Source organism: Anser anser, assembly GCF_964211835.1.
Source record: "Anser anser genome assembly, chromosome: 3".
NCBI lineage: Eukaryota > Metazoa > Chordata > Aves > Anseriformes > Anatidae > Anser > Anser anser.
This window is the reverse complement of record NC_139722.1, coordinates 72,538,523-72,682,701: the sequence shown is the minus strand read 5'-3', so window position 1 is coordinate 72,682,701 and position 144,179 is coordinate 72,538,523. Positions and strand designations below refer to the sequence as shown.

Here is a 144,179-nt window from a genome sequence, read left to right as displayed (position 1 = left end):
ATGTCCATGCACTACAAATTATGAATTATATGAATTCCCCTTCATATAATCCTCCTGCCACATCTACTTGAGCAGAGCCCAGCTGCAGATCACAGCTGGGACAGTCCAGTCCATACCAGCTGGAGGAGCTGAGAGCTAATTCGCCAAAGCAAGTGCTGCGAATAGCTCAAGTCCACACAGACGACATGGTGCCTGGCTGAATGAAGGGCTTTCAAATGTCGCATCTCACTCTGGAAGAATGGCGTTTCCCAGGCATTGGCTCTCTGCAGTGGGCCGTCAGGCTGTGCTCCATAGGTGGGATGAGGAGGCCTCAAAGGGGAAATCCTGGGAACAGCAGATTTTCCCCAGTCTGTGTCCGAGAGCTCTGCAGGGCAGGACAGACGTCATGACTTAAATCTTAGTGGACATGAGAAATTCTTTTATTTCTCAACACAATTCCTCCTCTGCCTTTCCAAGTGCCCATGAGGACAATTTCAGAGGACATTAGTACAGATGACTGTCATTTTGCCACTCTTAATGCCAAACCATTCCCAAGCTGTTAGGAGTGACAGGGTATAAAATCCCATAAAAACAAGTCATTACTGCATGACAGATACAGCTCTGAAGAACATGTTCAAGTAGCTATTTATGTTCATGGTGCAAGAAAACAGCTTTTAGGAGCATTACAAACCTCTGTGTTCCTACAATTAACAAAATACCTCATTTATGCCTTAGACTCTTATGGATCTGTAATCCTTCCCTGTTTTTCTACATGAGCAAAATTCTCAAGAGGCTTTTAAGAAATGAGAGCAAACTGACTGAAGGAAAGAACATCAGGCCAATCTCTCTTGTTAAAAATATTTTTTCTCTTGAACATGGAAAGTCTTAAATAATCCTATATAATCCATTTTGGTATCTGAAAATGCTTGCTCATTCATTCAGATCTAAGCTTTTCAAGTTAACAGAAAGACTGACAGCTCCCTAAAATGACCTAATTTGATGGCATTTCTTTCCCTGTCTGCCAGCACGAAATTTCAAAACGCCTGTGTCTCCATGGGTGTGCCTGTGGGTAACTGGATGTCCCAAGGGACTTGTCAGAAGGTGACAAACTACCATCATGTCTCGATATTGGTTCAGCGCTGAGGCTGGGCTTGGGGGAGGACTACTCAGCGGTTGTCTCTGGCTGGAGCAGCACCAAAGATGCTGAAGGGATGGTTTGCAGGAGACCACGTGGGATGTGTCCATCTTCCATCAACTGTTAACTAAGCCATTGTGAGAGATACTAACTACTATTTACACAGCCTCTCGGCAAACTTGGCCAGCCTGGATCGGTCGCAGCACCGCAGGCACCCCCTGCCTTTGAGACCACAGCAGTGCCTCTGCTCACGCCTAGCCAAGAGCCACCAGCAGTGGAGATGGTGGCTGCTGTGCACTGCTTGTCACCCACTGCTTTCATCTGGGGAGCCACACATGCTTGTGTCCCCCAGTCTCTGAGATTTTTGAAAGCTGACACCAGCAGGGACACTCGTAGGAAAAGCTGTACCCTGTGAGCCCCAGATAGGGGAGCAATATACACAGTGATTTTCTTCTGAAACAACTGTCACTTGCCCTTCCCTTTCTCTCTCTGGTTCTTTGAGTACGGACTGCAGGGGATTATTCTCAAAAGGAAGGCATTTCTAATATCCAGCTAAGCCACCTCCAGCACATCCTTATACTCCACCTCAGCTGCACACTTTCTCTCCATTATCTTCCTGGTATCAGCAAATGGAAAGGTTTAGAGATGTCACTGGCTGGACCTGATACAGAAGCTGGCTTATTTTAGCTGGGCTGCTCTAATTCTGTGGTTCAACACTGGCAGCCAGCCACAGAGACAAAAAAATGAGGAGTATTATTTCCAAATGAATTCCCGAGAGTGCCTTCAATTAGAGGGGTTGTTTTTTGAATTTTTGCAGGCTTGATTAAAGCCCCTATCACTTTTCCAGAAAAAACAATTTTGGAAACAGATGGGAGTAAATGAAAAAATTTATGCTTGCAATGCCACGTGGCCCAAAATGAGCAGTCCTGAACAATCTCTGCTGTGTACCACAGTGTGCAATTAAAAGGATGCTTATGAAGCATTCATACTGTGAAGTGTAAATACTTGCCTATAACCTACTGGGAGCTGCCTCACAAGGGAAAAAACATACACTCTATTAACTGAGCTGGAGTTTTGCATGTAGAGTGTAAAGTGACTCAGAAGCAGGCAGCTTCTGGAGCCTGGTGTTAATCAGTATGTGATGATACAGAGCAGGAAAAAAAACACAGGAAAGAATTATTTCTTAGAAACAGCTTTATAAAATACACAGGAAAACTCTGAGGAAAAAGAAAAAAAAAAAGTAAGAGACACGTTTGGGAAAGATCCCCAAAAGTTATCCACCTATCCTCATACACAACAGTTTGGCCTTTGGCCACAAAAGGAACGTCCATCTCTGCAACAGCTCTATGTACAGAGAGGGAAGACGAGCTGGTGCTTTTGTTTTAAGACCTGCATTAAGAAGTGAGCCTTGCTATTTTATTTTAGTACACATACAGGAGGGACTTGAGTCTTCAGCATTGCAACATGCTCATGATTCATGGGTATTTCCTCTCCAAAGTGTGGTCTCTGAAATTATTCCTATTCCCCTCTCTTTCAGAAATACTTGCGAATAGCCATGTCCCCAGCTGGCATGCACACCGTGCAGGAGAAGGGGCTACCCGTTATCCATGCATGAGCAGGGACTCTGCTTCACCCCAGGTGACAGGGCTGTGTACCACGCTGCCAGAGGCTGGGGACACGCTGGTGAGGAATCACTCCTACCCGCTGGATGGAAAGGCAAATGTTTGTTGGGTCTTTGAGTCTGCGGATATTTAACTGTATGGAGAACATATGAATTAATTTCCTTATACCCAGCTGCTTGCTTCTTTCAGAATCATTAGGGTCCATACAATGAGCAACAATATGGCTAAACAGATTTGTCTGGAATGAGATTAAAAGTGGTTATTTTACTATGCCAGTCACAGTCTGTTTATGCTATATAAAATGCATGTACCAATTCTTCTGTCATGACCAACATTTGATCATGCAGTCGTATAACTCTTGACATTTGCAACTGTACAAATGTCAATTCTATATATAAATAAATAAATACATCCAAGACCATGCCTTCCTATGGAAAAAGACACTTCTTAATATTTGGATATTTAAAGATCTTCACTTTATTTAGTATATGAGCATTTGAAAATTATTCCCTGACCTATGACTTTTTCTGTGTGCTTTTATGAATAATTCCTAAGTGGATTTTAACAGTTACATTTTTAAAGAGGATAAGAGAATAGAGTTTTAATGTTGATCTTTTCACCTTCTCCTATTGATCATTTGTGGCCAATCACTCCCAATGGACATACACCGAGCTGTAGGTAAAATCAGTCGCTTCTTCCTCACCAGGAATGACAGGGAAGAGGGAAGGAGGAGTATTTGAACCTGCTTTTGCCAGACTGACACTTGCAGAATGAGGCTTATTAAGCTCCCAATCATTTCCTGCTGCTGCTTAGTATCACCCTGTAGTCTATCATTTACAAGGAAACAAACAACAATAACAAACATAAGCTTATAATTGATAACATCAGTGAAATCTCCTCCTTTGGAGATGCCACAGGCATGCGCTCCCTTCCCCAGCTCTGCAAATGCTCTGAGACTTTCTGCCTCCCCTGTCTGGCTGCACGTTGCTGACATGAGGCTGCCCAGGAGCCTGCTGTGCTCCCTTTGGTTGCCAGAAGAAGAGATCAAGCTGAAGCCAGCAAGGTTGCACCTGGGAAAGGAGGTGCAGCCGGAGGTGCTTGGAGTTGTACACCAAACTGCATTCCCAAGGCCTTCCTCAGCAAGAGTGTCTCTGCTCCTATAGGTTCATCAAAAGGAGGAAAATCTGCAGCTGGGTAGAACAGCCCTAGGAGAAGACCCTTGCTGTCCTCAGTGGATCCGTCTCTATGCTTAGCATTTTTCTTCACAAGTCCTTGTGGTGTGCACCTCGTTAGGCCTGTGTGAGTCAGAAACCATCTGGCAGACAGGAAATTTGAAGAGAGGAATTCAAAGATGCACCAAGGCTTTGGAGGGTACTGGGTCAGCATTAAAATTTGCACTACTAAGTGACTTTCCATGCCGTCCCCATTTCTTTTCAGAGCAATATGTTACAGCTTAAGAAGAGGCACTAGCCGCCACAGAGCACAAAAAGGAAGCTGCTAGCTGTTAGCTGTAATTAGCAATTGAAACTGGGAGAAGATGGAAGGAGTTTCCAGAGGAAATGTGAATTGCCTCTCATTAGACCCAATTCCCCTTGGCTGCAAGGGGGGTCTCACTGAGGCAGGCAATGCACCCACTCCCATGGCTGAAGCTGCTTCCAGCACCATGCATTTCTGCAGGCTTTAGAAACTCTATCCCAGTCTCTTCTCTTTGAGGAAAGTACATGTAGCCAGCAGAGATCCTAAGTTATTTAAAGAAATACTATATAAAGAGGAGGAAAGCATTTATTCTGTTCATCTAGCCATCCTGCTTCTTCTGCTGACATTAGCCAAGACTTTGGGGATGTACCTAAAAGAAGAAGTTTATATATGCATCAAGTCCAATAGTGTATCGACAAGCAGTGTAAAGTAATTAACACTTCACGCCAGTGTTTCCCCGAGTTTGCATGCTTCTTCCATGTGATCCAGAAGCTTTGGGATAATCATTGCAATTCATTTTTCTTTTTTAATGGCTGACAGGTTACATGGCAATGATATTATACTCTTCATTAAATCCCTGAACCTGGCCCATTGCTTGCTGTTGATTCATTTAGTAACTCTTGTCTTGAACTGAAACAGATGGAATTAGCACAAATCTGGAGTTGTTAAGGTTCAGCACTTGGCACAAAAAGGTGCTTCGTTGCTAGGAAAGCGATTTCTAACAGAACATTTTTAAAATATAAATTAATGCTTTACCCTTCCCTTGTTGTGGTCCAGTGTCATGTGCCTCAAGAAATTCATTTCTCTCCTCGGAGCAAAACATTCCACTGCCAGAGTCCAAGCTTTCCTGTCCGCTTGGGAGCTCTGAGCGTACAGTATACAGGAAAAAGTAAGGCTCATCCAGAAACCGGTTACTCCTCAGAGTTAAGAGCTGGATATTGATTGCCTCCTTGCTGAAACACCTCTGCAAAAACAAGTGGCCTTTGTTAGTGAGGAATCCAGACCCTGTGTCTCTGGTCCATAGGAGTCTTGCTGGGATAATTACTGGCCCATAATCAAATACGGCCAACAGAACGTACTTGTGTGGAGAACTGGAAGAAGTCCTGTTACTCCACTCAGGGCCACTTGGAAAATGACTGTGAAACATAACTAAATCTGGCCACGCTGTCCACAGTGAAGTTGCTGTCAGGCCGTGATGGCGCAGGACAGTGCTGCAGCCCAATGGCAGGGGCAGAGCCCCCTGCTCGCTGCCTTCCTGGTGTGCTTGGTGCTGGGCAGCCCCCAGCTCAGCACCAGCCTTCTGCATTTTGCCAGCCCAGAGCAGCATAAAGCACGGCTTGCCAGCTGGCCTTGCTTGGGAAGCCACCTCTTCTGCTCTGATCGCCCGCTTCAAATGCGGATGCAGGTGTGCTGGTGTAATTCAGTTAGGGGAAGGCAGGTGAAGGGAGAGCTGTGTAGACCTCCGTGGGAGGATGGGGAGGTGTCTGGAGGCAGTGAGGGGAGCAGAATGAGAAGAACGGCACAACAGACACCCGGCGGAAGAAGAGAGGGTGTCTGAGAAAAGGGGTCAGTTTGGCAGGCCATGTAAAGAACCTTTCTTTTCCTATCCAATTACTAGTTGCTTTTACAGTCCAAAATTAACTACTGTAGTCCAAGACAATTACAGGCTTCATTAAAGCCATGGCAGAATGAGCTGTCAGACCGAAGAGCTGTCAGGCCCTTTCATAAAGCAAGGAGCAGGAGGCTGCAGGCTGCGGCAAGCCACACCGCAGGCAGCCCCCGGAAAGGAGCAGGGCTTTCCTCTGGAAACGGGAAGGTGTGTGTGTGCTGGAAAGGCAAAGCCAGGAGGACTTCAAGCTTCACGAGCTGCCAGACCAGCAGGTTTAGGAACTGCTGAGTGGGCAGGCACTGCTGCTGACCCTGCTCCTCTGGGAGACGGGGCTCCCACACTCCTTAAGGGACTCCTGGTGTCAGATAGCCTCCATTTGTGTAACTGGCTCTCATCCTCGCAGAAACCGTCCTCCCGATGCTCTGACTTCCTCCAGCGGGACAGTGTCTCTGGCTGCCCAATGACAGGCATCCGAAGAGATGCATTTCGGCCTACAAGAATGGCTTTATGTACCTTGGGGGTGTGGAAGGGATGGGAGGACACGTGCTCTGTGCCAAGAATAACCAAGACGGATGGCTCTACATGTCAAGATGAACATGCTGTGGTTCAGCCGGTGTCATATCAGCCAGGGGTCAGTCCCATGGCCTGCACCTGCCAGATGAAATGCTGGGCAGTGCGTGCTCAGCACAATACTTGGGATTGCCGTAGTGTGGAGGGCTCCTCACAACCAGACCACAGGCTGCCAGTTCTATCTCCTCCCTCTTCTGAGCGCTAGTCTTGCATATACACCCTCTTCTCTGGGACATGGAACAGGATTTGAAGAATATTTTGTGCTTTAAAAATCTGTGCAGCCGTGTTCTATTTAACAAGCAGCTTTACATGGAAAATGTGTTGTTTTTTCCATTATGTTAACTTCTCACTGTGCTGCCTGCCAGTTGTAGATCCTTGCTTTCAAGCTACTGATGAGCCTCAGCATCTGTTCTGGGCATCCAGGCCTCTTGCAGATTCTTTAAAAGCAAAAGCCATGAAATGTTCTTTTTGTAAAATGACTGTTTGTCTTCCAGAATTGGAGTCAATTAGTGAAATGGGCTCTCAATGTATTGCTGACATAATGTTGCAGGAAGAGTAGGTTGAGGACTTGTCCACTCACCATAAGGCTACCACAGCTGTCTCCCATGCTAACCCGAGCAGTTGAGGTCCCCCAGGCATTGGGAAGGGAGTGTAGAAGTCAGTCCTCCCAGAAAATGGTGAGCTGGAAAAACAGTTTTGGATATGGCTGACAGCCTAGCTGCTCTTTAAGCCCTCATTAGAACAAAGTCTCCTGACATAGAAAACAGATCAAACATTTAATAAGACAAAACTACAAGCAAAATCTCTAGTTAATCCTCTGATGGCATTTTTCAGCTAGCAACACTAGAACCCTATGCTTCATGGCCAAAAAGAAGAGTATTCAGCAGATGCCTGGGAACTAAGCCAAAGTTTTGTGACAAAGATTGTATTCCTTTGCTATCCAGCCAAGTTTTGGCCATGCAGCATTTCAATAGTATTGCTTTCAGTAATTAGCAACTCTCACACAGGGTAGACTACATCTTATTCATCACTGTTAATATCCAGGCAGGCAGTAGAGCCCAGACTGGCCTCTTGCAAATCCTCTCCAAATGAGGGCTCATCATTTCTTATGGAAAAAAGAGCTGAAGGTTCTCCCATGCAATGCACAGAGCTCTGCATTTTTATCACTGCTGAGGTGCTATGGGGTCAATGCCACTTTTTGGTGCTAATGACAAGACTGGGAAAGAAAAGTGCGGCTGGCACAATATGATGCCTAAAAGTGTTGTCAGTGACTGTGAAGCAGTTTTCATTTTATTTTTTTCTGTGGTAGGGTTGTCTGGATGTCCTGGGCCACAGTCACTTCAGGAACACAAGGAATTGGAAACTATTACGTTGGGAATGGAGACAACCCCAAGAGCTATAAGGGCCCTGCTCCCATCCCCTTGCAGATCCTTGAGAAAGCCAAGGGAGAGGAGACAGCAAGGCAACACATCGCTGTGTAACCACCTTCTTGTCACCGCTGGCACAGCGCCTGTGTGCACATGGCATAAACCCATCAGGCCCTTCCACAACAAAGTGAACGTGCATCAAAATGGGAAGTGAACAAGAATGAATCATGGCAGTTTTCAGTGTATCTATCCCTTGGCCCAGATACAAGTCCATTAATCAAGCTCTTCTTTGTTATTTTTTTCCCCTTTTCATCAAGTTAGACTTCCACAGACATTTTGTCTGTCTCCATTTTCCCCCTTTAATCATGCTGGTGACAACAAGCACTAAGACAAATGTGTTCACAGACCAGAATGGGGCTGGTATCCGGAACTCCTCCTTGCTGCAGACAATTGCATGACTTCACCCCCTGGCCACACAGAAGCAGGCGAGGGGCTGCCAGCAGCAGCTCCCACATAATTTCTGGCACCCAGAAAGCCCCAGAGCAGCAAGGGACAGGGACACAGCATGCTTCTGGGGAGCAGAGCCTTGGGTGGCAGGCTGGGGATGGGCTGTGCCTGCATGTCTCTGCACCCCCTGTGCATCCAGCCGGGCCACTCCGTGCACGTTCAAGTGCACGTGACAGTAACTCATTTATTTCCTCCAGGTTTCAGACTTAGAGATGGCAGAAAGGCAACTTCAGTTGTTTTATGGACTGTTTCCTTACAACTTTGGAAAGAGGAGAAATGCCTGGGTCTATTTTCACTTCATAAATTCTCTGCCGTTACATGGACTGAAGACACTGATGGTACCTTTGATCTTGCCTTCTGTTTTCCTGAGGCATATGATCATTTTTGTGGCTTCTGGTTTCTCCTGCTGAAGGCCTGGAGTTTGCTGTAAGGTGTCAGGCAGTAGGCTGTGGCTGGTGGTATGCAGTGTGTAGGGTCTGCCAGCTTCCCCAACGCAGCCATCTCAGACCTGGCCACCAGCCAGGTCTCCTTAGGAGAGGACCTGGCAGGCCGGGTGGTCTTTTCCTGTCCCCATGTTCCCTGTTCATCCAAGCTAACAGCAGATATGGTTTTCACTGATTCAAGGTACCCCAAAGATGTAGCAAGGCAAACCTAGTAGTCTGTTGCCATTCCAGTTTGGGAAAAAGAAGACAATACTTTAAAGGGCATCATTTTTCACCCACAGTTTTCTTCAGAATTGTCCTCTAAAGCAATTTCACATTTCAAGTAGCTTAGGAATTCTCAGACTTCATCTGCTTGTTTTCAGACTCCTCTGTCCCACTGGGGGAATACAGTGAAGGTTGGTTTACTTGGAGCTGAACCAGGACAGCTGAGGCAGGGATTTTTGCTGCCTCCAGTAGACTCGTACCTTTACTCTCTAACCTCCTACTAAGAAAATCCTCTCAGTGACAGGTGATTTTGAAACAACTTTTGCCTGGCTGTTCCCTGCTGATTTCGTGATCATTCACAGCCATGCCAGATGTGTGGACTAGCAGCGTAATTCACCCCCTTCATTTAATATGAATTGGCACCTCCAGAACATGTCACTGGTAGCTGGCCCTTACATGTCTGACTTTCTGAATCTCTGTCTCAGTCTCACCCTTCCATCTGTGCTGTCTTCCTGAAGCAGAGTCATGGCTCTTGCAGTGCTTATTTCTCAGATAATGCTGGGCCAAACACACATTTTAACAGATAACACACAAATGCAGAAGAGAAAAGATATTAAATTATCAGTTAAATGGGTCACAGTGTACTCTTTCTAGTACTAATTCTAATGCTGAATGTGCTGTGTAAGAACAGCAGACAGCAGAAACCAAAAGCTCCCCGCAGCTGTATAGTAATAAAAAATCTGAGATGCAGCTTTACACATCCCTCCCTCTTGACTTCCACTACAAGCTTTTAAGTAACAAGAGAAACATACGTTCCACCTGATAAACTTCAGCTTGTCATTGGGCTTTAAAGTGGTCACAACTGTGTGGTAGAGGCACAGAACAGAACACAATTATCTGGGGCACTATAAAAGAGACATTTTTTCTGCTGTTTTATTTTTTTTTTTTCCCACAGGAAAGCCATTGCAAATGGGGAATAAAGAAAAGCTGAAACTTTGCACAAATAAATGAGGAAATAAATGTAAGGGAAACAGGTGCTTGGAGTCAAAGAGCTTCACAGAGGATTTTTGTAGAGCTGCCCCCCACCAATTTGCAGAGCCACCAGCTCCACCCACGAGGTCAGCTAACACTGTTTACAAGCCATTTCGGTGTTAGGGAACACAGAGCTCTCATGCAGGAGAGGTCAGCTCCCAGCATGAAAATCCTTGATAGCACATTGCGATCAAAGTGAGTATCTATATAAAAATGTGCATAATTCCAAATTGTTGTACATGTCAGCAAATTATAGACACTCTGCTAATACTCTCTGGTGTCCCTGTAACAAAAAGTAATTTATAATTCAAAAGAGCACTGTCATTTCCAATCTGATCTCCTCCAAGTTTTCTTTTCATATAAAAAAAAATAAGGTGAAAGGTACTTAAATCTGTGAAAGCTGGGTTTCTTTTGTTTTGTGTACTTAATTTTCTCATCTTTGCTTTAGAGACTAAAATGCTAACTGCTTTGCAAAAGGAACTTCTTGCATCAATAAAACAAATGGGACCCACAACTTAGCAAACTAAGCCATTCTGCTTCTAGTGTGAATATCAGGAGAAAAAAAAAAAAAGAGGTGATGAACAATTTTCAAAAGTGCTTAGGTGACTTAGCGACGTCAGCTTCATAGGAAAAAGCTTGTCACTACGGACAAATGTTTTTGATAGGTATAACCATTTTGAGCTAGACCTTTCATCGCTCTGCATTTAAAAGTAAAAAACAGATACAAGTAATATGTTACACAAAACCAGCATCTTGTGTCCAATATTCTAGGAGTGGCAGTAATATTCTGCTTGATTTGTCACTGGCCTTGAGAAATAACCAGATTTCAGAAAGAGGTTAAGCCACAGATGTTTGGAGAAAAGAACTGAACTGTTGCAGTCCGCTCTGGAGGCCTGATATGCACAATAAGGTGCACGTTTAAACTGATGGGACAAAGGATGTAGTTCCCAGCACAGTCACTAACACTGGTTTAAACCTGCAGACTTCAGTGTAAGGTCCCCAGGGGGTTTTGCACAGAAAGGACTGATGTCCGCACACTGTCCTCTGCTTTGGGGAAGATGCTGATGGGACTGATGTGGAGTGTGTTTGCTCCACAGCTTATAGGGAATTTGAGAGACATTTCTGCTAGCTTCCCCTTAGCCAAGCCAAGCATCTGCAAAGCAGTCTATGGGGAACTTTGTACTGCAATGGCTGTACTATTTCTGGTACTTGGATCACCTTGTTCAAGGATATTTTATGTATCTGCATTATACTGTGGTCTGTGGTATAGATGTTCCCCTGGAAATCTAATGTTGTAACTTAGGAGAACAAAACTGGAAGCCAAATTTCTGAAACCTTCTCCCTGGCTATATTTGGTTCTACATTAGCTTTGCAAAAACGCAGTTGAATCTTAAATCACACCCCACCATCACCTCAAGGAAAAGAAACCAAACCAGAACCTTAAACTATCCTTCAAAATTTCTGTCCCACTCAAGGGTTTGGCAGGGCTAGGTCTTACTTATGAAATGTAACAGTCTCCCTGTGGGGGACAGCTCACTCATTACTACCTTCTCCCCCAGGACTGTGGAAGGTTTATAAGAATCAGGAAAGTCCAATCAATATCAAGAACTTTTTGGTTTTTTTTTCAGCATTAATTTCCTGTTCTCTTTTCATGCAAAAAGCAACCTGGACCAACCAGAGCCTGCTTGGCCTGGTGTGCCTTTCCACATAATTGTAAAATATAATGAGACCAGAAGCTATTCAGGGAGGATTAATATCAACCAAAAGAAAGGTTTTCTATGGAGAGCCTCCAATAGAAATTTCCTTTTTCTCACCACAATTTTATGTGGGATTAAAATCATATTCATCAGCACTTTTGTAAATGTTTTTCACTGGCATTATGACTGCCAATGTCCTAAAGTTTTTCCCTTATTAAATCTCTTATTAAACAGCTTGATTGATTACCAAGCATAAGTTCCCCGTGATTTCATCGATGTTGTAAGAAGGGGTGTATTTTACCAAGGTCCAGAAATTTCTGTTTCCCACAGCCATCTGTTTGACACAGCTCTCCCAAATTTTGGAGTCATAGTGGTTCATTTGCTTCTTCCCTGGCCAGCCATCTGGTCATAACCAAGGTTTCTTTGCACATTGCCCCCTTGGTGCACATGAGGACTAACAGCGTTTATGCAAATTTGAGAAAAATTAGGGTTTGGAAAAGAATGAAAGAAGACTGAGGCTCCATCAAAGGCTACACTACAGTATGTTCTCTGTGCAGCCCTTGTGCACCAGGCAGTTCACATACAAGGAGGTTTCCCTCCCTGGTCCATCCCATAGAAATGGTCCTCCACAGAGTCTCCCTTCAGCTCTGGGAATAGCATGTTGCTCCTGGCAAAGAAGAATGCCAGAACTTTATTACAACAAGGAGTGAATGGCACGTTTATCCTCAGTGTGTGACAGTGGTCCTCTTGCCCCTCAACTCCAGCTCTCACTCATCCCTCCAGTACTCCCAAGCTCATGGGGGCATTTGCATGTGCACCCCAGTCTCTAACACCCTATGCAGGGTCTATCCAATCCAGCCTGCCAGTTTCACACACTCTCTCTCAAATCCACAGAAAGCTGGTCACCGCAGAGCTGTTTCATACCTGATGGCAAAGAAAACAACACTTAGTTAAAGGGTTTTACCTTATCTAAGTAACAAACCACACTGAGCTCAACATGCTCTACCATCTCCCACATAAAAAGTGGTGCCAAAGAGGGAATTATGCCAGGATTTCCTTCATTGAGTTTGTTCCTTTATCGCACTGGTAATCCCCACAGTATTGACATGACTTTAAGGATATGTTGTGTGAGTACAGATGGTAGTATTAAGTGAGGTGAGGCATTGAGGTAGTCTTGATTGCCCTCTGGAAACTCTGTCAAGAGACTTTTCTTATTTCTGAGTCAGATGCCCAAAGCTGCATTGTATGGATACCCTCCACCTCTCCCCTGCCCAAGAAACCCCGGTGTTCCCTCCTGCAATATTCATGTGTAATTTCCCAGCCAGGTGCTGTCAGTTGCAGTTAAGGCCTTCCTAAAACCTGGCTTTAAACTAAGCTGAGACTTTAAGTCCTGACCCAGCATTCATGGCTTCACTATATGCAGTCCCAGAGTGCTCTTTCAAGGTATTAAGATCCCATAAGAGCTAAATCCTGGCATGAAAGAACTTTGCAATGTGGAAAAGAGAGCATGGACTTACCTAGTAAAATGATGCACAATGAATAATGATGCTCAATGAATAACAGCTTAAACAGGTTTCCAGAGTCACTCTGACAGCTTACTCTCCATGCAGTGGACCGAATTTGCAGAAATCCAACTGCTACATCGATTGCCACCACACTGCTTCCTCCTGCCACATCCTCTGCAATTCCTGTTCATAGTTTTGTGCCAACAAGTAAAGCAGTTCACGTATCTTCTCTTCCAGACCTTGGGAAACTCTTGCTTGTCCTTGAGAGGCTATCCCCCATTAAGATTCACTTGGATGGGTGGATGTCCTCCCCAGCAAGCGGCAGACCATCAGGTTTTTCCTCTGTCCCACCTCTTGCCAGAGCTGGCAGAGGGGAAGTTTGTCAGCCCACCCTGCGGGGCCTCCTCTGCTGAGAGGCAGGGTGACAATGTGGCCTTTTCCACCCTGGCCCTACAAGGCCAGGAGCTCCCACAGAGCCAGTCCGAGCCAGTGCTCAGCTAGCACTCCTTTCTCATCCAGCTTGAAATCTGATAACCAGTTGTTATCATGTGATGCAGACCATTATATTGCCTATTACTGTTTCTGTAATCACTTTTATGGCATGGTGCCATGTGCTCTGGTCAGCCTACCTGCCTCCTCCTGCTCATGCAGGAATTGATCCAAAATCCACTAAGCTGGTAGGGATTTCAGGGATTTTTTGAATCTTCTTTAAGTCTTCCTTCTGTATCCTTTTCATGTTTTGCTCACTGTATTGGTTCATGTTGTGTCCCTCTTCAGCCACTTTCTCCTGGCTCGCCATTGAAAGGCAACTCAACCTCCTCTCTCTCCACCTCTCTGTTTTATGTTATACATCTCAACTCCTCCCCACAATCTCGTGTATTCCTCTGATTGCTACAGTTCTATGGCAACAAAATGGCAGGAACAACAAAGACAATGCTTCCTAGAGAAAAAGAATGTTTTTGTCCTGTAGAATAAGTGATGTTGCAAAATAATTCAGTGAGACATTTATCAATCAACTTACAGACAACAGCAGGGATGTAAGTACTGTTGCACCAACGTAGCATTGTCAGGCCAATTTACCACAGGTGAAGAAAATCAATGCCCATAGCCAATAAATCTGAGGCCTCGGGGTAGATCTGGCTTTCAGATTCCCCATATAGCGCCCAGTATATAAGCACACGGAGGTCTGTGTGTCACAGGGATGGATCCCAAGCTGTCAGTAAGTAAAGCAAGCTAACCTCCAATGGCAGTATTTTCAGTGTTCAGTTTCCAGACCCAGTCTCCTACCCCAGAGCACTGGAGTAACTCATAAGTATCACATCTTTCACATCTTTTCTGTGCGTGGGTCTTTCTGCTTTGAAAGACTGGAGTAGGGCTGATAATTCAATGCCCTCCCCAAATAAAATTGAGAACAATTAGTGTAACTTATGTATGTATACGCAAAAAACTCTGAATAAGATGAGAAGCAAGAAGAGACAGGAGCAACTGGATAAAGGCTTTATAAGCAGTATAAAGGTTTAAAGGAATATGCAGAGGAAATAGGAGCTAAGGGACAAACCACAAAATCAGAGAAGAAACTCAGATACTTGTTCAGAGAAATACAAGCATAATAAAAGATGTCTGAGCAAAAAGTGAGAGAAACAATATTTTGAAGAGCTACACATCATACAGAATATCCCTTGATATATGATGAATATGTGTATTTAACAACTGTGAGGGATCATTAAGAACAGTGAATACACTGCAGGGAAAGGGGCAAGCTCAACTGTTCTTCTCATGCAAAAATATACTGGCCTTTCCTCTGTAGAGCTTGTTTTTAAGCATCTGAAGTAGCCTGGGAGCGTTGCTTCTCAGTTAGCCACATCAAGATAATGCGAAACTGCATGATATTATTTCCACTTACCACCTGCAGCAACAGGCACATGCTTGGCTTCACTTCTGCTGCCCAGATGTAGGGAGAGGAACGAGGTATACACTCCATCTCTGTGAAACAGACTATGATTAAGGCAGACCAGTTACACTGGACATCTGCAGGAACAAGGTGTCTAGCTGTCCTCTCCTCTGCCTAGCTTGTGTAAGATGATGCTCCCTTAATAGCTGGGTCAGGCTTCAGGACAATTCCAGTGTGAGATGGGTCTGTGAAAGTAGCTTTGAATGCATGCTGTGATTCTAGCTTCCCGCCACATTTTCCTGGATGTTGAAATATTTATGGGGAAATGAGTCTTATGATTTTAAAGAAAGAGATAATGAGCTACAGAACTACTGATTACCATAAGGACTCATCCTCCCATTAACTTGAAGAGATAGGCTTAGTCCTTCTGGCAGTGAAATGTCTGTAATCCAAGATTTCACTTTCTTTTTTGATGAAACAAGAATAAACACCTCTGAGCCACTAGCACTTGATTAGATTCATTCTGTCATTATTGTCCTTGCCACTTCAGTAGGATGGGTAATTGTGATAGAGACTTGGTAGGCTCTCATGACATGTTCATGCTTGCTTTCCAAGTCACAAAATTTTCCAGATTTAACATGCTATCCCTTCAATTTTATTTCATTTTACTTTTTATTTTTGTGGCAGAAAGATATTTCTTTGATTGATGGCATTACTCAGGCTCCATCAAAGTTCAAGCCATAAGTTCCCTGTGGCAGCCAAAACCACTGAGTAAGGGAGCTTGGCTTGGAAGGATTAAGAGGAGAGATGTTCTGGGAACTCAGATTTGTGATGCCTGGAAGGTGCTTGTGATGTGATGCAACTCAGCTGAGGGCTTTCTGGCTGTCCTGAATTGTGCTCCAGAGGAGGAGAGCTGGAGAATCATTATTTCTGGTAGGCAGGTGGGTAAAAGCAATGAAATTTGTTTGTTTTAAAAATCAGTTTGAGATTCAGTCCTAAAGCCAAGAAATCTTATCCTATGATCAGTTCAAAAAGTCTTTCATATCACTAAAAGCCATCAGATGGCTGATTTTCCCCAAGATTCAAGGACCTTTCCACCCATAGAGAGGTCCACCATCTCCACACAGTCCTCGCCAATGTTTTCTCAAATTATGCAGTGGCCATTCAATATGAGCAGAGTGTGTAGAAACTCTCATCTCCACGCCAGGAGAATATCTGGGTCATGGCTGAAAGGAACAGGAGGCAACACCCAACTTTTGAGAAGGACCAGTCTGGTCAGAAGCAAACTGGAATAGGTCAGGTGTGAAATGGACTGTTGAGGACCCTGTGCACCTCCAGCTCTCTCTGCTGACACACAGAAGCTGAAAGGAAGACGAGCACGTATGGCTGTAAGACAAAACCTGACTCTCACTTACCTTCTGCATGGAGTGGGAGACTGCTCAGGGAGAGAGTGCAGGTCCTCGTGGGGCTAGCCTCTGCAGAAGCAGCCAGCACATATCTCACCGGAGAGCTGCTGCTGCACAAAGCTCGCACGCCCTACTGTGTACTGATGCAAAAAGTTTGGGGATAGCTGGAATATTTGGCCACTCCAGCACGCCAAGGATTTGCTTTCTAACATTTGAAATGGCATTTCCGTTTGAAAGGTTTGGGAAGTTATTTGAGAAGAAAAAACATTTGGAAACATTTTTAAAAGGTCAAAATCAAAATAAACATTTGGAAAATACAGAATTTGCTCACCCAGTCTGAAATGTTCATTTCCTTTGGATTTGCTGTGCATATATATATATTTTTTCTTCCAGGGTTTCAATATTTCTTCTTTTCTGGTCAGAAAAGAATGTCAGATCTTGACAGTTCTTGTGGAGCTGGAGGAACCTCTCCCACTCAGCCCTTCTGTGTACGCATCATTCATATGAGAAATGGGCCCTTGGACTGCAAACCAGTTGAACAATTCGCTTCCAGAAGGAAACCACCACCAGAGTAGAAAAAGATGTCGAGAACAAAAGTTATTGTTTAATGTGATAAAGGAAATCAGTGTTGAAAACAGCTTCCACTGTATGCCATTTCCTTCAGCTTTGTCATTTGAAAACAAAGATCCCACTCTCTCTCTTCTGCAGGCTTGACCTAAAGCTTATCTTTCTCCTGGTTGCACGTCACTTGAATTCTATGAGTTTTACACTCCCTGCAGTTTCTCTGACATTGCTTGTCAGGTCCATGGGCAGGATGCATTTGTTACACATTTTCCAAGGCACAGCAGGCTACTGCTCCCTGATGCAGGCACTATACCAGTACAGATAATAAATAAAGAGAAACATGCCAAGCCATACAAGTATTAGAACTTTGAAGTTTTCTCTCTTTTCTGTTTTCCTCATTGCAATTTTAATACAGTCATTTAGAAGTCAATATATTTCACCCTTGCTGCTCACTAAATATTCTCAGATCAGCAGAGATTTAGAGCTGCTGAACGTGCTTAAAGCAAGAAGAAGAAATTGTTTTCCAAACAGATGTAGAACATTATTACTAATTTCTTGTTTTTCATCATTCCTCCCCAGTCAAGAAAAAATACAATTGAAGTCTGAAGTTGGTAACAAACCTTACGGCATCTAGATTCTAAAATAAGAGCAGGAGACATCTGCATTCATCCTCCAGTTTGTCCTTTAGCCTTAATGTGTTTGTTTTCCTTGGTGTTATTTAAAAAAAAAAAAAAAGTTATCTTCTACAAGAGGGTATTTCTAAGGTATTGGTGGTGCCCTCTTTCTAGCTCAGTGAAGGGAGCAGCCTGCGAAGGCTGGGATGTCTCTGGGAATCACTGACAGGACTGTCTGTCAGTGAGTACAGGCTCACTTATCCTAAATGCAACGCAGCCATGACAAATGCTGTGCTCCTACTATAGTGCAGGCTTCCAAACTCCCAGCAGTGCTCCTCATGTACTAGTGCTGCCACCATGCACAGCTTCTGAATTCACTTAATTTTCCTTATATTACAAGATCTTCTGAATCCATGTCTTTTAGGGTTTCAGAGCTGCACCAAATGCCTGGCATTCCTCCCTAGTGGCAGGTATCCTGCATCCCCTGCACTAACGGGTCAAAGGGCCCTACAAGCTATTGGCTTTGTTCAGAATGCATGAACTCTTATAAAAAAATAAACAGGGGTCTTTCTGCTTGGCCAGCCCAAGGCACCCCAAGCTGTTTGGTTTGAATCATCAAGCTGTGATACCCAAACATGGGGACTACAACCTTAACTGATTCAGAGGTGATGGTTAAAATAAAAAAAGGGGACTGAAGAGAAACCATTTTCAGGCTTTGCAGTGACCTTGTGACGCTTTCATTCCTGGGCCTGAACACAGGTCTCTAAGGGTCAGCAGCCCGTGGGTCTGGTGGATATGTTACAAGACCCAATGGGTGACCTGCAGCCGTGCAGGGCCACGTCTAGTGGCCACATGAGGTACAGTAGCTGCATCTCAGGCAGCTAGACCCCACCTCCAGAGAGCACGTAGGCACCACCACTCAGGTGCCTGCCTAGGCCTAGGTCCCTCCCCCACTTCAGGATGAGCTGAATATTTCCAGAAAAGTGCCTTTTCCTCTTCTTCGACTGTGGGGGAAATCCATCCAGCTGGGCCAGGTGCACTGCTGGTGCTGGAGGCCCTCCTGGTTCAGGGGCATGCCACAACCACCGCTACACCAGGTGAGCAGTGAGGGGCTCTTCACGCTTGTGTGAAAAAATGCTTTGGAAGTATTGACTTCTCGCTGATGGAAATGTTTTAACTATTCAGGGCAGAGGGAGGGTGGGATGTGGGAGTGGCTCTGTTTGTTCTAAAATAAATATTAGGTTGATGGATTTCTTCATCACTGACTAGCAAGCATTTCTCGCCCATTTAGGGTCTGTAGGGGATTGAAAGCTTTGTGGCTGCACACTGCTCCTTCATGTTGATGCTAAACATGGGCAGTGATTCACTGTGGGTAATGTTTTACCTCTCATTTTTGTGGTCAAAGTTTTTCTCTGTTCTTTACTTCTTCTCAAGTACAGGGCCCCCAGCCAGGGTAGATCAGGTCACCACAGGGAAAATTGAGACAAGTAGCTCTGAGATCTCCAAGTGTGTCAGAAATACCCTCAAACACCGCACACTTGCACTGGGATGCTGTAAGGGGATTTGAAAACCGCAGCGCAGTGAAGAGCTGGAGGAGGCTGTCAGGGGTGGAGGTGGTTTGGGAGGTGTTAGAGGAAGACAAGGTGAGGACTTTTCTCTAAACTGAGTGAAAGTTCAGCTTGAAACTGAGTGAAAGTTCAGGGCTGTGCTGCCTTTATCCAAACCAGATTTCCTAGCTTCCCTCTCCGTGTGCAGGATTATTTTTTTAGTTATTATTTCCTTGCTTCCCTCTTGCTGTATGTAATTACCCTGAGGGATGTTCAGCTACTTTCAGAACTCCGAGCTTCACAGCCGAGGTGGATTTTGGGGAAGGCCATGGCTTGCTCTGCACCAACAAGCAGAGCAGCACAGTTGGGGTGGATCTGCAGAGTGAGCCTGTGCTGAGGACCCAGCCGCACATACCCAGCTCCTTGGGGCTTCATTCAACCTGGCTCCAGTCCATCTGGATACCCACAAGGAGGTGGCAGGGAGAAAGGGAGAAAAAGAAAGGGAGAAAGCTCCTCTCCAGCCCAGTCTCCCTACCCGGTGCCTACCCTGTGCTCAGCCAGCACTGAGCCCTTAAAAGCAAATCCTGTAACCTCTCGACTGTGCTTGAACGGAGCCATTAGTTCAGACTGCTCCTTATTGTCATTAAGATGATTATTCCTGCTCAGAGGGGCTGGCAGCAAGGAGTTTTCCAGATGATGCACTGTCAGCTCTTAATTTTGAGGGCAAATCTTGCAATACTTGGTGTTTTTCTTGGTGGCCTCTGTAACTTCTGATACCATGCTAGCAGGGGTGCACCAGAGATACATCATTGTTTGAACCCAGCATTTGTGATCTCAGAGGAAATCTGGAAAGAGCAAAATGCTCCAACCCAAGAATGACAGTGAAGAGATCTCTAAGTCTGCTGTTTAAAAAACAAAGTTTAATTGATATGACTTTCTTTGGGGTGAAAAGAGCAGCATTGCACTTGGTGATTTTGTCTGAGTTGCAATAATTAAACAGCACTCTCTAAGGCTAAGGGCTAACTCTTCTCTCTTTCTGACTTCTCTTCTAAATTCTCAGTATCTCCCATGTGCTTGTTGCCTTCTTGTCCAGAAATGGATTCTCAATCTTGACAAGAGTTCAAAACATTCATCTTGAATGACCAAAACCTTTTCCTGGAGCCATCAAGACATAACTCCTGGGCTTAAGTGGGAAATTTGTTGAATGCAAAACAAATATTTCATGGTCTGATCCTGCAAATGCCCATGAGTCAATAAATCTATGGAAGCTGCTCATGCACATAACTTTTTGCAGAACTGGGTCCCCAGAAAGGTTCTTCATAGTAATGATCAACAAAATCCCTAATGGTTAGAGGTCCAGTGCAGAAATTTGGATGCTTATTATACTTATGTAAACCTTTTGGATCGGCATTACTTGGCTGCAAATGCAAGGTCTAAGACAGTGGAAAGAATTGTAGCACTTTCACTATTAGTCAGACCCCTGAAGAGCAGAGAGCATCATGGAGAAGAAAAAACGCTGGAAATGAAATTAACCAAACTTTGCTGAAATGGCAATAAAAGCTTGTTGCAGATGGAAAGAATATGACTTTGCCAGAAATGGCTAGCTTTTCCAGGTCCGTTCTAGTCAGTGTGTTTGTAACTTGAATCTTGTTGTTTTCTGAAATTCAACGTGTCACTGCTCCGTGCCCGTGAGCACTGTCATGCTGCTGTCAGTGTCCAGCTGGCTGGCGGCATCTGTCCTCCCAGGCCTCCAGGATGCTGTAGCGTATGACCTGCAGCTGATCCAGATGCTTCACAGTCAGAACCATGACCACAGGTGCAAAGCAAGTAAAGAAGGAATCACATATCTAAACAGGGAGCTCAGTTTGATGGAGGAATACAGACATTTTCCTTTGGCATTCACTGAATTCATAAAGCCAGTGTTTCACCATACGCCTGTATTCCCATATCAGTTTCACACTGCAGTAGTGGCTACACCAGCACGATGAGGGACTCTGTAGTCACACATCTGGAGGTGTGACCCCCTCACAAGGGAGCTTGTGGGCCCCACAGGGCAGCACTGACAAGGAAATGTAGGAGAGTGATACAGGTCCCTTAAGTCACGGTAAATTCATGGCTGATGTCACGTGCATTGGTCATATGGATGTAGGAAAATGGAAGAGAAGCTGAAGATTCAGGCTGAGAACACCATGGACTTTGATCTGGTGCTAAGTGGCAGGAGGTGTCTGCCCAGCAGCCCATTTGTAGATTTAGCTGTATGGATCAGATAAATTGCAGTTTCCTTTACTTTCATCCCTTGAAGTTTTGGTAGGTAGCAGTTTAAAAATATATTTTTTTTGTGGTTCAATGCATTTTAGTTATTTTTAAAATTGGTTTCCACATCCCTCTGTTGCTCTCCTCCTTAGCTCATGAGAGGAAACAAAGCCCAAGTACTGAAGCTGAAAGCTATTAATTCTGGTCCAAGTTCTACTCTCAGGCCCACCGGGATAAAATTAGTGACTAATGCGAGTGTGAGCAGAGTCTGGGCCATTCTGTCTGCCATTTCTGTCCAAAGGCAGCAGAAAAGGCCAGAGGCACTCTGAGCTGCCTGAGCAGGAGCACAGCTAGCAGAATGATGGAAGCGACCGCTCCTTCTCCTTAGCACTCAGCAGACCACATCCAGAATACTGTGTCCAGGTTAGGGTGCCTAAATACAAGAAAGACGTTAATAATTTGGAGAAATTTCAGTGGAGAATTAATAGTATGGTCAGGGCTGAAACACTTGCCTTTTGAGGAGAGACTGAGGCAGCTGGGCTTTCTCTGCCTGGAGAAAAGACAGTTCTGGGCAGATCTGAGCAAGCCCTGGTACCTACATGGAGGGCATCATGAAGATGGACCCAGGCTTTTCACAGGGATGCGTAATGGGAGGATGAGAGACATTGGGCATAAATTAAATCAAGAGATTCAGTTTGGATATAAGGAGAAGCTTTTTCACCCTTAGGACTGTCAGGCAAGGAAAGAGGTTGCCCAGAGAGGCTGTGCAGTCTCTGTCCTTGGGAGTTTTCAAGACCAGTCTGGTCTAGATGAAGCCCTGGGCAGCCTGGTCTGACCTCAGCACTGCTCCCGCCTTGAGCACAGGGCAGGGATAGAGGCCTCCTGAGGCCCTGCCACTCTGAAATTTTCTGTCGTGATGAGGGAAGCCTGTTATTTCAGGTGATTCCCCAAGGCAGGCCTAATCTCTGAACCTCCCGTGGGCTGCTCATCACCCATTTTTTTCAAACGTAGGATGAGAGCACAGTGCATACTGCCGATGGACTGACGGACAGAGGCTGACAGGCAGGCATATTGCTAAGGACTGGCCACAGGGGGAGTCCTTCACCCCACGTCTCTGCAGTGCCTGTACTCTAAGGCAATGTCCATCTCAGCTACAGCAGCCTTTATCACCACTGCTTTTGTTATTACTCTTTTGGGGTATCATTCTGAATTGGGTTGGAAAATCAGTCATTTATTAATAACTAATAATATCAGCTGCTCTACAACCACTACCAATAATAGTAGCTTAAAAGTAACATCATCTTCCGGTGCCCATTTATTGGGACATGTATGGAAACAGTTAGCTATTAGCACATTAGAGATTCCCAGATGTTATAGATGTTAAAAGGCATCCTAGATTGCCAACTAATTGGTAATTAAATTAAATGCTGAATTAAAAGCCTTTGGCCCAGACACATTGATTCATAATACTCCCTTTGATTGATTTACTAACTCTAACATGTGGTTCCTTTTTAATACCATTAGTTATATTGGATTGGATTTTCTGGCACTGAAGCAAAGGGGAAAGAAATAGCTGCTAATTATTAATCTCTGGATTAATTTTGTCCTCCCTATCTTAAATGCAACTGAAATTGTCTCTTTTAGAATTGCAAATGTGCTTTTCTAATCCCATCTAGTGCATCCTGTGCATGAGCTAACGTGGTGGTGGAAGTATGTGTAAGGGTAGAGAGAAGAAGGGTAAAGAAGTCTGAGAAATAGGAACAGACTTACATACATAATATAAAGATTTACAGAAGAGACCAGGAAGCAGTGACATAAATTTTATGGGAATATGAGACTGGCCTCAGACCCATGAATTTAAGGTTGACTTTTCAGCTATTTTAAGAGTGCAGCTGTAACTCTCCTCGGGATACTTTTTGTGCTATGTTCATTTTTTTTCTTCTAGTTTATACAAGATGCCAAATCAATTATTCTGTTGGTTATATAGTGATGTTTCCAGGATCTTTGAATTTATAAAACTCAAACTTGGGAGATTCTAGCAAGGAAATGACATCTGATAACACCCCCAAAGCTGTCCCCCATACTGAATGGCAACATGCAGGGGATTAATGAAAGAAATCTGATCATATTTGTACCGAAAAGTCCACAGAAGGGGTGAAATGTCCCCACAAAGTTATTAGGTAAAGATTTTTTTTCTTTGTGTCTTCCACAGTCTTTTAGATATCATAGGTATGGAGCAAGTTGTCTTCTGTTCTGACCTCTGGAAACAAAAGGAACAACTCTCAGGTAGCTTGTGCTCGTCTTGGCAGAGACCGAGCTGACATGTGCTCAGCCCTATACCAGTTGACCCCAAGAGGAGGACTCTGGCTCTGCAGCTGGTCACTTGCTCCATCACCCAAAGAAATAACACCTTACTCTGCAGTGACCTTTTCTAGGCTTAGTCAAGACTCGTGCTTGGTGCACTATTGGCAGCCTAACACTACCATGAACAGAGGGTGGGTTCATGTTATTTTATTTTACTTTATTGTATTCTGTTTTGTTTTTGTTTTGTTACATTTCCCAAATCTTATGATATTAATAAGAAAACTGAATTATCTCTGTAGTTCCCATTGGTGTCTTTATCAAGTATAATGTTCTTTCACAGGGGATTTGGAACTTTTATGATCCGTTATTTGATGGTTGAAAGCTGTTGTTCCTCTTCTGACATAGAAGTGATTTGAAATTAGCCTGAAAAGAATGCTGAGCAATCCGAAACTCAGAATTAGTTTGTATTTTCCATGTCCCTGCCTGATCTGAAGATCAAGTTCACGGTATTAAATTGCCTTAGACCGTGGTCAATTAAAAATCAGAAAGGCAAAAGTGCACTGCAGGCCCCTTTGAGGTACCTGGCCTGCCAAAGTGCTTGAGCCTATTTGATTCTCAGCATGGGAAATGTTCCTCACCCCTGCCATGAAGGACACATCACTTTTCAAAAGTATATGTGTTCACATATCTTGATATTTCCCTGTCAGAGGACGCTGCCTTCGGATCAGGTCTTCTGTATCAAGTGGATTCCTGGTGAGACTTACAAGAGATGGGAGTGCTGGGGCTCTGCAGGGGGTCTCTGCAACCCCTGACACTCTGAAGAGCTTGTTTTGGTCCCTCAAAGTGACAAACAAGGTGGGTCTACATTTCAGTGCCATTCTATTTCTGTATTATATCTATAAAGTGGAAAATGAGCTAGTAGAAACTACATGCTTCAGAAAACCTACCCGTGCTTCCAGGAGGTAAGGGAGACCTGCAATAAACTCACCCATGCAGCCATGGCCTGGATGACAAATGTAGGTACCTGCCATGGAGATGTTCTGCCTCTGTTAGTTCTTCAGGCTTTTTACTCTTAGCCCTTTCTTCTACTTCAAATGTTCAAGAAAACTCTTCAAAATGTGGGTGAGGAAGCAGTGCTCCAGTATTGGCATTAGCAGGAGCTGTGTATTTTGGAATGGCTTTTCTGCACAGACTGAATAATGAAACCACTGAAACCCTGAACCAAGCTGATGACTTTTCATTTCTTGAGGGATTTCTGTCGCTGTCCCCAACCCCTTGAAAATGGCAGAGCTTAGGAATTTAACTTTTTTTTTTTTTCAGTTTAATATTTACAGGGACTTTTACAGTGTTCTTCTGAAAATAATAATAATAATAATTATAATAATCATTCTGACTCTTCAGGGTTTTTAAAGATTTATTGGTAGTGGGGAAAAAAAGAACTAATATTGGCATATGAATAATGTGTGGATTACAACAAGAGTGAATATAAATTGGGTTAAGTATTTTTTCTTATCTTCAGCTCACTGTACTTTTGTCCTCTTTCCAGCTCAGCAGAACTTTTAGCCAGCTCAGATGTTTCCTCAGAGACCCATAAAAGCTCTACAGCCCAGAGCAAGCCCCATAAAATAAGTAAAACCTCCCAGTGTGAAGTTCTGCCTCCCTCCCACTCAGCAATTAACTCTTCTTCCTCCCGCTTACATACAAGTCAGCTTCCCACACACTCAATGCCAAGTTTTCTGCTACTTGTCTTTCACACCAACGTCAGGAGAAGGGAAAGGGATTTTTAACCATCCTGTCCTTGGGCTCTTCTGGGTCCTTCTCATCTCTGTGTCCCTCCTGGGACAGCTGCAGTCTGCTACTGGCCTGTCTTGATTTCTTTGGCCACAGAAGAACACGCAAATCTACCTCCTTTCAACCATTTCTCATATGGGAACATCTCTTACCCACATCTGTGTGCCCTCATCTCTCTGACTACTACCTATGCTACCAATTTAGAAAGAAGTGAACACTCTGGTTCCTAAAGTCAAAATTCAGGTGAAGGTATTTGGCAGAACTTTTACCTTGCTCCAGGAACACAGGGAGGTTACCATAAACCCCATGGTCTCAGATAACTCCCACATTTCCCAGCCCCAACCCTTTTCTAGCACCCATTCCTTCCTTGTTCTTGATGGAAGATCTGCAAAAGGTCTCTTTGAACACTTTGTTAAACTTTTTTTTTTTCTTTTTTTTTTTTTTTTTGCTCCTTTTATGTTCTGGAGGATGACAAATGACTTCTGGTCTCCATTTCATTCTCCTACAATTCTACCTTATAATTACTTAGTGGCTGAGTCTGTTTGCTCAGAAACTCTGGAAGTACAGTGCAGTTCATTTTAAGGATCATTTGCAAGAGCAAAAACATCAAATGTTGGTAACTGTGCCAACATTTATAACATGGAGTTCCCCCTGTAGCTTGTTCAATATGAAGTGTTCGTCACACAGCATTGCAAAAGGCATGTGCCATTGACTGCCTCTTTTCAGAAACAGCAAAGTCTCTTCTACAGCTGGCTTCTAGCCCCTCTACAGCCGGCTAGCTCCTGCTGGTTTCACAGGGACAAACTGGATAAGCAAATACACAAGTCTGAATGTGGCCTATTTAAGATCTATATAAAAAGCTGAAATCTTTGGAAGATGAGTCTCAGCAAGCAAGACATGTTCAGATGTGGATGCACCATTCCTTCAGATACTTTCCGGAGTCCAAGAGAGGGTTAAGCTGTCCATGTGGACACAGCCAGCGAATGGAATATCGAAACAGCAAGGGAGCCAGATGTGAACCTGGCACTGCTCTGTTGGCTTCTCTGTGGTTATTCCAGATATTAAGATCCCCATTTCCTACATAACTGTAAGAATTGCAATTCATCTGGGATTTGACTGTCCAACCATGTCTGTGCATTCTGGCAGGTATTATTTCCTGTTAGATCTACTCAGATCTTGGAGGAGAACCACTTCCCAGTTCAACATCATAAACCACAAAGCATCATAACAGTAGCCAAATAAACATTTCTCATAAAATAGGAAAACACAGCAATAATGTGCATGGAAAGAAAGCCCAAGGATATTTGCTGTGTGACTAGAAGATACTCCTAGAGTCAGTCAGAAATGGAGGAAATAGCAAATGAGCATTTACATGGCACTGTTCACTTTTTCTAAAAGACATACTTTCCTGTGGTCACTTCCAACTCCCCAAATAATGAGCCTCATAGGTGAAGACACATCTTTGTTGACACGCCACGTTGGTGTATAGTCACGGCTACTCTGTCTTTCTGGCAGCACATGGAGTTAGAAACTGCCATGTGAGCCCAAACACAAGCATTTAGTTTATTACATCTGTAAACAGTTAGTTGTTCAATTTTATATACCAATTCAAACTCAAGACCACTAAATGTTCTTCTCCTGAGGCTGACATGTGATGTGAAACCATAACTCCTCCCCAACCCAGTGCTGAGGCAACCAGCTACTGCTAATTAATGCCATTTTTTACGGGAAACCTCAAATTTCAGAAGGCAGATTTTGCATTTTCAAGAAGCAAAAAAGGTCTTCTGCTGTAATCTAGGGAAGGAGGTGGGGATTATGCAGCTGGTCTGGAGCCTTCAGCTCCAGCCTATTTCCTTGCGGCTGTTAGCAGCTGGCTGACCTACACCCTGGGTATCCAAATGACAGAGGAACCTGCGATTCTGGCTGTTAGATGAGGCCCTGCTAAATGACTACAGACCCATGTGTGTGAAATATGGAGATCTTCTGCCACAGTGGCTTCTCAGAAAACTTTGGCAACTACAAAAACAAGAGGGCATGGAAACGACACAAGATGATTGAAAACAAGACTCAACGTTAAGGAGGTTTGCCTGTAACTGGACTTCATAAAGAATGCACAAGTCTCCTAGGAGCAGTGAAACTTAGAGAAACCCACGGACAGATCTTGATCCACCCTGAGGGATCCCCAAAATCACTGAGTCCAGCCCTGTGAAACATCTTGAGATGGCAAGGATTCCAGAAGGTCCCTTTTATACTCCTGTAATTGCATAAAACAACATTAAAACAAGGATAATATTTACTGGGGGATTCTCTGATACAGGAAAACCCTCAGAGGTGGTTCCATGGACACGGTTGAAATCTCCTTTGCTGTTATTCCTTGGCAGGGTGAGATCCAAGAAGACCACAGCTGTCTTTGTTTTGTGTACTGATATTGAATGAAATGCCAGGCATTGCGTAGAGAAAGACCTCAGGTTTGGTTGCATGTCAAAGACATACATTAGTACAAAAAAGGGACAAATGAGGAAGAGATGGCAAAGTCAGCAAAAAAGGGCTGACTGAGGGGGCAACTGGCTATCATACTAATTCTTGCCGTTTTCTCTGGAAAACAAATGTGTGTTGTGTTTGATGTGGCTTATAGCAGCTGACAGTTATAGGAAAATGAACACTGTCTCTACAGATGCACATGCCCTCTCACAGTAATGGAGCCAACAAATAAAGCCTTGAATGCAGAGGGGCAAATTAGGCACTCTTGCTTGTTTCAAGCAATAGTTATAAAAATTCCAATATCCCATATTGAATCCAATATCCCATATCCAGAAATTAACCTACATTACTATCTGTACTTTTACCTCCAAACTGATATTTGACATGGTTATTTCAAGAAAATATTTTTCATAAGCCTGAAGCTCTTCTTTGGAGCTGTGATACCTCAAATAAACAGAATATCTGTGTAAATGAAAATTTGGATGACAAGAATGGAAAACCACAGTTAAGCCTCAAGATGACAGGAATGCTGGTCAGCTTGGAGAGACTAGATATCTGCCTTCAGTAACTTGTTTTTGCCATAATAGAGCAAAGATCCCTGAACCAAATATACTTGCACTGGTAGCTTGTGGTTCAGCCCTTCCTTTTTGCAAATGAAGCCAATGCCTGGGAGTCTCAGAACTCCAAAGGATCACAAGAAGTGTATCACATTTGATCACTCAGCTATTTGGGGTCACTGATGGTAGCAAGGAACATTGTGCAACCTCTTGAGAGCACCGAAGCAGGTGGACCAGTGAAAAATTTCAAAAAGTTTTCAGAATTGTCCAAGGTTTCATGCACACAGGTTTCATACCTACTGTCACCCTCCCACTGTTGCCATTTACCATATCTTTCCATTGTCTAAGGAGGGTGGTGTGATTCTAAAGGAGGTTCAATAACCTCACGAAGTCAGCAGAAATGCATACTGGTGGGTCTTCAGCATGACTGCAGCCTCATGACCTCATTCTGTCCTGGGACACAAACTTGGTCTTGGGCAAAATATGTAAGCATCATGACTCTTCTGACACATACATAATCCACTACTTGTTAGAAACATCGCTAGCATTTCACAAAGACTAAGAATTTGCTATGTGGTGCCCATGTGCTACATACATCCACTGTATCCTTGAGTGCCATATATTTTTCTCTTCAGACGTAAGTCACACTATCCTTAAAAAGATTTGAATGGCCTGATTTTGTCTCTACGTCTCATATGACAGTTCTTTGAAGCCACCTGGTTTTGTTACAGGTTAATCAAATGTGACGTGATATAATATATCAACTGATATATACAGTATTACAATATACTCCAGATATACACAAAACACACTCAACAGGACTCTGTGCCTTCTCTCTTTCCAAACATCCCTAAACGTAACCATAACAGGAACACTAAGCCAAACCCTAATTAGACCCTTAAAAAGACATACAGTGCCACTTTCTGCCATCAAAAAGTGCTCTCAGCAGAAGCCTTTGGGCATACCTGAACTCCCTTGGGGAGCCTTTACAGAACCCCACATGCAACAGGACTCTGCGCCTTCTCTCTTTCCAAACATCCCTAAACGTAAAATCAACAAAAATAATAAACAAAAAAAAGCAATAAACAAAAAATCAATAACTGTATGAACACATGGCATTTCAGTTATTCTGAGCAACATGTTTTTTCTTGTTTCTGAAACTGTGGAATTTTAAAGAAAAACTGTCCAAGAAGATTTCTTATAGCACACATGATTCTAGAATAATTTTCTAAAGAAAACTTCAAAAGAAACCAATACAGATTTTTGTTTGGAACAAAAGATCTTAAAAGAATACTTCTAACAAGAGATTTAAAAATCTAGAAAAATAGTAGCACCTTGGAAGTCGTGGTTTGCTCATTAGAAAGATCAGTTTTGAGCCTTGCAGGCTGAGGAGTAGTAAAGGATCTGTCAAGAGATCTGGTGGGCTGCATGGACACCCTGTGCAGAAGCCCAGAATAATGCAGGATGGCAGACAAGCTTATTAGTGTGCAGTTTTGAAAGGTAAATATTCAGAGCTGTGAAATACAAAAGAATGAATTGCAGAGATAACCCATTAACTTCATAACTTGAAGTTAACAGGGACAAGTCCCTATCCTGGTTAGGGACAAGTCCCCATCCTGGTTAGCAGTTTCTTTGTTTTGTTAGGTTATGCTGCCTAAAGCTGGTGCTGACAATTTTATTAATTTTGTAGGTTTTATTTTTTCTCACATTCAGGAGGAGGAAATGGTAACATATTCACAGCTTGGAACCATTTTCTCTTGTTTGTTCACTGCTGATTAGCAACATAAACTGAATACAACCTCAGCTGATTTGTGTTTACATACTCTGCTGTTTGGGTAGAGAACACAAAAACATACTATAGCTACCCTCTGCAGCCTGCAGACCTCCCTTATCTGTGTGCTGGTGCCTTTAGGCAGCTCTGCCTGTAAGGGTGACCACGTCGCATGGGTTTGGGCTCTCATCCTGCCCTTCCCTGGGGGACAGGACTACCAGCATCTGCCCAAGGAGGTCCAGAGGAACCAATAAGCAGCAGAGACAGGCCCCTCTGGGGAGCCATTTGGATCAGCCCCTTCCTTCCTCACTACAGTTCATCCATGAATACTGACCTTCCAAGGCCAGCCAAAATGATCCTCACTTCGTCTGATGGCACTTGTAGCCTGTGGGAAGGAGTTGACTTAGTAGTGCCTGAGCTCTGCCCGCGAGCTTGCAGCATGCATGGGATGTGATCATAGAATCATTAAGGTTGGAAAAGACCTCTGAGATCATCTGGTCCAACCACCCCCTACCACCAATGTCACCCACTAAATCGTGTCCCCAAGCACCATGTCCAACCTTTCCTTGAACACCCCCAGGGATGCTGACTCCACCACCTCCCTGGGCAACCCGTCCCAATGCCTGACTGCTCTTCCTGAGAAGAAATGTCTCCTCATTTCCAACCTGATGCCTGTGCACCTGCACTGTGAGGAGACCCATGAGCAACACTGGAAAGGTTCATCCAGGGGAAGTTTTGCAGTGGAGGCCAGGCCTGACAGGGGTTGGCATGAAGACAGAAAGGCCATATGAGATGGAGGAGTGGGGAAGATTTGATACAAGGCCATCTCCTTGTCATTTATAACCTCCATTTCAATACCTCTTGATGCCATTTGCCATAGGGAAGGGGGAAATGCTGGTACTGGGTGGTTTGAGGAGGACTTACAGAGTGTAACATTTAACATCTCTGTTTATGGATGAGGTAATGTGTGGGCAAGGCAGGATAAACATCTGCTAGAAGGTATTGAGACAAGGCAGATCATACGCACGGGTGCCAGGAAGGAACACCAACCTCTAAGTGCTTCAACGTGTAGCATTTTTAGAGCATAATTTCAGGACACAGTCAGCGCTTCACTCAGCTCCAAGAAAGAATCTCCAGTTAACAGAAGCAGTAGGTCAAGGAGGGGGGAAAATAGGTTAATGATGGAGGATCAGAAAAACTTTATGGGGATTTTATTAGCAGATTTAAATAAATAAATGAAATAAATAAAATGACCCTAATCTTTAATGGATGAAGAGGAGCTGCAGCTCAGGGAATGAAGAACTCCAAAAGGATGAACTGTGGAAAGCAATTTGATGGGCAGAAACACTATTGCAATTATATTCAAGGGGACTATGAAAGCACATTTTTCCCTCCTAGAAACAGTCAGCAATGTTTTTATTCCTACTGCAAGATAAACTGGTTCTTGCTGCCCACAGTACTCCAGAGAAAAATTACAGTGACTGCAATTTTAAGGAAAGTATCTCCTGAGAAAACACAGCAGGAGCACATTGTGTATTTACACTTTGTCTGTTTCTACTTATAACTTTCCAATGCTTTAGACATAACAGATCACAAATTTTGGGCACTCTTAGAAATTGTCTCTAAGACATGGGGATGGACTTCAGGCTTCTCCTACAGCAAATCTGGGCTCTCATTAATACAATTTTCTCGCTATGTGTGTACAATGCTGAATGTGCCATGCCATCTGCACTGCAGTCACTCAGCCCTGCTGTAAGTCCTGGCCAAACAACAGCTCCTGCCATCTAGAGGCCTACTGCACAAGTGTGAGGGTATCACCAACGCTCATGTGTGACCTTACCCCCAGAGGCAGCTGTGAGCTTGCACAAAGCACATTAGGAAAACATGTGCAGGAACTACTTGCAACAAGAACCCAAGCTCAGCAATTCTTCACAGGAGACTACTCTCTTTCCTTCAAACACTCCCTTACAAATGATCATGCCTTCATCTGTAAACTGGCTTACAGCTTCCACTGAGGCAAGGGGTAATGCCAGTGTCATCCTGAGCTGCATTAGGAGGAGCACTGCCATCAGGGTGAGGGAGGTGATTCTTTCCTTTTGCTCTGCCCTGGCGAGACACATCTGGAATGCTGGGTCCAGTTCTGGGCGCCTCAGTACAAGACAGACACGGACATGATGGGTAAATCCAGAAAAGGCACACAAAAATAATTAAGGGCTTGGAGCACCTGACATACAAGCAGAGGCTGAGAGAGCTGGGACTGTTCAGCCTGGAGAGAAGACTGAGTGGGACCTTACCAATGAGCCTAAATACCTGATTGGGGGGGTGAAGAAGGCAGAGCCGCTCCCCACTGAAAGGATAATGGGTGCAAACTTAAACACGGGAAATCCTGTTTAGATATGTCTTGTTTATTGTGACAGAGATCGAAAAGGCTGTCCAGAAAGACTGTGGAGCTTCTGTCCTTCGGGATATGTAACACAAGAGGACACAGTCCTGAGTAACCTGCTGTAGCTGAACTTGCTCTGAGCAGAGGGATTTGGTCTAGATAATCCTCAGAAGACCCTTCCCACCTCAGCCATTCTGTGAGTCTGTGATAATTTTTGCCTAGTAAGTAAAGCCACCGTGAAAATTTCCTGGAGTTTGTACTTTGATTCTGTGACATTTCGGTTCTGGTTTTGTCTGGCTGCACGACACCGTGGCTGATATTATTCATAGCCATGCACCCTACCTCAGGTTGGAAGGAACCTTTGGAACCCAGGTCCAACCCACTAACAAAACAAGGCCTGTGTTGGAGCTAGCTTGAGTTACTTACGGCCCTGTTAGGCCACTTACACAACTGGCACTGAGGAGTTACGGTAACTGTTGGTAGATGAGGACGTGCCCTGAGGCTGTTGCCATACCATGTGAAGCTGGACTTCCTGTTGTCAGCAACTTCTTCGCACTCGGCTATGAGTCTGGCATTATTCTTCTCCGAGTCCTCGTTCCCGCCAGGGCCATACTTTTCACTGAGTGTTGTGGTGCAGCTGGCACAGCGATGTGGCACAAGTCCTGCGGGAGTGCTCCCTGCTTTATGGGGCACAGAAGCACAATGAGAAATAGAGCCGCGATACAAGGCATGGCTTTCTTTTCAAATGTTACCAGCTAAGGCCCCTTGGGCAGACAGGCAGCTCTCCAGGGGTGGGATTTTTTAGATGTCCTCTGATGCCAGCCTTGCCCCAGGAAGCAGAGCTGGGCTGCTGCAGTGTTGACCTCATTCCCTTCAGTGTTTATCTCACTGTCTTCTGCAGGAGGAAGGCAATTCTTCGCATAAATATCTGTCTGCCAGGCTACAAAAAAGGACATGGACTTTGGATACAGAAAACCATGTAGCTTCTTGTAGGGAGGAACCACAAGGAGCATTTTACATTGTTCAGTGGGTTGGGTTACCTCCCATGAAGGCCTTCAATTATCTTTCCAAGTGACGCCCAATGCTTCCTTCATCACCAAAGGGTCTGCATGCTGGGCTTTGGCTGCCCCTGAGAGCCCTTGGCATTTCTCACACACTGGTGATTATTCCTGCTGCCTTTGAGGCAGAAATCCCAATTCTCACAAAAATATGGTACAATGATCAGAGATTAGCATCTGGAACTGACCTGGACCACACAATGCTTCGAGCAACTTTTTGCCTGTCTTTTCCTCCCCACCCCTTCCCCTGTTGCGTTTTTCTCCCTTTATTTTCCAGCTCCATAGAATTCCCCACCAGGCAGGGCCCTTGCGTCCCTCTGCCCTGAAGAGACTTGGACCAGAAGCAGTGTCAGCAGAAGCTGTGTGAATCTTCTCTCTGTGGGGATCCTCCCCTTTCTCTGTTCCGATCCCTCAAGGATTGCTCAGAGAAGAAGGGTTGACACCCTCAACACCACTCAGAGCCTGTGAAGGGACACAGCGTTCTCCAAGCTGGCGCCAAGGACTTGGAGACCAGATGCAGATGTGGATTTGCCAGTGAGAGGGGCGTGGGATGAGAGCTGATGAAGGGAAAGACCCATCCCTCTCCCATTAGCACCATCCAGAGCAGTACAATGTCCCCTGCCACACAGCTGTTTTGATGGAGTCAGGGTTTATCCAGCACACGGGCACGCTGCTTCTCCCGCTGAAGGGTGAAGCCCTGTCCCCTCTGTGCAGCAGCAGGACCAGTGTGTCACAGGAACAGTGGGGAAGGGAAGCAGGAAAGGGGAGGGTGGCCCAGTGGTCAGGGCACTGCCAGGGACCTGGGCGGGAAGTGGCTGCCCTGACCCACATGGCTTTAATTGCCTCTTTCTGATCCCATCACCTTGTAGATAAACAAAGAGCAGTGTGCAGAAATAGTATTATCTCTTCAAGGAACTACCTGCTATCACAGTAATGTGTTACCCTGCTCATTCGGGCTGGCTTAGCCTTGTAGAGGATTTACATTGGAGAGGAACAGCGTGCACTGCTCTCCAACCCTGCCCCCCAGCACTTCCCAATTCCTCCTCAGTTGAGGCTGTGGGAAAAAAAATATGCCTTCAGCTCATTACTCATGATGACATCCCTGAACAGGACTGTCCCCCCCCAAGGCTATTTCCAGCAGGGGATGAAGGAAACAGATCTCTGTAGATGAGCAAATCAAAATCCACCTGTGATCTCTGAAGGTGAAAATGCAGACTGCATTGACTATGTGGAGGGAACATCCATCCTTAAACAGTAGGCCAAACCATGACTGGTGAAACCCGGCCCTGCTCTTTCAAGTCAGTGGCACAAGTCCCATTCAGTCATGCTGAAGACTGGGCTATGGGCCAAGGCGTGACTTTGACTTAATAAAAGAAAAAATACATTTTATTATGGGATGTCTCCTTTAGAATCATAAAAAGCCACTGAATAATTTAGGTCAGAATGGATCTCTGGAGTATTCATATTGTTTACAAGGGCCCCCAAGTCCTATTTCACAAAGCTGCTCTCTAGTCAGCCCCAGTTTGTATTGCTGCAAGGGGATATTCCATCCCATGTGCTGGACTTCACATTTCCCTTTGCTGAACTTCAAGAGGCTCCCGTCAGCTCATTTCTCCAGCCTGTCAAGGTCCCCCTGAACAGAAGCTCTACCCTCCAATGCATCAACCACTTCCCGGCCCCACTTCAGTATCAACTGCAAGCTTGCTGATGGTGTGTTCCATCTCCTCAGGCAGGTCATTATAAAATATTGGCCTCAGCGCTGGCCCCACATGTGTGGCATTTATAGCCAGCTGTCATTTGGACTTTGCACTATTTTTGATCACAACCCTTTGAGTCTGATGACTCTCATTATTTTAAGTCCACTTTAAGGTCCCAAGCCATATGCCACCAGTTTGACTGCAAGGACACTATAGGAGGCCATGCCAAAGGCCTTACAAAAGTGAAAGTACATGCACTTTTCTCTCCTTGTGCACATAGCCAGTCATCTCAACAAAGCATATGATTAGGCTGGTCAGGCACGATTTGCCCTTGGTAACTCTATGCTAGCTGTTAACCACATGTAAGGAACAATGTACTCACATGCTTCCAGACCCTTAGAAAAAGTCAACACCTACTGCTCTCCTGAGGAAGACTTTGAGAGAGCTAACAATTTGTCGCTTTGTCAGATTACTTGACACAGATAATCAGAAAGGATGAAATAGAAATGGAACCATGTATCATAAGTTTATTAGGGAAAAAAGGTATATTTCAAGACCATATATTTGGCACTGTACTGAAGCAAAAGTATTTGAGAATAATTAAAATGTTAAAACCCAAATCACCATGAAAAATAAAATGCTCTCTAATCACTTTAGTCCATTTTCTCCCCATACAATTTACAATAACTACAGGAAGGAACTTAAAAGGTATTAGTGCTATACTAAATGTAAGCTGGAAGGAGACTGAGAGATGGACCAGAGACTGGATCTGTCCCCCATGTATGCTGCTACTCTCCCAGGCTGTCAGAATGGTGGAGTCTCACTAACATGAGAAAAGGTGATGAGATATTACAAGGAAATGATAAGACCACAAAAGTTACTGAGGAAACCGTTAATGCTCAATTGCCCAGAAGGACTACCAAAACCCTACACTATTGCAAGCTTCCAATGCCTGCTAAAAATCACCTTTATAGCTTTAAGCCATGCCAGCTTTTGCTTTCTGATCTGGATGGAAGACATTCTGGTAGTATTTTAAAGGAATTGGATCCCAATTTTTCCCCAGGATGGATCAAAGACACAGTCATTTCCTGCTATTTGCATCTTGGGCTTCTTTTTGGAGGGCAAATGAGTTAAGGGCAGTTTCCCATTTGCAAGTTACTTGTCCCATGCCTCCACACAGTGAAGTGAAAGACAATGAAGGAATAAAGGAATAAATAACTTATTGATGTATTTGTCATCAATGAGATGAGAATGGATTAAAGCAAGGTTGCACCTTTTCTCAACCTATGAGCTTTTTTTTTTTTTCATCGTATTTTCTCCCTGCATTTTCTTGAGGAGAGAGAGTGATGAGAGCAGCGTGGTGGACCTTAGCTACCTATTGGTGTTAACCACCACAACGGCAAAGGACAGAAAGTTTAAAAGTGCTGATAAACTGCTGAATAAGCATTTTTGCTGTACTATAACAGTGCCACTCTAACATGGACAGAGGGGTAGATTCCCAATGAACATCCAGTCCATAGGCTGCCAAGGAAATGGGACACAGGTCTTTGATCAATAATTCAAATGTCAGATCAACAGTACTCACAAGAAGAATACAGCTCTTTCCTTGGTTAATATATTGTGCATAGCAATATCTCAAAGAATTAACAGCACCTTTTACATAAAAATTCCAAATATATTTATCTAGTGAACAAGAAAATCTCAGCATCTCTAAGCAGTACTTCTGCAGATGTACAGTATTGTACTTATATAGATATATATAGATATATATATATATCAAAGTGAATTTACACTGTGACCTGGTGATTAGTCCAGCAGGGGGTGAACCCACAGGGTAAGTCTTCAGGAGAATATATTGCCTTTGATGGGCGGCCAGCTACGTGGCACGACTGCATAGGGGAGCCCTGGTAGGCCAGGCTGGGCCGGGCTGCAGCAGCACCCGCCGCTGGCAGCCAGGGACAGTTTAGCATTCCATTCAGCAAGCACAGCATGCTTAGGTCGTTCCTGCAAGATATAAGAAACTTCCACATTTTCATGGCTAATACAGTTCTAGTTTTCACAGGTCGCGCACGTTGCAACCACCTCTCTGTGCCTTGAAGACCCAGAGAAGGAAGGTAGGACACCAAACGTATATCCTGTCCATGCTCCCAAGTGGAAATCAAGCAGCACCAAAGATTTAGGCTGGTGAAGTGAGGACCGTGTCTGGCTTCGCAGAAATGTTTTCTTGAGCAGTGGGTCTTCACGGGTTTGCCTCATTTCTGTGTTTTTTGTTTTCTTTTCCAACTCAGCTGCTCACAGTCCTCTGGTAGAAATCATTCAAAAAGCGTGGTCAGCCTGTCCTGCCTACGACGGGAAATCAGACTGCTACCATTTCCCTGGGATAGGCACACCGCACTCATACCAGCCCACGTAGTAGTATGGTGTCATGTGTCCAATGCGTCCAAAAGATACAGGCTCCTGGCGGTACTGGCGGTAATACCCTGTTGGGAGAAAAAACACACAATCACGTTTCAAAACAGAGACATTGTTATTTAACTGAAGTAACAGACACAGCAATAGTCAATACCACAGCCCAAATGAAAGCATACAAGCTGCCTTGTCAAAAGGGTACTTGTTAGCCCTGGTATTCGGCCTAGATCCTTCTCCAATGGTTTAGCTCTGGTCTTTTATATTTCTTGCAGGTCTGATTGGTTTTACAGTTTAAAATCTTTTCAACTATTGTGTAATGCTGGGGTCTGCCAAAGAGCTCCTGCATTTCATACCAAAATGTGGCTATATTTCAGCAGCTTTTATGCAAATCGGTTTAAATATATGAAGGACTCTAGGGCAAAAAATACCATCAGATCATATTATATCACACGGCTCAAGAGACTATCAGCAAACATCAGCTTTTCGTAAATAAAAAGGTATCATTTCATGCAGTAAATATGGAGTTAAGCCTTTTCTCCCTCATCTGATAGCCTTTTTCTTCATCTGTAGAAGGAATGCAACTGCTTAAAGCATTAGGAGAGGCACAGCATTCTTCTCTGCATAGCTTGTGCACTGGAACATCTGAAACACTGCTGTGCTGTGCCAATAATGTAATTTCTGTGTGCTCTCTATCTCTGTCTCCTAGACCTAGGAATACACATCTGGATTAACCATCCTTCTTCTGAACAGAAGAAATGCAGTACTTCCCAGCAATGTATAAATATCAGTGACTATTCCAGTTTCTTCCTGGTAACACCACCATTAAAAGAGTATCAACAAATAACATGGAAACCATTAAAGCCAACTGAATAATTTATATCAATTGACTTATTGAAAAGATTGGCTAACTTTCATGATTGGGTTCCTTTTGTGGAGCAAGCCATCAGACTCTCAGCTATGCTATCTGGGCAGTGTGCAGAGGGGAACTCCTTCAAGGTGGGAATTTTCACTTGAAAGTAGATTTCTACCAAGCCAGAATAAATGACCTGCAGTCTGACATTAAGTCACTAGATGCATTCTTATGTGTTTTACATTGAATTGACTGAAATACCACTTGCAAAAGCTGTATTTCCAGAGCTGTAGCTGTTCTTTTTGTCAGGTAAAACAGTTTCTGCTCCTCACCTCAGTAAGGCAGGTCTTATAATTGGGAAAAAGCTTTCATAGACCTGTACAATTTTTTTTCTCTTTTCCCATTTTGTTGCTGTATTATTATTATTATTATTATTTGCATTGTATGCCCTTCTTTCTCCTTCTTTCTGTGCCCTGCTCCCCACCCCTTAGTTCTATGGATGAGGTGACAGACACCTTGCCAGCATCCCGCTCCCGCATCACCATACCTCGGATGGTGGGCAGGGCTTCAACGTACGACTGAGGTCCTGTTCTTCCATCCAGGTGCGAATCCACAAACTGGCAGTGGTCCTCACCCCGTCCCCAGCTATCCCCAATGCTATAGAAGGTGTCTGAACGGTGATAGAGACAGATTATTTGATTGGGCATTATTTTTGTTTGGGATGTTCTTCTACCACCAGTTAGATGTATATAGATGTGGAAGAAAGCAGAAGTATTATGGTGACTCAAACAATATTATCAATGAACAAGCAGTGGCAGAAAAGGGGGATAATGCTACCTTCACATTACAGAAGGATAAATTATAGAAAAGAGAAACACTTCTATAATTCAGTAAGGAACGTTCGCCATTTTACAAGTTCATGGGCATTGCACAACAGGCTACAAGTACAGAGAATTTCAACAAAATCAGTAATTTCAATATGTCATGTGACAGTAAAAAATAAAATAAAATAAAATTAAAAAAGCCAATACCATCAGTTTGACTGTAGTCTCAAAAGCTAAAACCTAGGGAACACTCTCTCTAACACATGAGGTGGGCCCTGCTGCATATTGAAACTATGTATGTCTTTAAACTACACAAATGCACTGCAATACATATAGCACAGTAGCATAATCTGGAAAGCCCCTGAGATTATATTAGTAACTCCAGATCAACAACACCACACAAGACTCAGTAAGATGTGAATAAAGTGAGAAGGTGAAGTTGACATCAAGTAATCACACATTAGGAAGATAATCTTGGCGCCTACCTTTCAGGTCATCACTGAGGTAAATCTTGTACCTTAAGGAGTTGCAAAGAACCACTCCTACAAACTTGCGGTACCAAGTTCGCTTCACATACTGCTTGCCACTGCAGTCTGAATAGGTGGGGTCATATTTGAAAGTGAATGGGATCCAGATAGGCTCACCACCTTGGAGAAAAAAATAAATAAATCAACATTAAGGACAGACTTCAGCATTTTAGTCTGCATTTAGCTGAGGCTAATATCTGATAATACGTTTTACAAGAGATGATGCAGTGGGTTAATGAATGACTTCTATATTCGGAAATACATGTTGAAGAACAAATATTAAAAAAAATAAAAGAGCCAGGAACTTGATTAAATCCCTTCTAGGCAGTAGACAATTATAACTGTTAAAATGGTAAAAAAAAATGACTTCACGTACAGAACTCAGTTTTAAATAAACAAATAGTCTCGCTGTTTTTATTAGGACAGTTCTCTACCTAGTGGTACTCAGTTTGTTTTCTAAACAGAGCCCAATGGCAAGTCTGACAGCAACACTGGCTGAATACAGTCATTTGCATTTTAGCACCAAGTATAAAATGTAATTCTTTTGCTAAAGAACTGATGTTAAAAATTCTGCAGTGAGTAACAGCCTGTGGTGTAAAGTGAAGTTTATTCTTGCTATTTTGTTAAAAAGATGAAATCAGGAACCTACTTTTCTGTTTTGTTTTCTCACGTTACTTCAAAACAGATGAGGTTCCAATAAAAGACAAGCAAGTCCTTTCCTGGGGAACTCTGCCCACAGCACTGCTGCAGAGACAACTGTTTAGCTGTATCACAACAGATTAAATACTCTACTGGTTTGCTTAGATATTTGCTTTACACTAACCATGAGATCATAACTTCTTTTGAAGAGGCTCTTGCACTAATGGATACAGAAAGAGACAAAAAGATTTCAAAGTAATAATTGGTATTTTTGTCTCTAGCCCTGCTTTTACTGTGCTGTTTTGAGGTGGTTTATAAATGAGAATGGAAGGCTTTTCTGTTAGTTATTCTTCCTCCCTCTCTCTGTGCACACAGATTGAATCCTGTAAACGCTTGCAGGTGAGAAGCAATCACTGATCAGTGATCCTCAGAACTCTGCTGGTATATATGCATACCAGCGGAGACATATGTAACTGGACTGACTTTACTATCAGTCACGTGGTGAAAGGATTGCAGATTCTTGGCCATAGCTTGTCCTTCAGAACAGAGTAATGAACCATCTCCTTCTTGCATGCAGTATTATTGCTGTGAATAGCCTGCTTTCATCCATCACTTTTGCCCACCCCCAGAAATCTTGAAGGATAAGCTTTGCGTTGTCCTGCAAGAGCTGATTTTTCAGCTCTTCATGTCCACAGTTCCCAAAATTCTGCTCCGATAGACCTCTTTTTTGTCTATCTTATCTCTACCATTGCAACAACATGAAAATATTTTCTCTTTGTCCAGTCTAAGCATAAAGTACAAAAGGCCATCACCTTCCAAAACCTCCTTTCCATGAACAGACGCTGAAAATAACTGACAGCAAAAATCCTGAAGGTGACCAGGGGCATGGGAAGCCCATTGCTCTCAGAGGCCTCCCATACTGACTGCCAGAAGCGTAGCATGCTCTCCAATATCTGTACATTATCAGAGACAGCTGGGAGGACGTGGAAAAAACAGGCTAACAAGCATAACAGAAAATGGAAGGGAGGCAGACACTGGACATTGTTTTCATGAACAATGTAGTCAAAGACCTCCAGAACTAACCACTTTAACTGCTTAGGAAAGCTGACAGAGTGCAATAACCATGAAGTCTTTTTTCCTGCTTCTCTTCTGAGAGCACGCACTGCCTGGGGTTACTCTACCACTGTACACGTAAGCAAGCTTGTTCCTAGCGCCAGGACATGAGCTCTTCTGATTACGCTCTGAACGTGCGAAGGGCCAAGAAGGATGCAAAGTCAATGGGCTTGAAAATAGAAAGCAAGCTCAGCAACTTCATGACATGTCCCTGTCATTCAGTTCAGTTACAAATTCTTGATTCTTTTTCTTATTTATGACGAACAGCATGGATGAGTGTGACAGCTAGAGACAGGAAAAACTGGTCACACTGTTCAGGCTATATTCAGGCAACTAAAGGACACAGAGAAGCAATACAGTTTGGTGCTTATTACTAAGTAACGAAAGCTGTTGTACCAGGCAGAAGATGGACCCAAATCAATTACACAATCTACCATAACTTTGCAAGGTTTCTTTTCAAGACCAGAATAAGGGGTCCTAAAATGTTTTGTGAATTGGCACAATGAACAAGTTTCCTCTTCTGCTTAAAACTGCAATTCCAACTGCCTGTTAGTATGCTTCTAACACTTATGTGTAACTGTTTTGCACAAGTTTTATGCACCTCACAAAAAATATACCGGAAAACTTACCAGGTGGTCTGACAATGAGGAGCGGATTATCTGGAAGAATGAAATAAATAAAAAAGGAATCTTAGTGTTTTATTCCAAACCTTGTTATATATGAAATATACAGTGTCACTCAAGAAAATGTCAGTTGCAGAGGAACTGCCTTTAGCAACACTGTGAATGTAGGATTTATGTCTCCTTGATTTGCAGAGCTAAGCAGCATAAGCTACACCTGCAGGCCTAACTTCCAAACGGAATTGTAACATACCTTACGCATGCAAACCTTGCGCTCAGGCATTCATCATGTTTAGCACAGCTGTTTAATGGTATGGCATCAAAAATATGTGAAATTTATCATTTTAACTCCTGTTGTCACAGTGATAGAAGTTTTGTAGGAGCCACCTGGACTGTGAAGGGAGCACTGTCCAATACTTCAGGAGCTTCTTCGTGTTTGAAATACTCTCTTTTTTAAAAAAATAAGGGAGGATGGAATAGATGTGCAATAACGATAATGCATGAACAGTCTCCATACTCGTTACATTTCCATTTCTGTCATCTCTTAACTGGCCTTTATTGTACACAAAGTACCTGAAGAAAAGGCATAGTACTTATGTACTGATGAGGGAAGATAAACTCCAGGGGGTTTTTAGAGTTTAATGAAAGAACAGTGGCTTTCTTTTCTCTTCAGTACGTTATGTAGGCTAAGTAGTATTTTCAGTAAGCTATTTGATCCCATGATGACACTCTTTATGGAGTATTCTCATCAGCTCAAACATCTCTATTGTGCAAAGAGCACTCCTCTCTCTTCTGACCTGTTCCATCACTGTAACTACACCATTTGGCTTTAGTTTTAGCAACTGCTTCTGTACTTCTGCCAGCTGGAAAGCCATCTTTGGCCACATGACAAGTGAAGAATCAGTACAAATAAAATTTTAATTTTGATGGATTTAACCTGTAAATAAAGCTCACAAGGTGGCTGATTTTGGATTGAAAAACTAGACATTCGGGGCTGCGTACTGGCAGTTAGCCAATCAGCAAAACTCCCTGCATGATACAGCATGCTGTATTTGCCTTATGTTAAACTTTCTGCTTGGATTTATACTTCAGATTGACTTACTCCTTTTAAAAAAAAAAAAAAGAAGTCTGAATATGTTATGCAGGACCATTTACTTATCTTGCATCTTTGTCTCCCTTCTGTGAAGACCTACTTCCCTGGTTCTTCTGAAGCCAGCACTACAGGTTGATGTTGAATAAGCAAAGACAGAGACCACAAACCCCCCGTGTAGTCAAAAGGGCAAAATTTGCAAGAGACAATTGACCTTTTGCTCAAGTAAAGATTGAAGAATTTTCCCTCTATTATTCAGCAGAGCCATTTGCCTTTGGCTCAATGGAAGAAGCAATGGGTAAAAATAGCTCATTTAACACACTATTTTTAGAAGGGGGTGTTGCTCTTGAACACACTATTAGCCCTGTGAAAGAGCAGCAGGCTTTGTCAAAAAAAAGAACGGAGAATTTGCCCATCTGATGGAACCATTGTTTCCTATATTTCTTCCAGAGACAACCGCTTCCAACTGTTCAGCTGTTCACAATTAAGGAAACCAATTTACTAAATATTTGGTCAATCAATCAAAGACATTAAACTTCCCATTGCTTCTGTATTGTGGAACATTAGTAAGTTTTTGTATTTTAAATTTAACTTCCTGTTCCCCTGAAGCTCACTTTGATGTCACTTACATTTTCATGGTGGTATTAGGAGCACATAATATTCTCGTAGCTTTATTGAAAACAAATAATTAATTAAAAAAATATCTCAAAGTAGCAGGTTCAGGATAATAACCACAATAATCACACTGGTTTCATTGCCCTCCCACATCTTTTAGTAGGAAAAAGTTCTGAGTTGAAAATAAAAAGCAGAGCATACCAGATTCTGTGATAAATGAGACTGAAGAGCTAACAGGTCCATAACCAAAGGGATTCTTTGCCTGGACTTTAAAATAATACCTGCAACACAATGAGAGAAAATAAAACACCGATTCCACTGCAATGGCTAAATTATAAATAACACTGAAATAGGATGAGAATCAAACGTGTTAGTTTGATTCCAGTGAGTTCAGGTGTTCTTTGCGTTAAATCGACTTGGATACTCAGCCAGGCTATGAGCTGACTGTTACACACAAATTTCACCTTTTTGCGATTGCTAACATGTATTTTTGGATTATTTCTTTTTATCATTCTTCTTCCAAGAACACACACAATTACATCCATTTTAAATGAAAAAACAATAGCAATAGACTACAAGAAAAAGCTGCTAGGAAATAAATTTTGATCTCAAGAAGTTTTAAACTGGATTATCTCCTAGGAAAGCAGTGGTGTAAACTACAAACTAAAACCATCAGATTGGTATGAGATCAGACACTAAGCTTTTGACCTCTCTTTAAAAACTCTAGCAGTATTGAGATTACAGTTCTTGAATAATATGATAAATTTTCACATGTTGACTCAGTGTTTTCCCAAAGTATTTAAATAACATGCTTAACTTGAAGCACATGACTAGCCACCAGAACTCAGCTCTTTGCTTGACAGAAGCGTAATTGTTCTTACTTGGGGAGAAGAAAATGTGTAAGCACATTTTTATTTCACTTTGAAATATGATGATTTTTAGTTGATGCCTACCCTGACATTTATTTTTCAGATTAATGTTTTCTTCTTTCCCTTTTACCTTCTTACCCAGTACAGCAGAAACCAACTAGAATGGAAGATTACTGTAAAAGTTCCAGCACAGCATTTTTTAAGTGCCTGTGTTTAGGTTTTCCTTTCTGGCACGCTTGCTCAATTTCAGTCTTGTAAAGAAATTAAAAATAATAATAGTAAAAAAGACTACGCCTCTGTAACATCCGCATGGAATCTGGACCTAGATTTAGCCTCCCATCCAAAAACAAACATCTCCAAGAGCATCCTCTGTGACCCACAGAACTGGGCAAGAGCTTACTCGTGGGGACAGGTGCCACCAAGCATTGGATTACCTCCTGTGGCAATGTCCATCTGAGTGGCAGCTCTGATGCTCCTCAGCTGGTGAAGGGGAGCCCTGTTACAAACATCATCCCCATCCTGCACAGAAAGCCGCCAGCGTGGCTCTGCTTGCACAGCCCAGCAATGGCTCACGCTGGGCTGGGACAGAGGGGTTCAGAGCAAACATGGGCTGCTGTCCCCCGGAACCTATTGCCACCTGGCACAGTTTACGTACAAAGTGTGGACACAACCCACATCAAAAGCTTTACTGTCCTTTTCTTCACTTCTGTCCGCAAGAAATGGTAATAGCCCTTCCGACATAACAGTGTAACGTGTAGCTTAATGTCACATAAGACACTCCTGCTTTGCAGCCTACCAGACAGCAGGCAAATTAAACAGGATCCAGCTGAAGGAACTTTGCTGTTTCTTTGCACTTTTCTGTACCATAAGATGTGTCTGCTCCTAGAGGACTTTACCACAGACCAGGACCTCAAGGCTGGCTCCCGAGATGAACCTCTCCAGCCAAAGCACCAGCTAAGCACATACAAGGCTAATCACACTGACACAACAGTTGAACCAGCCCTGTGGCAAAGATGAATCTCTTTTTTCATCAAAAAGAATGTGTTTTTTTGTTGTGCCCAGTGAACTGCTTCATCTCAAAATTGAACTGATCCCTACGAAAAGGCTGGAAAGATGTGCAAATAACATCCAGTTCTTCAGCAGAAGGATGGCAGTCATGTGAGCACAGCTTTTCATATCTACAGGGCACATGCCAAAGCTCCACTCCCTAAAAATCACAGGCAGGTCCTCCAGCACGGTCAACGTGGAAGCTAGAAGAATTGAAATATTCTGGGTTTCATCAGTGGCAGGAGCTTTGCCTTGTACCTGTGCCAGACCTGGAGCACACACATGATCAGATCCTCTGTGGGACGTGCTCCCACCCCTGCACGAGGGATGTGTCCCCTGTCCCTGCTGCATCCCTCAGCTGAGGTCACAAACCGACTCCACTCCTTTCTGCAGACAGATCTGCCTTTCATTAACCACTACATGATGCTCACAAAGGAGTCACAGATTTCTTGTAAAAAGAAAAACATCATGGCAAAAAGAAACTGCACAGAACAGTGACATTTAGCAAGGCTATGGTTTTTGCTCATTTCTCACACAAACCTTTCACTGGCAGAAACCTTGGCCCATAGTTTTAACTATTGGCCTTGATTTCCTGACAGCAGCTCACAAGCACTCAGGGTGGCTGGAGAAAGAGCAGAGGGGCAGCAAAAAGCCTCCTTTGCACTCCTGTACTTCTGGCCACCCGAGCAGAGCACGCAGCTCGAGAATTGCTTTAAACTCCATATGTTGCCAATGCTCCCATGGGACACCTGCACCAGAGGCACGGCCAGCAAGAAAATGCAAGGCTTTCAGTACATGTGTATTAATGCTAGGATCAAAACATTCCCATGAGCTACACAGACACCACACTCCACATTTAAAACAGGAGAATTAAAACAGGAGAAAGCAGCCCAAAAATCTGCTACTCAGAATGCATCTACTTCAGCAGGGAAAAGCAAGCAGTTTTGTATTTAATGCTCACTGCAGGAACTGATTACCTATGTAATCAGGGCAACTGTACTTTCATGTGTCCTATTGCGTACTTAAAAGCCCATCTGGGACACACGATTGTTCAAATTGCCGGCCCGACTGTCTGGAAAAAACAGCGATGAAGTTATGAGCATATTTCTCTTCACTAAATTGGAAAATTAGTTCCTAAGCCTTTATATATACAAGAAGCCTTTAGTAGTGCCAGCAAGAGAGCCAGGACTCATGACTTGCTGACCCATGATTTAACTGCAGACCATGCTACGATTGCTGTATTAAGTGCATCAATAAACTAATGCAGTCAGGATATATTTCTTTCTCAGACATGACAAATAAGAAAGAAATTGCCAAAGCCTTTCAAGGTCCAGGAGTCTGACATTTTCATTAGTCAGAATCTTTATTTGCCTTACAGCTGATGAATTTGCCAAGAAATCTCAAATCAGTATAACGCAACTGTTCTCCATCACATAAATACATGAAGAAAATTTGCAATGTGTAAGTTGATTGTGCTTTGATTACACTTTGCTTAGCCAAACTTATAATAAATTGTTAACAACAGGCATATAAGAATCACAACTACATCAGATGCAAGGCCACCCGTTTGTTTATAATGCAGACAACAAAAAAGCTTTTCTTCCTGAAAATAAGCCTCCTTTGAGATTTTGTATACCACTTCTACTGACATGTAAAGAAGGGACATAAACTGTAATGGAGCAGTGAATATGGGATATTTTTATTCATTTAGGCTATATGACTAATCATATCACCATACCTGTCACTTTGAGCAAAATGATTTTATGACTTAATTCAACGTGTCTCCCCCCTGCTGGAAATTACTAGCTGGCACTCGCAGCTACAAAGGGAGATCATCACTCAGCAGACGGGTTAGGGAAGCAGCTGTTTTTAAAAAGATTCATTATCCACAAATCATTTCCCCAGCCTCTCAGGAGGCATGAACCACCCCCCGGCCCTGCAGTCCCATCAGCAGCTGGCTGAGATGGTAGGACATGCAGGCAGCATCCCCACCTGCCATGACGGGGACCACCCCAGCACCACGGCCACACGCTGGCCAAGGGGAAGGTGGGACAGCTGCTGTGCAGACCTCCCTCGGTGCTGGACAAGGGCCACGGTGGCTCTGCAGAGGGTACACATGCAGCAGGTGGCTGCTCCTTGCAGGAGAGGAACCAGCATGCATGCCTGACCTGGCCGCTGGGAGGACACCCACAGGGGTTGCTGCCTCCATCAAAAAATGGACTAGCACCACATATATCGTGAATATTTATACTAAATATAATAATAAGACACTAGAGCAGTGCTGGTAGAGGAGTTTCCTGCACAGGTGTTGACAGGTATGTGCCACTAGGTCCACCGCTTGCATGAGATAAGGGTTTCATCCACATCTCACCTCGTCTGTGCTGCTCTGGTGACACAAAGCAGGTGGTTATGGCTGGGGATACTTGTTGGACATCACGCAGCTTTGTTTTAGTGGAGATACAGAAGCCCCCACAGCCAGAAGTTCCTACAACTGATCTGTTTGAAGTTAGCCCTGAGTAAACCTCTGAGAGCCTCCTGAGAAATGCTCTGCACGACACTGGAATTGGTAGCAGCACTCTGGGGTGAAAATAGCCCCGAAGGGAACAGAAACTGAGCAGACAGGGAAGAAGATTTGAAGAGACATGGAGATACAGTGGCAAAGGAGGGCGTTTTGAATCAGGAGGCTGTCTAACCACTACCTACCATAAGGCTCTGCCACAGCTTTCCCGCAGAAAGGCAGGAAAAAGCCTAACCATGTTCAAGAAGGAGTTTGAAATGTTTGTGAAGAGGATTATAATGTCTGTGTTGCAGGAGATTGGATTTAGTGGGTGAGTGGATGCTTTCCAGCCCTTTGCATCACTCTCCTGTGATGGCTGAGAGTTAAGCCTAGGGAAGGGACATTGTCAAGACTTCTGTTTTTAAGATTTAATAAGAGTTAAAGTAATTTTAGCGTTTACATTCACATGGCACAAGGAAACGGCTTCTGTACTCAGTGAAGCTGACCAGAGTTTTGCTAACGGAAAAACTACTTCTCAACTGGAGGCTAGACTGGGTCTCAGAAGAAAACTTGTCACATGGGTTAAATTTAGACATCCGTTCTGTTTGTAAAACCTAAACACCAGGCAGACGTTTTCCAGGACATGTTGACAGCTTCAAGTCTTCTCTGGAGCTGACTTCTGCCGCAAGGCCAGTCTCTTTCTGATACACAGCATGCACCACGGATCGCACCACTGATAACCCCTCATGGGATGCCCAGCACTCAATTGCATCTGAATACAGTAAATCTGACTTAATCACAGATTTCTCACAAAATGCATTCCAAAGGCAAACATCTAATTTTTAGACTGACTTCTGATATGCCACGTTTTCTTAATTAGGATGGGGTCCTTTCCCAGTGGTTAGGGAGTTATTTTTAAGACAAAAAATATGCAGTGAACTCGGTCTGTGGATTTGGAGAACGTAAGCGAGATTGGCTGATACACACAATTTTGCTGTTGAAAAGAACCTTCCTTCTCCACCACAGACCCCACATGAAGCCTTTTTTCTTTTCCACAGAGTGTACAACAGAAGCCAATGGATTACACTGTTCTTCAGAAAGAGGCTAGGAAAATAGATTTTGTTTGACTCTCCCTGCTTTGGAACAGCCTTAAAATTCAACTGGGGAGACACAAGGTTCATGGATATGCATGAACCTATAACCTTGCCGGAAATGGCCTCATGACATCACACCAGAGGCATACTTTGCATGCTCTTCCCCTAGAATTTCATTCAGTTATGCATAAGACTAGAAAATGCATTTTTAAAATGAGATTTTTTTTTCTGTTATCGATATGTGCTTTTATATACACAAACACATGTACACACAGTCATCTACTCCAGGACTAACATGGTAATATAACTAGATGTGCGATTTATAAAATAATTTGCTGTGATACAGAATGAGTAAAATTTAGATCAGACATAGATATTTATACTAAGGCCAAGAAAAATGGTTACCAATTTTCAGATCTATTTTACTTCCCTAACAGAACTGAAAAAGAATGGATCAAATCCTTACCGCGTGTTTGGCTTCAGGTTCTCAATTGGTAAATGAGTAGTGCCTGCAGTCCTGGTTGACCATTTATTCTTCAAAAAGTCATCATAGGACGCACTGTAAACCAGATAGCCTGTAAATGGGAAAGACAAAGAGTTGGGAGGGTTCTAAACATAAGTAAGTGATATCCCAATCCTTATGTGCCATGGTAGATTTCATGGGTTAAAAGGAGTGAAGCATCTTTGAAAGTGAGTTGACAGCCTAACTGTCCTGGAAAATCCCAGGCTACAAGAACTTCCTGTCATTAGCCAATGATGATGGTGCTTTACATCAGAGGATGGTACCAAGATGCAACTACTGATTTAAAACACAGTGAAGGCAAAAAGATGTCAACCCATTCACTGCTTTAAGTGACACACTGTGCAGAAACTAATGTAGTTAGAGATCCTGTGATATCTGATTTTTTCATTTTTAGGCAAATTATGCTCAGTAAGGTACTGAGGTACTGGATCAACAGCCTTGAAGAATGAAACTCTATGGGACAGACACCACATGGCCTGTTCAGGTGCAGCCTTTTCCCTTCCCAACCCTTATCACTGCTTCGGCTCTGCCAGTTCCCATCCCTCTGCCATCAGAGGTGGGTGAGAATCCTCAAAAACTGAATGGTAGCATCAAGGCAGTGGCCTTTTCCGTTGCTTATTTCAGATCTTTTGGGTCCACTGACAAATTGGGGTTGACTCTTTTATAAAACATTTTCTTTTTTTATTTACTCTAGTGTTTTTAGCAAGTTTTGTGATTCATTTCTAAAGTCAGTTTGTGGCTCTCTAAAGGTCAAAAGACATTAAAGTTTATGTAAATTAATACAAATGCTTGACATCCCTTGCTCTCCACCACTTGACATCCTCACCTTCCCCACCTCGCCCTCAGGAGAACAGCCCCGCACCCCCAGGCGCTGGGGTCGCCAGCTCTGCGGTACCTGTCACCATGTCTCCTCGAGCAGGTTTGGCCCAGTCCACGATGACAAAGGAGTGACAGCCTTCTACTGCCACGACGGTGATGTTGTGAGGGGCTTTGAGGGGACGCGGCTCTCTCTCTTTAAGGTCATTAGGGATGATCTCGTCGAGGCTTTCCACCTGGAAGTGCTCCAGGGCCTCTGTCAAGGAGCAGGGCGCTGCTGGATCTTTGTTTAGGTAGGTCACATAAGGAGCTGGAGGAGACAAGGAAGGGTGGCATTTAGTTAGCAGTTTGTAGACTCCACAGAGTAGCACACAGTCTGACAATTTCCCAAAAAGAAGAGAACGAAGTTTTGTGATGCATTTTAAAATTCCTCCCCTTCCCGCCTGTTGCAAGTCCTACATTAATAGAAATTAATCCTTTTATTCTTACCTGTAAAAATTAGACATTAGTTTCCTGCATCTCCAAAGCATACATCTGCAATATCAGTGGTTTTTTTTGTTTGTTTGTTTGTTTTAATTTTCTGGTGCTGTCCAGAAACTTTCTAGAGCATTTCCACAATTGACATAAATTTTAGCACCAGGGAAAACATAAAATAACAAATAGCCCACATGACTAGGCTTTTCCTTATGTTTAAACAGAATTTCCTGTTTCCATTTGTACCCATGGCATTCTGTCCTTTCAGTGGGTACCACTGAGAAGAGCCTGGCTCCCTCTTCTTTCATGCCCCCATCATGTATTTAGGCACATTGGTAAGGTCCTCCTCAGCCTTCTCTTCCCCACGTTGAACAGTCCCAGCCATCTCAGCCTCTCCTTGTACATGAGATGCTCCAAACCCTTCATCACCTTCCCGGCCCGAGTGAATTCCTGCATCCCTGCCTGGCCCAGCCACTCTGACTTGGGCAGCTCTGGCTGCCCAACCTGCACATAGTTCTTTGTATTTTAACGTGACATGTCCTGGATTGGTCCCAGGCAAGTCCCAAAGGCTTCTTTGCACCATGGCAGTATACATGACCTAAAGGAACAACATTAAAGTAAAAATAGCTGTAGAGACGTGGCTGGTGCTCTATTTGCCTTCTTCACCCTTTCCTTAGCTTATGCCCCTCAAACCAGACTCTTGCACTTTATCAAAGAAATTCAGAAAGGAAAGCTAAGATTTTGGTGGTCTCCAAAGGCTCACATTCAATTTGATTGATAAGCAAGGGAAAGTGGGATACCAATATTCAGGTCTGCCCCACACTCACAACTGTACCCAGTTACTCAGAGAGAGGAGGACCAATTTTGCTACAATAGGCAGAAGGGAGTGGTGTGATTGCAAGACCACCTCCCCACGTTACCTCCAGCTGCTCTGGAAGGCTGGGTGGGAACGTCACCTAGCACGGAACAGATCACTGCCCTGGCCTTTGATCAATATCTACAACTTTAACAGGTCCTAGTGGTTGGTTCTTACACAAACATCCTGAAGCTGGGCTGAAACAATGGGGTGAGCAAGAAGAGTAATTCCAAGGTGAAGTCTGACCGCTTACAGGAAGCAATTATCACAGTGTTAATGTGATATTAAGGGGCTGTGCATTAAGGGTTTGGTAGTCATGAGTCCCCACCTTCCAGGCACCCAACCTGTAACTTCTGCTTTTAGAACATTTATAATGACCAGAATTGCACTTTGGCTCAGGAAAAGATTAAACTATCTTGTTATTGGCTTAATGTCACAGTAACATCCAAAGTAAGGACTGTAACGCTTGCCTTTGGAAATGTTTATTCAGTTGCAATAATACAAACCATTGAAATGATAATATTTTTTCCTTAGTGCCTTTAAATGTTCATAAACCAATATTTCTTGGTTTATCTTATTGGATTTCATGCCCTTAGAGATTTTTTCCAGATCTTGCAACGAAGTTAATTTTAGCCTCTTTAGTTAAATTAATCAAGAAGCACTGTCAGCGAGAGCACTGAACAGAAACATCGTTAAACTATTTGGACAGGGAAACTGAGGATGCACTGGAAAAAGTCTTGGCAAATATAAAAACAAATATTTTACTCCAGCAGCAGAGCTCCACTCTAAGCCATGTGAAGCTTGTAGGCGTTGGAATGTAAGGCAAGACATGAACCAAAGCTGACTCTCCATCCCCTGAACTCACATCTGAAATGCCAGGTGAGCCAGGTTGACCTCAGTTCAAATGCCAGAGGCTGCTGTGGGCCTACCAGTGTGGGATGGAGGCTGGCATACAGTGTTCTAGCGCTTCAGAATCCCTCCAGTCTGACCTCAAGCTGCTTCTCTGACACAGAGCAGCTCTGAGGTGACAGCAGCAATGCCTACCTACACACTTCAATGGCTCAAATATGCAGGAGCGTCACTCATTGCTCATGCCAATATACCGTGGGTTCCTTCCCTATGATTCTTTTACAGAGAAGAGATATAAATAGCAAAGCCAAATTTATCTCTATCAGTTTTACCTTTTGGAAAGTTCATATCCAAAATGTTATTTAGGCCCTCCAGAGGACAGCTCACACCTGTGTGGAGACTTGCATTGACTGAACTACCAGTGTGAATTAAAAGTGATGCAGCTGAGATGAACTGAGCACCAAAGTAGACACTCTTGCTTTCTTACTGACTTCAAGTAAACTGAACAAGAGGCAGAATATAAAGCAGAGCATTTACACTAGAAGAGTAGAAAGAGGTTTGCAGTGCTTCAGCAACATCAGTGAGCCCACATGCAGACATGCAAGCGTCAAAGCTATGAACAAGTACAGCTGTTTGGGTTTCCCAGGTGGCAGGCCTTACAAGGACCACGCATTAGTCTGTTGGATATGTCTGTGCAATGGCCTCAGCATAAGGGCTGACCCCCCCGAAAAAACAAGAATTACTCGCAGCACAAGTAGCAAGCTACATAAAATAAAGGATATCCTTACCAGTGAACCGTTTCTTCCCAGCAATATCATATTCTGACACAGGGCCAGAGCCAACAACACTAGTCTCTGGATAGTCTATTTCTGATTCAGTTGTTGTAGAAGCGGTGGTGGTAGTGACAGTGGTGGTGGTTGGTGGCAAAGTGCTCTCAAAGAACTCGTAATCTTCAAAGGAAACATAAAATAAAAAACATTAGCCTGCTTCAACATGAAGCTCAACTTTTGGCTCTACTATGAGAAGGGAAATATTTCTGTTACCAGACACAACCCCAAAGGAGTGCTACGCATCCTCCCACAGCTGCTGCACAGTGCTTATGGACTCATGGTCAATCACACCTCAGTCTTGCAAGGGCTTCTACCAAACTGATGGACAGCAAACATAAATACTAATGCCAATGGTGGCTAGGACCTCACTCACACAGGTAAAAAGGGTGACAATAAACAAATGTATTCATATAGCCATACTCTGAACGCACTTCATCTGCCACCTCCCCTTACAACCCCCCAAAAGAAGACAGTACATTAATGGAACCCCTGGTCACAGCCCTCAGATGCCAAAGAAGGGAGATGAGGGAGTAAAAAATATGGCTTTTTATGCCACCTGTACATTGTTCTTCTAAAATCTTAGAGCTGGTTCATACTACTCTTAAATTTTCCCACAACTTAGAGGCATGGAGGCATGAATACTTGCCATCCATGGTCTCATTAGGAAAAGTAATTTGGCAAACGTGAAATCTCCTGATATTTGGTCCTCTTCGGTATTCAGTCCAATTGAATCCAGTGCTCTTTGCAAAGCCACCGTGCTACAATACTGACACACAAAATAAAGTAAAAGAAACATTTGGCATCCCTGCATTGTCCTATTGTACAGGCTATGGAAAGTCAGCTGTCTGCTTTGACTGTTTTCTCCTAACACTGCTGAAATTTGTTTTCTGTAGGTGACCTGCCCCTGAAGGGAGCCCCAGCAAAATAACTGCACACTGAGTATAATTCCACTTACACAAGGATATAAGGAACGTGCTTTGTAAGACTTGTGCAGTTCTAAGTTCATCTTCTCCTTCCCACATTCTAAACATTAGCTTCAGTATGAAGCTATCAGAATAAAAAGCACAAAAGTCTAGGATATTTTCCTTACAGCTGCTGCACTCTCTTTTACAAAGTTCTCTCTCTCTCTTTTTTTTTTTTTCCTTTGGATTGGTTTGACTTAAATTCCCAGCACTGCATCCACAAAGAATAAACTTTATTATTCTGGAGCCATAAATTCTACTACAAAGCTGATGCTAAAAAGCTTTGAGTTTAGCAGAGGTCTGTATTTATCTGCTTTAGTATGTGGGAGTAGCAGATGAATCTGAGGAATACAAGAAGCAGAACATCAGAAGTTAGTGGTGACATAAAATGAATACTAGTTCCAGTAATTTATTATTTGCATTCCCTGTGCAAACTTTTAATTAAACGCTAGGATTTGAAGCTGCTTCTTAAGCTAAGTTTTACGTGTCCTGACTTATAATAACAAGAAGGCATGAATTATAACCCCCCAAAAATGTTTCCCTCTTCTACTTCTATCTGTTTTCAAATCTCTTTAATTTAAGTTCCACGTGGATTCAGCAGACTATTTTATATGTAGGTGATCTCATTCAGTATGAGAATGTTTTATAGTCTAAATGAAGACTACAGATCAAAAAAAAATGACAAAAAATATTCATAATGCTGAATTAATAATTCATTAGCACTCTAGTGATAAAAACTCAAGTTTCCAGGAATCATATAATACTTTGATTTTCTACTTTAAAAGAATCTAGTGGCTTTGGCCTGGGTTAGAAGTCGTACCAGAGAAAGTCTAGCATTGAAGAGGTGAGTGTATGAACCAGCTCTGAATGCTATTTATTTCCAGAATAGGTTCCTGTTAGATTGCAGGACTGACAGAAAGGGACCCTCAGGCCCAGAAACAGTAGCATTTGCACCATGGCTCTTCACGTATGTCACAGGGCTCTGGAAAGCTTTTCCATATTGCCACTGCTTGCTTAAGCTCCCGTGCATCAACCTGTCACCCCAAACCCAACTCCAAAGAAAGAAAAGGGGAAAACAAAACAGTAAAAGTCTCTACTTCACAGAAACACAGAATCATCTAGATTGGAAGAGACCTCCAAGATCACCTAGTCCAACCTCTGACCTAACACTAACAAGTCCTCCACTAAACCGTATCAGCTATACTTGCAACAGATATTTAGAATTAAACAGTACCATCATCATATATCACATATGCTTCTGGAGTTGCTGTCACATCTGAATCCAGTCCTGAGAATGTGTCTACTGAAGGAGAAAGAAAAAAAATCATGTAAGAATTCAATAGCCTCCCTAGTAAGATACTTCTGGAATAAAGTTTAAAATAAAAAATTTTATTCAGTTGATTTGTAAAGAAATAAAACAAATGCCAAGCTTCTGGATAACACAGTGACAGTCCCCTCTGCTCATTTAGACTAACAAATCAATAACTAGTCACAACAGCCAGGAATTTTGCTGGGAGAAAATTGATCAAGAGCTACTACTAAAAATAGAGTGTAATGCACCTTCCAGGGGCTCCGACCTGCACCCTGGGGGTTTTGGAGCAAAGACAGACTGCCTGCACCTACGTAATGATCAAGTCAGGATTTGACAATATTTTATAGTCTCAGGAGCAGCAAATAAGAAATTTATATACTATATATATATGTCCAAGAAAATCAAATAAACATAAAACTTCTATTCAAATATCTTTTGCAGGGCAATAAAAATCAAGCAATCCACAGAGCCATGCCATTTATAGACTACGTCAATGCAGTCCCAAAGGAATGGATTTGTACAAGGAGGCAATTGGTGCTGGATCTCTCAGGGTTTTACTTTGCACTAGCTCTAGTATGATCCAGAGGACTGAACGGCCATGACAGGTCAGGACACAGACATACTGAAACACCATTTCTGCTTTAGTTTCATTCAGAAGGAATTCAGATTGTTCACACTTCGATTGCTCCACAGTGCAGACGAAAGCATGCCAAGTAGAGACGATTATGAGGTGCACATCAAGAGCTCCCAGTTTAGCCCAAAAACTAACGCAAATGCACCCATTGTCTTCTTAAATGCCTGTTCCTGTATCATCTCAGTCTCTCTGCAGGTCACGCGTCCAGTACCTGACACACCAACCGTCAGCTACCTCATCTTGTGAATTCTGGAGGCTTCCTACCATGCTCTGAGAAATACATTTCTCCACATGTTATTATGGGAAGCCAAAGAGTACACAAAGTTCAGGTTAGCCTTGAAAAGCAAAGCAAAGGAAGCAGAAGTGTTGTGCTGGAATCCACGGCAGGTAAAATCAGAGGTCTCCAATGAAATGTTGGGGTTGAGGAAAGGGTAGTACACAAATACAAGCAAGAGAAAGGCAGCATTGACTATCCAAAATTTGGTAATGGTTCTTTAAAAAAAAAAAAAAGATATGAAAGAAAAATGATATTTTTACTATACCAGTACTATGAGCATTACAAAATTTCAACAGCCAACCTCAAGTAACTTACAAATATAATCTGAATGATACATTTTCATTTTGCCTTTTTATTTTTTACTTAGAACCAACAAGTATTGTACAAAGACTGTTATTTTTCTACTGCAATCAGTTTCTTTAAAAACAGCTCGAATCACACAGCAGTGATTTTAATTCCAAAATAAGCTATGAAAACACAGGAAATTGGTTAATTCTTGCCAGACTTTCATATAGCAAAAGCTGACATTTTCTCATGGCAGACTTTTGCAGCCTCTCTTCAGAAGATCAGCCACTTACTTTAAAGCCTCTTCACTTCTCCGAGGCTAGATAGATCCTCTGTGGAATTCTGCAGAGCTTCTCACCCCAGTTAGCTGGTGTCTATCACTGTCTGCAATGTATGCACTTCTCTTTGATTATATCCAAGTAACCAGGAGGCTTGGGTTTGCAAAGCTGAAGTCCTTCAGGGGCAGATTTCAACCCATTCACACCTATTAGCTAATCAGCCCTCGTCCACATAAAATCCAGTGTAAATAAATCTTACTTTCTATTTCTGTGCTAGTGCAGCATCTTCTATTTCACTGTGTTTCTTTAGCACTAGCTGTGGCGCGAAGGCAACAGGGATACTCCCCATAGTACCTGTCATTTTAATTTTCTCCACATAAACCAGCTGCAGTCCTCCAGCTAGCTCCAAGCACCCTCGCTGCAGCTTTTCTATTAACCCTGCCCGTACCAAGTGAAGCTAAGTTTTGTTTGCCATCTGTAAGGACGGCAGACCACCCAACAACCACTCTGTTCTCACACAAAGCAAGTGGTTAGGAATCAACATCTAATCTTTGTGAGATCAAGAAAAATGTTCAGCTGGTTTCACTGGCAAATCATGCCTGTGCGGTCAAACTCCTTCTTGAAAGTTCAAGACTGCTGAATCTAGCGAAATGTTGATAATAAATTCTGCTGGGTCAAGCAAAAATTCTGCCAGAGAGTAAGCAAATTTGCCAAAGCGCGAGTCGAACATGTGGTGGTGTTTTTTAGCGCTTGTAGGCTCTGACTGTTTGGGAGTAAAGCTCTTAGCAACAAAATATCAAGCTTTGGCAGAATAAGTATTTCATTAAAGGAACTGGAGTATTTTCCAGATGAAGTTTAAAGGGAAAGACAATATAAAAATATGATTTGGAAACAATCAAGGGAGAACTGCATGAAATGTTTTGATAGCTCAAGTAGTAGTTGTTTATCCCTCTTGAAACAGATGCAGCACTTGCTAAACAAACAGCAACCATTAAATAAATACTATAGTGATGCTTTCTCTTCAAGCAAGTTCCTCTATGGAACAGGCAGGTTGTTTTGCTGCATTCATCAACTGTTGAGGCAGGTCACCGGGATGAAAAAAAAAAAAAAAAAAGGAAAAATGCAAGAAAATCCCATTAATTACTCTTCAGAGAAACTTTCATACTTGCAAGGTAGGAATTAATATTTCTCATGTTATAACGTGAGTAAGAAGTGGAAATCCAGCATCATCTTATGCTTTCAGTCTTCCACTTCAAAGCATTTACAGACTTACTGTTGAAACGTCAGGCAGTTTAGGAGTGACTTTAGGAGACATTCTCACAGAACTAACAATCCGTATAAAAAAAAAAAAACCAAAAACCACTGTTCTTCATTCATGCCTCTAACAAAGTTCAAAGGTTCCTCAGGCATATCTGGTAGAAGGCAAAAAAACCCACAAACAAACAAAATAAAAACCACAGACACCCAAGCAGAATGTTTATAAATACTCATAAAATCACAAGAATTGCCTAACCCACAGCTCTCCTAAAAATAACACTGTAAGTTTTCTATTGTTCAGCTTCCGGAGCCTATGCTCAGATTCCGGCCAGCCATATTTCATGAACTGTTATTGTTCTTATAATATATATTCTCAGAAGATGTCCTTCAGGTAATAAATAGCACAGGCCAAAGAGACAAGGCACTACAGGATCATAAGCAACATTTAAGGCAAGCAAAAGAAGCTGTTGGGAGTGGGAGGGACACCAACACTGCTGAAAATTATGGTCCCCTCCAGGCAACTTTGAAAATACCAGTTTGACCACACAGAGCAATATTTGTAACATATTTGTAAACACAGTTAAGAACATTGAAGGCACCAAAGAGAAAACCAAAAAATCTTCAAATAAATATTTAATGATGATGTCACATATATATATATATGTTTTTGTGCATATGTACACATACCTATCTATGCATATATATATATATATATATATGCATACCCTCTCCTGTAAGTACAGTCCAACATGGGGCTAATTGTTGCATAAATGTTAATACTATAAATCATTGTCATTCCATCTGTGCATGGCAATATTATCTATGACTCATTACTTATCGAGTATACTTGGCAAGTGAATTTTCAGTCTTCTGAAGTCTTTTCCAAAGATGCTATCCTTACACTCATTCTTAGTTGCTGAAGCCACATCTTTCTGTATCTTCTGCACTCTTCAACAAGACAGCTCAGGTTTTCAGGCCACAGTTACATGACCTATTTGTAAATCTTCTTTGGCTTCAGAAACACAGCTGTACAAGGGAAAGCTAAACGCGCTTAATTACCTATTGAAACTGGCTACAACAATTGGCAAATGTGTGACTGCCAACCCCTTGTTTAGGTTATGGGCATGCTTCTACTGCCTGGGTGTAGATTATGCAGGGGACTACCTATAAGTGGAAAGGATAAGGACTGCCATGGTGCTCGCTGATCCAGTTTTATAAAATAAGCAGATTTGCATTGTAAAATAAACTGATTTGCAATCCAACATTCAGGTGATGAAAGGATAAAACCTGGTAGGAACAGGCTCAGGACCCCATGACTCCGGTGGATTTATATTTGTTTACTTTGGATTTCAGTTTGGCACCACATCCTAAACTTGTATAACTGCAACAGAGAAATAATGACATGAACCAACACAGTTTTCAACTTTCAGATGAGAAAGAAATTATTGTACAAATCTCAGCCTTATCTGTGCAGAGCCAGGGTTGTCTTTCCCCAGATTCATCAATGCTGGGCTACATTCCTGCTTGAAAAGCTCTATCTCTTGAGAGTTGGCAACATAACAAGAATTTCATTTTGTTTGTCCTACTATAGCCGAAAAGAGAGATTTTTCAGAACTTTTGGTGAGAAATAAACACAAAACAGAAAAAATGTATAGTGTCTTTCAGGTCCTTCCCTGGTCTGAACTGGAGTGAGGATTTGATTCTAGGTGGGTGCTTTGACCACAAAAACTACTGCCTGTGTTTGTGCACGTGTGCATGAACATATGTGAAAAGACTGGATCCAGCAAAAGGCAAGGATTTTGCTGAAATAAACGTATTTACATGAAAAAACTTCAGCTTCGGGGCAATTTGACATTTTTAGTGGAAACGCATTTTTACACACAAACCCTTCTCCATCTTCTCTAATCTTGGCTCCTACCTCATCATGTGGACCAAAATCTTCAGAGGCAAATTCTCTCCTGCTTTACAATTGTGCAAATGAGCTGTATAAACAGCACAACCAAAGAATTTCAAACAGCCCAAAAGGAAGTTACCTTCTGCATTGCACTCTGGCAGGCCGTCGAACCCTATCAGCAAGTTGCCCTCGTCATCATACTGCCCATAGGTGCCTGGAGGACAGGTTGGGGGTGGTTTCTCAGTGGGTGGTTCAGTTGTGGTTGGTTCAGGAGTGGTGGTGGTAGTTGTAGCAATAGTAGTTGTAGTGGTTGTGGTAGTCGTCGTGGTAGTTGTTGTGGGAATCGTTGTAGTAGTAGTTGAGGGAGTGGTTGTTTTCTTAATCATTTCAAGACCAATCAGAGGTTTCCCTCCAAGGCTTATTATTGGTTTATCTTGTGCACTTGCTACTGGCTTACTAAATCTGCCGTGTCCAAATAAAGGTAGTCCATCAGGACTCACCATTGGGGCACCCTTTTCATCTAGGAGAAAGAACAAAACCAAAAAATCTCATTTATTAATCCGTTGAAGGTTTATAGTACAGTATTTAATGATAGTAGATACCACAAGAACACAGACTGCAATTAGAGCCTCCTGTAATTAAGCTGACAGAGAAGAATGTTGTTATCTAGGAAAGACCCATGGCTAAGGAAATTAGAAAAAGCTTCCAAGAAACCTCAGGTAAACCGCAGTGCTGTTCACTTTATCAGCTGTTTGATAACATTTCTTAGGAAGACTGCAGGGAAATTTTACTTCAGAATCACAATGTGCAGACAGTGCCTGCATTTAATCTCAGCCAATCTCTTAACTGTTGATGAAAAGTACAATGAAACAATATACTGCTCCCTGTCAAACATGTACAAGGAAGAACTGGGATAAGATGGTGAGATGCTGTCACTGCAGATAAACATTTGTGCCAAGTTCTGGATACTGCAAGTATTCATGCTCAGCAGTTTAACAGCAGGCAGTGAATCTGCATTTGAGATCTTTTCAGATTAATTAATATGCAACCAGCACTGTTTTCACAGATCACATACTGGGCTCTTTACTAGTTGTGTTCAGTTTCAGAAAAGAAATAAAATCATACACATATGAGTGGTACAGTCTAGTGGTGGGGAATAATTATTTTTATGTATAGAAAGAAATAAACAAGCATAAATCTCTATTCTGGCTCAGTTCTGCAGTCCTTTCTAATGCTGATACAAGGGAGACAGATTTGATTCTTGCTGCCACGTACTCAGGAGACTTGCAGGATGCCTCCAAGCATCCCTAGGTCCTAATATGTGCTGACTGCCTCATTGTGACCTAGAGCACAGAAACCCCAAGTGGCCAGCATGGGACCTGGGGATGATTAGAGTACACAACAGCTCAAAGATTTGTACAGTGGGCACAACGAAAAAAAAAAAAAGTACATTTTTTTTCTGTAAGAAGGAAGTTATCACTTACCAACAATTGTACGTCCATCCCCTCCTAATTTCACTCGGAGAGGTTTGCCTTGGGAATCTTGGAGGTATTTTCCTTCAACGTTTAACACTAGTCCTCGGTCAAGATCTACAATCTAAAAGCAATAGATGGACTCAAATTTAGCTAATACAAGAGAATGTGAAATGAAGTCTCAAAGCAGCAGAAATCCTGCTGAAATCTCACATGTTAAGCGTAATATTCAGGAATAGGTAGAAAATAGAAAAGAAATCACTACAGACAGACTTTTAAAAGGGAGTCACTAATTGTGTAGGAGTCACCGAAAAATTACCACTGAAGAAGGCAAATCCCTAGGAGCTGGGCTCCAGAGTTGCACAAGAACTATATTTCTATCGCCTTCTATGGCATGCTCACACACACAAGAGCAACTCTTTTGACTGTCTTGGGCTGCACAACTCCTAAGGTGGATTACTGTAATATTGATTTGGGTATGACCCTGAGTCCTTTTGAAAATGGGATTTAAAAGTATGTTTATTAATCAAAATATATATATAATACTACTAATAATAAATAGAAATAAAATTAGACTAGTTAGTTTAGATTGAAATGTCAGTGAAAACCAAATAGCTAAGATTTTAGTTGGGGTAAGAGACTGAAGAAAAGCCTCTGTCTCGTAAAACAAATCTGTCCAAGAGAATTTAATTGAATTCAAGAGGTGACTTCAGTTCACATCCAATCCTTATTGCTATTTCAACCCAAAATAGCTGAATTGTATGCTGGTTTAACCTGGGTTAATATACACAGGCACAGAACACAAAATAATGTAGCACAGAACACAAAAACACAAAAAGCAGCTAAGTGCTGAGAAGAAACTGGGAAGAGGACACGAGCAGCACTTTCAAGTTGGCAAGGAAGACTTGACTTTGGTGCTGGGGAAAAGGCTGTAGCAGGAGGGACAGAAAATCATGAGATCAGACAAAGTCTCGGCATTTAGGCACCTATCTGGACTTCCCATTAATGGTGCCCGAGCTCTTCTGTAAATACCACTAGGAACTTTGTGCATGAACCACAAAACCCTTGAAGGTGTCACCTCCAGGCCTGTCACTCCAGGGAAGTTACTGTGACACGTGTGCGTTCACAGCACCGTGCCACTTGTGGAGTGGCTTGGTGCGTCCACACTTGTTCACAAGCTTCTCCCCAGAGCATGCATCTGGAAGACGCATCGCTGAGCCCATCCTTCACAGGAACTGTGCCAGGCAGTTTCCACACACACTGCACAGTGGGCAAGCCCCGAGTCCCTGCGTAGTACAAGTCTCCCTGACTGCGAGGAAAAATGTTTCGCTAAATCTATAGGAGTAATGCCGTAGTTGAAAATTCAAGCCATTAGACTTTAAATCAGACATCTGAAATGTTCAAATAATGAAACGCAGTATTTGTCTTTAGACTGAAGCAGAAAAGTGGAATTACATCACTAAACGCAACCTCATTTTACAGCTTCTTTGGCTGGTGACACTGTGCTCTCTTTTCTCAACGAAAAAGTATGTAAAATAAAAGGCCAAAGCATCTTGAATTTGCAGAGAAGGTCACCCTACCCACTTTGTTCCTTGAGGGCCATTGATTACTCTCTGTCCACTCGGTTTTCCATTATTACCAGGTAGTATTTTTCCATTTCCATTTTTTGTTGTAAGATTAGGCCTGCCATTGTAACCTGAAACAGAGAAAAAATACACTATTCTGAAGAAAGCTGTGCATACTACATAGCACAACCTAAATGCAAAGAAATTCAAAACCTATTATGAATGTACTGTTAAGTGCAAATCCTGTGGAAGTATTTTACTGGTGCAGGTTATAAAACGACTCCCACTAGCCACCCCTAACTTTGCGTTACAGTGCAGATACTCAGGACTTTGTCATTATAACATGCCTTGGAATCTGTGTTCAATATTCAAACATTAAGCAACAAACCCAAGCTGTAACATCACTGCTGGATCTAAGTAGCCATACAAAGCCCAGTCCAGCGGCCCCCTTGGGTTGCCATGCACTGCAGAGGAGGTAGAAACGCTGCCGATAAAATGTTTTGGGACTCTGTAAACATCTGGGGAACATGTTGAGGGAAGAAACAGTTACTAAACGGAACAACTTTCTTAACCTATCCTTACACAAAGCTGCAGTGATGAACTGCAATGAGAGGAGATGTGAATTACCTCCCTGTTTTTTACCTCTAAAAGCGATGGCTCTCCTTCTCTAGCTACGCAGAAGCACAGAACTGGAGAAGCTGTGGTACTGACCTGCAGCCCCTCCAGCTCAGAAAGGGCAGCAATTTTCCCATCCTATCTCAGAGACTTGCCTCCAGAAAATATACATGAAAGGATTATAGATAAATGAACTCTCCACAGCCATCGACCTCCTGACTCCATGGCTAGCAGTAAGCCGGTGTCCTGCCTCCATACAGAAAGCTTTTAAGCTTTCTTGTCACAAATCTCATTCTCCATGTTATTATTTAAGGTTGACTCCCATCTGAAAGCTCTGCAAGCTGGTGGACTTCCACACAACATCGAATCTGACTAAAGCATAGAAAACAAAAAAGCACAGCCACATGGTTCACGTGGGCACTACATCACACTTAGACAATGTCCTTAAGAACTGGGTTCTCCCGGAGAACCACCAAAATAAAAAGTAATATGCTATACTAAATAACTGTATTTTCATCTTATTGCTGATCTTATGAAAAACTCAGTTCAGTAAGGTTACTAGAACAAAGATAAGATACCTTGCCTATAAGGAGGTCTAACAAATTGTCGCTGTGAAGGGCTTCGTAGCCTGGAGTTCAGCAGTCGCTGTCGAGGGGACAGAGTGGAAGAAGAAACTGTTGGAGGAACAGTATGCGCTGTTGTAGATGCAGAAGGACGCGGCCAGACAAAGCTTGGTTTAGATGGGGTACGTTTGTTAGGGGAATGAGTAATTCGTGACGCTATAGCAGAGCTGCCTGGTGATTCAGGAGAAGACATTTTTAATGTTGGAGTTTCTTCCTTCTCTTCCTCTTCAGATCTTAGTTTGTGAGGTAGAAGAGTGTCCATAGATTTCCTTGTATTGCTAGTGGTATCATCATATGTGTTTTTGTTACCTCTAGAAACAGAAGGGGACCACTTTGCTGCCAAAGATGTGGGTTTCTCTTCCCCTTCTTTCTCATCATATTCACTGTAATAATCATCCTCTTCATTAGAAACTGACTGACGAGATTTAGAAGAGGAGGAAGGAACTTTTTGAGGAAGTTCAGTTTTGGACATTTTAGATGGCAACAGGCCATATTTTTTCTCTGTTTGGGACACTGTTCTTGTATCAGCCCTAGATCGAGTAGGTAATGAAGGACGAGTTTGCCTTGAAGAAGTGGATGGCAGCTTTAAATTATACTGATTTTCTTTTGCTGTGTCACTGGCAGAACTGGAGTCTGGCTGAGTAAGTTTTGAATTGTAGGAAGGTACCTGAGAACGTGGCTGCTGTTGCTTTGAGAGAGACAAACTTGAGCTTCCCTGAGAGAAAGATGCAGGTAATCCCCTAGAAGAGGACACCTCTTTAGGAAACACAGAGTGGCTGCTGGCTCTGTCACTGCCTTCTGTTACGTCCTCATCATCATCTTCCTGCAATTCTTCATTGCTCTTGGATAAGACAGGGGATGGGAGGCGCCGGCCCCTGGAATGCAGTAAGGAAGGACTGGTTTGTGCCTTCTGCAGAGGCTCTGAGCGGGAGGTCTTCTGGGATGGAAGATGAGAGGGGAATGTCTTTTTAGGCAAAGACACGCTTGGTTTGGATTGAGCAAGGGTTTCTTTTACTTCTTGACTTTCCTGGTCTTCAAGCTTGTGTTTAGAAAGAGGAGGCTGCAAAGAATGCTTTTCTGGAGCTGCTACTCGACTTTGTTGTTCTTCTCCTGAGTCAGAGTGGGGTGACTTTTCACTGTGTGTCTCTCTGAGGTGAGAATCAGGATCAACATGAGGATTTCTTCTCTTCGAATAGATGGCTGAAGAAGACTGCCTGGAAGAGGGTAGAGAGGGATTGTGTGCAACATCTGGAAGTAAGGGTTTTTCATCTTGTGAGTCCTCCCTGTAACTCTTATCAACATCCTTTCCATTAGATTTGGCACTGGTGGAGGAGTGAGAGTGAGGTGAAGAGTGACCAGAAACAGCAGACCTCGATGAAACCGCCACCGCTGCTAATTTTGAATCCTTCCATGTCCGAGAACTGGAGCCTGAGGGAAGCTTTGTTTGCTGTGACCTAGAACTGGGCTGCCCTGCTCTGCCCTCCGCTTCCTCACTGTCAAATTCATTTTGATTGTCACGAGCACGGGAGTCTGTTGATTTGGAAGAGGGTTGGTGTGAATGACCTACAGACCCAGACCTACTTGGATGGCTTGGGACCACCTCGTGAGACACAGCAGACTGACGGTTTGGTGGCAAAGCCAGGCGACTGGGCTCTGAAGTTTTAGAAGGCACTTTCACCAGCACAGAATCTGGCTTTTCTTCCACATTACCAGCAAGATCATTATTCTTAGTAGGCAGAGAAAGGGAAGAAGCTTTAGGAGAAGGCACATTAGCATTGCTTTGCCGCAGTTGCTTTGTTTCATTGTCTGTGTATTTAGGAACAGACGAGGCAGAAGAGCGCTGTGCTGAGGACGGTAACAATGCTGATGGTTCACGTTTCTCTGTGTTTGCCTGCCGTGACACGTCTGATGTGTGGGTTCGAACAGGGGTCCTCCCTGCGGTAAGGACAGGGTGCACCATCCGACTGGGGGACACTGGTCTAACAACCCTCCTCTGATCCTCAGCTTTTGGTGGCATCGTTGCAGCTTCTTCGGATGAATTGTGATCATCTGTCACTTCGGTGGACTGGAGATCAGATTCCAGCTCTTCTGTCTTTCTGGAAGGTAACTGAGATTTACTTAGGACCCCTCCTCGAGACAAGATTTTATTCTTGTATTCAGAAAGAAGACTCTTTTTATCACTAACACCAGGTGAACGAACAGATGACTGCTTAGAGGAAAGTGACGTCTGGACTTTCGAAGAAACAGAGGAAGTCTGAGAAGGAGATGAACCAGTATTCACAGGTTTTTTAGCCTCTGAATTGTCTTGAATATTTTTTTGTTGGTGAGCAACTGAATCTTCATTGGGAGCTGAAAAAAAAGTGTTTATTCATAACAATACAAGAAACACAAAAACAGAGCAAGAAAATAAATAAGCCAGGTAGCAAGAACAAGACAACACAGGAGAATATGAGACAGTATTTACTTTTGTACTAACCTATTTATATGGAATTATCATAACTTGGGTAAAACTTAAAGCAATTAAAATCAAATATCTAAAAGCAGGGACTGCAACATCCTATCAGTGTAATCAAATCTTTAGCAGAACTTAGCCACATTGATGACATGGTTTTGCACTGTCCCATCTGAGGCTGTGGCTCACATTTTTAGTTCATTCAGCAAATCCTCACAACAGCATCCCTTTAGCAAGGAAGCAAACACAGAGTTGTATCTGAGTAGGCTGATGTAGCTGACTTTAAAGAGCAAGACTTTTCAGGAATAGCACAACCAAAGAACCAGATGTGTTTTTCTTTGGCCTTTGGATAATAAGAGCACATACTGTATTCAGGTGGCATACCAGGAAATAAATACATACCATACGCTATTTAAAATATTACAATGTCCATAATATTACATGATGCAGAGTGACGAACACTTATCTACAAGCATCACTTTGGACAACATAATGAGAAAAAAAAGGTAACAGAAACAGTGGTAAAGAAGTGAAATCCAACGGGTTAGGTGAAGTGCAGAGGAAGCTAAGAAGTCAATGAGAATGAACATAACTGGGCTCAAGAAAGAATTGGCAGACTAAGCAATTGGTGAGTGGCTGGTTCTTACCTGCTGGGATGGCGACACTGAAGGCTTTAGACTGAGGACCTGGTCCCCTCCTGTTTGCAGCACGAATTTTGAAAATATAGCGCTCCCCGGCCTGCAGACCATCTATTATGGCTGATGTTGTAGCTCCAGAGTAGGTGATGGACTTTGCTCCAAAAGGCTTGAGAGCGGGGGCGTATGAAAGAATGTATTCTGAAATGATTTGGCAGACGGTTGGAAGGAGGAAACTGAAAACAGTCCTGTTTCCAGCGGACAGACTGTATGGGTAGGATGAATTAGAACGTGCATTACTAAAATTAATACACTAGCAATGCACGCTGAGTCAACAGCTGGAGTATAAAGACATGATTATATATATATTGGTAAGTTGAATAAATATTTGTTCATCTTAATAGGAAGAAAAAAAAAACAAATCATGTCAATGTGCTAATGACTGAGATAGAATATGTTGGCTATACCTCTGTAAAATACATAGACAACAATCCCCATCAGTGTGAAGAGTCACCAATAAGAGCAGGACGACAGCTGTGCGTTCCAGGGAAGTGGTGGGGAACATGAGAAAGTTACAGCACCAACTACTGCGTGGTTTGGTGTGCTGCACCAGGAGGCCATTTATTGTTTCTGGACACTGACCAATGAAGGAAAAAAAAAGGAAAAAAAAAATTCTCCGAAAAAATTAACTGCCCCAAATCAAAAACAGAAGAAAGCTAAAAAGAGAAAATGTTCTGGAGGTAGAAAACATATATGAACACTGCCAGGAAAATATGAACTGCCCTACTGCCTGTGGAAATCCAGTCTGGAAGACGGTGCAAATGTTAGATAGATTGCAGCTCACTACAGTCAGAGTACCTGTGCTGTTACAACCAACAGAGCCTGAGCAGATGTTAGGATTCCCAGGGGAAAGAGAAATTTTATACCTACTGATTAGTTACTGTGACATCTGCAATCAGCAACACACAATCCGGAGAACATTCTTGCAAAACATAAGTTGTTCATAATGGTGGATAACCCACAATCATGTTGCTGATTGTAGCAATGTCAACAGCAAATAATAAAGTTTTAAATTTTTCTTTCCCATGGCAACTATTTGGACGAAGATCAAAATGGCGTATTCACATAATTATCTTTCAAAACATCAGTATTAAAATCAGGTGACATTACTAACGACCATTAATTACTTTCTTATCCTCCATTTCCAACACAGCCTTGACACAGCTCTAATTGCACTGCACTTTAAGACCCTAGCTGTGCAAAACCAGCTCTGCCAGTCCACTAGGGTGAAATTCTACCAGCTCAAAAGGCCGTATCATATACAGTGCTGGAGCCTGAGGGGCGCCCCCATGAAAGCACCAAAGCACTTTAATCATGTGAGCAATATTATCGCAGACATATAAGAGTGTTTCCAGCTGAGCCTTTACTTTGAGGGGTTCTTCCTGCACTGGGGTTTTAGCTGTAATCTACAGCAGGTAAAATCCATGCCCTGATGATTGAGGCTTTTTTTCAGAAAGGACTTCCATCAGGAAATAACAGCACTGGACATTACCAAATGGTAGCAATATAACCTCTGTCCAACAATATTACAGTCTTCGCTGTCAGACAACACTGTGCAGGTGACACGCGCCCCTGCACAGGCAGCAAAACACAGCCTCATCGCCACTTAAACTGGCCCTGCTCTCACCTTTCAGTTCAGGGTTACCGTGATACCTGTGCACCTTGTTCACTTTTTGTAGGGAGGGATATCTCAGCCCTCCCTAGGGGTAAGGGATAACTGTGGGCACGGAGAGGAGTTTTCTCCTTACATCCTCAAAGAGACGTATCTCAGAGCGCAGGTAAGACCTTAGCCACATGCGGGCCTCCTTGTCTTTTGAAGCCTCTGTAAGAGGCACTGGTATCAGACCAGTGACATCAGACCAAAACAGGATTTTGAAAATAAATTCCAAGTGAATGATCAGAGATCTCTTGAAAATAACAATACCATTATGAACAGGGAACTTTTTTTTTTTTCCAGAAAATGGGACTATATTCATTTCATTAAAAATAACGTCATCAAAATCAAGAAAAAAACACATCAATATACAAATGTATTTACTGCTCAGTCAAAAAACAAAAACAAAACAAATCAAAAAGTTGTTTTAGAAGGTATCATGAACTTTGGCTTTGATTTTTTTGTTTTCTTGTTTTAGGATGCAGAGGAGATGTTTTAATTACACAGACACTGATGTTACTGCTGGTAGCTTTCAAATGGTTACTGGAGTGTGATTTCTCCACCACTTTAATCTGTGGTATAAACATGTAAAAGGACAGGGTTGAAAAAACAAAAGAACAAAAAGACAAAAATTCCAAGACAAAAAGATTATCATGTGCTATCAAAATGACTATGAAGTGCTAATGGCAGTTTAACTTAGCCAGTATAAATATTATTTATGCCGTTTATTTAGTTTAAAAATAAGGCTTCTCCTGTAATACTTCATACCCAAGGAAAACATATATTAGGTGCATAAAAGTGTTCAGCCCTTTAATATCAGGTATCTTTAAAGTAATTGCCCTGTGTGAATCATCTAACATATGGATAAATATGGACAAAGGGTCACAGACTGCTCAAAATTAGGAGCAGATTTTAAATTTCAGATAATGTCCCTGCATGACCCAACTTTAAGAATTAATGATTCTTGGACAGAATTGCAGCTCCATTAAAGTGATTGGCAAGATTCCTATGGACTTCAAAGAGGAAGGAATTCCACCACTGCCCTGAAGAATGCATACAGTAGGTCTTTTATGTGGACACGGTATATTCCCCTCCAAGCCCATGGTTTTTGTAAAGCCTAAGATGCGACAGTGCTGATAAGGCACCTCCAAAAACCTGTGTAATTGGAGAACACATCCCCATCAATCAATGGAGAATGGGAGCCGTCAAAAATCCTGACTATTCCTTTTTGGAGGGAAAAAAGGGGGAAAAAAATCCCAGAAAGCTTTTTTTTTTTTTTTTTTAATAAATCTATGCCAGTGTATAGCCACTGACAAATCAGCTTTACATCCACATATGATAATGCTACACTGCACAAACCTTTTGTGTGAAATCTGCTGAAATCACTATTTCTGCTTGCTTTATAAGCAGAAGCTTTCCTTCCACAATAAACTAGAAATAAAACACAATATAAACCCACTCACTTTCTTGGCAGCTACCCAACTCTTCCTAGCTTACTTCTCTGCCTAACTTAAAAAAACCTTTGGTAAACATCCTTCTTGAGCTCCATTTCAACTTGTTTATTAAGGAAGAAGAGGTAAGCCTGCGTGCATGATGCCCCAGGAAGCTCTGTGACATCCCAGGCACAAGGTGACAGCTTCCCAGCAGCACAGTGGAGAAGCTGAGGCTGGGCTGGAAACAAGGAGATCCTACTTGGGTGTAAGGCACTAACGACCAAAAAAGTTCCGGCATAGTCAGCGTTTCCAGCTTGTGGCAGAGCAGCAATCAGGTTTCAAGAAGACCAGCTCCTTGTGGGGGTTAAAAAACAAGAGTGATTACTTACCTTTGACTTTTCCTTCACTCTCTGGGAGAGCATCCCAGGATGCTGCTACAGAGGTTGGTTTGCCCTTTAATGGCCAAACATCCAGATTTTCAGGTGCACTGGCAGGAGCTGTGAAACAGCCATACCCAGAAAAGGCAAGTAAGAAAGACTGACTCGTATAGCACATGCTTTCTGCTCCTTCTTTTCACAGCAGAACTGCCTATATGGTCATTTGAAAGACAAATGTGAAGTACACACACGGCTCAGGTCCATGCATGCCCATATTACATTTCTACATCAGACTTCAGCTGTGAAGTTTTGGCCCATACTTTCAGGGACAGGCTGTCTATATGAGACTGCTACCATGGTTCAGGAGGAAATACAAGATTCAGTCTTCATGGACTACTTCCCTATATCAAAGGCGCCCCAAGGCTTCTTCTGTGGAGGCAGAACCAAATTTTGCTGCCCACGCAGAGGGACAGCAGCCGTGCTGCTGCTCCCAAAGGAAGGAGCAAACATAGCTGCAGGGGGCCAAGCCGCTGAACATAGCAATCAATCTCCCCTGCTCTCATCCCTCCACAGGAGCAGCAGACTTTTTTTTTTTTTAATACATACCCGCCTCCGGGGTTCGCTGGTAAACAGACACACTCCATTTGCCTTCCTTTTCTCCATCCAAGATTTGAACGGCAAACTCATACATGGTGTCTGGTGCCAGGTTCTCCACCAGCGCCCGCCGGTTGGACACCTGCTTGTAATCCCACCTCGCCGATTCCCCCTTTTCCCGATAACGAACGCTGTACTGCCTGGCGTTAGAAATACACAAGCACAGAAATTCACTCATCAAAAACTTTAGCAGGACCAGAGGGAGAGCAGACAGCCCCCGGGGACCCAGCCACGCATTGCTGCCCAGTCCCCATCCCAAGGTGAGCACCTCCAGCGCCAGCCTCGCCTGCGCAGGCTCACCGAGTCCGACTGCCTTCACCCCACAGGACTGACTGCTCCTCCCAGCCTCCTGCTGAAAACATCCCTTCCCACAGGGGAAGCCGCAGAGCTTTCCAAACCAAGCTGGGCATCCTGCGGGGCTCCACGCCTCCATCCCACAGATGTGGCCAGGTTGTTGGAAGCCCCTCACTCCTAGAGCAGCACTGGCGGCTCAGTTCCCACGTGCCAGCCCAGATAATCACCTCCGCAACGAAACTGAGAGCGTCTAATGTGACCACCTCTCCTGCTGTGCAGTTCAGCCTCAGGTTGTGCAGGCCTTCACTGTTCCCAGGCTAAGCAGCACAGCCCAGCACTTTTAGGCCTTTGGCAGTTTCCGGCCCATCTCTGTTTGTTTTGGTCTCCAGCCAGTGTGGTGCGAGGCTGTAAGCCACGTTCCCCTGCTCATGGGAGACCATGCCCTGCTCAGCCACGGCTGCATGGAGTTTGTGCAGGGTCTGAGGATGCAGGGGGCACTGGAGGTGTACATCACCCTGCACCTACCCATGCCAGGTTTCTAACAGCTTCTCTGAAGCATCCCCTACCAGCCACCGTCACAGAGACATGCAAATTTCTGTGCCCTAAGTTAAGTTGTTCCCATAACCAACCATCCTTAAATAAATGCGAAACTGATCAGCAGTGCACTGACAGCAGTTCACCTCTGGTATCTGTTCAGAAAAAGAAACATGGGGCTAACTACCTATTTGCTGCAACCTTCTGCTTTTCATACAGTGGGTCTGTCCACGCAACGAGCACAGACTGAGAGGACATAACCCGAACAGTTATGTCCTGCACCACCTCCACCTCTTCCTCCTCTGAAATGGGAAAATAAAACAGCACATCAATAACAAGAATGTTGGAGATCTCAATAAATAAATAAATAAATAAAATACACCAGTAATACACCTTATAACAGGCAGACAGCACAGATTTATAGCAAAGACAACAGCAGTGAAAAGCAAGTACTTTCATTACTGATGGTAGCTCATGACAATGTAATTTCTTCTGTTAGCTGTCTGTTTACAGGACCAGATTACTAATTATTCTACAGTCCTTAAGTATTTTACCAATTCCCAAACTGTTACATACAGTTCCTCTTTGACCTCAGCTACAGTATGTAACACCTTCCTTCCAAAAGGAAGTGAACACTTTAGCTGACAAGGTTGACTGGAAATCAACCCTGGAGATAATGGTGCAGAGATGTGACAAGAAGACTTCCAGATTTGGAGATCCTGGCTTTGATTTAGTCAAGCCTTCTCATGCAGTTATTGCAGTGCATAATGTTTGCCAATAGCTACAGCAGAGGGGGTTAAGGAAAAAAAAAAAAGAGAGAGAGAGAGAAAAGCAGCAAAACTCCAACCATGTTGCAGAATTCTATCCTTTTATTAATACTGCTTGAATTAGAGAAGCAGAGACATCCATCAGGCTCTTCAGCCCACAGAGAAAAACCTAGCTCTAGCACTTGCAATTAAAAATCAAATCTATCTCATTTCATTCAAATGTCTCCAAGAATTGACAGCTGATGTGAAAGAAGCATACCTGTGACTTTCCTTTTAGTTAAAGATGACCTATAGACAGGTTGACTTCGTCCTTGGGTATTCCGTGATGGCAGCGAAACCACATGAACTGATTCAGAGGCTGTACGTGTGAGGAAAAAAAAGAGAGGCTTTCCTCAGCCTTTATCATTGTAAATAAAAATCAGTCTTTTCAGGTAGAAATCTATTTTATCCTTGTCTGAGATACAAGAAGAGAACTAGTTTATTTAGGTTCATATCATGTATCTCAGAGATTTCAACTTGCATACAGTAAGAACAATAAAGTCGGCATTTTAGAAGCAGGAAAGCAAATTATTAACATGAAAAAAACATCGCAATGGTCCTGTATTATAGGTTTGAGTTCTCCTGATAATTTGATTATTTAAAAACACGTTCTCCCTCTTGATGAAAGAATAGTATAAAAGCAATGAAAATCAGAAGTATATGCTTAAAAACAGGTTACATATTATTTCTCATAAAGATTAAGTACGTTACTGAATTTTCACTAAACCCATGACAGAATAAAAAAACAAACAAAACAACAAAAAAAACAACAAAAAAAACCAAACAAACAACAACAAAAAAAGAATAACAGTACATAACACCTAGGGACATCCACAGCCTGAAGCAAGTCAGAGCAGGATGAAAGTGCTAGCAACAGAAGCAGTTACAGAAAACAGAGCAACCAGGCACCATGGAGGGGCTCAGACCATGGGAGTACTGGGTAGCCAACACAACATTTGCACAGACATGGAAGCGCTGGTATCTACAGTGAGTCTCTTCCCAGAGCTGGTCTTGGCAGAGAAAGATGAAAAAGTTAATACTAGAGAAGGGATGAGAGATAATTAAGAGATCCCTGTTCAGAAAGGGTGTGAATAACTGACAGGTGACTGAGGAGTTCTCTCTCTTTGGACAAACCAGGATAAAGATGTTCTTTTTACACATAACCAACAAAGCAGAAGAGGAAATAGATATTTATATTACAAAGCCGGGAATTCTGGCAGCCACTTGTGATTTTGGAACCATCACCAATTTTGTAATCCAAGACCAGACTGTCTGCGGGATGGGCTTCCAGCATGCAGGAGAGATTTTCAGAGAAAGAACTTTAACCTTGAGCAAACGCATCCAAGCAGCAAAAAGCAGATGAAACTTCCAGAAAGAGGATCAAAGTAAGAGTCATGAGTGCAGACCTAGAGCCCACTCAGTGTAGAGGAGTCCTCAGGACAGAGAGAGGTAAGAGGGGAACGAGACAAACAGCAGAAAAAGAAATGCTCAGCCTCTGGAGAAACAAAGCTGTTACAAACCCCGTTGCTACAGTTAGCTGGAAATCCTTTAGGTCGAGGGCACGTTATCTAGTGAAGGAGTGCAGACCATCACAGCACAGCAGAACAGGACAGGACAGGAAGCACAGAAGAGGCCAACCTGACTCTTGGGAGCCCGCAGTGACCAGGACCTCCGGAAGGAACAGGAGAAAACATGGACACACAAGCATAACACTCCAGTATGGAGTCCATGAAATTGTTTTGATGGTAAACGTGGATACATTAAATTAAAGCATTAAGTTTTCCTCCACCAGTCAGAAATAATGCAGAAGCACAATTTTTAAGAAGAGGACAAGAAACAATGGATTTGAGAGGTGTCCCACCGCATGCAAGGAACTATGAGCTATGCCTCTTCTTCTCTGCCCTTCCCCTGCTATTAATGCCCTTCCACTGAGCACAGTTATAGCAAACATTTTCATTTGCAAGAGGAAATCATTCTGATGACTACAATAACGTGATCTATGACCACCTAGCAGCAACAGGCAATTACAGAAGACTGATTGCTTTTTGCCTGGAGAGCAGCCTTGTCAGATATGGCAAGTGAAACCAAAGAATGAATTGATGGGGTGATAACCAAGGGCAGTGTGGCATCAACTCACATAGATGATATCAGAGCAATCTGGCTCACCTAGTTTCCTTGCTTCCTGGTTTTGTCGCTCTTGCAGCAGCGGAGCGTAACTCATCCTTCGGCCGCTCTCTCCATACCCCCGGAGGTGACCTTGGGATCTGCTGCGTGGACCCCTGAAGCCCGCTCCATAAGGTGGCTTCCACCGAAAGGAAAACCTGCCATCTGGAGACTGCGCACGCACTCTCAGAGGTCTGTTTGGCATGTCCTTCTCTTCAAAAAAACAAGCAAACACACACAAAACCCACCGCAGTTATTATGAAGCACATGACATGTACAGCAGCCCACTTATTTCTGTTGCAAACACATCTACGAAATATCATCAGAACAAAGGGTATAATTTTATAGTGTCCTAATTTTGCTATAAAACCCAATGCAGTAACAAGTTTTCCAAGTGGGATGCACAATATTCAACAGGGACTTTTCCCAGGCAGTTCAGACAGACTGGCGCAAGACTCACAGAGTGAACACATACTGTAATACAAGAACCCCTGCCAGAAACTGGGGTTGTCTTGCAGCTTTCCTGTTTTAATCTTTCCCCATTTTTTATAATTCCCCTTTCCATAGTTCAGGCACACAAGCACATTTTTTTTTCTGGCAAGTGCTAAAGGTCAGTGAAAAATGAAGCACAAAACCATTTCACTATTTTTAAACTTGACTTCAGAAAGCAATCTACATTAAAAGCACGTTCTCTTCTCCTAAACCCATTGCTAACAGTTCGTATTCATCAGGTCTGTCCTGCACACGCCTCTCCTCTTGACTTCACAAACTCCCATCGTATGAACCTTTGAACATCCCACACTATAACTTGCCAAATGGCTTACATGAGTTACCTGTTAGCAGCACTCTTTTAGGAGGTGAAAATAAAGCAAGGATTACTCAAGCAACTAGGCTGCTTGTACTCAAACCCTCTTGCTTGCTGGCTAAGCCAGTGACTGCAACCACAGCAATGTCAGAACAAGAGCCTGGGACGGCACCTGGACAGACAACGACACACCAAAGTACCCCCAGCCAGAGGAGGAGTGAAATTGTCTTTCCAGCACCAGTTTGGGAGCTCGTACTTATGACAGCACTTAAATTATGTTACTTTAACTATGCACCAATGCCTGCATGTCCCCACATACACCAAAGCAGATCCTTTTCTAATACTTCTGCTCAGTGACAGCTTCTATAATCAACCTGTTCACTGGGTCTTGATCTGCTGACAAAGTTGCATCCTCTTACACCCTACCAATAAACATTCTTCTATTAATTTATCCTTTGGAAAGGACCACAGTGACTCTCAAAGCTGTTTGCAGAGCTCCCTTTGAAATCTCTGTAGGAAATGCAAGGTTTCAGTGCTAAACAGATATATAACACAAGCAGAGAACAGCACACTCCCAGGTAACTCTGCTTTTCTACTGAAAGCAGCTCAGCATGGTAAACCTCGTCATTTTATTTTGCCTGCAGAGAGGCAGATCATCATTTTAAACACATAGACTGCAGCAGCTCCTCTCCGCTGGCTGCTCCTCACCAGACCAACAGAACGAGGCCATTATAAACCCAGATCAATCAGCCAGTTAAACCAGTTTTACAGACACTTTGTGTTGCCGGAGCAATGTATATTACCTGTATCGCAGCAGTGGATCTGGCCCGAAGTGTTTAATAAAATGTTTTTCTCTATACAATAAACACGGTTGCTTTCCTGAGGCTCCCTGCCCACTTTTCAAGGAACATCCAGTCACACGCTATGAAACACCTGCTCCACACAGTTTCTATTTCTTGCTCTCCTGAGCAACTGCTTAGCACAGATTTCAGAAGCCTGATAGTCACTGACCATGCAGGCAGCAGCTTTCATTCACAGCACCACCATGGAGAACTAAACGATGGCAAAATTCAAGGTGGAAGGGATCCTTGGATGTCTTCTGTCTGACCTTTCTCTCAGAGACAGACCATCTCCAACACTGTGCAAGACCAGCCCCGGTTCTCCCTAGCTCAATCTTCAAAACCTCCATGGATGGAGACTGCTCAGCCTCCCTGCAGACCTGCTCCAGCATTGCACCAGCTGCCTAGAGTAGTTTTCCCAAACATACAACCCAACCTCCCAAACTGCAACTTGTGGCTGCCGCCCAGTGCACTTGTGGCCTGACACCACCAAGAAATTGCTTTCTTGTAGCCCTCGTTCAAGCAGCAGCTGGCTGCGATGGGATGTCCCCGCACCCTCCCTCTGGCCAGGCTGGACCGGCCCTGTCCCCAGAGCCTCTCCTGGCTCTCTCACATGCTGTCAGCAGCCACCACCTCCCCACATCTCAACACCCACATCGAACCAGGGTCCCACTGAGTGCCAAGAGCCCACGGACGCGGGATGGCAGGGAGGGATGCTGCAGCCCATTGACTCTGCTTTGCCAGTCAGTCACAGCTTCCGGCTGGAACTGAAAGAGAATTTCAAGGGACAAAGGATACAAAAGGAGCTAGCCCAGCCAGAAAGCCATATGGCAAGCGTTCAATTTAAAACAAATGTGGCTTTAGGCAGAGAAGTTTATCGGCGCTAATGCTGAATGAAGGGGATCAGTGCTTCCTAAGGATTAGATTACTTTCCTCACTGTAGCACCACACTTTACTGCCTGTAGTTCCTGCTTCACTAATTAGCTCCACTTTTTACTTATCTTTTCTTGTTACAGTTTGACTGACACGAAAGCGTCCAGACAGAGCTATAAGAGAGCAGTTTAGACAACTTTGATGCTAAATACTGACCCATCAAACCCAGGCTTTTTGTGTGAACCTTGTGCCAGGCTTGACAAGAAAGCGATTTGTCATTAAAAGCAAAGAGAAGCAGAATGAAACTTGCCCACCTTGCTGTAGCCCATAGCCTGGGAGCCAACAGCCCAATTCCGGACGTGGCTGAAGGCCTTGACCTCAGTCACAGAGGAAGGTGAAGCTGGGCTTTCTCTGTCCCATACAAGCACCTGCAGGGCTGTTGTCCCAAAGGGCTCAGCTGCACACCACAGAGCCAGCGCTCTCCACCAGCGAGGACGTTTCCCACTCATTAAGTCCCCACGGGACAGCAAGTCACTGCTTCCTGCTGCTGCAGCCCCCACATCCAAGCACTCTCCAGCTCCTCTCATCGTGACTCCATCAAGCAGCACAAATTTCAATGAGAAGGACTGTGGAGGCTGAGCTCACTGAGCCCTAAGTGCCATAGTTTGGTCCTGCTGGCCAGGATCATTTGTCTTTACACAAACAAACAAAAAACCTACAACACTGGAAAACAAAACAAAACATTGTTCTAAACAAGCAATATTCATTGGGGCAGGCAGGGAGAAGGACAAAAAGGAAGAAATAAATCTGGTGCATCATTCTAAGTCATTCATTTCCCAAAGTAGCCCTTCCTGTGGGGACCCAGAACTCCCCAGGAACAACGGACTTAAACAGTTCGCAGCTCATGAAAAAATAATTTGATGATGCTCTCACTACAGGTCAAGTGCTACGAGGACACATCCCATGACCTTCCTCTGTCACTAGGATCCCTTCCATTGCACATCTAGGTGCTAGATGTAGACCTTGGAAACAAGATCTGTGAGAATATGCAATAGTTTTGTTTTTTGTTTTTTCTTTTCTTTTCTGCTGGGCTAAAGAAAGCAAAACCTCTTGAAAAATCAAGGCATCGTTGCAGTCCTAGACTGAGGGAGGCAAGAACAGGTCAAAGAAAAGAGGCAGGGAGAAGGGGCTGAAACAGGGGAGATAAAAGTCAGAGAAAGAATTACTAAAATACTTCTGAAGGTGACATGAAAATAGGAACACAAATGGAAATCTGATGCAGACTAGGAAGAAAAAGTGATGAAATTGAGAAATGTGCAAGAGGGAAGTAGCATGGATGGAAATGAGGTAAGGGTGACACGGAGCTGGAGCCACTGGGGGGATTCTGGGCTTCATCTACCTTCAACACAATTTTGCACAGATCCTCCAGTCCCCTCTAAACAGATTAATCTGATGATAAAAATTGCCTCCCTCAAACATAAAAATCTACCAAGCGTGCATGTGCACCGGTCTCAGCAACAAGTGGCGCAGAGATCTGTAAATAAAACTTCATCTGCCTCGGGGGGAGAAAAAACACACTGGACTGTATCTAGGAGTTTGCTCACTCCCAGGATGCAGGAAGTGGTAGATTTACCAAGAGGTCCAAAAATAAAGAAATCCCAATATCTTACTAGCTACTGGCATAAAGTATCTCCACGTCACAGTATGGACATGTTGCACTACTTCTCACTCCCAACATCAAGACTGCAGGTCCATCCAGGCCAGATAGTCCAGCCCAGATAAATGGGCTTCCAGAAAGGGACCAGGACAGCAAGGAGCTTTAGGGCCGTTGAGCAGCAGGGAACATTCCCACCACTTCCCTGGACTGCCCTGCAGCCTGATCCTGCCAGGCATCTCTCCCTACCTTTTGCAATGGTCTAAACCTGGGCAAGTCACTTGAATTCTCAGCGGAAGATGATCCTAAAAGATCCCTAGACAAGATTTCAGATCAGCACGAAAGCTGGACAGCTGACAGCTATTACAGTGCCCGTGGCTTTTCCTGTCAGACACAGTAGCTCTGACCTTGATAAAAGCCCACAGGACTGCAGCTGTCTGTTCCCCATGTAACACCTACTCTGGCGCACCAGGATCTCAACCTGATTTCGACAAACACTCGATGACATCCCAAAACAACAGCAATGAAAAGGCTAACTCTTCAAATGCATTCACCTCCAGCCCCTCTTCTCTAATAATTTTCCGGATTAGCTACCAAGTGCTTGACAGAACTGAGGGCTGATTGTTCTCCATCTCTACACTTTCTCCCTGTAAATACTGCTAGGCTTTTCACTTTGGGTTCCAAATATGATTTAACTGTTTTGTGAACCTCCATTCTGGCCAAACCAGATCAACTACTAACCAGCTTCAGATCTCATCTGAAGAGCTACCTGCAATTAGAATAAAATCAAGCCCTTTTCTACATTCCAGAACATGAGAATGAGCAACTCCCTTGTGATCTCTTCATTGTGGAAATCCAACATTAGCTACAGCTGCAGGAATTTGTATATAGCATCTTAGCCCCAAAAATGCAAGGCTGATCAAAGCCCTGGTACTGACTTTCCATAGTTGAAATGTCCACTAGTATTGCCAAAGTTTCTGTGTGTGTCAGGGCTGTGGGAGAACATTTTATAAATGATGTAAGCCCATAGTATGAGTTCTAAGCCGAGGATAAAACATCCTCTAAACAACCACACAAGGAGGCAGCTTGCACTTGCCAAATCACAGATTCTTCAGAGGCCCCCATCAATTATCCAGCAACGGAAAAAACAGATCAGCTCCAGAAGAAAAGGAAAGTACTGACCCCTAGTAATCAATCTGTAATTGTGGGGGAAAATATCCCAAGCGATTCAAACTTATTAGGATATGAATGTAAAAAGTAGTTGAAATCTGAGGCCACACACACACAAAAAATAAGGCATTGTCAATTTGCCACCACAAATCTAGGTATTGAATGTTTGCTCTTGCCTTCCCAAGTCAGCAACAACTTTTCTGCATTTTGCTTCCATGTGCCATTATTTCAGGACTGGAAAACTGGACCTATAAAAAGTGTTCTGCTGGAGAGATAAACATCTACCAACCTCTCTTTTAATTTCAGGCAGAAGTCTGAGAGGCTAAGCACAGTGACCCACCATTGGCAAACTAACAGCTTGAAGAGAGAGCTGGTTTTGTCAGAAAGTGATCAAATGCCCACATTAGAAAAGACCAAGAATGCCAACTGGGAAGGAAATCCTTGTGTGGACAGAAAAAAAAAAAAAAAAAAGGAAGGAAGACTAAAATAAAATGTACCAAACTGCTCAGTTCAATCACCCTCCTCAATGAGTGGATCCTTGTCTTCAGAAGTCCTTACCTGCTCTCTGAGCACAATCAGTTGTCCTCCAAGATAATTACCTTGCACCACTGCCAAGCTGTGAGAGCCATCCAGCTTCAGAGCTGAGCAATTCAGTTTACAAACACCCTGCAGCTTCCCTCCCAAGACCAACCACCAAGGCTAGAAATGTACAGTACCTCAGCCAGCTGTTGCTCCTAGATCTCTGAGCTATTGCTTCAGGATATAATGATATTGTGTGCCATGCATACTCCTAAGTACCCGAGCCCTACCATCACGGAGGAATAGACATAAAAGTATCAGCTGTACTTGTACCAAAAATGATAGACTGCGAACAGAAAAAAGAGGCACTATATTTTGATTCTCCAATTGGCAACTCTAAAATGAATTCCATTTGTAAGACCCTTTGTAAGCCATCCACACTGCTATAACTTATTGCATCAGCCTCCCCTAAATACAGCTGCTGAAAAATGTATGTTTGCTGATGCTTAAGTTTGTAGCACGTGGCAAATGCAGCTGAGGATGCCTCTACAGTTGCCCCCATTTGGCAACTTTTGATGGGTGCAGACAGTCTCAGGGATGGTGACCCCACAGAAGGCACTGGGGAAACCAGGTTCATGCACCAAGGCCCCTATCACAGCCAGATCTTTGCTAGGAAAAGAGTTTATTGCTTGTAAAAATGATCACCCATCGTTTCTTCATGCCCGCAATGGGCATCATTTTCCATGTGGCTCTCTGTAGTTTTCTAGCAGGTGAACCACTTAGTACGTTGGTTTTAAGGGTTGGGACAATTTGGTTACACCATTTTATTTTTTCACCCAATTTGAAATAGATTATGAAAAAGCGCAACTGCAAAGGGAGAAAGCAGAGCTTTACTACCAGAGCCAGGCCTCTAAAGAGCGCTGAAATCCTTTGCACAGCTCAAGGCTTTCCATCCAGTTGTTATTCATGAGCAGCAAAAGAAAAATGGCATTTTACCATCAATGAGAGGCACATTGGAAAGCACAGCCCACCTTCCTCATCCAGCAATTCACGCAGGGGCGGCTGCTTTGTTCCCCGCTTTCACATACTCACTGTTACCTATCTTCACACAGCTATCCCAAAGCCACATCAGCAGAAAAGCAAAGAAGAAAGAGGACAGACAAAATACCACAAGAAGATATTTGTTTTCCACCCAAAAATTAATGTGCCGTGTCACTTTGGCAAAATGTTAATGGATTTTTACTTGATTTTTTTTTTTTTAGCTGATGGCTTGATCCAAGTTCCTTTGAGAAAATGGGAGCAATTCCACCGGCTTCAACGAGGTTCTGGATCAGGTCCATCCTAAGAAGAGTTCACTCTGCGAAGATATTTCCTGCAGCTGGTGAGCCAGCTCAGGCAGTGCTGATGTGGCCCTCTGAACCTCAATGTGCTGCCTGCTCCAACTGCAAAGACCCTGGGCTTGACTTAGTTCAGATCAGCCACAGCACGGGGCATGGCACTAACTCTAGCTGGGCTCTTTGTAGCATTGATGTGCTTAACACATGTAAAAGTGCAAGAGAAGGTAGGATTGAAATGGGGAGACTAAATCCAGCCTCAGGTTTACCGAGAAGGTAGGTTCCCTAGCATTTTAAGAGGCACTGCCAACCTTGTTCCTGCGTAGACTGGTCAGCTTTTCAGTGCCACTAATTCACACGCTCAGCTCAGGTCTCCTCCTGGAAGTAAGCCGATCAGTTAAAGCAGTGGAGGCAAGTGACACGTAAATCCTTTGTTTCCCACAGAAAAATCATTCAGCACATTACCACACACTTCTGCTTGGCCACAGAAAGCAGGGACTGGAACGCTCGACCTCCTGCACAAAGGAAAGCGTGCCATAATTCATTGGGCTCCACCAAGGATTTTGGGGCAGAGGACCAGTATCCAACAGTAATGTCTGATTTATGCAAAGCTACTCATTATACCTCTGTAGAGGAGTTACCTGGCATCCAGGGGACATTCTTTCAATTGACAGTGCTAACAGAAGTTTCCAGTGCTCCCTTTGAAGAGCCCTCTGAATGCTATGTACAGCAGGACTGGGGCACTTTGCAGACTCAGCAACATACTTCTCAGTGTGTTTAACCCATACATTATGACTTAAGAACAACCAGTGATGAGTTACTGAAGGCTTCACGTGCTCCCACTGAAGCCGACACAGCTTTTCTTCTGTGTCCATGCCCTTTGAAGGGAGCCCTCCACACCTGGGTCACCCTCCTCCTTCACACCTGCTGGACACCTCCCACTGAGGTGTCTCCAGTGACCAAACCACCAAGGCCAGCTCCCTCCAGCAAAACCCCCAGCAACATGCAGGGGCTGTAAGAGCGCACCGCAGCCCTGCCCCGGTCTGCAGACATCCACACGGGGTGTTGTCCACCCCTTGCCACCAGGCTGAGCCACCCTGCACAGACCAGGGTGGTAGGCAGCAGGACCACCCCTCACCAGCGCAAAGAGTGAAGGGCTACAACAAGTTTATTTGAAAATGCTTTCCATCTTGGATCCCCTTCCCACACCCTGACCGAGGTCATTTCCTCCATTTATCCCACGCACGGCACAGCAATCATGTTCAGACTCACTACTAGTCTGCGTCCTGCTCTGCAAGCTTCGCAACCCCTTTATCAAAGATATGCACTAAAAAGAGACATTCTCTTCTTGGCTCTCCATCAGTAAGTTTGGAGGACAAGGCAGGAGATCTGTGAGCAGCACAGCTCCGTGGGACACCATGACATCCGTACAGATGACAGCTTCATTCCTGACTTTCCCAAGGAATCCAAAACGACAAATACAAATGTACATACTTTTACTATGATAGTATCTACCAGCAAAAATGATCCCAAATACTATTCCAGACTATGAAAAAGAGCCAGGTCCGTAAGTCATATCAACAATTTAACATTTACTCTCGGCTGACTTTTTACTGAACTAACTGACCACGCGAGCAGACCTCCTCCAGCTCTGCTGTAGGAACGGTGCTAGGCTGGTCTCTAATGCAGGCTGAGGACTCAACACTCCCAGCTCCTCTGGGACACATTTCAGCACCATCATGCTGACAAGACTGCAACTTTAACTTGGAGTTTCCTGAATTTAAGGCTTTTAACGCTAACATTCACGAAGAATGAAATATGCAATACAATAATAAGGACGATCTAGCAGTACTTATGTGCTTGCGAGTTTAACATTTCCCTATGGTTATATATACATGAATATAAATTGCAGATATATCTATGACCCACAGACAAAATTTAGAACAATTTGGAAGATTAAAAAAATACACCACAAAGAAGTAAACATGAAATGGCGAATACCATGCAGAGCAGTAGCACCAGCATTTGAGAACTTCTCACAGATTAACCAAAATAAAAACACAATATCATCCAAAAAAATCAATATAATTCTGGCTGTATTAGCTGGAGATTATTCTACTCTACAGTGCGATGAAACCTTGCTGCTATAAGAACTGTGCTCCATAGCCAGTGACTACATTGTAAGAAAGATACAGGCCCACCAAGGAAACTCAAGAGGACAGTTACAAAGATGATAAGAGATCAAAAATAAATGACCTTAGAGCCAGAAAAAAAGGAAAAACATCACAGCACCTAGGGACTGAGACATTAAGTGCTGTCTCCAAAAATGAAGTGCCAAATTGCTGCTGGGATTCCCATGAGGAGCACTTGCAAAACTTCTGCCAAAGTCACTTCCTATTGAACCCAGATATTTTCTGAGGAGTTATCAGCAGTCCTCTACTCCATACAACACACTCCATTCCTTAGATTTTTTTACTGTTATTATTATTTTTTTTTAACTGATGCAAAAATACCTTTCTTTTTCAACTGCTTGACCAGTTGGTATGAACTGTCATCACAGAAGATAGGAAAGCTTCATTTGCATCAGTGTGGCCATCTAGAGCGCACCCTTTGGGAAGGGTTTGTTTGCCCACCAAGACCCCAAGACAAAACCAATGGTGTACCAAGCACAGAAACACAGGGGTGGATTAAAGCCCACATTACATGCAGAATGACAGCTACAAAAGGAATTGATAATGTCCCACAAACATCCAGCGTGACAATGGGTTAAAAACATGACAGTCAGCAGGTGAGAACACCTGGGGACTGAAATTTGACTGAAGAACACTTAAAAATTCCCCTCATGGCACACACTTGAATTCTTTGGCTCAAGACTTCATCCAAACCTCTTTAGTGCTCTTCAAGCTGAGACCTTGGTAGCACACCATCCCCAGATCATTTTGAAATCTGCTCCCACTCTGGAGGGAGGGGAGGAGGCCTGTCCACTGAGAAGACACAACCCCCCACCCTGACAGCCCAGTAAAGCTGAGCAGGAGGGTCCTGAGCTCTGTTGGCCGCACAGCTCAGGCCCCGGGGCTCCCTGCTGCTACCCGCACAAAGCGCGCTGCCTGGGCTCCGGGGCATGTGGTTCACATCAGGCCACTGCTTCAGCTCCTGGAGAACTGCAGCCGACTGCTCGACTCAGCAGCCATTTCTGGGAGCATAAAACATGAAACCCATTCCAGCAGCAGGCCTACTGAAAATTTCCAGGCATAAGATGCTGAGTACAATGGAGATAGATATAGCATAGACTATAAAATCAGGTACGGTATGTAGAACTGTAGCCCATCTACAATAAAAGCTTCAACTGCTAAGAGAAAATGGAGCAACGTTTACAGACGAATGTACGTCATAAAAACTTAAATTATTCTCAATTCCCTTATAAACAAAAAATGGAAAAAGCTGAACATTTGGCAGACTCACTTCAGAAGTGTTTTTAAAACCAGCTACTTCAAAAGCAGCATTGGAAAGTGGCTTTTAAATCTGCCACTCGAACCATCCCTTTGTCTGGATACATCTCTGCCACCTGCTGCCTAACTCACATTGGTGTTATTCTGTGTTCTTCATGTTAGACTTTGTCTAACCTTTTCCAGGGTTTAAAACAGAAGGAGGTTCTGGCCTCTGTGGTACTCCAGTGGGGACCTCTCCTTTATCTTGCCAGTCACAGGAAATTAGTTTCACGAAAAGGGGAACTCACGGATTAAAAGAAAAACTATTTTAAAAGCAAAGACAACCTATTTCTTGTACACCATTAAAATGATAAACAGTAATAGCATGAGCTGTAAATGGGCCTGATAAAGCCATCAATCCCAACTGATCCCCCCACGCACATCATTTCAGTCGCCCATCTTCCAGAAGGAGGGAATTTTGTTCTTCTCCCCTGCCATGCACCTGAGGTCTCCTGGTGCTGACCCTGCATTGCTCTGCAGGACTCCTGCAGAGTTTCAGCTGGGGGCTCCCATGACTCTCAGACCTAGTGGGCAAGAAATTCACACTCCTAGGCCTCAATGGACATCCAACTGCAGAACGAGCACAAATATCAACTTACAACATCTTAAGCCGTGTTTCTAAGATAAATCAGAGCCTAAGGGCGCTCTAAGTGGTGAGGTCTGTGACTGCAAACACAAGCATGACAGATGCACAGGATAAAGATAATAGAGTTTGTTTTCCTCTAGATAATCCTTTTACAGGCTGTTCCCTAGCCCAAGTCAGAAATTCAGTGACAACCAGGAGACCTGCCTGAAAAAAAAAAAAAAAAAAAAAAAAAACCACACACACACACACAAAAACAACCAAAACAACAACAACAACAGAAAAACAGAACATGAATCCACCCCAAGCTCCTCATGCCACAGCAAGACATTTTATGCAACAAAATCAGCTCCTTCAAAGACTGTGTCATTCTACGCTGTGTACATGGCTCTAGTCTCCGCATTATTTACACCTCTGATTTATCATGGCTTTCATACTCACATTCCTCGTTTACTCAGAAGTGAGAGTGAGTTAACTTCTGTGTTTCTGACAGTCTAAAAGGAAGAATCTCAAAGCTCTGTCAGGAAAGTAAAGAGCATGCATAACTGACTGAAAGCCAACAGGCCTACTGCTTGGTTAGTCTCCTCTTTCAAATCATGGCTACCCATCTTGTACTGCTTCTTTATGCATGTTCTGATATCAAATAAAGTGTTGAAAATACGCTGTCCATTGAAGAGAAGAGACGGACACCATGGAATAGAAATCTTCCAAGCAGTGCTAAATATGTGCAAGCCACGTGTCTCCTGGGACATCCCTGTTTTGTCTGTATGCATGCACAATCCTTGCACCCTTCTCACAGCCATCTCTAAAAATCCTGGGGTCCATAACTGCATTGGCCCCGGATAAACAGTTTACTTGATGCTAAAGAAGTCCAAGAGTATCACAAGAGGTAACACTTCCCTGAGTGGAGAGAAAGTGGCCTTAAGCCCACTTTGCATTTCTCTCTGAGTGCACTGGCCAGTTCATCCAGCAAGAAGTCAGTGGCTCATGTCAGCTACATGCTGCAGGGGCAGAGGAAGAAAAGGCTCCCTGCAGCTGTGGGGCTGCTGTGCCCCTGGGATCCCAGGCAGGATTTTGGCTGCACAACCAGTGATGACCAGCAATACCCTCCCCCTGCTCTAACAGCCTGGCAATTTCATCCGCAACAACAGGAAAAGACACCATGAAGATAACACAAAACTTGCACCAGGATGGATTTTTATCTCTCTTCTAAAACATACTGACTCCTGTGCTAGCAGCTGACACTCCTGTGACATAATTTCACTTCTATGAAATTGGCACTTCTACACCCCCAGCTGATGCCCACACAGGTCCACCTGGGCCCATGCAGGGTCAGAAACTCTCAGATGCCTCTCTCCAGCACCGATGCCTGCACAATGCTGTTCTGCCCAGCCTGGACGTGGGACCTGGGCAGGCTGCAGTGCAGTGATGTGATGCCCACATTTGTCCTCACCCCTATCCAGACAGCTTGTAGGTGAGCCTCTACCCCCCTAGGTGGGCCTACAAGGATGCCAGGTAGCAAGAAAGAGAGAGTATTGTTTTCAGGCTGTCATGCATACACTTCACCACCACTTCCCCTCCCTGCATCCCAGCAGCCTGAGCTAGCTTTGAAGTGGGTTGGCAGGGGACATAAGTCAGAGCTAGAGCATGTGCTCTTGCGAGCCAAACCTGCGTCCTGCTGCCTGCAGGCATGGCCATTGATCTCCAGGGAGGAAAACACACCTACTAAAACTGCACTGCCCATTAGGAGGCCAACTAAACCGTAGCAGCATTGTTATGCTGTGCACCTGGATCACTTCTTATGAACCTAAATCTCCACTCCATTGCTCTGCTTTCACATCAGCGCAATCTCGTTAAAATCAGTGGCACGTTACAGGGGCAATTGAGTAAAAAAATGTGGCCATGCAGACATGTGGATTCGAAGTCTGAAGAAAACATTATGCATAATTCTGATGGGAGATATGGATATGGCTCATGGAAATTCACAGCAGGCAACACAGTTTGGTATCTGCACCAGCTTTCACTTCAACCCCACCAAGCAGTGGTTACCCACAGCCATAAAGCACAAAGCTTTATATGCGTAGTTCATATTACACACTTTCTATGCCTAGTTTCATTCAATGAAATACTCTTATTCAAACACCTAATTTACTTCCAAACCTTCCCCAGCTCTTGGATGCTGGGATGTTTTATGGCAGATCCCCAAAGCAGAAGTCAGCTGCTGCCCTTCTTGGTACAGGTTTGGGAGTGCAGAGTTTGGGGTGGGGGTGTGGGAGGGCAGCAACTTGCATCTCTCAGCCACCTTCATACACCATTCTCTAAAGTCGCTGAAAAAAAATACAACAATTCATCTCTGACATTTTAACACCACTAAATGGATTACCTTCATCAATTGTGGAAGAAGTACGAAGTATTAACCAAGCCATAACTAGCCAGAAACTCAGAGCTTCTACTGTTCTTTAGGTATCTATCTGGTATTTTCACAAAAAAAAAAAAAAAAAAAACCACTTCAGTGACACACTTCAGAAGCAAAGATTAGCTTTGGATCCAAAGTCTTGGCAATTTGGGTGGTATGGCTCTGGTTTTGTTTCATTCCTTTACGGGCATCACAGACTTCACCAAATCATCCTCCCTAAGAGCTCTGGAGTAGTTACATTTTGGTGGTGGTGGGGAGGGATGGAGGTTGGTTTACTCCTTTCTCTAAAACCACCTCAGTGTATTGTAAACCTGCTCCTTTACCCTGTAAAGTAGCACAGATTTTATAATCTACCAGAGATTCACAAGTTTATGTAAAGTTTTTTCCATTCCATCTCTAGTTGAAGAGCACTTTTAACTTTCCACTAGAAACTGCCAAAAATTCCTCAGACTCACAAAGTCAGAAAGTAGGAATTCAGGCTTCATCATGCACTGAAGGAAAATAAGTTAAATCTCTCCATTTATATTTCACATCGAAAACCTTCCATAAATCAGAAAAGGTTTGAGTTTCCCAAAGCACGGGTTTGCTAAGAACAAAGCACTGGCTCAGCATTACTCTCTGTTCTTTCATTAGCAGCTCTCAGAGATTAAGTTTCTTCAGAGGGATTTGAAAAAGTACATGCTAAAATAACACAGTCAAATCTGCTTCTTCCTCCTCACAAAAAAAAAAAAAAAAGCACTAAAATATTATTTACTTACTTACCTGTAATATATTACTGCTCATACGTTATGTCTTGAAATTACACCAGCCCTGACTCTTCTAAATAACTTTATTCCACATTATTTATTGTAAAAGGTCTTTCAAAAAATACATACGTAGCCTTGTACCCTGGAAAGGGAAGCTGGCTGCACACGGTCCAAGCCTCCCAAAGTTCAAAACCCAGACAAAACGCAGAATAATGTTATCACTGTTTTTAGGAGTTTTCCGCAAGGTTGGACTCAAAAGAAATGGATAGGCACAGCTTTTCCTTCTCTATAAACAACCTTCTTATTCCATTTTCAGAAAGAAAACCTCTTCACTCAGATCCAAAGCAATGTCTTCATGCAAATCCCAGGGCGGTATTCCACATTTACCCATGCCTAGTCCTATAGGTACTATTATAGGTAGTAGGTGCTAGGTGCTGTCATACCCGAGCACACACAACCAAGGCAAATAACACGTCAGTGTACACGTTGTGGTCTGACAGCTATTAGCTGGGATGGTCAGCAAAGATTTTACCCAATTAATAACCCTGAAAAGCAGCTGAATGTATTGAAAAGATGCACTTACATCTCTCCAGGTTTGTAAAAGAGAATCCATTGCCAACTCCCTCGGTTTAGCCTGGGGATATCTACCACTGAATACACAAATAATTATCGAGGCCATTTTTGCAGACCGGTTCATTACCAACGTGCACGGACAGCTGCCTGCCATTACTAATGCATCCATGTTTGAACACAAAGTGGGAGATTTGGACGGAGGAGTGAAGGGAAAGACGGTCCTGATAATGCAAAGGAAAAAAAAAATCAGGGAGACAGGATAGAAGAAGTATTTTTCCTGCCATTAATGCCCTTTATAAAATCTTTTATTGTATTTGCTTTTATAATGAAGTAAGTCCTCTCCATTCATTGCAGTAATCACCACCAGCAGGTCTGCCAACCAGCATCAGCTGTTTTCTATTTCCAGGACAGGGAGCTGTGACAGCATCACTGTATCCCAAGCACAGCAATGTGGTGGCTCTAATAATGTCCCCACATCCAGCAAGATCTTGCCTACAGCACGACTTCCTACCATTGTCCTCAGAATAACAGCCACGGGCCACACTGAATGGAAGGGAAGTAGGGCAGATGTTGGCTTTTAGCATACTAATCAGCCTTCCCAGTGAGGTTAGAGACTTCCCAAAGGTACATGGAGTTTTAAATATTTCAGTAAAGAATTAACCACAGAGCTCTGCATTATTAACTTTTTTTTTTTTAAAGCATATATTTGGAGTCAGATTTTATTACCTCTCCACAGTCTTACTATGTTTCCAGTTGCATATACCAGCATTAACTTCAAGGGATCTACTAGCAGAGTACGTATCGATATGCATGAGTGACAGTGGCAGAACCTGCTCTTTGATCTCAGTTTTAGTTTGTGAATGTTGACTGTGGTCTTCCAGGAGTACCATGGTCATTGGTGGTAAAATAAAATCACCTGGAGGCAGGACAACCTAACCCATGACACTAGGAGAGAAAAACAGAAAAAAAGGAGTGGGGGAAAAGGAAAAAGAACAACTGGGAAGAAAAATTTCAGAAAAAGTGGCAATTAATACCTACCCTTACTTAATACCTTACCCTAGCATCGAATTAGAAAAATAAAGTCCTGCTCAGTCCACAGCTGAGGACACACAATTGTCTTGTGCAGAAAGGAAAAAACATTTTGTTGTGCTCTGCTATGTAAAGGAGCAACACAATTGCTGATTTAGCATTGTCACCAGGCTTGGGTCTGGCACAGGCACAGTGAGAACACAGCTCTGGTGGGCATAATTGAAGAAAAAAAAAAAAGCCAATTCAATAACAACAAACTCAACAATCCTGCCTTTTTCTTCCAAGGGATAGGGACCAGCAACAGGAAACATGGTTTTACTATTACCAGAGCTTTTATTATCATTGTTATTTGTACCAACAAATTTGGTATCAGTGGAATGTAAATCCAAGTCAATCCATTTGGTTTTGAGAGTTGGATTTTTTTTTTTATTAAAAAAAAAAAGAGAGAGACGATCAATGGCGTAGAGCTTTAAAGCCAATTCCCAGCCTGAGAGTCCAAAAAGCTTTCTCTTGCATTTGCTACCTGTGCCAGCGCAAAACAGAGCCCACAGGAATGGGACCGTCCTTGTGCTAGGTACCAACTGCATGAAGTAAGGGAAAATATGAGGCACAGAGACTTCACCTTGAAAAGCAGCTCTTGAAACTCAGCTCAGAAGAGCACAGCCTGAGATTGCTCCCCAGGTGCTGCTAGGTGACCTCTGACACCAGGCTGGCACCAGTGCAGTTCAGAGGCAGTGAAGTGTTCAAATACCAAAGCACCCACCTGGCATTGCCTGCTGCTTGTGAGCTCTAAACATCCCTTCACCAGCACTGGCCAGTTCCTATAATGAGCTCCTGCTGAAAATCAGCCCTTATTTCCATGACAGGAATGTCTTCTACCACCACAGGGCTTTGACTAGACCGGCACATCATGCAAGTAGATGTTTTCAGCTTTGTTACGGGCAGCCTGAATCTAGATGTTCTGTATGGCCAACGCTGGGGCAGCAGCCCTGCAGTGACAGCAAAGACAAAGCCCTAGCTTTGGTCCCTCTAACCAAGGCTGGTCACTACTGGCAAGGCAAAGAAGTTTGTGCTGCTCTACAAGTAGCTTAAGCAATTTGCTACCGTATTCTGGGTTGGCCATCTGCTACCATTCAGAAGCAAAAACATTCCATTAAAGTAACAAAGCTTCCTGAAACACAGTGATTTCCTTCCATACAAAGATACCCCCAAATACTCAAAAGCTCCTGCAGACATTTCAAAGTTCTAATATTTGCTCTCTCCATTTTTACAGGGAATGCTTGTAGAAATAGAAGTTAAAATAAATACATAAAGCCCAAAAATATTTATACAGCACAAGCATCTCAAGTTACATATTTTCAGGAGGCCTCTCTTGCTGTAAGAACCAAATAGGTCCTTTGTCATTGCCAAAAATCTTGCAAACCTTATTGCTGCTTTCATGGAGGCTCTTACGTTTTGATTGGGGTCTGTTTCTGCCATCCTTATTGCAATTATAAGCAGCTTGTTCCGCAGCCTCCAGTCTTAGGAAAAATATTCCTTCTCTCCAAGGAAAGCAGCAGGTTGAGTAGTAGCAACATGCTAAAATGAATCACCCTCCTCCTAAAGCAACCCTTCTTTCAGAAGGACCATACTAACTCAGCAGCTACTTGGATGCTTGCCCCCATCAGAATCTGGTGTCCTTCAATCATCTGAGCTCTCACTTCAGCTCTCTCCATTGCACTGACATCCTTACTTCTGGATGCCCAGAAGCAAGCCCGCGGTTTGTATATGGCTGCGTATCAAGGAGATGTGTGTGTGCACAATGGAAAGTGTTGTCTGCCGGCAGCCAAAGATATTGCCAGCCTTTTTAACACAAAGCCCTGTTGGAAGCCCAGCCCAGAGCCATCCTCACAGCCAGGATATTCTCTGCTCTGGCAGACAAGTAATCCCAAACTAATCTAAATCCATCTAATCATAAGCAACTCCAGGAAATGACAACCAGGAGTCCTGAAGGAGAAAATTACTAAATAAAAAGAGAGACAGCATTACAAAAGCTACCAGAATGCAAATGTTAGTGCCAATGCCAAACATTTTTTTGTGGAAAAAAAAAAAAAAAAGTCTTACACCTGAACATGACAAGTGCCCTTAAGTGCTCCCACTAAGGCTGTTTCTCCATGGTGCCAGTTCTCAAAGTATGTATATTCTTAAAATCACACAGATCTCCCACTATCCTGAGACCTTAACATGCTCAGACTACCACATGGTCTTGCCCAGGCCACCCATATCCATCATACACCCTAAGTTAGCAACTGTCTTCCTGCTTCCCCACTACGCTCTCTGAACACAGGCCAACGAGACTCCCTTTAACACAACCACCCCAAAATACTTGTTACCACCCCAAGGAAAGGCATAAACAAATACAAAGCCATTTCTCTTTTAACTTTGCCAAAGAGGCGGTCTGAAGTCCATTTCCACCCCTCCAAGATTTCTCTCTCATTCCCATTTAGACCTCGCAACATCAGCTGCAGGTTTCTAGCCCGGCCTGCACGGTGTGGTCCCAAACGTGAGCAGGACCCCGCAGTGTCCCATACCCCTCAGCTTCCCTCCCTGAGAGCGATCTAAACACCTGGTTTTACAGAGGAAAACGAGCACATTTACAGATTTGTCTGGCACTCAGCAGCCAGCACAACTAAGGGCATGGCACTTCTCGGGCTGGGCCTGAACTCCTGTAGGGTGGCTCAGGCCATCGCGTGGTCTTGGGCATCTGGTGGCAGTAAATGGCTGCCATGCTACTCCAGAAGGGCTGTCACCAGGGCACTGGCCATGCCTGCTGAGTGTAGGGCCCGGCAGCGGCCTGGAGCAGGCGCCTGGGCTCTGGCAGCACTGCCTGGAGCGGTGGCAGCCAAGAGCAGCGAACAGCAGGAGCCCAGAGCCTGCCGTGGCGGTCACCGCATCGCGAGCAAAACGCTACATCGTCTCACACGTCTCACAAGAATATTTGGCTCGCTAACACCGCTGTTTCGAGTTCACACTTTCTAGGTTTTCATTGCTGTAGCTGTGCACTCACAGAAGAGCTTATTTTTCTGTTGCGTTTCATTTTCTGTGCTTTCCTGGGGGAACTGACCTACTTCTCCTGTGCCTGTGTGCACTAGACACTTCCAGGGGCAGATGCCCCTAGAATCCTAGAACCTACAGCACAGAAAGTATCTAGATCAACTGTAAATCATTTCACTCACAAATTAAACAAATTAAGTCAACAAAAAGCAGGAACTAAGAATCACTTCCTAAACAGTCCCAAGCTGACCCTGAAGTTCACTGACTGGGAGGACTAGAAAGCAGGAGGGCTGGGCTACTCTTTGCATTTTCAGGCTCCCCAAATCTGTGCTCCGTCTTTGACCAGAGAAACACGACCTGACCACTGAGCTGAATTTATCCTCCTGCAACATACCTCTGTACAGTACAGCTGCCCTCAGAGGACAGGGAGAGCCTCAAGTGGAAGAGACCAGTGGCTTAGGCTGGGCAGTACTCAGGCACCAGTGTGGAAAAAGCATTCAGAATGCCTTTACAACAGGGGAAATGGAGCTGAGGAAAGGTGAGATGTCACTGGAAGTTTGCCTCTGACTACAAATGGAACCGTGTCTTCTGATCCCCAGCCCACCTCCCCAGTAATAAGACCTCAGACACGTACCAAATATGTGTATTAAAAACACATGCAACTCAAAATCACATTAAAGTCCCAGTCCAGCCGAGCCAGATGGAGTCTTTCTATCACTGCCATTCGCTCTTAAATTGTTTATAATACATTTACTTTGGGAGACCAGAAACATCAAGCTGAGGACACAGCTATGAGAGAAGTTGATGCAAAGCTTGGCTGACACAGATCACAGCACTGCGAACACAAAACCCAGAGCACCTACTCCTGCAAAGTGCTGCAAGCCCTCTGCCAAGCCAGCTTCAAGCTGCTACAGCCCCTCTGTGCATGAGCCGAGGGGCCATCTGCAAAGGATCCAGCGCTAAAAGCCGCACCATTATGTCACCAAACTCGGCATAGCTTCAAAAGGTGACAAAAGGGAAAGACATTTAGACTATGTGAAAGCTCAGCTTGGTTGTTCGCGCAGGGCCTGTTTCTGGCACTGTGTTGTATTTCAGGGGGGCTGCCACGTGAAGCAAGACACTATCCAGCAGGAACAGCAGCATCTAAAACTGGCCCTCCATCTGTCTGTCCAAAGTGATGAAGCACTTCGTTACAGAATACCCGGAGAAATTATGTGGCCAATTCACTTTCTCTTATGTTTGTCTTTTTTTTTTTCCCTCCCTTTTTGAGATAAACGAATGGGAAAACGAACATTCCAGCTCCAGGAATTCTGCCCTTTCTTCCGAAAAAGAATTTCAGCCAAAAACACTGCAGCCAAGTATGTAGTAAACATGACGACAAATAACCATTTGAAGAGTTGCCTCTTACTTTACAGAAGACATATATATTAAGAAGGACTGACTCCTCCAGTGGAAAAATAATCAGTTTAACGCCAAAAGAATACAACAGTCGGAAAGATTTGCTGGAACAGGGACTGACGTGAGATGCCCAAAAGGACTTGATGACTGAGTAAGAGTGAAATAGCTGTGCTGGAACAAGGAGAGAGGAACACACTCCACAGTCCTCAAAGGGTAATTTTCTCTGTTTAATGAAGAGTAGATTTGATGATCAAGTTACTCCTCAAAGAGTAGTGGTGTAAAATGTGCACTTCTCCCAACCACATTCTAACAGGTACGTAGTTTGGTTTGGATGCACCTTTTAGGCTTTCTTCCAGAGCAAGGAGAAGCTTGGAGTGACTTCCTTATAACACAGTTTTGGTATTTCTTCTGATGTAACTAATAATATTTCTTTAGTTTAGGAAAAGTTCTCTGTTTAGGATATAATTTATACATGACTGATGTCATTCTTTCACCTCGCTTCATTTCTCCACTACTTAGGGCTATCTGCTCCAAATGCAGACCAACTCTGCCAAACATAAGCCCTGCAGTGAAATGGAGCCACATATACAGACTGATTTCAGAGACACTGAAGGTTGCTTAGGTTCCTTTGGCACAAAGACTTGGAGAACCAGGAAATCCAGGAAAAAAGAGGGCCAACAGGCATCCCACAGGCTCTGAATTTTACGGACCATTTCCCTTCATTTGTGGTAGCTGTTTATGTCCTGCTGCTGCTACATAAACGCTGGAGAACCCTAGCCACTGACACGGTTATTATCCCCAAAGCAAGCCACGGCACTGCCCCACGCATTGTTGTGAACAGTATGAAACGCGCTTAAGCCTGAGCACACGCTTGCAGAACCTCTGAGGGGTAGAGGAGAGAAGGCCCCGTGTTATATCCCAGAGAGCAGACCTAAGAAGTCAGGGAAGAGGAATCAGAGTCGGTCGAGCTGTGTATGTCAGAAAGCCAGCAGCTGCCTGCCTTGGGAGAGAAGGACACGGGCGGAGAGGTCCAAAGAGAGGGGCGTACCAGAGAAAAGGACCCCCCAGCATGGAGGAGGTGGAGGGCATGGAGGCGGTGGAGGGCAGGGAGATGCCCACTCAGGTCCCGCTGGTGACAGGAGACACGGCAGCTGTCAGCACAACCTCTCCTATCGCCACGCTGGCCAAGACCACGCAAGGAGGAGGCACCGTGAAAACCCCCTTTGATGTTGCCCTTGTTAACTCTGTTACCAGCATAGCAGTTAAGCGCTCAAGCGTGTGGTCCGCGGCTCCTTTTCATTACAGGCTTCTCTCAAGTTTACCAGGGAAACCTGACACTTTCCAGGTGCCTGTGCATCCCCAGAGGAAATGAATCCTACTAAGGAGGTGCTGCCGACAGGCGCTGCCAGTGCCAGCAGCTAGGAATAAATCTGGGAGCCGGGATCAGAGCTTCAGGAGCCCAGCCAGCCAGACACGCAGTCTGCCCCCAAAACCCCTCACTGGTGTAAATGCCCCTTTGGAGAAGGGGTGGGCAGTGGGGATGCAGGCCAAACCATCCCGGCCCTACGGATCCCTAGATGTCCGGGGCACGGAGGAAAGCTTAGGAATGAATGTCCCAGAGAACAGACAGCACAGCAAAACATCTCAGCCCTTCTCATTTTTTAAATCTTGGGCTTTTTAAGCCGCTGTCTTGAACCTGGCAGTGCTTATTTTGGCACTGCAGTCTGTGAACATTCAACACAGACTGTGGGCTTTTGGATCCAACCGTGCATCAGAACAAGCAAAATATAGCAAATATATATGAAAGCGTAAACCTGAGTTCAAAGGCTTTGTATTGCTCATGCACAGCAGAGAACCATCCAGGCCACCTCCCGTTCCTTCAGTCGCTCCCTTACTGCCCTGAACACTTGAACCACGCTTCTCCTCGGAAGCTACAGCACAGACGTAGCCAAAATACAGACAGCTGGCCCCAAAGCCCTCCCTGCTCCGAGCAAACCGAGCTTCAACTGCACTCGAAGGAAGAAAGGCACTTTGGTAGCCCGACACGGCAGCGAAACAGCCGCTGCCTCCCAGCGCTGCACAATGGAGAAGACAAGCGGGGATGTGCCGGGAGGGATCTGGGCTGGTACCTGCCGAAGGGAGCCGGCCCCATGCTGTGTCCGCAGTGCTGCGAGTGCCCTCTCAAGGCTGCACTGGAGCACGGTTTGCATGCAGCGCTGGGAGAAAGCAGCGCCGAGCTGCACGAACAGGGGGGAAACCAAACACCTGCACCATTCCCAGTGGAGAAGTGGCCGCTTCACCTGCTCCGTGCCTCAGTGGTCTGCGGGAGCTGCAGCAACCATCGGCTCGCCCTCCACACACCCGGCAGGAGTCGGCACAAAGTGGGAGGTCATCGTCATCCTGGTATGGATGGTTTGCTTGGGCGGGCGAGGGGGAGCCAGGAAGAGTGACTGACAGAGACAGGTGGCTCAAGCAGGGTAAGTGCATCCCGAGATTTCAAAGCCAGGAAAAAGAAGGCGCTGGTTTGGCTGCAGGTTTGTGAGCATTTGGCATCACACACTGGCTTCCAAGCATGGCTTGGTGAGGAAAAGGGTCCTGTCAGGGAGGACAGCGGGACTCCTAGCTACACCTGACCCACACCAGCATAAGCTTAAGAACCACAACACCTGATGGCAGCCCATCCCAGTGCCACCTGAGCCACACTCCTGAGCGCTCCCCCTGCGATGGGGAGAGCTGGGTGACACAGGGACCCAGCTGCCAGCTGCAGAACACACAAGCTCTAGAAGAGCACCAGAAATCGAGCCTGGTGAAAACGCTGCTTCGCTTCATTGGTCTGAAGACAACAGAGCACCTGCAGACAGCTACATGCCACTTGGAGGAAACGTGAAGTCCTGCCCCAGGTATCTGGAGACTGAGAAGCCACATCTACCGTTCAGTGTCCTGCATGAGAAACGTCAACGTCACTTAGGCACTGCATGTGTCCAAGGGGGGAGCTATAGTTTTGGGGCACATGAATGCTCACTCAAGGCACTGGGTCATACAGACAAGATCCCATTCCCTCTGCAGGCACAGAAAATGCATGCCATGTCTTTTTCCTTTTCTTTTCCCTTTCCTTTTCCTTTTTGCTTTTCCTTTTTCCTTTTCCTTTTCATTTTCTTTTTCTGCTCCATGATCTATCCAGCCCGCCCTGTATTTTCCTTCTCTAGTTTCTGAAAGCATCTTCTTAACCATATGTCCAAGCCAACCTTGGTCCGCGTGCTGTCTGAAGAGCTGGAACTACAGACTTGGACAGCACAAGGGCTTTCATACCTCTGACACACCCAGAGACTGGTACAGAGCTATACAGTTAAGAGCATTACAGCATTGTCCTAAATAACTGAGAAGATACGTTCCTTAGAGCTAAATAAAGTGGAAAGTTCCCTTGGAGACCCCACGGCTTTCTCTGTTTATGTCACGCAGTCTGGACAAGGAGGGAAAATGAGAGCTGGATCTCCTGTCAGCAAGTCTCTCAGTCTGAGCCCAGCCTCTACTTAATTCCCTCCCAGATTTCCCCATCTGATGGTGCTTGAATACTCTGTGTACAAAGGCAACCAAGGAGAGCTTCTACAGGAGGACAGCTTTCCATCAGCTGCCTGTCAGTGTGTGCTCGACGTCCTTCCACATGCAGGATCTGGCAGCAGGCAACAAAAAATCTCTCTTGGCAGTGCACAGACAGGATCTCCCCCCAACCTGGCTCCAGCACAACACCCTTTTCTGTCGCTTCCTTGGCCCGAGAGCCTGCCCACAGCAAGCCTGGGCTCAGGCTCCACACCGACTTTCTATTTTGATGAACAGAAGCACAGTCAATTATCGCACCAGTCCAAAGCCAGACCTCGAAGGGGGAAATCTTTTTTCTTTCTTTCCACAGAAAAAAAAGCAGGGTTCTTCCCCTTCCTTTGTCGCAGTCCCCTCTGCTGAGCCAAGGCAGTCCCTGTCCCCCAGGGAGGGACAGGGAGCTCTGGCAAAGGCTCCAAATTGCCGAGTGAATTTGGGACAGGTCACCTCAACAGCCCGGAGGCTAGCAAGGCGAGAAAAGGAGAACAGGCAGGGATCATTGAGAATGCAGCTAAAAGATGTGAGAGCAGGGCCAAGGGAAGCAAAGGCACCCAGCAGTGGGTTTTACCCTGCGGGAAAGGACCCACCAGCCCTCCTGTCTGAGGCTGCACTTGTTCAGGGCACAGTTTGCTCTCCAGACAGGAGGAGAGTGGTGCATAGCCTGCACACCACCAGGGACAAGGAGCAGCCGTGCAGCCTGCACCCATGTCCTACACAGCTGCCCTGGGGCCAGCAGCCCAGCAATCCCCTCCTGCAGGTTTTGGTGTGCTCTGGAGGTCTGCAGCGGGAGGCACGCAGCACTTTACGCAGCACCATGCCAAGACATTTGTGTTTGCTCAGGAATCGGCTTGGCGTTACAGCACACTGGTGTGTGACTGCAAACGAAGACAGACTGTGTGGATGTTCCATCCAAAAGTTTCAGCAAAGTTTCAGCCTCCCCTAGAATCACTTCAGGCATTACAGTCAGACAAGCAAAAGCCTGCCCGTGTTCAACAGCTAACCCCTTTCCCTCACAGGCTATGATGTTTCTCGCGGACGCTGCCCACGCCGTCAGCACACCACCTCCCCTGCTCCCTTCCCTCCTTCTCCGGCTCCCCAGATGGCAGCCCCAGGGACAGCCGATCCCATTCCCCATCCATCTCCCAACATCACGAAGCAGTGCTACTACAAACCCGCTCCCAGGGAAGCAATCCCAGGCTTATCTTGGACGGGCACAGCACATGACACAGAAAGTAGACAACCCTGGATATAGGGGCACCCGCCAGCAAAGCCCCTCTGTGCTCAGCATCCTGCAAACTGCAGCCGTGCGCCCCGCGAGCCAGGCGCCCCACAGACAGAGGCTGTGCAAGGTCTGCAAACCTGCTGCAAGGACCCTTCCTTCCCTTGGTGCGGGTCGAACAGACGCTCCCAGTCCGTTCAGCTGGTGTGGGTGATGCCACGTCCCGGGCTCCGCCACCTGGCCCAGAGCTGCCGGGGGCGAGATGCTGCCAGCCTTCACCGGCTCCTCTGCGGACACCACATCTGGAGCTGGGGGCGGGTGTCCCCATACCGCCCCGGTCACCGTGACCCTGCGGCGAACGTCTGGTGCTGGAACACCCCCGCTGTGTCCCCCTGCACCCTGCCGCCAGCCGTGCCCCGTGGGCACAGGCTGAGGCAGCTCCGGGGCTCGGCATCGCCTGCGGTGCGAGCAGCGCCCCAGGGGCTTCACCGGCCCGGCTGCTCGCTTCGCCCCTGGAAGGGACGGGGAAGACCTGCCGTCACACACCCGGACCCCACCTCGAGAGCGGCTTAAATCGGACTCGGAGAGCCGGGGGAATCCTGACAGCAGCCCCAGCCTCGCTCGTGCTCCTGGAGCGAGCGACCCGAGGGGCTCGGACGGCGGGGCGGGGGAGCGGGGGGACCCCGCTGCGCGCCCACCGCCTGTCAGCGGGGCTCAGCCCGGTCAGCGGGGCTCCTCACCCGGCCCCACAACAGCGGGCACCGCCGGGGCTGGAAGCACGAGGGGAGACCCCCCCTCCACCGCCCCCAGCGCACCTCCGAGCGGCAGCGGGTCCCCATCCCCGCTCCCCCATCCCCGGGGGGGGAGGGGGGGCTGCAGCCTACCTGGGGCGGCGGGCAGCAGGGCGGCGAGCAGCAGCAGCAGCAGCGGGAGCGGCGGCGGGGCGGCGGGGGGCGCCGCCATGGGGCCGGGGAGCGGCGGGGCGCGGAGCTGCCGCCCGCCCGCCGTTCGTCTCCGCGGGGCTGCCCCGCTGCTCGCTGCGCGCCCCGCCGTCTCCTCCTCCCGGGCTGCCGGGACACTGCAGCGGGGCGGCCCCGCGGAGGCGGCCGCCTGCCCTCCGCCCCCCGACGGCCCCGGCCCCGGCCCGCCCCCGGCCGCAGCCCCGGTGCCGGTCCCCGAGCACCTGCCCGGACCCGCCGCGTCCCTGCGGGCAGCGCTGCCCGCCGCAGGTGCCGGGGATCGGGCTCGCGTCGGTGCTCGGCCTGCACCTCTGCTGCCCGGCGCACCTGCTCCGGGGCTCCTGCCCTGCCGCCTGAGGTGAAGGCAGCGCTCGCTGGCTGGACGGATGGCGTTTTAATAGCAAAACGTTGCGGGCTGCCTACCCTGGTGGTGTTACAGTGGGGTGGTGTTGGAGGGCTCCGCGGGGCACCGGGAGACGAACCTGGTGCCCGCGCATCCATGCGGGCTGGGGGGGCACCTGGGTCCTGTTTCAGTGCAAGGCAGCCGCTGCGCTCCAGAAGGGCCGTGCACAAGGTGGGTGCTGCAGCCCAAAGCTGAACTCAGGACCCAAACTGTGTGGCAGCATAGGTACACCAGTGCTGACAAGCAAAGGGCACCAGTCCAGTCCCCGTCTGGTCCCATCCCTTAGCTGTGGGAGCCTCCAGAAAACCCTCTTACACCAGTCCTGGAATATTTCCTGCAGAACCTGACCGCTATGGACCATGAGAGGCTTTTAAAAACCAAGCAGAGTACCAAAAGAGCGAGTCTCTAAATGACAAGGTTTCAGACTGCTAGAGGTAAGACATGTGTGATACCACCCATTCAATATGTTGCTGGCTGGTGCAGCCGCTTGGCTCAGCGTCAGACGGAGCAACTCTGGTCGCTTTCTCCTCTTCTTGCTTTTCAGTGCTCAACTCATTGCTCTGAATGATGCCCCTGGTGCCTGAGCATCACTGCTCCGTTAGTCCCCAGTTCCCTTGGCTTCAATTATCCCCTTCCTGAGAGGCAGAGGGGTACCTGAATGCAGCCAACCTCGTGTGTTAAATGCCACCTGCACCCAGACTGCTAAGTTTAAAGGCCTTTTCTGCGTTATGAATCAGGGACTGACTTGAACACTGACTACATACAGAGTTCTCACAGGGGCACCAGCTGTTCCTGGGAGAAGGTAAACTCCTCTAGCAAGACGTGGAAACTGGGGAAACAAAAAAACAAGAGAGGAATCTGAATGTTTGGGTCCAAATTTTTAGCAAATATAACTGAGTAAAAGATCTATTAGAGTTTGGGATCATCAGCACCACAGAAGACCAAATTCTGCCTAAAATCTGCAGCAAGAGCCTTTATTGGTGAGGAAGTTGTTGTTGGACAGGATGATCGTTTGGGAATTGCAGAGGGTGCAGATATTGGACAAGAAGGCTCAGCCAGTACTCTGAAAGGAACATCTGTCCTTGCCCTTAAGAACAAATGTGATGCTCAGTGCCTGGCAAGGCAGGAGGCACAGCCTCAGAAACCCCCTCAAGCACCCACCCACTGAAAATCTTTGTATTTCTCTTCAGTGTTTCCACACTGCCCACCTGGTGCAAGTGCATCCAGCAGAGACAGAGGATTGAGATATGCAGGAGAGCAGCCATCCACCTGGGTGAAACTGCCCAGCCTGCTCACCTGTATGTGCTGTGCACCTGAGAGGTTTCTCACATGAAAGGCAGAATTCCATCAAGAATGTGAATAACTCATGAATCAAGGAGGACACCAAGTTTCGATGAGTATGGACTTGTTTTTATGGTAATGTGAAGTTTATTCTTTTATTTATTTTTATTTTTTTTCTGTAAAGGTGTTTTCTGTAATTATCCATTAGCTGAATTGACATTAGCTTAACAACTAGGATTAACTTGCAGCCCAAACCAAGACAAGGGATATTTGGGATTGCCGATTCTTACTCTTTTGCTTATGCAAATGCTTGTCTTTCAAGCCATATGTGGCCAGGTAAATAATCACTGTATGCTGAAAGCCCCAGAGCAGATAAGTCGCAGCACATTAGCAGCTTGCTTTCTGGCTTTCCAAAAAACTCACTGGAGCAGATCCTTAGCTGGCAGAGTCTCGCAGAGCTTCTTGCCTCATCTCCTTTGATCCTTTTTTGCACTCTGCTAATTATACCAGCTAATGAAACAGCTTTTGGCAATCAAAACTCTTCACTCTTGACTTCCAGAATATTTGTCATCAATGCAAAAGAAAAATAGCTACAGTCTCTGTGATATGAATGGTAATCCCACCAGTTTATAAATAGAAGAGAAAGACAGACAAAGGCATGTAAAAGAAGAATATGAGTATATTCTGAATATTGCCCAGATATTTATAGGAAACTTCAAGGGTTCTGGACAGTGAGTTTATTTCCTGTGCAGCCCAGATCATGGACATGGACGCAACCAAGCAGGCTTCAGCCCCAGCATCAGTATAGGTATGGATGTGGCAGCATGAGCTGTGGCACAGGGATGGTTCAGCACCCAGCAGCTAAAGCCACATCTGCTGCTGCTGACTTGTGGCAACTGTCTAAGAGAGCTGGCTTCCACACAGGCTGCAATCTCAGCTTCAGATCCAAGTGAAAACACAGCAGCCTTTCACTAAATTACAGTGACATTTCCCTTACTTATGCATGAGAAAGTAAGACTGCTGCATTAAATGCTGCTAAAGGAGTTTCTGAACACTTATGCTAACGGTGTTCATCACTCATCACAACATTGTTTAAAAGATTTAAGACCCTTGTCCGGCAAACATTTTCCATCAGTTTAAACCTGCAAAAAGTACAAGGATTACTTATACGTATAAGCCAAAGCACCTATATCACTTCAAGATTAATGGAAAATTAAACAGTAATCATGTAATGCTTTTGAGTTGAAGCATACAATTCTGTTGGAGACCAGTAGCAGAGAGAAAAAGAGGCTGAAAGAGAGCCAGGTAATACCTTCTAGTCACATAAAACTCCTGTTAACCACCCCCTTCCTTGCAGGTTGTCCTCTTTCAGCATTAGTGTATGCACAGGTGGTAGAAGCACAGACAGCTGCCTCACATAAAATGTACTTTATGCTCATTTTTTATTAGAATGCTGAAAAAGAAGACAATGTAGAATATGTACTTGTACGAGCAATTCACTAGTAGTCAATAATTTATTTGCTGAACTTTGTATTTTCTTCTGTTGATCAGGGTCTGTCTGCACAGTGTCTTTAATGTATTCGTTAATTACTTCCATTTATATGTTTTGATAACTTTCCCACTGAAACCAGAAGAAAGAATTTGGTTGTTTTAATAATGAGATGGTTCAGGCCCATGTTCTTGAGGCTGTTTGGGGTATTCAGCCCATTCAGCTTCTACATACTTTTAAAATGAAAAAACATCAGATGAAACTGAAAAGTTAAGTGTTCAAATTGAGTGAAATTACCAGCTGAACGTCAGCGCAGCCTGGTTTCTTGTGAGCCCAGCCAGTAGGCTCATTTAGGCAGAGATGAAAGAAGAGGCAATTGTGTCATTCAAGAATGCGGGCACATGGGCATGGAGCAGCTAAGGTTTTTCAGGTGGCCCTAGAGCTGGCATTTCTTGCTTTTTGAGTTTTTTGTGTCTGAAACTATACCTTTCACGTGCCGTTCTGTTCACAGAAATTCTGATATTTTGACTTGGGATCAAAATGCTTGTCGCTACTTCTGTCGTGCTCCATTTGGCATCTCCTCCTTCACACAAAGCCATGTCAAGGCAGCTTGGCTTCCAGCCCTGCGGCACCAAATGGCACCACCTGTGGTGTCCCCATGTCCCCCTGGTAGATGCTGCCTGCTCATGCCATGTGGGCACATCTTTGTCCAGAGTGCGAGCCCTGACAAAATGGCTTCTGGGGCCTCCGTCTGGGCCACCCAGTGTCCCAGCAAAATGGTGAAGGCTGAGCAGAACATATGAAGCAGAGCAGCTCAGGCACAGCAGCTGGGAAGGACCACAACTTCATTCAGGACAATGGGTTTATGGTCAGAGAGTGCTGGCAGACGGGGAAGGAACCTGGTGCTGGCCTGCCACCTGCCCGCTGAGCGTCGCAGGCCTGAGCCACCCAGCAGAGGCCAAGCCAAGGGCCATGGTGGCTTGCAGCTCTACCCTGGCGCTCCCCTCACACTCCTGCAGCATCTTAGGACCAAGCGGAGCGTCTCCATCAGCTCTTTTTTGACTTTTTACTTCAGGGAGAAAAAAAAGATTAAAAACGTGTGTCTCTGTAGCTGATCTGAACAAATTCCATTTTTTTGTTTTGACATAGAAACTGAAAAATTAGTTATTCCTGTAGGCCTGATCCAAACTCCAGTCATGTGTCTAAAATAACAACTCTGCCTTCAGAATATTTCCAGAAGTTCATTACATTCATCTATTTATTCTAAGATTGTTTCATTCAGTCATTTTTCTTGCTTTTTTATCAGCCTGCCTAAGTAGGAATGTCTTGGTTATTGCTACAGCTGCCTCCAACCTCTGATTCTCCTTCTCCTTCCAGCACTCTGTCTACACAGAGACTAATTACCCAACATGACGAGAGTGGGTGGCAGAAGGAGATCACGGCTCCTCTCCATTAAACAACTTCAGTGTCTAGAATGAATGAACATTTCCCTTTGAGTGTTTGGACATGGAGATAGCACAGCATTACTCTAAAATGTGATATTTTCAGAATAGTTAGAATATGATGACATGATTCCTCATTCCTCATCTCCTGGCGATTTTCTTTATAACATTGAGTTGATGTAATTCGACCATATAGAGTTGTAATCTTTGCTATTTCACCAGACACCTTTCAGCACTGCAACTAGTCAGCAGTAAAATAGCAGAATACAAGTTCTGCTTCTGAAAGTCTTTGCAAAATTTATGTTTAAAGCCTCAAGAACAAGTTCTCTTTGCTCTGGCACAGTTTCACAAAACCTGAGCATAGCTCTGGGACTGACAGCTCAATCAAAAGTGAGGTGGGTAAATGCAGCAAGCCCTAAAGTTTGTCAAACCTGGGTGCCGTTGACTGCCTGGAGCACACAGATATGGGACCTCTGCCAGTGTGATGTCTGGACATGAATGCTCACATCCTGGGGGCTGTCAGGAGAAAGACTAACTGACTTGAAATTCAGTGGCAGGCACCATGAAAGAAGCAAACTTGGCTAACTAGATTCAAGACCCTTTCAACTGCTGAAGCTCGCAGTCAGCACAAAGAAGTATTGAGTCCTGAAAGCTTCACCTTGGCAAGCAGCAGTCTAACAAAAAGCGTGTCAGCTTGGCCACTCTTACAGTGGGTTCTTCCAAATTAAACATGATTGTGGCTGCTGCTAAAAGAGGAAAAAAATGCCTCATCCTGCTGTACTGAGCCCTCCGCAACAGAAGATCATTTAACTGGAAAGGCACATGGGGTTTCAAAGCAGCAGTTTCTGCATGGCTTTTGTGCCTCCACATTGCAGCTGGTGGTAACATCAAGACACCACTCTGAAGAAAAGTCTCAAGTGGAGATAGAGTACTCATGGGGATTTTTCTTTCCATCTGTCCGAACTCCGTACTCATACGGACTGTGTGATCAAAGTCTCAGAGGATTTATCTCCTAACTCAAATAAATGTGTGCAGGACCCGTATAAATTCTGCTGATTTAGAGATTTTCCAATGCTCATTTTCCTTAACTGTTCCCCTCCACTCCATCAGGGAACAAGCGACAAGCCCACCTGTGATAGGCACACTCCAAAAAAATCATTTTCCTGGAAACTCGGGAGTACAAAAGCAAACCTATTTTTTTACAGCAGTAGAGCACACTCCTCTGAAGACCTTCTGTCAAAAAAGCAAGCTATTGTTATGTTTCTTTATTTGGCAAGAAAACACCAAAATTGATCAATGGCTTGGGGTTACTTTTTCCTTAATGACTGTAACTGCTTTGCTCTTGCAGTGGTTTTTTTTAGGGATATTGTTTACTTCAGCTTCAATCCCACTCAAAACACTTGGAATTCAAATAAACTGCATTGCATTGCATTTTCTGGCAGGCACCCAGTGCAATGAATTTCTAACTAGTGTTTGATTTTGTCAGTTACAAGGCAGAGAGGCATCTCACTAGTCAAGACTAAGTCTTGCAGTTGCTACACAGCATGACCCCATGAATTTGCTGCCAGTCACATTACTGAAGTCACAATACCACTCAGTAACAGAACCCCTAAAAATACAGTAAAGCATACATAGTGATTTTCTGACTTAGGAGGCTTTGAACCTGTGGTATTTAATACCTGGAATTAATTGTGGGTGTATCTACTGACATCTAGAAGAAAGATAAAAGATTTTCAAGCTTCAGGGTGACTCACAATGAATTAAAACATTTGGAGTTATTTGTGGTTGCGGATCTTAAAGACATAACTGCAAAAAGTGCCGACCAGACATGACTTTTAATTAATTACATAGACAAGAAGAACAAATTAACTTTCTAGTGTAAGAGATCTTCCCAAAAACATAATACCCCCCCCAAAAAAAACCACTGATGCTGTATATATTTTCAATTCAAGATTTCCTGAAGAGCTTCGCAACTTGCTAAACATGTGATGAACATAAAGAAAAAAATAGAAGTCAGACCTATTGAATGCTCTAACCCATGCACAGCACAGGATGTTTAATACTAGTTTTAAGGGGGATCCTGACCAACTCCCACTTACATGATGTTTGCACATGGGACTTAGCCAGAGTACCCCCAATTCTTCACACACTGCAGACAAGTCTCCTGCAGTACTCAGATGGTTGTTCTTTCCCTTCCTCTTCAGAAAGAGCCCGCCCCGACACACACCATGGAGCCCGATTGCCTAAATCTTTGTGTCAGCCTGGAGTCTGGAAACAATGCTTCTGTTGCATAAGCCAGCCCCCAAAACATTGACGGGGTGGGCCTGATTTCTTCATGAATGAGCCTCTCTGTCACCAGGGCCATGAGGAAGGCCAGATCCTCAAAGCAAGCTCCAGCTACCACCCTACAATAGCTGGGTATTTCTGCTAACGTGCTCGCCAGCAAGCACTGTTGGTGTTCAGCTGTTACAACTCATCACTAAGGAAAGTTTCCCTGTCTGTGCGGTTGCCATCACCACCAGATCCACATCTGGGAGGGCAGCGTGTCCTACAGACACAGCTGGGGCTGTTGGATGGGGCTGGAGGGCACTGCCACAGGCTCCAGCTCTGCCCATAACCCAGGGAGAAAGGGGATGTTTGGCTGATGTGAGGTTCCCTGAGCTGAGTGGGGATAGCTCTGCTGCTACTGCCTTCGGAGAAAGATGTTTCTAACACGAAAAGGCTCTACATACTTTAAGTGCTAGTTTGGAAACATGGCATTGGGCCACCCTGGCACAGCTCTTCTGCAGCATTTGTTTCATTCAGGGCGCTTTATCCTTCAGCTTTGCATGGATGAAATTCTTTCTCTGCTTCAGGGACAAGGCACCTTTACTGAGACGCCTGACCTGGGAGTGTGGATTATGGGCTGTCAGTATCCAGGTGCAATAAAGGGAGCTGGACTTACCCCGGCAGCAGGAGGACCCATCTAATGCTTCTTCCTGCTCCATCCTAGCATCACTGTCCCCTGATAACTTTTTGATGGCCTCCCTTGGACATTGACCTTCCCTTACATCATAACCTTGGAACCACATCCTCAGCAATTCTCACCTCCACACTGATACCCTCGTGATTATCTGGCGTCTTTAACCTTTTCCCTTGATTTGTTCTTAATCTGTGGTCTATGTTTGAGACTCCCTGAAAGAGATCTTGCCTTTTCCATGGACTGCTCTGTTGTTGGTCTGCTTGACTGTGATGATGATGTCCACTTTAGCACTGCTCTCTGTGTCTGGCAGGTCATTACCAGCTTCCTCTAAGTCCCCTCAGTCCTTTATTTGAATGTCATCTTTCACTTGCTCCTTCCTCTAGATAAAACTCTTTCTGGGTCTCACTTTTCTTCACCTTCTACAGTCTCTCTAAAATCTCTCATTTCTTGTCAGTCCTCATAGCCAGAACCCTCTTCCTTAATTCACATGATTTCACAGCCTTCCTCCATCCCACTTCTGTCTGCTCTTGCACATATTCCCTTCAGAGTGCTACTCTAAATCATTTTCTTAACTCTCCATTTTTTCCTCTTGTTTCCCAGCACCTACTGACTCCACTTCATCAAATACTAGCTCCTCTTTTCACCTTTCAGACCCTTCCCTAGGTGATCATTTTCACCCTCCATCATCCTTAAGCCTTTGACATTGCCTTGCTTTCTCCCATATAGGCCTTCTGCGTGCAAAAATTTGCCATAAAGGGCTGTTCTCTGCTTCTTTAAGAAGGCACTCAGCTCTCAGGTTTCTCACCCTGCCTAAGCAGAATGACTCCTCTTCCTTCCATCCTTCCCTTCTTCAGCACCAGCTTGGAAAACGGAGTTGTACCATGGCCTGCCCACATTGGGACACTCAGAATAAAAATATTGGAACTCATGAAAAGTGTGAAGTGAAACTGGCGTCATAACAACAGCCAAATCATCCTCACTTTGAATGAGAACATCCATGCAGATGGATGGAGATGAAATTTAAGCACTCTGCATCACACTTATACTTCCAGGTAATCTAGATTACTTCTGCAGGCATCCATGTTTAAAAAAAAAAAAAAAAAAAAAAAAAGAACACCACATCATGGTCAATTCTTAGCAGCTTCTTGTGCCTGGCTGTTATATGTCTTTCCTTTTTCTGCCTGTAGGCACTTCTTGGCAGGGTTCATCTCATTTCTCCTGCTGTACAACAGCCAGAAGAACACAATCTCAATTTCAGTGGGGCTCTGGCGGCACCGGCACCGGGTGGCAGTACCCCATCCAAACACTGCAAGGGGAATTGGCATGAGTTTTCTGGCAAGAGGAGAAGAGGCTGCCTGAAGGGAAACCGCTGTTGCAAGTAGAATGCAAAACTCAGTATTTCCTCATACTTGGGATGCTTGGCACAGAAGTTATGAAAATAAAGGACAATCAACTCTTTTCTAGGGAAATGGGTACAAAGATAATTTTGATGGAAAATCTTTTCATAAAACCATTTCCCCCATGAGAATGTTGGCATTTAAATGCATTTTGAAAGCAAAGAAAAATGCTTAAATCGTTCTCTGCTGCCAGGCAGGAACACTGCATTTCAGATTTGTCTCAAGAACTTCCTGAGCAAGGGGGTTTGACGTGTTAACTTCACTCTTAGTTGTGGTTAACTCCTGCTAAGTGCCAATATTGCTATGAGTCTATTGATTGCTTTTCAGGCTGCAAAACAGAGGAATGTTTGGATTATCCTCACTCTTAATAAACCGCACGCCAATTGAAATGGAGATAAGATTATTGCAGACCAAGTCTTCTGAAGTAAAATATGCAGAAAATGATTCTCATTTCTTTTCCATGAGAGGATACTGAAGCACACATTATGATTCAATCAGTTGAATATTTGGCTGCCTCACCTGGCTTTTGCTGTCTTGAGTGAATGGTTGATAAATGGTGTAAAACTGGAAAAACTAGATCTTTGCTAATTAATTTTGCCAGTAGCTAGATGGTTAACCAAAGGAATCTGTTGCATTCAACACTGATTTCCAATGGGTCCATTAGAGCCAAACATTTTCCAAAGTGTTTCAAAATTGAAGTGGTAGCAGTTTAGACATAGGGCAAACAGGAACTAGGAAAACTGCCCACCAGAGATGCTCCAAATCTCTAAGAGGTCAATCAAATATAAAGGTATTGCCTCTTGTTCAGTAAATCCCTCAGCTGTAGACCACTGCTGGTCAGACGAGTAGTGCAGGGAACAATCACAGAATCACAGAATCTACATTTGCTCTATTCTTATCCTCTTCCTTAGGCATCAGCCTTTGGCTAATGCCAAAAACTGGACATCAGTCTAGGTGAAACTGGTGTGTGATATAAAACAGACATTTCTGTGGCTGTGATGTGAGTCGCCACCAGACAGAGAAGCTGCTCTGGTTACCCAATTTCAGTAGAAATTAGTTTGTTCTCTCTGTACACAGCTAGGGGAGGTATCAATGCTTCCCACCCATGTCCTCTAGGAAAATGATCTATATGAACTTGCAGCAAAGATACCTGAAACCGAACTGCACCTTTCTGGCCTGTAAAAGAGGACCATGAATATAGACTGTCCTGACTCAAACAACCCCTGAATCATCCAAAGATGGCAGCTGTCCTTCCTCCTGAACTACCACCGATGAAAGCCAAGGGAGATTCCGTGGTTTTAGTCAAGAACTGTTCAGTATGAAATCTTATCCTAAGTACATCCATAAAGCAACTAGACAAAGCTTGCCAGCTTCACGTTGCCTAACTAAACATGATCTAGCATGAGCACGAGTAGACTTAAGCAACACTGTGTGTCTAAGGACAAAGCACTGAGGAAGCTCCTTCTTGTGCGGACCATTGCTGTGCAGCATCCTGGTAACACGGGTGACTGCAGACACCCTCATCCATCCTCTGTTACTCTGTGATGGCCTCACAGAGAACTGTTTGCTGTTTAATATCCGAGACACTTATCCCTGAGGCACTGTGGGGTTCGGGTCCATGCTATCCAAAGGCTTCCTGCTGCTGCAGCACGACGACTGTAGTTATGAGCTAACGCCTCGGTACAGGAGCTCTCAACACTGCTAGTTAGCAGTGGTGTGGGCACCAGAGAGAGCTTTAATGGGAGCTCGTGTGAGACCAAGATTGCCAAGAGGCAATCAAACAGACCATAGCATCACAATTGGCCGTGCGGGGATCATGCTGACCAGCTCCCAACCCACTAATACGGAGGGACTGTGCTCAGACCATTCCCTCTTCCCACTCCTTAGTTTCCGAGTAATTCTGAAGAAAGTCAGTAGCATCTCCAGTGACACAATGATTCTTGTTCTTGGTACAAAGATTTTTGACTCCGATGTGTCTTAGGCGATGATACTTTTGTTTAATTAGATTGTGCCCAGACCAGACAGGCTGGGACCATTTAAGACTCCCGAGTTTGAGGTTTAATGGCCTGAGGGACTGTCATGATGATCCAGAAGGATTTCCTCTGCAAAATGGGGAGTAGAGAGGACAAATTTCAAGCCCTCCAATCCAAAGGACGTTGTAAAAATTATCTTTTAATTCTAGTTCGCTTTCAAGGCATTAAGCCCCACCTTCTGGTGAATGTCTAAATTGCAGGAAGAGACAAGGCTATAGACTAAGTAAAAAATGGTGATTTTTTACAAGACAATAGCACTTAAGTAGACAAATGCCTTAAATATACTTGCAATATTTTAGGGGAATGAACTGATCTCCACCAAAGTGTCAACAAAAAGGTTTTAAAGTACATCACAGTGTTTTATTTCAAGCAGTTTTAATGTGTTGCCTTCCATTTTCATCACTCTGTGTAAACTGTCATACTGTAAAATAAACTTTATGCTTCAACTATTCCTAATCAAAACATTTTGGAATGCCGTGTTGCACAAAACCTCTCAGTATTTTGATTTTTAATTTTTTTGAAGCAAACAAAAATACACCCTGAAATGTTAAACTTTCTCTAAGGACAGTGAATGCTTCCCAGGCCACCTCTCTTTCGTGCACACTGCCATAGGTGCAGACCCAACAGGTACTGCCGATATAGGGTTCCCTGGCTTGTCAGCAAATGAGCTGGAAACATCAGTGAGCTAATTTTGCTCCACAGGTCTCAGAAAGGGGCTGCGTACACGTACTGGGAAGAAGGATGGGAACAGAAGGGAGAAGCAGGAACTGTGAGCGTGGTAGCTCTCTTTTCAGGCAGCCACTAGTACAGACCCTGGTGCAGAAGAGATCGGTGGCTTCAGGACCCCGGCAAAAGGCCTGCTGCTGTTTGAGGGGACGTGTCACCTCCCTGCGGCAGGGACATGATGGCAGGGGTGGCAGGTAGACGGGTATGGAGGGGGCAAAGGAGGCTCCTTCGCATGAAGATGCCAGAGATTGGTTTGACATTTGTGAGGGTGAAGAAAATGTAAAAAGGAGGATGAAGAGCAAGAAAAGGAGGGGGAAGAGAAGAAAAAGGAGGAGGAAGAGAAGGAGAAGGAAGGGGAAGAAGATGAGGGAAGAGGAAGAGGGAGGGGAGAGAAGCAGGAGAGAGAAGAAAAAAATTCTTTTATTGCTGTCCTTGAGTGGAACATATTAAGTAACAATTTTTTTTCCACAGGAGAATGGTGTCCTAATATACTCAGGTGTTATCTTGGCCAAGCCCACAAGAGACCTGTTGTGACAATTTACGTTTTGCCAGGGCCATAGCACAGGCACCTTACACTCTCAGCAGCGGTGTCAATTTTCCATTGACAGCACAGTGCCCGAATTCAGCCACGGTGTTTGCATGGGCTGTTTGACAGTGAAGGGGTGGAGATGACACAGAGGCAGGAGCAGGGGAGGAGAGAGAGAGAGGCTGGGGTGACCATTTGGCTGTCACCCATGCACCCATGTCACTTCTGCACAGCAGAAGTCAGCAGATGCACAGGGACAAGAGGCTCAGGACATGCCTGGGGTATGGCCCGCACCTCACCTCTAGCAAGGGTGGTGGTGGTGGCAGGCCAGCAGCTTTGGGAGCCCCCACTGTCTGCATGCTGTCCTGCATCGGGGCTGTCACCCTGCTCCTGCAGCGGGGACCAGGGCTTACAGATGCCAAGGGTTTGCAATTCGTTTTGCAACACTGCTGCAGATGGTGACAGCTCATCGCATCTGTGTGCGTTAAATCCTGCCCACCAGGTGAATCAGTTCCTGAGTAACTGGGTGGCACGAAGCAGAAACTGTTTGCATGGGAAGTACAAACAGAATCACTGGACCACAGAGTGGCTGGGGTGGCAGGGACCTCTGGAGGTCATCTGGCCCATCCTTCCTGCTCAAGCAGGGCTACCGGGAGACACTTGCTCAGGACCTTGTCCAGGTGGCTTTTGAAGATCTCCAAGGAGGGTGAGCCCACAACCTCTCTGTCCATTGAAACACCATTGAAATAATAGCTCAAGGCCCATCTAACCCACTACCCAAGTAGCTTTACCTTGCTTTTAAGCAGTTCTCTTTCTCTTCTAATTGATGGCAGTGAACACGCACAGCTGAAAACTGCCCTATAACCATCAAAGGTCTAACCACAGACAGGGGCAAGGGATGACTCTAGAGAGATGTGGAAGAGCATGAGAAAACTGGGAGATAACCCAAGAGGTGTCTGTCTCACTCAAAATCTCACCACTGCCAAGCCTCTTGGAAACACCATAGAAAATGAATCTTTTAAGGAGGGATTGGAAGCAGACTTCGATGTTACAGGGCCCTCCTCTAGGTACGCAGGGCTATGAAGGAGAAAACTCAGTGGAGAGTAATCCTCCCAGTAGGTGCAACAATCTTAATGTGTTAAATCAGATACCTGGAAAACCAGGGGAAAAAAAGACTGACGAGCTGCTGAGTTAAGACGGCTTGAGTTCGTGCGCTGTCTATAGTGCCTGTCCTTTTTGAATATTGTTTCTGGCACATACGTGTTTCTGGCACATCTGCCAGGTTGTTGCAGTGCTCTTACAAGGTGAGGGGTTTGTTCTAGGCTCTCCATATCCAGGGTACAACCACACAATGTGAAATGACAAACAAAGCCACACCCTTGGGAACAGTGTATTTTCATGAGCCACAAGTTTATAGTGTCTCGAAAACGGATTTTCAAGATGAATCAGTCTTCCTTCAGCTAGCAAATGAAAGATAGATGGCTGGGGTGTGCCAAGATGATACTTGGAAGTAGTAGCAATTAAAAAGACGTTATCCAACTTCTGGCCCAGTCTGTGTATAATACACACACACAATGTCAGCTCATCACGAGGTGTTTTCTTTTTTCCGCTTCTGCTCCTAAAAGGCCTGGAACTCTCTGTTCTTATGCCAAAAAAGGGAAAATAATTAAAGCTAGACAATTTCAAAGGTAATTCTGATGTGTTTTTTGGAAGGTAGCAGAAGGCATGGATCCAGCCACCCTGTGGGACGCTGGGGCTGTCCATTACATTACACATGGCTGTAGGCTGCACTGTCTGGTGCCTGAGTGAACGGGCTTTGCCCTCACCACTCCTCTCCTTCTCTCAGTGCTTCTTTTCCCAGACATAGCAGACCCACACTGAGGAGAAAAATTTCCTTCTGGCTAATCACCTCCAGTGGTTTCCATGTTGTTTCCTTCTAACTGCTCGATTCCCAGGAGCAGGCCACCTTTTCCAGGTTGTACCCCGTCTATTAGCAGTGCGTGGTGAAGGAGAACGCTCTTGGTAAATAAACACTTCCCTTATTGGAGAAGCTGGGAGATGTGGGCAAATGAGTCACAGTGCTGCGGGGAGCTGATGGATGGTCCTGTGGTGCAGGAAATTGCACTCAGCTCTGTGGGACTGGCCAACGTGCAAGCAGATGCCGCATGATGCCTTAGATACAGAGCCCAGTGTGGAACACAGACTGTGCTACTGGGGGGCTGACTGGAGGGCTTGGAACAATCCCAGGGGCACCACAAGCAATTACAGCTGTACATTGTTCATCAAGTGACTCTGGAGGAGAATTTAGCTCTGGAAGGTCTCCAGCCTGGCTCTGTGGTTCTCATGCATGTGTATCTCAAAATGCATACACATAGAATTCATTTGGAGATGCAATCTTCCCAAAATTATTCCTCTGGGCATCTGATACAAACCAGTTGCTCACTGACAGACCAGAGCAGAGCAATTAGTCATAGCATAATGGGCTTCACCAAAGTAAGATTGTTGGTTTTTTTTTCTCCTCAAACATCATTAAAAGAAGGAAATGGAAGTATCAGCACCAGGAGCTGTTGCCAGCCTGCGATGTCAAGCAGTAGCAAAACATGGCTAGTGCTGGGAGTGCTGCACAACAGTCTAACTGACTGCTTGCAGAGAAAAAATGGGATGAAAGAGACAGAAAAAAGAGTAAGAGGAGGGATTAAACGAGCACAGTCCTCAAACAAAGCAGGAAGAAGAAAATGTGGACAAAAAACAGTTCATCATCTCACCTTAAGTACCCATGGTACCTCAGCTGGAGGTAAATAAGAAACACTCAGAGACGTATTCTGAATTACCACAGTTGATTTCATAAATGGCTTACACCAAAGTCATGTGAGTTACTGCAAGGGAAATCAGGGTTTGAACTTGCAGCATGTTGTAGTTATCTACTTTGTGGCAGCTGCCTGAGGTTTTTTTTCTGCCCTTTTTTTTTTCTTTTTTTTTTCTCTGCAGTTCCCCAAATGATATGAGGAAAGTGCCTCCAAGGAAAGAAGCTGAAGACGTCGTATTTGACACTGAAGTAAGGATATGCAATAACTAATAAGTAAATAGCAGCTGATGTGTCCTCAGTTCGCTTACTGCAGTTTATTTGCTCCTTTCTTTCAATTTGAGATATCTTTGTTGCAAGAAAAGAGCATTCACACTGAACTATAGGCAAGAAAAAGGCATTTTACTTTGCATTCACATCCTGTCCTTTTGTTTGTTTGTGTGTTTAGACAAGTCTTGAGGTTCTCTGCTCAGTTTTGCCGAGGAAAGTGCTCCTGGTTCACAGTGTTAGCTTTTCCGGCAGATTCATTGGAGAAAGTGGGGAGGGACTGGGATTTCGATAAAAGGCTTATCACTGATTACTATATCAACAGCATGAGAGATTAAACCTCTTCCTCTAAGAATTATTAAGCACTGTAATCCCACAACACTACCGTTCCTCCACTCCTCATTTCCTAGTAAACATACATCATGCCCAAAAGATAGTGCCTTAACACAGTCCTCACACATCACAGAGTGCAGCCCACTTTCTCCCTGCTGGTACTGGCAGGTCTCAATAAGGAGGTACGTGCGCTGGGGAGTGATGCTTCAAGTAGTTTTCATAATATTAAGTTTGGATTTTGTCCCATCTGTACCATGCCCCAGATCCAAGAGGGAAACCACAACCTGGAGTGATTTTCCCCATGTAATGCATGAAAAGGAATAGCAGCTAAACTTGAGCACTGCCTAGCTCCATAAGTCCCTCTACCCAGCAAAGCAAAGGCCATCCCACAGGACAGCTCACCTGCTATCACTGAATCAGGTGTGGTCTTTGCGTGGTTCAAGTACAGATCTTGTACAGAAGCTCATTTCATATGACCAGGTGTCTTGGCATGAGGGCTCCTGAATAACCTGAACACACACTTCTGGCCAGAAATATGCCAGGGTAGCTGCTGACCTCAACAGTGGTAGAAACATATTCTTGTTCCTTCACCTGACTCAATAGCAGGGTGCAAGGCTTCATGAGCAGAGATGAGAGGCCAGCTAAAGGCCTGATCCAGAGAGATGCTGAGGATCTGAAGCTCTCTCTAGGATTCAGTGGGAAGCTCCAGCTAAGATGTCCAAAGCTGGATATGACCCAGGTCTAGATGCCTGACAGATTGAACACCCAAGTGCCCTGTTCAGGTTTGGAAGGCCTAGCCTGAAAGTAAACAGAGAACTAACTGCAGGGCCAGGCTGCGGCCCTGCTCTGCCGCACGTCTTCTGACATTCCTCCAAGTCAGTCATCCTGTGCTGCTGCGGGGACCCCACAGGCCTCGCTGCTTTCTGTGGCTTGCCTGATGAGCATATGGATCATCTCTTTCCCTTAAAGCCTCCTCATAAACAACCAGTCGGAATACTGGGAATAAAATCAGAAAGCAGAGCCTGGAGGGAGCTGTCTGCCAAAGCGCTCACTCTCGCTCTCCCAGGTCACGTCGGGACAGCTGCAGTTAGCTCTGCAGCACAGCAAGTTAAATTGCTCACAGATTTGTCTGCACATAGCTGCTTCAGAACTGATTGCTTAGAAGGAAAACAGTTTAACAAGCAGTGAAAAGCAGCATACACCTCTTTAAACAACGGGTTTTACTGCCACTTGTGTGAAGGCCTGCTGCATCTATCTCCTCTGCAATGTCCCAAAGCACTGCTGTGGGCATAAGCCACTTTCTGTCCCTGTGGACAGGCCTGTCACACTCTCAGGACAGCCTGTGGAGGTCATGGTCAACAGGTCCAGCCCAGGGATACCTCGCAGGGCCCAGCCCCAGCCCCACACTTTGAAAGGTGCCCCAAAGCCATTGATGAACAACTGGAGGAGAAGCAGAGAGCTTAGCCGTTCTCACTGCAGTAACCTCTTAAATGAATGCCAAGAGTGGTCTTAAGGGGTGACAGGCACCCTCAATCATTTCATGTATGAAGCACTGAGCCTGCACACATGCCATTCAAGATGTCCAGGTATGAAGTGAGTTACACCAGTAGCACCCTGTCAACGGAAAGCACAGTAAACAGTAAAGAAGTTTTTATTCTTCTCAGCCTCAGCTCAGCCCAAGGCTAACCATCAGCTTTATCTGCAATCACAACAGTGTGTCAGGAAATCATGCTGTCATGTTAAGGCAGCAGCAAAGAGTTTCGTTTGGTTTTCACCAGGCTGCTGCTTTCCATACTTAGCCAAACAGAGGAAAACAATCCTAAAGACAGATGTTTCCCTCTTGTTCTCATGGCCTTCACTACTCTCTAGATTGAATAAGAGCCTGCTTTCATTCACCGATAAATGTGAAGACTTTTTGCAAAAGTAAGAGGCAAGGAGGACCACGTGCTATGTACGCTGATGTCCTTGATCTTTTCCCCTTATTTGATGAGTTTCATGCTGTAGTCATTCTTCAAAATCTAGTTCAGAGAAGGAACAGCTAGAGGCCTGAATGCTTTACATGCAACATTCATTGTCTCAGCAAGAATGTTGCAAGCACCAGCAGATGGAAGTGCTGCAGGAACAGGACACCTCAGAAGACTGCAGCTCGGGCTCTGTTATCTGCTCATATCTGACTTACATCTGAATTATCTGCTCAGCATAATTTTAGCAAGGAAGAAGTGGCAGGACAGACAGAGCACTGGCTGACAGACATGGCTTCCCATGTGGCTGGACAGAAAAAAGCTGCTGACCAGACAGACAGAAAGAGGTGACCAGCCAAACTGCTGCTGGGGAAGCTTTCACATCACATCTCTTTTCCGTTAGAAGAACCAGATCCAGCAGGAACTGAGGATTTTGGAATGGAATTACAAACCAAGGAGACATCAAGTCATCAGTAAGTGGGGATGAGCAGCCTAGTCACTGGAAGAAATGAATTCATGACTATTTACTATAACTAAGTACTATAACCTAGCTGTGCTAAAGGATATGCCTAAACAATAAGCTTTAGTAAAGCATACTTTTCCAGTGATTACACTGTTATGCTATCATGCTGTAAGATTTGAAAGATGTTTTTATTGTAACAAGCAACAGCGATACAGCTGAAGGACAGCTGTGTTCTTCAACACAACCCATGAAAGCCTGCTATTTTTTTCTTCTTTTTTCTTTTTACAGTAAAAAATAGTCAGATGCCCTGCATTAGAAAGACAGGAGAGACATCGAGAGCACCCCCATAACCTTAACAACTGCTTTGACACTTTTCAGATCAAACAAAGGACTCTGTTTTTCTCAGCTTGAAAGGTACTGTCCATGACACTTTGATAGATGAGATTTCACCCCCCACTCACACAAAGTCTCTTCCCACAGCAAACACAGACTGGCATAGGGTAAAAGAGGTTGCTTAATTTTCTTCCATGAGTTTTCATTCCTGTTAAGTAGATGGTAACTGTTATAGTCACCCCTTTCCTAATATTTCTTGTTCCACCAGGAAATTTTGTCGAAGTAGTAACATTAAGATGAGTATTTAAAGACTGGGTCCGTGCTATCACCGGAAAAGGTGGGATATGACTAAATATGCTGAAAATGTAACTAATTTTAGCTAGATCCTGTACATGACATTGGAAGAACATTGTTCTTGAAAAGCTACATTTGACACAAGCACTTCTACCCCCTTTAAATAACCTTCAAATTCTTCATTAATTCTGTAGGTCAAACAGCAAGCAAAATAAGTCCATGGCACATATAAAACTTTGGGGATCAAACCTAGTTGCTGTTACATGATGGGAAAATTGTTAGTGAGAATATTAGGATAACTTTACATTTTTTAAAAAATAGAAAGCAGCCAGGGTTTTTTAATGCTATTTTAAAAGAACAGCACTTAGATTTTACTTAAGCACAAGGAAATGCAAGACTTGGTTGCCTGTACCATCTGACGTCTGCCATGCTGTGTGACCACTGTGATCAGTGGTTAATCACAGCACTCTTATTCTTCAGGCTTTATGCATGTATACTTAGAGATGCATGTATCCAGTCACACGGCAGCCTGCTGGTTATTACCCCAAAGCTTCTGCATAGATTGTAACAACTTCTGGCTCAGAATATAAAACATGTTTTCTTCCTTAGCAAAAGCAATTTTTAAATGTTTTTGCTTTCAGCTGGGTAGTATCAGTCTGTGGCAGCTCATTATTCAGCAATGCTGGCATCACATGTAGTCAGACTATAAACCTGATCAGAGAAGAGAGACATCAAACACAACCTCATAACTTTGTGTGTTGTATGATGTTTACAAATCTAACTGTGCAAGTTTAATCTTAACACCATTTGAACAACTTGATTTATATTCCAGCTTCACACGCACTGATACCAGCGTTAGTTACCCAGGAGGCATCAGGCTGTTAACAGATCCTAAGCCACCTGTGGAGCTGAAGAAAATGTTGGGCAACCGTGCCTCACTGGGACCTGAGTAAATGCTGTCATCATTTACCTAAAATTCTAATTTCTTATAGATCATCCCAAAATGGAATTATACATTTTGTAACTTAAATGAAATTTAAATTGTCATTCATCCACAAGCAGAGTATCAGTTCTCTGAACTATATTTCCTTTTCATAAAATCCTAAACTATATAGGAGTCCGAGCAGATCTATTCGATGTGGACCATTCTATCTATTTGAAGAGGTTTTCAAAATAAATTCTAGTTACTAGTTGTTATCAAAGACTGTTCTGCATGTATTAATTAGGGGAAAAAAGTCCAGTGTATTTTGTGTGATACTGAGCTAAAAAGTAATCAACAAGATGGCAGGAAAATGAGAAAGCAAAAGGTTACAGTTCTGAACCCAAGAAAAACATTGCTATTGTTGTATTTTTAGAGCAGTCAGAAACATCCAGGTATGTCAGCATCCTGACACATTTATTCATGATAGCGTAGAATGATAGCTCAGCCAAAGGGCATCAAAGAATGTACTATACTGTAATTAAGGCCATATTCGTAGGCTTTTTTGTTTTCAAACCAAATGGAATAAAATTAATAAAAAGAAGACAGAAGCAGAATGGCAGATATATTACGAATAAGGGAACATTAACGGAATTTTCAAACAAGGATGTCCAGCTCTTACTGAAGTGTGCCACCGTTTGATCAGAAGTTTAAATGCATTTAAGTTCATTTGGGCAATAAAGCTAACCTTGGGGCAGTGGAAAGAGTGCAATTTTTAGTAAATGGCAATGGCATAGATAGATTTATGATGTTATGAGAATACCAGTACTAAAATGAACTACTAATAATATAACAATATTAAAACGAATAAATTATGTGGTTGTATTTTAATGACCAGAAACAACCAAAAAAAGTTGTAAACTTACTCGTAAGTCCCCCTTGTGTAATATGAAATTTCAGGGGTCTGGGCTTTTATTTTTTATTTTTTTCCATTTTTCATTAGAAAATCTATTAGATGATTGTTGCAGCAACACAGAACCAAGAGAGTTCTGACTGAAACTAGTGAGAAAAAATAGGTTCAGCTTTAAAAAGGAATTATTTAATGTGCTAAAGTAAAATCCTAATGCTAAAGCAGAATATTATCATCCAAGAATGTTTATTTAATACATGTAAATGATCCTTAAAAAACATTTTTTTCTCTGAATATAACTAAAGTGAAAGAAGTAACCCAAGTTTTATTGTTTGTAGGGAATAACTCTAGTGCAATTGTTTCACTGTGCAAGAGTTAGCTAAGGCACTGCTGTCATTTTAATAAATCAGGAAAAAAAAAGGTATTCAAAACAGTAGAGTTATAGTATTGTGCTAGGTTTTCCATATTGCTCTACTTACATATTCAGAATAAAAAGTATAATATACGTTGGTAATAACCTGGTTTAGTAGAAGATGTACCCTGCCAATGGCAGGGGGTTTGAAGTTAGATGATCTTTAAGGTCCCTTCCAATCCAAATAATTCTGTGACTCTGTGATTCTGCGATTCTATGATTCTATGTTCTAAATCTTAGAACTGTCCATTAGAAAAAAAAAAATAATAACAATAATAAAAAAATCATTATTTCTGTCTCTTGGAAAGCTTTGGCAATTTATTTTTATTTTTTTTTTAAAGTATCCATCTATTTTTACAAAGGCACTTTTGGAGGTAACATACAATTCTATTATTCATTTAAAATAATAATCTGTGCCTTCAGCTGAACAGCAGTGTCATTTGCTGCCCTCTGGTGTAGCAAAAAAGAAAAATCACTTATAATGGAAATTTAGTGATTGGATTATAGAAACTGAGTAAACTTAATTTCTAAAATAATTTAGTAATCCTCACATTTATTCTACTTGGTGTATAAGACAGACACATTATGAAAAGAAAGGTAACAAATATAATTAAAAATGAAGATGGTAGTGCACTTCTTGTAATATTTTCTGTATCAGATATATCCCACCTATACGTAAAACAAACCATCTCAACATGAAGCTTTGTATGCTTTTTCTGTAAGGGTCACACTTGGTTCTCTTTCTCTTGAATCATCCATAATTAAAGCACTGTGAGCAAGCCTCTCTCCTTGCTTACACCTGCCATCCTCACAGTTCTCACTGTATTCATAAATACTATCTAAGTCATTTTAGTATTGTATTTTTAACTAAACAGTCATTAAATACTACACATCTATTAGAACTTTTAATTAAAAGTATCAATAAAATAGTACATGTTCTACTACACAAAGTATTTACAAAGACAGGATAGCTGGCAGAACAAGAGCAGGTGAAATTCTTTCTTGCCAAAGCACACCATTATGTTGGAAATAAATTACATTTCTCACACTTCACGCTACCTGAGATTAAGCTACATGAACTCAGGAAAATGAAGGGGAGATCACATTAGGAAGCCAAATTAAAGCCATCCAAGACAGCTTGGATGGAAGAAAAACACAATGCAAGCTTTAAGCCATCTAATAAACAGCATCCTTCATCTTTAAAGGTAGAGTTAGAAAAGAGATGCATCCCAGTGGGCTTGGTAACTAACTTTATTCTTCAGCTTTACAACACTGAAATGGAAATCAGTTCACTGCCTTCGCTTGGTTTTAAAAAATGATTTGAGATTTACAAAAGTGCCGAAGACCAGAAATACACTTTTTAGCATCTCCAAATTCTATTTAAGTTTATCTCGAATCCTTAGAAATACTAACTTCCCTTTGGTTTTCTGCATTTCTTAAGAAAGTGCTCGTAATGTTGCATAATCAGAACTTAGTGCAGACTCTCTAAAAACCTTTTCCAACTGCACTAAGAGAGCCACAACTTTTACTGAGATCTGAGTGAGCACATGAAGTAGAACCAGCAAGCAAGGTAACTCATCATGTGTATATATATATATATATATACACGTATATATATAACTTGGACTTGTCCCCGAAGGCTGTTTGGCCTTTATAAGGAAAAAATGGCTTGCAAGAGGGTGTTAATCCCTAGTTATGTGCCCTACACTTGTTGCTCACATTTTATAATATGAGTACTAAGAATATCCATGGATGGAGGTAACCATTAGCAGCTTATACTAAAAGAATTCTTCTTGAAAATATCTTTAGTTCTAATTGATACAAAGGGGATTAAGTTGCATAGTTTCTGTTTTCCTTTTGTATAAGAGACTAAAGACTTGTCTTCACACAACACTGCACTTCCATCTTCCATCCCAGTAAAACAGCCTCCATATGCTAACTCCATCCTTAGTCTCTGCTCTGAGGCTCAAGATTTTGTCCTCCTCCTCACCCCGCTCCCTGCCACGAGAGAGCTGTAATGTATGTGCGGCAATGAAGAGGAACTACAGCCATGGCACCCTTTTCCACTGAGCACATTGTCCATTTGTATAGGGAAAAGGCAAGTTTCTAAGATTTGGTTTTAGAAGAGTTACATTAAGAAAAGTAACAAGAAACCTGCTTGATTTAAATACGAATTTTGCTCAACATCTGCAAGACTGCATTGCATACCTACTTTTAAGTGCCTGAACTTATCTAAGGAAAATCTTTCAGCCGTATTACTAAGTTTTTAAGGAACAGATGCTGTTCAAATTACCTGCTCCAGCTTGCACATATATTTCAAGCTGTTAAGTCGGCTTTGAAGCACCACATTGTTAAGTCTCCTAAGGATAGCAATTTTAAAGATTAATTACACTTAGAAGTGCAAAATATTAGTTTCTACAGATTATTTCTAGAAATTAATTTCTGGGAATGTGCAGTAGTTCCCCACAAATCTTGCAAGCTGTATTTATTTAGGACCATTTCATCCTTGTCCTCATCTCAGTGTGTGCGACAAAACTGGGAGGAAAAAAAAAAAAAAATTGAGCTCTTCAGAAAATTGATGTATTGGCTTGAACACAACCACAGGAACTTACGCACTTTTTCTCACATTCTACATTATCTTCAATAGCTTAGTTTTGTAAGTCTCAGTAAAGAGTATGAGAAGTTCATTATTTGGAAGAGATCACTGATTTTAAGAAAATGCCCCTGGTAAACTTGCACAGTCTGAATATCACCTCTAAGTTTTACTTTCAGGACTTCCATTAGAATTCAAGATTTATGAAGAAACAGCCTAGTTTGGGTGACTAATCTAAACCAATATCAGTTCTGTTTGTAGTCTGATCTGACATTGTCACCTCAACACCGGTGGGATTTCTAGGCATTTTACTTCAAAGTAATAATGAATAACCCTTATTTTTCTCATTGGAAGGAAACAGAAATTTGTATGTCATTTGGCAAAATGATTTAGCTTTTCCCTAGCCTCCATATCACTGATTGCATACCCACAGTGCCCAACCCCACATCATTATTCACTTGCACGGTGAACCATAGAAAAATTTTTAATTCGATTGCTATAAACATTGGTTAAAAAAATATGCTGGAACAGAGAAGATCAAGATTTGGAAAATGCAATGTACAGATGAGACAGAAAAACAGCATACAAAGTAGAGTCACACTGGAGTTTTAAGACCTTGGAGCAATGGACATACACGGTATCACAGATCACCCCAAAGGCTAACAACAAATCAAACCCTTTTAGAGTCCACGCGCTTCCCCCTCTCCCTCCCCAAAACGTAGCTCTGGCAAGGAAGTACCAAATGGCTAGGCTGGGAAGACACTATCCGTTAAACACTTGTTGCTTGCACTGCGGACAGCTGTACTGAGCAACTTAATATTGTGTAGCAAACCATTCCTTTTAGAACCAAACGCTGTTACTAGCACATTACCAAACAAGACGTTAGAAATGCCCACTAAATTTTATTTAAAAAAAACAGAGAGGAATTGAACAACTGTGGAACTGAGAGAAACTGTCCGGGAGCAGGCGCTGTCCCAGCACCTCCCCGCCGGCGCGCACGGAGCAGGACGGAGGGACCGGGGGCTGCGAGGCCGGCGGGCGGGCGGGCGCTGCGGGGCTGGCTGCGGGCGGGCGGGCGGGCGGCTCCATCCCGGGGCAGGGCAGGGGCCGTGGGCCGGGCTAGGACTCGTCGGGCTTGTCGGCGGGCGGCCCGCAGGGCTGCAGCATCTTCTCCATGAGGTTGAAGCGGACGCGCGCCTTGCTCTCGTTCTCGGCGATGGCGAAGTAGTTGAGCAGGTCGAAGTGGCCCATGTAGGAGCAGTAGGAGTCGCGGTGCTGGTTGACCAGCCACTCCCACTTGGTGGTGTCGGCGTGCCCCGTGCCGATGTACTTGGACTGCAGGTGCTCCAGCTGGCTGTGGATCGTGTACCGGTCCGTCATGGCGCCGCGAGCAATGGCGCCCGGAACCGGCCTCACCGCCCGCGCCGCGCCGCGCCGCGCCCCTTCCGCTCCCCGGGCCCGACGGCAGCCGGGACTTCCCCCCGCCGCCCGCCGACACCGGCGGGGCACTGCGCGCGTGCGCGCCCGCCAAGGCATGCTGGGAGTTGTAGTCCTCTGCCACGGCACGCCCCTCCCGCCCTTAGACTGGCAGAGTCACTGATGTTGTGAAAGCCCTCCAAGATCCTCTGGTCCAACCATCCCCCTACCACCAATGTCACCCACTAAACCATGTCCCTGAGCACCACGTCCAACCCTTCCTTAAACACCCCCAGGGACACTGACTCCACCACCTCCCTGCAACCCGTCCCAATGCCTGACCGCTCTTTCTGAGAAGAAATGTCTCCTCATTTCCAACCTGAACCTCCCCTGGCGCAACTTGAGGCCATTCCCTCTGGTCCTATCACTAGTTTCCTGTGAGAAGAGGCCGATCCCCAGCTCCCCACACCTTCCTTTCGGGTAGTTGTAAAGAGTTCCAGGCAGGGCTTCGGAAGTTTCCTCAAGTTACCTGAAATTCAGCCAGCCTGTTTAAACAACTGCCCTGTTAGACGGACTCCTTGAAGACTCCCATTGGTTTCCCTGAGATTATTAATATGATTTGAACTTCCGTTTTAATCACTTAAATTCAGTAAGCCAGGTGAGGGTTACAGCTGCAGACCAACAACTATATTACATCGTTATCATGCAGCACATACCTGAAGACCTCGCATTCCCAAGCCAGGCACCAGGCTGAGTCTACCCGAAACTGGCACAACAGCTTTGCAGTGTAGGGCCAGGCCTCCAGTTAATTCCTAAAGGAAAAATACAGCTTTGACATGGTAGCTACTGCTTAATTCGCCTATCTGAGAATCAAGTGAACCAAATCTGAATACAAAGTACGTAGAAAACAGGGCATTGGGAATGAAACTGGATAGCCTCTGTCAGTCAGGAGACTTCAGTAAATATGAAAGCAAAATAAATGGAGCCTCTCCTAAAACTCATGTTTCAGGACACAGTGTTTCCCAGCTCTTGACGTTGTCTCTGTATAAATTACGTCTCATTTTTGCTTTCTAAACAAGTGACACAGGAAGTCTGACTGTGGAGGAAGAGAGCTGTAACAAAAATAGCCACGAGGTGCTATGCGCAAATCAAAACACTATTTTTCATTAGCTGCTTACTTTGTTAAAGGCACTACACTTTTTGTAGTAACACTAGTACAAAAACTCCTTATAAAGAAAGGCTGAAAAAGTGCACTGAATTTGAGGGTCCTCCCAAAACAAATATTTTGGTAATATTAATTCAGTTATATTTAGCTAAGAAAAAGCACTATAGGTTCCATCGTATTCCCTTTATGAGGTGCAAAGCTCTCCCTTTTCCCCAGGCAGACTTTGCAACTGAGCAGGGTCAAGGAATAGATCTAAGCCAAAATTCAGTATTACTGTTGAAAAAGATTTTGACAGTGCAGGTAATATTTTACATGAATATTAAACTCACAAGCAGATATAAAAATAACACATTGTAAATTGTATCACCAATCTAATTTGGTCGAAGTGGAGCTTTAAATAAATTCTATCATCCATCAAATAAGTGGTCTTTCTTCGCCAGCTCTCTTAAAGAGCTTACATAACGTTAAATTTAAAATGCATGGAATGATGCATGCTTTCATATGATAGCAGTGGTTTTAATCACTTGTTCTAAAATAGGAAAGACACATTGCCAGAAATTTTCCAATAGAACACTTCAAGCTCTTTCTTGTAAATGCTGTGCGGTCAAAAGAAATCCATGGAAATATCCTATGAAAACACAGATGATTCAAGGCCCCTTGTTTACAAGTAAGCATACTATAAAGCCAAGGTCACAGAGAGCAGTGTCAAAACAATATCCTAAAATGTCCTTACCTTTTATTGCAAAGAACTAAATGAGGACTATAATTTTTGTTTTGTTTTGTTTTTGTTTTTACGAGGATTTGTTGAGTCATTATCAAGGCTTACTTAGCAGGAAGCAGTTTTACACAGCTGGATACAGCAATTGCATTCTGCAGTTGCTTCCGGAGAGACCAAGACAGAAAACAAACAAACAAACAAACAAAAGCACACAAAGACAGAATCCCTGCAGAAAAGTGCTGAAGCATCCCACACTTCAGACCTTGGAAAGAGTTCCAAGAGTTCCAAACTCTGGACAAGTTTTATGTAATTTATATATTTTGCAGATCTTGGCCGAAGACCATCCAGGAGGTAACACACTGGGATAACCAAGAGTAAGAAGCATGATACGTGTCTAGAGGCTTATCCACATCAGGTCAAAGAGGGTGCAAGTTGGTTTAATTTTCTTGAAGAAAAAAAAAAAAAAGTTAAAAATGTAGGAGTTCTGGGGAGATCACAGTAAGATTACTTGAGATACTGACTAAGCTAGGAAGACAGCAATTTAGATATTCATCAAGACTTCAGAAAGGTGATCTAAGGAAACTGTTTCAGAAGCCTGCTCCAAGCTTTCTAGTGTTATGGTCTCTTGTTTCATCTCAGAATTGTTTGTGTCCACGGCTTTGTGGTTTCTAGCTTGTTTCATGTCTTCATTCTCACTACAGGCTCAGCCTTCCATCTGTAATCCTACAGCTAGTGTGGTTTATGATGGTGAACAACTCAGAGACTGCGTAAGTGGTTACTGAGAGTAGGGTGAATGGGGATCATCTCCATAAGGGAAAAGCGAAAAGTTTTATTTTACTGGGATAAACAAAGTTGAAATGCTTGAGAGACACCTGCTTTGTGGTGAGGGGATGTACTATACGCTGGTATATTGAAAGACAAAAAAGGACATTTTCTGAATGTGGGAAAGCTTTCATTTCTTTTTAAAATGGTACCTTTTCAAAGAGTGGGACTGTATGAAGGACACTACCACTTGATAGATGTTCAGGGACAACACCATGACATGTAGGGCTGGTCTCAGAGTTGCTGTCAAATTGTCATCCTGTGAACTCCAAGCTAGGAGATGTATTGATTAAAATACTCCATCTTTGGAATAGAAAAGATGCCCAGAAGCTTATCCATCTCTTGCAGCTGGTGCAGGAGTTAATAGAAGCAACGGGTACATTAAACCAAACAAATGTTAGAATTCAAGTTCAAAAACACATCCTGGGAGGGGAAGTTTAAACCTCAAGTTTTCATCAGGATTGATAGCGGGCAAGATGAAAACACCGAATTCAGACACCCAGAACGCCGGGAAAATACGCACAAAGCCGTCACCGTATTTCGGCTTTGACTAAAACAAGCCGCGTTTGAAACTCCGCGGACGCCAGGAGCAGGCCGTGAAGGCGGTGGCCGCTGGGTGTCAGGGTCGCACCGGCAGCAGCAGCTCGCGCACCCACGGCGCCGGGCTGCTGGGTGCCACCGCGAACGGGGCGCCGCCGTACGGGGGTGCTGGACCCGCAGCGGCGGCCCCCTTCGAGACGTCACCGAGTTTTTAATCTCCCGACGGGCTTTGGGTAGGAGACGTAAGACATAAGTACCCCCAAAGCAAGGGGAAGGAGTGGTTTTACTAGGTAAATGCAACACACGCCCACAAAGATGCTGAGATGAAGGAAAGGATGTCTTTGAGAAATTCCTCTACTCTTCGCTGCATTGATTTATCCTACGCATACAGTTTCAGAGCGAAAAATAAAAAAAAGCTGCTTGAAATTGTGTTAGCCTGGAAAGAATGGAGACTGCGCTGGAAATTAATGATGATAAATTAATTTCTTTTCTTGGGAAATTAGCTTTCTTTAGAAATAGTTTGCTTCTACTGTTAAAGGGTTCTTCAATCCTTATTTGCAAAGGTCACAGTACCAGTTAGCAATTTTAGGCTGCGAAAATTACCTTTCTTCAGTTGCATGATCTTTTTTCCTCAGATTTCCTGTGTCATCACATACATTGTGAAAGCCTTTTTGTAGTGTATGCAGTTTGTCAAGTGCTGTTATAGCCTACAAATATTAACAGACTCAGGAAGTGCTTATTTTGGCCCTGTAACAGGTGGAAGATCTTTTCACTGCTTTTCTGAGAGGTCCTGTGAAATTTTTTTCTTTGTAAGCAAGCATCCTTTTTTTTTCTCACCTTGTTTTGCGTAAGCTCCTCTAATTTATTCTCCTTGCTGTCAGAACTGTGATTGTCCTTCGCTGCAAGAACAGTGCCTTGACACTGCGGCCACTTGCGGCCTTTGGGACTGATCCTGAGGCGGGGGGAAATATGGTCACTGGAAGCATGGTTAAGTTTTAAACATTCACCTCTAGACCACCCACTAGAAACAGTGCTTTGCTATTGCTTTGAAACTATGATTTTATAGTGTGTATATACCCAAATACCTGAAAGCTTCTTTTAGGGTTGCGCCACTGATTCCCAGCCAAAGCTGTAAGAGAAGAAGAACGGGGAATAAACTATAGGAAAATAAACACTGCTGTGTGTCCTGCCATTCAAGCATACACTTCAAACTCTGTATCAGTGTTCCTATCTGGAGAAAGGAATCATATTTTAAATTGCCCTGTAACTGGAATGTTTCTTTCTTTACTCGGATACAAAATTCACTGCTGAAAAATTGTCTTGGTCTGAGGTTCAGGAGAGGCAGCATTTAGTACCGGGCAGTGCCACGCTTAGTCTCTCATATGTCCTGGTGTGTCGAGACTTGGGGCAGGAGGCTTTTGTACTGCGTGATTTGCAGCTTGTTGGAAATTACATGTTGGACTGACAATCCTGACCTTCTTTTAATCTCAGTTTCAAAGTCCTTAGGATATTTTTGTTTTGCTTTCATTGCATGATAATACTTCTCCTAAAGCATTTTGGAAATAATGTATTCCAAAGCACATTATTTTTGCAATGTAAGGGTCCTAACCACGTCAACTGATGCTGTGACCCTTCTCTGCCAACGTGAGCAGACCTGTGACCTGCCTTCAGGGTCCCTTTGCCTATGGAGTGCAAAGAGTCAGTCTCGTAGCTTCACACTCCCTTGCTTGTTTGTAAATATTAGCATGTCGCTGTGCTCCTTCTGCATACGTCTGAGTAACAGCTCTGTGCCTTAGGTGTGCTCTACGGTTTAATTAGCTTAATTTACAAGCCATTGAGAATCTCCTAGGGTGGTGTAGGAGTACCCTAAAAGTAGAGTCACAGAAGGGGTCACCAGCACAGTGCTTACGGGTGGGACTCTGAAATAACATGATCTGAGAAATTTGGAGCACTCCTACCAGGAGCGCAGCTGGGCTCCAGGAGAGGCAGCGATCGCTCACTACTTTAGAGGGAAGATCTATTTTCCAAAGCCATCACTTTGAAGAGAATAACCCCTCCACTAATGTGATTACTTACTGCTTCAGGCTAAACTTAGCTTATTAAATTAGCTAAAAATTAGCTTATTCAGCTAATAATTTATCAGGTGAATTGAAATTGCTTGTGTACATATGCATTTTTGTAATGGGGAAGGTTTGTTCTTTTTATGCATTTTGAACTAAAATGAGGTAAGAATAGTACATGCAACAAAACTAGAAAGACTGCAAGTATCCAAGATGCAGCTGTATTCTGACCATATTCTCCCCAGTCTTTGCTTCATTCACCCCAGATAAACTGTTCAGTAAAGGATACAAAAATAGGAGTGATGAAAGACAAACCTTTAAATAAGCCCTAGAGAAGATATCAGAAGTGTATACAAGCTTAAATTAGCAGAAATTGATTTGACCAATGAGTAGCTCTGTGTACCATACCACTATCTTCTTTCAATGTGCAGGGAAGAGTAAGGACACAGGAGGTGACTTTTCTAAGGCTGACTCGTGAAGCTGCTCAATGCAGCTGTTTCTTTTTTTTTTTTTTTTTAATCTGCCTATAAGTGTCATGTTTTAAAAATACTGGTTTCTTCGTAACAGTACCTGAAAGTGTTCTCTGTGAGGAAGTCTGTCTGCAGCTAATCTCTTCCCCCTCTTGCTCCCTCCTGCACACACGCACAAAAGCATTTATCATTTCACCTCTCTCTGCAGTAAGTGTGGAAAACATCAGTGTCATAACCCTTGTCTCAACAGAACTGCAACGTGAATGCAAGGGTAAAGCTCAACTGCTAATGCACAGCAAGTCAGTCGATAAGAGTAAAAAATAACAGCAGGAAAAGCTTGAAGACACTGGCACCAGGGAGTCATCCACTCATCTACGTGATGCTGGCAGAGTGTGTTGTACTGATTCATGTGAAGAAATGCCAGTCTGTGGATTGCTCAGGTGGCAGACACCAAAGGAAAGGGAGAGCAGTAATGGATGTTTGGGAATTTAAGGTCACTACAGAAGAAAAAATAAAACTCTTCCTTCCTTGCATCTTGAGGAAAAGGCAAGCCAGTAACTGTCAGCTAACCACTTGTTTCTCAACTTCCTCACTTGAAAAAAGTCTGCATGACCCTCTTGCATTTAGCAAAGAAGTACAGCTTCTGACGTCTCTAATAATGCTATGCAATATTTCTCATTTTCAGCTTTTTGAAAGTATTGCTTTTTATTAAAACAGATGATAGTACAAATTTTTTCATGATGTCAAGCACCATGAAGAAATACATATGTTCAAAACATCTGATAAATGTCTTCCTCCTTGCTGGTTTAATTCCTGGGAATGTCCTGTTTGTCAGAAGCTGAAAATTTTGGAATGCACCAGACCCTCAAAATAAAACAATAAATAAATAAATAAATAAATAAAATAATAATTAAAAAAAAAAAAAAGTAAACCCAGATTGTTAAGACTTGGCAAGAAATCAAGAAATAAGCCACTGAAAGGAAGGTACTTATAATCAGGATTGGGTAATATTCGCCACGTCTGATGATAGCCATCACGCCTATGCATTTTGGCATGTGATTTGAGAGCTTGAAATAAAATTTTTGATTTTGGAAAGCAAACATATGCAAGGAGTGCAACAGAAAGATTTTATCTATTTTAGATTGTAATAATTCTCCACACCTCCTCAGCATCATGCAGATTGAGAAACCTCGAGCTGGACAAAATCCAAAAAACTGCTGAACAATGTATTGTCAAACCCAGGTACTCAGAAATCACCTGAACCTGGAAACATTAAAACAACTTAAAACTGTGATTTTTTTTCCTGTTGTTTTTAACAAAGATATATTTTATCCTTTTTATTTTTATTTTTATTTTTTTGATATTCTATATTTCACTTGGGTTGTATTTGCTTTTCTCCATAAGCGTTTGAAAGTGTTTATTTACATGATGTTTGAAAGCATTTATTTTTAGAGAATTAAAGCCTGACTTTTCACATGCTCAAGTGACTGCAGAGCCAGAGGCTTTACGAAAAGCACCAGTCACTATGAAAGCTGTCAGCGCTGGGGGTGTGATCTACAGCCTCAACAGGACGTGCGTCAGTCGTACAGAGCACAGCTGATACAGCTCTCGGAGCAGTCATGAAGAACAGGCAGGTTGGCACTCACGTACCACTACTGATCCATCCACCTGTGTATTGAAACCCATTTTTGTTGTACTGCAAAATCCTCCAGTGTGAAATTGTAACTTTTTGCAAACTATAGCTCTGTTCCCTTTCCCCTGTCTCTTTCAGCCTTGTGTAGCTTCACCACAAACTCCTCTTGGCTAAGGCGTTCTCGCAGTGTTTGTACTGTAGTTCACCCACTGGGGCCCCATTCACATCCTCACGATGGGATTATTATAACACCAACTAATGTAGCTGTTGGTGAAGTTCGCCTCTGGGCATGGGTGTAAAGATCCTATTTTTTGAACAAGAGTAACAGGGTATATATTTCTTAAAGGTAGAGAGAGGGAAGTGCAATCTACTTACTGTGTTCTTCGCCTTCAGCTCCAAATAAAACCTAAATTTCTGTTACTAGGCATTAAGTGTTAGGTACTTCCAAGTGTAAAGACCACTGGTAACAATCATTCAAACTTGTCAGCTCAGAAGGATCAAGTATGAAGGGTAAGGAACGATTAATGTTAGCTCCAGATATTCCAGCAAAAAAAAAGCCAGCCCTCCAAGAAGAGAATGGGGAAGATTCCCACACCAACGTGTGTAGGGGTTTATGACTGCATTTAACTGGCACGACAACTCAACCCATGTGGCAATAAAACACAGGAAATCATTTCTTACCCTGGAAAAAAAGTTAAAGACCATTAAAAAATTCATTCTAGACTACAATTGCAATTACAAGTTTCCGGGTGATTTCTATAAAAGAGGGATGACCCAGCTATAGCAACAGAAAACTCTATGGGAAAGAAAATCTAATCTGTTTTAGTTAAAGGGCGGTGAGCACCGATCAGTGTAATCCCGTGACAGCTTTTCATTCCCTCACGTAATTAGTTTCTTGTGTGAAGATGAGTTGAAGATTATTCTCCTTTAAAAGGTATTTACTCTATCTCACATAGGTAACCGCAGGCAGAATAAAGGCTAAATTTATCCCTGGGGAAGAGCTGCTCCGACAGACTCTGCTGCAGAGCTGATTTGTCTCGTCAGTGGAGAACAGACTTGTTGAGATGCTGAGTCACAAACTGCCTTGCATAATTGGAAGGGTAAAACAAGCTTGTGGAGTGACTCAATTTGCAATTTGATACCAGTCTCATTCCCACATGCACAGGCACCTGTATTTTGGAATAGCAAGGACAGGTAATTACAGTTTGAATCATTTCAGTGGTACCCGTGGAATGTGTCCTTCAGAAATGCTCTTCTACTCAATCTCTGTTCCATAATCCCTGGTGTCTGTCTGAGCACTTCTTCCTCAACACAGGAAAAATAAATCTGTCTTTTCCTTTACATCTAAAAACAATCAACACTAATATCCTCACTGACCCTCAAGCAGAGTTTAAAGAAAAAAAAAAACTATCAACTGTGCTTTTCACCTTTTTAAAGGAACTACTAATACCCTGTTTAAAGTACTTAGCAATAAGCTGTTTTCAATGGTAAATTAGGTTTAGAAAAGAAGATGGATCTTCTGTGCCTGTGTAATATTCAGAAACAATGCCATAGAAATCATAAGTCAAAATCTTGCAGATGCAGGTATTTGTTTCAACTGTTTCTACGGCGGAGAAAAAATTGACCTTTCTACTCCGACCTGATGCTCAAGAGGAATTAGTGAAAACTTTGCAGTGAGAGATGGTTTGTCCGATTGTCTGTAAACCAAAGAAACAGAAGCCTGTAGCTGTGCTTTAAGATAAAGCTAACTATACATCTAGAGAAAAAATAGATGTGAGGACAGTCATCTACTTTACCGATGTCGTTGTCTCCTTTATAAAATATATTAGGAAGTGTAGTCGTCTTTCATCTGGGATCTTTATTGCATCCTACAAGCACTAACTCTTGACAGCCGTGCTAAGAAAGAAGAATAAAAGTAGAGTAATGGAATAGACTGGGAAGCCAACGCAAGCTGCAATGAAACAACTCGCCAGGCGTGCCGTGGTGTCAGGGCAGGCTTCTTGCTGGCACTGCATCGTGCTCAGCCCCCCGCTGCGCCCCCAGTGCTCCCCGGAGATCTCCCACTGACTCAGTACGGCCAAACGCTAGAGCTCAGCACATGGTATCTAGATGAGACTTGTTTATGACTGTGACGGGTAAATTAGCCCTTTGGAAAATTTTATTGTCAGTTAAGTTTCTGTTTCCTCCTACGTTCTTGAGCAGAGTCTGCACTGAGCCCACACTCATGCTGACACATTTCTCGCCCTGCTCACACTGCAAGCTGTGCAGCTCCTCTGAGAGCCACATTATGACTTGTCTGAAGAGATATTCAACTCCGCTGAGTTCTGCCACTTTTATAGCAAATCTGAACATCGTCACTTTCTTACCCAAACTAAAATGAAACTCTCTTTGCCCCGGATGGGCTGAGGAGTGGGGTGCATCTCAGTACACTTTCAAAGTGTTTCTAACAGCGTGCTCCATGCAAGCAACACCTTGTATGTGTGTTTCCAGTTGCTTGAATGCTTGAGTGCAACCTCCACCTCAGCAATCCCACAGCTGCTGGTTAGTGGGGGGCTGTCTCGAGACAAAAGTCACCTCGTTCAACCTGTTTCTTAGTTTTCTCCTGAAAGTTGTTAATGGCTTGTGAAAGAAAGAAACTTTGGGCTTATGTCTTTGAGAGCAGCTCTTCTCTAAGGAATAAAGGCACTAGTTTAACACATCTATGATAGATGGACGGCAGTAACATGTTTGTATTGCTACCCTGTCTCTGGGTGTAAGCCCATCCTTCCCCAAAGTCTGGGACATGTGGGTTGGCATCCTGGGTCAGCCCCCTAGGAAGGCGGGACAGCCACAGGTCTGGTCGTGACTTGCTGCTGTGCAAGTACCTGAATTCTTGGTACTAGCTTGGACTTGTCTCTAGGATCTGGGAAGCATCTCATTGAAAATATATGTTGTAACTGCCAAAGCCAGCTGCCAAAGCATTTGTATAATTAATTTCATTTTGCTTTCTGGTTCTTGCCTTAGGGGTATTGACTAGAGGACACACATGGTCTGTTCACTCACTCGGACACGATCGCTATGTCTTCATTCTCCTCTGTACCAGTATCAACACAGGCCACTGCCTATCCTCCATTTCACACTTCCTGTAGCTTTTAATATTGGGCCAGAGCCTGCCTCACTTGATGGCCAAACTTGCATTGACTTCACTGAAAGTGGAATTTGGCAATTAACTTTTACTGGCATAGGTTTCTTATTAAACAATGCAATATCTTTTATGCCAACTGTATATTTCTTATCTAATTATTTAAATGAGAGAAGTAGAAAGATGACGGTATGGAAGCATAAGCCTGATGAGAAAAATATCTCTACAAGAAAAAGGTAGAGACATGAAAAGACATGTAATCTGTTCTGTGAAAGGAGAGGACTAGCACTCCAGGGATTTGGATGCAAGTTCTAGATAGATGAAGGCTTCTTGTACACCTGTAGGCATTTTGACATTTTCTGTGATTTCTTTCCCATCTATAATACAGGGGTAACCCTACACATAGAAGTATTTTTAAAGTAATTGCTTGCAAATTGCTTTAGAGAGCCTGAAGTAGAACATAGTTAAAAAATGCAGTGCAATATTATTATTGTTGTCACAGTAATTGAAAACCCAGTTTAGTCCCTCAGCTTAATTTGTCACCAAAGTCACATGTATGGCAAGGTTTCTAAGGTTACTTGAAAAATCACCTTGCAAGTGAAAGTGTTACATTCAAGAACTGGCATGTCTATCTCCTTTCATCTTTGGGGAATAAGAAGCTGAAGATTTCCACATAGCAGAGGTTTGAAGGCTGATGGGCATATTACCTTGTGTGGAAGATAATTTGGAGAGCGCTTGTTTGCATCTAATAAATCTGTCTTTATGGCATGTAATGAGCTGCAAACACTTGTTAAACTTTTAAGCTGCCTGGTAAACTTCTTTGACCAAGCCACAGACAGCTTGGATGCACCTCAGCACCTCACAAGAGAGTTTCAGGTTTGCAATGCATGCTGCCAGGCCACTAGCTGGTGCCAGGGGAGAGCATTTTAAGTCTTGCACCAATAGAAGGGGGGTAGATAGCTTGCTCCCCCCAGACACCTGAACAAAGACAGGGTTGTTTTCAAAGCAAGCTGTGAACTGTTGAACTGCAGGTGTGTACGATCAGAACAACAAATCTCTGGAAAATAAGCTCAATAGATTGGTAACCGAGATTAAAATGACATTTAGGTGTGTTGCAGTGAGAATGCTGACTAATGAAGAGCTGGCCTTGCTGCACCGGCTAATGAGCCTGAGACACCCTTCGTGCAGTAGCAGGCACTGGGTTGTGAGTCTGGCTGCTCTCTCACTGGGGATGTGGGATTGAAAGGCCTCCTAATTAGAGGTCTCCTTCAGAGACAAGATCAGGACTCTGCAGCATTTGATTTTTGGCCACCATAAAATCTGATTAGGAGGGACCCCAGGCGTTATTTTGTTCAATCTTCTGCTCAAAGCAGAGTCAGCACTGATTTCTGGCCAGGTGTCTTGGGACTTTGCCCAGCTGGGTCTTGAAAATCTCCAAGGAGAGAGATTCCACAGTTTCTCCAGGCAACCTGTTCCAGTGCTTCGTTATCCTCATAGTGGGGATTTTTTCTTTAAATTATATTGTAATCTCCCCTGTCTCAGTTTACGTGCATTGTTTTTCATTCTCCTGCCATACACCTCAGCAGCTTGGGTTTTATCAGCCATCTCCTTTTAAGTACCTTAAGGCTTCTGTTAGGTCCCCTCAATCTACACAAACCCAGTTCCTTCATGTTCTCCTCACAGGTCATGCACTCCAACCCCCTGACCATCCTGGTGACTCTTGCTTGGCTTGTTCAAGTTCATCTACATCTCCTCACACTGGGAGTCCCAAAACTGTTGACTTTCTCACAAAAGGAAAGGAAAGGGAGCAAGCACTCTATCTCCAACAGACTCTCTGGGTCATGTAGCTCTACAGCAATAAGGAAGGTTATTTGTCTGCTTGCTCTTTCCCAAGAGAATGCAAAATGTAGGCCAGCAAATAGACCATTACTAAAGTTTCCAAACCTTAAGAAAACTGTATATTCCAAGGTGGCTGGAGGTGGACACGTAGGAAATCTGCCATCTACACAACTTTCCAGAGAAGCTGTGGATGCCCCATCCTTGGAAGTGTTTAAGGCCAGGCTGGATGGGGCTTTGGGCAACCCGGTCTGGTGGGAGGTGTCCCTGCCCATGGCAGGGGGGTTGGAACTGAGTGATCTTTAGGGTCCCTTCCAACCCAAACCATTCTGAGATTTCTGTGATCTCCACGCATCTTTTGTCTCTCCATGGCTGCCATAGAACTTAAAGGAGGGGACTGTGCAGCATCAATTGAGCAGGTGGCCTGGCTGCCTGCAGAAATGAAGGGGGAGAAAACACCCCTGTAAAGAAGGATTATCTTCCATGTAATTAATTTAACTGTCAGTAAAGCTGCAGATATGGCAAGATTTCAAACATCACTCGGAAAATTTTCTTGCCGTGTCATATAAAAGAAACATTTTTCATCACAAATTGATGTGTCTATCTCCTGTCATCTTCAGGTAGTGAGGATATAAAATTTGACGTGCAGGTATTTGGTGGGTTATTTGGAATGGAAATGAAGTATAGATTTGCTTCTCTACATGTACACTGAGTACTGATTGTTAGTGAACTTTAAATAAATTTGCTGTTGGATATTTCAGGAGATTGTGTTTATCTATTGCTGATTTTTTTTTGTTAAGTTATACTTCATTTTAAATCCACTTCAAGTTAGTATTTAGAGCAATTGTGTATGATATAGAATTAATATTAAACGTGAACAGTATTTTAAATTAACATTCATGTAGGATCATGTTTTATTTTTCATGTTGTAAAAGATTTATTCTGTAACATGGAAACTCCATTTAACGTCCTTCCTACCAATACCTGTGTAACACTGCCATTATTAGCTACCACGTTTGCCATAAAACTAATGGTTCAAGGTCTTGTGGTATAAATGCAGCATCGTTTTCTCTGTGTGTTCCTTATCAATGTAGTATTTCTGTTAGGGGAGTGTCTGCTGACCTTGGCCAAGAAGAAAGGGTTGCTTTATAAGGCATGATACAAATGTATATTACATGACATGTCCCAGAAACAATTTGCTTTCAGTGAAAACATCTGTAAATTCACTTCTCAGGATTAAAAATACAGCTACCTGAATTGTATGAAGTTACTATATTTTGCAATCTAGTATAAGTAACAGAATTTCTGTAATCTCTCAAATTCTTACAACGTTATTTTAACTGTTCATTGGCTTAAAAAGGCATATGCACTTTCAACCTTTGATTTGAATTTTGGAGAACTGATTTAACCCATCTGAGGCCTCAGTCTTATGTTTCAGTGTATTTTAATATTTTGTATTTTTATAAATATTAAAGTAGACCTTAACACATTTTAAATAGATTTAGAAAATGTGCCTAAAATAAGGTTCAAGAAGTCATATAGCCCATTCCCCTTCTCAATTTAAAATCATCTATACCTGAATTATTCCTAGCAGATATTTATCTAGCTTAAAAAGGTGCCATCACCAGGACAGCTTGCTTCACTGAAGCTGAAAGTACAAGGAAGGAATAAGAACAGAATATATATGCACAGCGCTGTCCTCCTTATCTGCTGTAGTAACACACAACCTACGCAGAGATGCTACTTGTAAGGCATAAATATATGAAGCATATAACATGCTTTCTAGACCAGATAATTCTCTAGACTGACACATGGGAATAGGGGCTCTGTGTTCTGGTTTTGGTTCATCTGTTGGGACTTCCCAATACATTTGCTCACTTGGCTATGAACTGAGCAAATGAAAAGGCCAGCATCTGATGCATTAGAAGACCTAGAAGTTCAAGGATGTGTGTAACAGTGCCAATGTCCAGATCTATCTTGATGCTGATTTGGAGAGACAAGTAATAGAAGTTAATGGTTGCTCCCTATGAAAATACTACCATACACTTTGGCTGCTGTAGAAACTCTTTTTCCCGCAACTCCCAACTCCCTCTGAGCGCAGAGCCAGGCGGGAGGGCTGGCAGGAGCTGGCAGCCACCCCAGACTCCGGTAGATTTGGTCAGCTTTAATCTTTCTGTAAGCTGCCACCAAGGCAGACACATCCATCAAAAAGCAGTAGTTAAAAAAAAATAAAAAAAAATGGAGGGATTAAGTTGTCCTTTTGCCTTACCCACGTTCACATATGGATAGATACTCCCTGACTGGGGTAAATGGGAATAGATCCGCGGGCTCCAGCGGCCTTAGGGTATTCACAGCTATTCAGCGCCTGCAGTACTTTCTACCTTTGCATTTCTTAACACTAAGACTTGAAGTGTGGCCGATAACAAGTGCCTCCTGCAATCCTGAAATACATCCAACAGTCTACAGACAGGTTTAAAAGATAAAATATAAGCCTTCACTTTTCTCAGATAAGTTTTGCAGGTTCTTTGACAAATACCCCTCTACCTTGACATGTAACATTAATTTTTGGCTTTTTCTAGCTAAAATACTGCCCTGTAAATTAAAACCATAAAAACAACTGTTTATTTCCATGGAAATCTGTCATGCTGTTGCTTTTTCACATACAACTTGCCTTTAGACTGCCTGCCTCTTCACTGGGTGAGACCTCTAGACGGCAACTGGTCACAAATGGGCTGTGAAATGTATCGATCTTGGGCTGTGTTTTCCGACTTAAAGGGCCCCAAATGATTCTTCCTTCACCTTCAGTTAAAAAAAAAAGCATCTTCTTTTCATCTTAGATCTGCAACACATCGCTACCATGCTACTCTTGGGTAGGTCTACTGCAAAACGTTTAGACCTAGCCATGAATAGTCAGGCCTGGGGATGGGTTGCCCAGGGAGGTGGTGGAGTCACCGTCCCTGGGGGTGTTCAAGGAGAGGTTGGACGTGGTGCTTAGGGACATGGTTTGGTGGGTGACATTGGTGGTAGGGGGATGGTTGGACCAGAGGATCTTGGAGGTCTTTTCCAACCTCAATGATTCTATTATCCTATGAAGCCACGTCAAAGGTAGCCATTTGTGCAGCGTGCCTTCAGAGGCAGGTATCCTGCATGGCAAGGAAGCATGCTGTGTCATTTCTGCAGGCTCCCCACTCCTTTCTGGAGGAATATCGTTATATTGCTTGTTGAAGAGTACTGGCAGCATGAGTAAAGTGACCCACCAACACGGCTTTGTAAAACTTACGCTCACGCAGTTCTAGTGCAAATTTGTTCTGTTTCAGTGAAACTTGTTGGTCATTAAAAAACATCTTTTCTCCATTGGGTTAGTTATGGTTACTCAACTATTGGAAAAGAATGCTGCTACAAACTGTGGAAATGTGCTCATTTTCTGATGGCTGTCTCTATGAATGTCTGTTTATTCTCTACCATGCCCCTACAAGGCTCTTCACCCCTGGATGTCTTTAACCCCCAAATAATTGTCTCTTCACACCTGATATGCAGCCTGCCCGTTTTCTGCTCAGAGTACTGATAAGTGGAAAACAGGGTATGTACTTTTTGGTGATATGAGCTTGTCCTAGAACCTGCAGTTACTGGGACTATACCCTAATCTGAGCTCCTGCTACCTTACCTGCCTTCCTGCCCAGGCTTTTCGAACCATTGTGTCTGTCATAAAGATTTCCTTCTCTCTGTTCCACCAAGTCACCAAGCGCTCCCTGTGCTGCTGAAGCCAGCTGCTGTTAATCTACGGGCACGTAAACACGCAGAACAGATACACTCCTGTCTGGTAACAGGTGTCAGAATACATCTTTACTGAAGCACAGAAATAGGGTTAGGAAATACTTCTCGTTAGGCCAACGGATCTGACAGTATCCTTGCCAAGTTGAGTACATACAGACCATACTCTTGCATTCAAAAGCTGTGGCAGCAGCATAAAAATCCCGTGGTTTACTTGATAACAAACCAAGCCTTCAGCTTATGGAAATCAGCATTGTTCCATTGGCTTCACTTAACTATTCTTGTTTATGTCCACCACGTGAAAATATTTCAAATTTACTCATTTATCAATTACTACCTCAGTAAAACATGCTGGCACCTGCCGTCACCTCCTGAGTCAACAGAAGACCCAAGGCTATTTCCTTTCCATCCAATTTGGCATTTAATACAATCTTAACTAGATTTGCAGCTCTTTAAGTACTCATGTATGTGTAATGAACCTTCAAAGCCATGCATGAGTGCCAAGCTGTGGTTCACAAGGAATTCAGGGGCATTAAGCCCAGGGCTGGCTCCACATGCCTCTCAGGCATAATTGGAGAAGAATGTTAAATCCTTTCCTAAATAACCC

At 43.9% G+C, this 144,179-nt stretch overlaps 2 protein-coding genes and 1 long non-coding RNA gene across 5 annotated transcripts; 1 reads left to right on the top strand and 2 right to left on the bottom strand.

Moving 5' to 3' along the window:
• Positions 1–35,964: 35,964 nt before the first annotated feature.
• Positions 35,965–102,585, bottom strand: FNDC1 (fibronectin type III domain containing 1). 3 transcript variants are annotated; one of them, XM_083830261.1, is made up of 20 exons: positions 102,399–102,585; positions 76,245–76,454; positions 74,299–74,397; positions 73,460–73,574; positions 72,397–72,584; positions 71,803–71,910; positions 68,279–68,467; positions 65,135–67,528; positions 63,957–64,072; positions 62,389–62,500; positions 61,044–61,424; positions 56,202–56,270; positions 53,964–54,125; positions 51,076–51,306; positions 50,124–50,232; positions 44,352–44,431; positions 42,455–42,484; positions 40,032–40,193; positions 39,270–39,392; positions 35,965–37,943 (listed from the first exon to the last, which is right to left on the bottom strand). In XM_083830261.1, exons 1-20 carry the CDS (start codon positions 102,475–102,477, stop codon positions 37,828–37,830), a joined length of 5,073 nt encoding a protein of 1,690 aa, XP_083686387.1. In that variant the 5' UTR covers positions 102,478–102,585; the 3' UTR covers positions 35,965–37,827. The 3 variants fall into 3 exon arrangements, with proteins under 3 accessions (XP_083686387.1, XP_083686388.1, XP_083686389.1); XM_083830262.1 differs by having other exon boundaries at positions 56,202–56,267; XM_083830263.1 differs by lacking the exons at positions 35,965–37,943; positions 39,270–39,392; positions 40,032–40,193; positions 42,455–42,484; positions 44,352–44,431 and adding an exon at positions 44,456–49,335.
• Positions 102,586–102,685: 100 nt separating this feature from the next.
• On the top strand, positions 102,686–109,275 carry LOC310897080. The gene is made up of 3 exons (XR_014582032.1): positions 102,686–103,310; positions 103,421–104,292; positions 107,024–109,275. It is a non-coding gene; the product is annotated as an uncharacterized lncRNA (long non-coding RNA).
• Positions 109,276–126,486: 17,211 nt separating this feature from the next.
• Positions 126,487–127,491, bottom strand: SF3B5 (splicing factor 3b subunit 5). Its single transcript, XM_083830260.1, has one exon. It carries the CDS (start codon positions 127,398–127,400, stop codon positions 127,140–127,142), a length of 261 nt encoding a protein of 86 aa, XP_083686386.1. The 5' UTR covers positions 127,401–127,491; the 3' UTR covers positions 126,487–127,139.
• Between the last annotated feature and the right edge of the window lie 16,688 nt (positions 127,492–144,179).

Coding starts and splice junctions, on each gene's coding strand:
- FNDC1 (XM_083830261.1), bottom strand. CDS start 102,477: ATGGCGGCGCCCCCCGCCGCCCCGCCGCCGCTCCCGCTGCTGCTGCTG. Junction 73,575..74,298: donor AACTAAAAGGAAAGTCACAG/GTATGCTTCTTT, acceptor TTCCCATTTCAG/AGGAGGAAGAGGTGGAGGTG. Junction 68,468..71,802: donor GAGTGAAGGAAAAGTCAAAG/GTAAGTAATCAC, acceptor AAATCATTTCAG/AATACATTCTTTCATACGCC.
- SF3B5 (XM_083830260.1), bottom strand. CDS start 127,400: ATGACGGACCGGTACACGATCCACAGCCAGCTGGAGCACCTGCAGTCC.